The sequence below is a fragment of the Heloderma suspectum genome, chromosome 4, assembly GCF_057233095.1.
Source record: "Heloderma suspectum isolate Gila_16-S chromosome 4, 16-S_ref, whole genome shotgun sequence".
NCBI lineage: Eukaryota > Metazoa > Chordata > Lepidosauria > Squamata > Helodermatidae > Heloderma > Heloderma suspectum.
This window is the reverse complement of record NC_139461.1, coordinates 314,611,498-314,730,252: the sequence shown is the minus strand read 5'-3', so window position 1 is coordinate 314,730,252 and position 118,755 is coordinate 314,611,498. Positions and strand designations below refer to the sequence as shown.

The following is a 118,755-nucleotide window of genomic DNA, read 5'->3' as shown; positions in this document are numbered from 1 at the left end:
AGGCCCCTTCCAACCCTACTATTCTATGATTCTATAGGTCTACAAACCCCTGTTCCTGTGATATTTCACATGCATATGCTTGGTTCCGGGGAATGAGTGTCCAGGTTTGGATGTCATTGACTGACTTCATTCTTCCTCTGCTGCCATTGTGCCGTTATTGCCTTCCTCTTCTGCTGTGGGCAGTACACCAACAGAGTCCCTGTTCTGTCCTGAGAGCCCAAGACCAAGTACAGACATCCCAAATTCGGACTTACCCAGACAGTACGTCTAGAGAGGGAGATGGATTATGGCAACCGCCCCTCCTTGATCCACATGTCTTTGCTGGTGCTCTACCAAACACCTGGGTGGGCACAGCAAGGACAAAGTAACCCCACCTAACTCTCCCACCCAGGTCTCACTAAGGCACACTAGGGCATGGATGACAGAGATCTTATTTCGAATCAACCTGACATTAATTAATTTATAGCACCAGCAGATTGAGGGCACACTGACAGAGCTACCATTGTCCACCCAGTTGGGGAGAAAACCAGATGTGTAGACAGACACCATCTCCCATCACCCACATCTCCTTAGCTGGCTTGTGGACCCCCACCCAATGCCATATCTCTGCTAGGGATGTTGGATACATCTGTTTGGGGGATGGAGTTGGATGAGTTTTCCTAGGTTTGGCCCCCTGGACTTTGTTCTGGTTCCCACTGTGGCACCTGACTCTGTCTGCAGCGTGTTGGGCTAGTCCACAGATTTGCCAGGTATTTTGCACATTTTTCCTGCAGGTTCCACAATTTGCACAAATTCCGGAGCAGTTTGCACACATCTCTGAGCAATTTCTGCAAACTATGGCCGAATTTGCAAAGATTTGGCTGTAATTTCCACAAATTACAGCCAAACCGCATCACCTTCTCCCCAATGACTTCCTCCTCCCAAGCACATTTGTGAAAGTCTGAGGCCTACAGAGGCAAAGGAAAACCCCCAGCCGGCTTGATGGCCTGGAGATTTCTGTTGGGAGAGGGTAACTCTGAGAGGAGTAGTTTCATTTCTCTGGTTGGATGTCAGTTTCATTTCTCCACTTAAGTTTCATTTCTTCAGGTTCGAAGCACTACTTTTGGTTTTGAGGGAGGAGGGTATATATAAAGAGACCAGAGACAGCGGGAGTCTGAAGAGACAGTCAGAGGCTAAAGTGAGAGCAGGGTCTGAAGAGTGAGCAGGAAGAAGCAGCCTAGAAATGAGTAAGGACAGCTAGGGTAAAAGAACTTGGGTTTTGCAGCTTCTCTTTTCTTTTAATGCCATTTATATCACCACTGGGATGCCACCACTAAAAAAGCCCTCCCCTTAGCAGCCACCCGCCTCACCTCCTGCAGATGGGGAAAAGTGGGGGCTTTCCTAGAAGAGGGAGGGGACGGAGAAGGAGAAGGAGTCTCTTGCCAGAAGTACTGTGAGCAGAGACAGGATGTCCCATGAGTACCAGGACAGCACTTGACTGCATCATCAGGCATTTGTAGGTCTTGCACCTTGCCCAGTCAGTCTGTTCAATCAATGCAAGCCAGGCAAGTGAAACAGGGAGCACAACGAGGGAGGAAGTCGGTGGAGGTGGTGGCAGTGTGCAGATGCACACGTTGCAAACGAACTGGGCAAAAAGTCGAGTTGTGAACAAACTGTCTAACCGCCGCAGGGCTGCTGAGAGACTTTCCTGTTCCTGCAGGGCTTTCTAGACAGTGGGCAATGGCAGACCCAACCCTGCACAGCCTGACAGCTGGAACATGGGAGTGGGCTAAGCGGCTTTACGTGCAGTCCAAGCGCTGCTCAGTCTAGTCTGTCCCAACATTGCAGCTGGGGTCTTTCTCAGCCTGGGACCTCCTGCGTGGCTGGCAGGTGCTCTTCCAGAGAGCTCTGGGCCCTCCCACCCCCAGCCAGGCGGTCTGCTGGTGCCTGGGAGGTTTCCCCTGTGGTGGAGGGCAGCCAGGGGGAGGAAGAGATCCCTTCTCTGCTGGCCGTCCGGGTGCTCCCAGCAGCCCTCCGTACTAGCTGCAGCGAGACAGACGCGTGAAGGACCAGTGTGGACTGCAGCACCCCTGCAATGCAGCTGGAGAGGGGCCTCTAAGGGTCATCTTAGGGCCCGGGCAGGGATGTATGGAAGGAGGCAATCCTTCTGGGGACCAGGGCCCAAGCCGTGCAGGGGCTGAGAGGTGTGGGATCTGATGAGGTGGAGATAGGACGCATGCACACACCAATGTAGATGAAAGAAAAGGAGATGCATTGAAGTAAAAGAAACAAATGAAAACAGAATCTCCTCAGAGAGCTTCACGGTCTCTGAGGCTTAAGAAGTTGCACACCTTCTAGTTACAAACTTAATTACAAAGAAATCTCAAAGAGTTGCCTACTCTCTGAGGCTTAAGAGGTGACATGCCTCTCAGGTACAGACTTAACACAAAACAGGTCTCAAGAAGCTGCACACTTCTTGGCCAGATCTTAGTTACCCAAAGGTGGGGCATTAAATGACTAAATGTACAGTTAGTCCCTGTTTGTCGCACAGTTCCAGATCGATATACACTGCAACTGGCCCACTGAGGCAACGGTGAGACAGCGTCAGCCAGGCCCAAGCCTGAGCCTGCTGGCTTACATCCTAAACCCAAACGGTTAAGTGTGACAGAACAAAGATAACTGCGCCTTGTCTAAGCCCTGGACCGTAAAATCCTTTCCCTGAATTTCACCCAACAATACTCACCACAACGCTATCAAGTACTTGGCCAGAGCACTTGGCACGTGTCCCGTGGATCGAGGGTACTGTTGCTATGTGCACGTACAAATGATCCAGATGCTACCACGCCCCTCCTCAACACTGGCAAGTTCAGGGGTTTCAGGGGTTTTATACTCTTTTTCCTTTGTTGGGGCCATGACACCAAAGAGGGGTTCAGCCAGCATGTTCTTCACTGATTACACATCATGTTCCCAATTTCCAGAATTGATGGCCGTTGAAGAAAGACTGGCATCTCCTTCCGACTCCCCAGTGTTTCTCAGTGTTGTTTCTGTGGTCATAACGTCCCATCCTCCGTTATCAGAACATCTGCAGACACCCCTCTTTTATTGGCCCATTTCCATCTACTGTAACTGATACTTTGCCAATCTTCAGCACATACCAGACCCCCCCCCCCCATTGGCCTTCCTGCAATAAAGCCATTCACACACACCCTTTCCTGTCCTGGCTGGAATACTTCATATGCACATGACATGGAATGGTGAAAAGTTAACCTTTTCACATTTCATGATGTTCTCAATGGATACTTAAATGTTTTGGGTTACAGGGCACATTCAGGATGTTTACAATTCATGTTACATCCAGGGTCAAACTTTGCATTCTATTTGCTTCACACCACATTTGTTACATTGCAAAAGACAACAAGAGCTGCAAGGAGGTCAAATCAGTCCATCCTAAAGGAAATCAACCCTGAGTGCTCATTGGAAGGATAGACACTGAAGCTGAAGCTCAAATATTTTGGCCACCTAATGCGAAGAGAAAACTCACTGGAAAAGACCCTGATGCTGGGAAAGACTGAAGGCAAAAGGAGAAGGGGACGGCAGAGGATGAGATGGCTAGATAGCATCACCGATGCAATGAATATGGACTTGAGCACGCTCCGGGAGAGAGCGCAGGACAGGAAGGCCTGGCGTGCTATGGTCCACGGGGTCACGAAGAGTCGGACACGAGTGAACGACTGAACAACAACAACTGAAGTCTACAGGGTTATCTACTAGGAGCAGGGAGAGACGTTAGAGAGGGAAGCAATCTTTACTGACAAAAATCAAATAAAGGTAGATTTAAGAAATGACAGAAATTAATAAAAGTGATAAGCTATTACAAGTAAAATGAAATCCCACTGTGCCAGCAGCACTTAGAATTCGGCCTAGAGATGGACTGGCAGCCAGCGTACATCCTAAAGCACGGGCCTAATAGGATCGTACTGGCCAGTCCCCGTTAACGTCTTGCTGCCCCGTTTTGGATCAGCTGAATTTTCCGGACCATTTTCAAAGGCAGCCCCGTGGATCATGCATTGCAGTGATCCAAACGAGAGGTTAGCAGAGCATGCGTAAAAGTAGCTATTCCATCTCTGCCCAGGAAGAATCATAGCTGGTTTATCGGCCTGGTCTAATAAAAGGTGCTCTGTGCCACCGAGGCTACCTGTGTGCCTCCAACAGCCAAGTTTGAGCAAAGACTTTGATCCTTCAGGGGAGTGCAGTGCAGCCCGCTCCAGAACAGGCTGAACATCACTCATCCGGGAGAAGAAGCACTCATTGCCGCCACCTCCGTCTTATCTCAGGCTATTGGTCCTCGTCCAATCCAGCACCGCACCCAGGCACTGGCTCAGAGCCACTGCCTCAGCTGGATCATGTGACGGAGAGGAGAGGCAGAGCTGCGTGTCATCTGCATATTGGTGACACCGCAGTCCACATCTCCGGATAACCTCCCCAGCAGTTCCATGTAGACGTTGAACACCACGGGGGATAAAATAGCGCCCTGTGGAACTCCACAGCATAAGTGCCAAGGGGCAGAGCCGTGGTTTCCCAGCACCGCCTTCAGGACCTGGCCACCCAAGGCGGGGCAGGACCTCTGCAGTGCCGTGCCTCCGAGTCCCAGCCCATCCAGGGCGATGCCATGGCAGATGCTATCGAAAGCTGCTGTGAGCCGCTGGTCGCTAGGCAGCCAGATCCAAGCCTCCTTCCTATGTTGTCCCCTGTATCCCTTTCCCAACGACACCCATCCTTGCAATCAATAGCCTCTTTTTCCGAGAGCAAAGCGCATGACAGGAGCCCTGAACCTGGATCAGGAGCCCTGACCAGTGGTCTCTCTAGCCCAGGACCCTGTTTTCCACGCTGGCCCTAGCGGGGAGCCCACAGACAGAACCGGAGAGCAAGAGCACTTTGCCAGCATCCCTCCACGATTACGTTCCTGCCGTTCCCAAACCTGGTAAAGGTCATCGCAACAGTGGAAGTCATAGGGCAGTTTCCTTAATCAGTGTGGACACTCAAACTTTATTCTGCTGATGGGCATCCGCAGGTGATGCATCCATCCGGGCCTCCTGAGCCAGGGGCGTTTGCTTGCCAAGCACAGGGCGCCGATGACTGAAGGCTTGCAGCGACCGTGATCGTGCTGAGCACTAGAGGGACGGAGTCAGCTGCGGTTATTATCTTTGATGTTGGGAACGCCAGGGACAAATCGCATCGGCACTTTATGTGTGAGACTGGAAAAATCTGGCCTTCCACAGGAATTTTTAGGATGGGTTAGTTTTTATCTGTCTCTCCTGTGTCATGTGTGGTGAGAAATGGAACCCCCTCAGGTTCCTTTTGTTTAGTGAGGGGCACGAGGCAGGGAGCCCTTGGGACCCTTGGGACCCTTGGCGTGAGCCGTTAGGCAGAGCAGAGCAATGCATGGTTTTCTGCATGAGCAGGCTGAGTACAAAATGGCTTCCTATGCAGAGGATTTGTTGGTATCTATCAGGAGGTTGTGGTCTTCCTTGCCAATACTAATATCATTAATTTGTATCTTCGGTACACTTCCAGCTTATACCATCAATTGGTCACAGGGTGAATTAATGCCAGTAGATAGTATTAAGTTACTGAATGTAGTTACCTGGATGGCTGCTCAGGACAGAGAGGGCCTTTCCAGTGGTGGAACCCCGGTGTGGAATTACCTCCTCAGAGAGGTTTGCCTGGCACTTCATCATGGTCTTTTCGGCACCAAGGGAAGACCTTTTCATTTCCAAAGGCTTTTTCGTCTCTCAGTTTTAAAAACTATGTTGGTGAGGGTTTTTTTTTAATCTTTGCAGCACTTCTGGCTTTTATCTTGGTTACTACTTTGGTTTTATTCCATTTTCAACTTACATTTTTCATTAATTTTTACTATGTTATTGCATTTTATCATTTGGGGCTTTGTCTAGTAAACTGCCTAGAAAGCTTCAGCTAACGGGCAGTGTAGAAATGTAATGAAGAAATAAAGAAACTGTATCTGGCAAAAAATATGATGTGGCCTTAGAAGGTGATCTTGAAACAATTAGGAACACTTAACGGCGACTAGAGAAGCCATAGCTGCTCATGGATGTCAGTAAGGAGGCCACCTATTCTAAATTGTGTTTGGACATATTCCAGAGGTTAGCCAAGCTCAGGTATTATCAAAGTGCTTAGGAAACGTAATATAGAGAAGGATTAATTGAGAGATTGAGTTTATTTAAAAACCATTGGAATAACAAATTTTGTAACAGCCATCCATATTTTTAATTTTCTCTGATGAACTGAGAAATCCTATGGCTGGAATTTGCAGGACAGGAATTCCATCCATGCCCCACCCATGATATATCCCATTTTTCGCTGTTCCCCAGGAAGAATTTAGACTTCAGAGCCCTCCTGCTGGTAGAGGCTTTCACATGTATTGCGGAGGGGTGTGTGCTTTGCCTGCAGACATTTCTTTCCACGTCTGCTCCAGCCTTAGGGGTGTACGAATCCCACTCACCCGAGTCCACTGGGGGGTCTGCAGGGGGGGAGGCGATCCATTTGCGTCTGCAGACTGGCAGCGGACGGCAGCAGACGGACCTGGACCCGGCCAGCGGCAGGTAGGATCTGGCCAGCATGAACTTCGCGGGGTGGCGGAGGTGAGTGGTCCGTTCCGCCATGGACTCCGAGGGGCCGGATTCTTTAGAATCCAGCCTCACTGGAGTCCGTGGCGGAATTCTCCGCCATCCCTTTCCGTCCTGTGTCCAGGCAGGTTGGTAAGGGAGAAGGCACTCCCTCAAGTATCCTGTTCCCAAGCTGTTTAGGGCTTTGTACACCAGTACTAATACCTTAAACCTGGCCCAGTAGCAAATAGGCAGCCAGTGCAGCTCCCTCAGCAAAGGAGTTGCACGCTGAAAAATGGCAGCTCCCGACAACAGCCAAGCTGTTGCATTCTGCACTCGCTCCAGCGTCCGGAGCAGCCATAAGGGCAGCCCCACATAGAGCGCGTTGCAGCAATCCAGTCTTGAGGTTACTAGCACCTGTGTCACTGTGGCCAAGCTATCCCTGTCCAGGAGAGGCCGGAGCTGGTGAACTAGCAGAAGCTGGTAAAAGGCGCTCCGAGCCACCACAGCCACCTGGACCACAGCCACCGTGGTGGATCCAGGAGCGCCCCCAGACTAGAGACCTGATCATTCACAGGGAGCGCAACCCCATCCAGAACAGGCAATGAGCCTATCACCTGGACCTGGGAACCACTCACACATATGGCTACCATCTTGCCAGGATTCAGTTTCAGTTTATTGGCCCTCATCCAGCCCATTACTGTTCAGGCACTGGGGGGGAGGAGGAAGAGGAGGAGGACAACAATGAAAACAAGATTGATGAAGCATCTGGGACCCTATTCCTACAACTCTATTCCTACAACCAAGACGGCGGGAGTGGTGAGGGTGGTAGAATGCCGCCCTCCCTGCAACTCTGATCTGAACCAGAGACAGGGGTGGGGGTGCCCTGCCCGGAGGCATCAGCCCATCCATGCCTTGCCTAGTGAAGGGCGGAGGGTTCCACTTGCCTTGGGATCCGAGCGCCCTCCTCCAGGTGTGCTGCACCCCCCTTCCGGCATGCCCCTCAGCTCGAAAGCCAAGTAATCCTGAGGCCAAAGGGGCTGCAGGACAGAACCTCCCGCAAGCAGTTGTCAGGGGAGTTTGCAGGCTTGCCCTGCTGGACCTGCGAGAGTCCGGAAATACCTGCCGAAAGGTCACTGGGCCTGCAGCTCTTTCGCTGTGGCTTGTTGCAAAACCCTGTCGGAAACCTTGCCCGCCTTTCCCCGCTTGGATAGCTGCCTGCTTCCTTACTCCACTGCTTCTGGAGATCCCCGTGGAACCCACTTGCCGAGCTATAGAAGAGAGGATGCTCGGGGCGGACGGTGGACTCCTGCGCCGGCCTCCTCATGTGGCCTGGTGGCCTCCTCCTCCCGGCAGGGCTCCTTGCTCCCACAAAATTGGGCAGGATAGCTAACACTTTGTAAGACAGAAGCAGAAGTCAAAGTGATCTGGATAGGCTGGAGCGCTGGGCAGAAAACAACAGAATGACATTTCACAGGGATAAATGCCAAGTTCTGCACCTAGGAAAAAGAAACCAAATGCTCAGTTACAAGATGGGGGATACGTGGCTCAACAACACTACAAGCGAGAAGGATCTTGGCATTGTTGTCGATCACAAGCTGAATATGAGCCAACAGTGTGATGTGGCTGCAAAAAAGGCAAATGCTCTTTTGGGCTGCATTCATAGGAGCATAGCTTCCAAATCTCGGGAAGTACTAGTTCCCCTCTACTCAGCACTGGTTAGGCCTCATCTGGAGTACTGTGTCCAGTTCTGGGCACCACATTTGAAGAAGGATGCAGACAAACTGGAGAGGGTTCAGAGGAGGGAAACAAAGATGATCAGGGGACTGGAAACAAAGCCCTATGAGGAGAGACTGAAAGAACTGGGCCTGTTTAGCCTTGAGAAGAAAAGACTGAGGGGAGACAGGATAGTGCTTGAAAGGTTGTCACAGAGGCACCAGGACGAGCATGGCCTTGTGGCTTGAACCCCAAATGCAAATTAATGCTCGGGAGTCTGACATCTCTCACGCCTCTGCAAAGCCATGCTAGTAACCCATTCAGGAATGCAGCAGACGTGACACTAACAGCCCAGAGGTGGGCTAGTACTCTCTTCCCCCTCTTGGGGAAGGGCAATCTCTCTCTCTCTCTCTCTCTCTCCCCCCCCCCCCTCCGCACTGTATCTGTGGTTCGGGAGAGGGAGAGCATGTCTCATGTTGTTGTTGTTGTTAATTACATTTGGATTCCGCCCCATAGCCAAAGCTCTCTCTTTCCTTTTCTTTTCTACTGTACCGCCATCTATACCAAAACCCCAAGCAGAGATTCCTGGGGCAGGTCTTGGCATCCTCAGAGGGTGCAAGTATCTATGTGAAGGCCTGCTGGTTGCTGCCAGATTGCGATCTCAAAACAGCCTTGTCCGCCAAGGCCACGCAACAGGTCCGTGCCATCCCTCTGAATGCTGTTGCAGCTGACTGCGCAGTTGATTCACTGACTTGATTTCTGTCTGTGTTCTGTTATTGCATGATGCACCAAGCTATGTTCTTTGCGAAGGCTGCTAGTCAAATAGAATAAAACATTCTGACTCTGACCTACTTTTGGAACAGAAACTGCCTTGGACTTCCCGTGGGATGGCCTTTGCTGGGAGAGGGACAGCAGGGGGAGTGTGACCCTATTGTTCTCTTGGACCTCTCTGCAGCTTTGGCTATTGGGTGATATAAAAATGTAAAACATACATACATACGTAGATAAATAGATTAGATAGATGGATAGATGGATAGATGGATAGATAGATAGATAGATAGATAGATTACAAACTAGAGTACGCTGTCGGGCCACAGAGCATCAACAGGTGTCGTGGCAAGTAATCTTTCCGGGGGCTGGGCTCCACCGCGGGTTCCATATTTTTCGCCTGTCGTTCATGGTGCCTTCTGAGCACTGGTGCTGCTGCAATGGAGGGGGAGGGGGGAGGAGGACAACAATGAGGCCAAGACTGACGGAGCATCTCGGACCCTATTCCTACAACCACGTGACGGGGATTCTCATCGACGCCCTTCCTGTGCTTCCCATGACGATGAGAGAGGCGGCGGGAGTGGCGGGGTGGAATGCCGCCCTCCCTGCAACTCTGATCTGAACCAGAGACGGGGGTGGGGGTGCCCTGCCCGGAGGAGTCAGCCCATCCATGCCTTGCCTAGTGAAGGGCGGAGGGTTCCGCTTGCCTTGGGATCCGAGCGCCCTCCTCCAGGTGTGCTGCACCCCCCTTCTGGCATGCCCCTCAGCTCGAAAGCCAAGTAATCCTGAGGCCAAGGGGGCTGCAGGACAGAACCTCCCCCAAGCAGTTGTCGGACCTGCCCAGCTGGACCTGCGAGAGTCCGGAAACACCTGCTGAAAGGTCACTGGGCCTGCAGCTCTTTCGCGGTGGCTTGTTGCAAAACCCTGTCGGAAACCTTGTCCGCCTTCCCCCCTTGGATAGCCGCCTGCTTCCTCACTCGGCTGCTTCTGGAGATCCCCGTGGAACCCACTTGCCGGGCTATAAAAGAGAGGATGCTCTGGGCGGACGGTGGACTCCCGCGCCGGCCTCCTCATGCGGCCCGGCAGCCTCCTCCTCCCGGCGGGGCTCCTCGCCCTCTGGGCTGGGCTGACACTCGTCTCGGGCCAGAAGCGGCCAGGTAAGCAGCCCCTTCTGCCCTTCCGCCCAGGTGAGGCCCTCCTCCTCCGCACGTGAAAGCGTTCCCAGGCACAAGGGCTTCTGCGATGCCGGTTGACTGGGAGCATGCAGCAGGAACCCCGTCCCCACGCCCCTTGCCTGTCCCGGCTCACCAGCAGCTGCGCTTCCTCGGCCGGCTGTGGCAGGAGCTGCTGCGGCCGCCCGGCCGCCCGTCATGGAGCCACCGTGCCGCCATCTGCTGTAGCTCTCGCTGCCGCGAGAAAGGAGGCGGAAGGCCTACAGGGCTTGATGGGTCGTGCCCGTGGCGAGCATGCATGCATGCATGCATGCCTGTGTGTATTTCATTTCCATGCCGCCCAGTAGCCGAAGCTCTCTGGGCGGTTCACAAAAATATTTGCACTGCGACGTGGTGACTGTATCATGAATGATACCTGTCCGTTGTGACTGAGTATCCATGGATTTGTCTAACCCGGGGGTGGCCATCCTGTTCATCCCCCAGGCTGCTTGTGATGCTGACTGAGGATTGGGAGCCGCACACACGCACACTCACTTGCACACACACACACTTGCACACATTGCAAAGATCCGTGCTGGGAGGGAGCGGGGAGCCCTCCCTCCACCCGTCCCCACAATCCTGATGCAGGTCGCTCCTTCCTCGCTTCTGAAGTCACGGGGGGGGGGGGAGTCAGGGTGCCCCTGTGCGCACACCGAAAGCCGTGGAGAGCCAGAGATTGGCCCTGTTCGTCCATCCCTTTCTTGGAAAAAAATCTAATCGGAAATCATAGCCACCACCATGTCTTGCTGTAGCCAATTCCATGATTTGAAGCCACATCACAAATGAGCCCGTTTCAGCCACTAGGTGTGTGTGTTAATGAATATGCTTATAAACTCTCTTTGTGTGTGTGTGTGTGTGTGTGTGTGTGTGCATGTGCCCACCCAATATTTCCATGGCCGCCTCTGCCCCCAAACTCCAAAAATTTGCTCCCGTGCCACGGCGGGCCCTGCCACTGCAAGGGAGGGCTTCACTGTGGCAGTCCTGCATGTGGCATCCCCCCCCCCCGCCCAGCCATGTCACTGGAGCACCCAAGTTCTCATACGGGGGGGCACCTCTCTTCACTCCTTGCAGCGCGTCATGTCCTAAATAGTTCGTATGTCCCCCAACGAAGCTTTTGCCAGTCCCTTCCTCTCTGCTGCTTCCAGCGCCACCACCGCCTTTTCTGGGATGAGCTAGCAGGGCCTGAACACGCTAGTCCGAACACAGGCACACGCCCTAATCCCACGTGACGGCACTGTGGTAATTCCTGTTTTCTTCGCAGTCCTGCCCTAAAACGAGGCTGCCTTTCCCACTGCCCACAGCCGCTGAGCGCAGTGAGTTTCAGTCAAGCTTATCGGGGCAACTCCGAGTTGGAGCAAAGGAGTCAGAAGCGGCATCCGCTGTGGGAGGGACCTCCCCACGGAGAGAGGAACAGGTTCAGGTGACATGGCCACACGTGTGCACTCTTCTTTTCCACAGACTTCTGCTCCCTCCCTGCGGATCCTGGACCGTGCGAGGCACACATACCGCGTTATTTCTACAACTCCTCTTCCAAGAAGTGTGAGAAGTTCATTTATGGCGGCTGCGGTGGGAACAGAAACAATTTTGAGACTTTAGTGGGATGTCATCATAACTGTATAGGTACGTGAGAATGGCAAGAGAGAATCCGTGAGAGATTCTGTCCCCCTGCAAACTCAGCCGTGAGGACAGATCCCAGCTGGCGTCTGAAGCAGCTCCAAGTCTGAGGAAACTAGGAAGCTGCCTTGTAGCAAGTGGGGCTCTTTCCCCATCTAGCCCAGTACCGGAGCTGCACACAGACTTGCTAGCTGCCATTCTTGTTGCCAAATAAAAGGGGGTGGGGTGGGATGCATCAAGAAATGTAGACACTTCATCCCTGGATGGTGCTGAATATTGTTTTCTCACAGGGCCTGTCTACATGGGACATTTACTCTGGTCGTGCTTCAGCCCCAAGACAATCATGGCATGCGACTTATGCCCATTTCCATAGCAAGCATGTTGTTTCTTGCTGTAAAATCCTGTTTTCTGATGGATTTTCCTGTTGCGGCAGCTTCGGTGAAGTTTGGGAGTCTGTGTGACCTGAACTGCCCTTGGTGTGGGCTGCTGGGAGCAGCACTGATTGGCGGAAGGGGAAGTTGTGTGGCAGGTAGGGCTTGGGGAGAGCAGAGGGCTAAACATGTCTACACAGAAGTAACTTCAGTTGCACTTTGCCAAGCACGGGAGTAGGGGGCGGGAGGATTCCTTTACCTGCTGTGCTAAATATTCACTGACCACGGGAGTCAGAAGGGGACAGGCAGGCAGCCCTGTTGCTTTGAAACTGCACTGTTGGGAACGTGCACTGGATAAACATGTTTACTTGGAAGTAACTCTCTCCAATTGCCCTTCCCTGACAACAGGAGTGGGGAGTGGCCGTAGTGGAGAGCAAGCCTCAGGCCTGTCATTTTGAAACTATGCATGCCTACTTGGAAGTAACTCACCCTCTATTGCACTTCACTGAGCCTGGGGTGTGGGTGAGAGAGCAAGCCTCAAGCCAATTGTTTTAGAATGGTGCTGTTATGGAAGTACAAAAGTATGCTCTTATGGGGCTGTGCGAGTGTGCAGAGACTTACTGATTTTAAAACCCAAGTGTGAGGAGGCCCAGTGGTGACAAAGCGTCAGCAAACAAACAAGTTAAGCGACTGTGCAAGGGAAAGGAATCACCATTCTCTGCGGGGGGCCAACTGACCTACATTCCCAGCCACTGAAAGCCAGTGGTGATCAGGAGTTTTCGCACAGCCTCCCTTGCTTTCAAACGAGGCCCTCCAATCAGACTCGCTGCAGCAGCAGTTGGGCCTATCTCTATAAGAAGGCGCGCCTGCAAGGGAGCCGGCTCCCCAAGCACGAGGAGCCCCAGTGACAAAGCGTCTGCAAGCAAGCAAGTTAAGCAACTGTGTGAGTTTAGCAGCAGGGTGAGGAAGCCAGGGTAGGGAACTCTTCCCTCCCTACTCCATGCTCACAGTAACTGAAATCATTTTCCCAGCTTCTCATAGAAAACAACTAAGTTTTCCAAGGAAAACACACCCAAATAAAAAACCAGTGTGAAGGTAGAAAGCCAGCAGCGGGGAGGGGGCTATCCAGTGTATTGCACTGAGTGCCACATGTATGACACTCTACCTGCTGGACAGAAGCAGTGGGTGTGTGCTCGGTGTAATGAGCTCCTGGCTCTCAGGGAACAAGTTCATTCCCTTGAGGCCAAAGTTGCTGACCTGAGGAAGCTAAGACAAGCAGAGAGGTTGGTGCATGAGACCTTCAGGGACCCACTAGCTGTGTCCCACTCCCAGAGTGACAGCTCCTCTGCTGCCATGGAGAATGCAGGTCTCGGGGAAAGGGGGTGTCATTCTGAGGAAGAGGGAAACAATCCTTTTGAAGGGACCCATTTCTTGGAAGACAAACAAATATCCTCTTACACTGAGGATGTGCCTCCGGGGGGAGGGGCTTGTGGTAGTGGGAGATTCGACCATTAGACACACAGACAGCTGGGCTTGTGATGGGCATGTGGACCGCATGGTGAACTGCCTGCCTGGTGCGAAGGTTGCGGGTATCACGCGCTGTCTAGATAGCCTAGTAGATAGTGCTGGGGTGGAGTCAGTGCTTGTGGTCCATGTTGGCACCAACGATGTGGGGAAATGTAGTCATGAGGTCCTGGAAGCCAAACTTAGGTTGATAGATGAGAGGCTGAAATCCAGGACCACCACGGTGGCTTTCTCAGAAATGCTGCCTGTTCCACATGCAGGGCCAGCTTGACAGGCGAAGCCGAGGAGTCTCGATGCGTGGATGAGATGGTGTTCCCAGGAGGAGGGGTTCAGATTTGTTAGGCCCTGGGGAATGTTTTGGGACAAGCTGGGCCTGTACAAGAAGGACGGGATCAACTTGAACCAAAATGGAGCCAGTCTCTGGTGCTAAGCGTAAAAAGGGTGGTGGGGCAGCTTTTAAACCCAACCCTGGGGGAAAGCCACAGGAGGGGGAAGCATCCAGTTCGGGTTAAATCACCCCAAAGGGATAAAGATGAAAGTGTCTTTGATTGCCCAAATGTAGAAGGGGAAGAAACAGGCCAGGAGCACATGGCAGAACATAATAGCCAATCACAGGGGATAACGTCCCATCGCAAAAGAGGCACACGCCAGAGGCATCTGGGGAGGGACACCATGTATAGGAGTTTCTATGCAAATGTTAGAAGCCTCTGCGCCAAAATGGGAGAGTTGGAGTGCTTGATTTTAAGGAAAAACCTGGATATAGTGGGCATTACAGAAAACTGGTGGAGCGGAGAGAACCAGTGGGATATGGTCATCTCTGGATATAAACTCTATAGGAAGGACAGGGAAGGGCGTACTGGGGGAGGTGTTGCCCTGTACGTCAAAGAGGACATAGTGTCAAGCAGACTAGAACACCTAAAAGGGGAAGCCTCTTCCACAGAAGCACTGTGCGTGACAGTGCCAGGCTCCAAAACTAATTTAGTGCTAGGAACATGCTATCGTTCCTCAGACCAGAATGCTCAGAGTGGTCTTGAGATGGAAAACGAGATCAGGGAGGCCTCCAAACAAGGAAGTCTTGTAATAATGGCAACTTCAATTACCCCCACATTGATTGGATAAATGCATGTTCCAGCCACTAGAAAGAGGTTAAATTTCTAGATGCCCTAAATAATTGTGCCCTAGAACACCCAGGACCTAGTATGAGATGTAAATGTTGTTGAACCAGTTGGAAACAGTGATCACAGTGCTATCCGATGTTATATATATTTACATGGAAAATTGCCCAGGAAGTCCAGCAGAGTCACATTTGACTTCAAAAGAGGAAACTTCTCTAAAATGAGGGAACTGGTGAAAACAGAAGTTAAAAGGGGGAGTCAAGAGGATTAAATCCCTTCAGAATGCTTGGAGATTACTCAAAACCACAATAATAGAAACCCAGCTAGAATGTATACTGCAGGTTAGGAAAGGCAGCACCAAGTCCAAGAGGTCACCAGCATGGTTAATGAACAGCATCAAGGAAGCTATTACAGAAAAGAGGGCTTCCTTCAGAAAATGGAAGTCTTGCCCAAGTGAGGAAAACAGAAGGCAGCACAAGCTTGCACAAAGGCGATGCAAGCAGGCAAGAAGAGACGCAAAAAAACATTTGGAAGAGCATAGTGCTAACAACATCAAGGCCAACAATAAAGAATTCTTTAAATATATCAGAAGCAGGAATCCAGCTACGGAGGCAGTTGGACCGTTGGATGACAATGGAGTTAAAAGAGCACAAAAGGAAGATAAGGAAATTGCGGAGAAGCTGAATAAATTCTTCTCATCTGTCTTCACTGCAGAAGGTATAGGACAGCTACCTGTGCCTAAACTGATGTTTTCAGGAAGGGAGTCTGAGGAACTGAGGCAAATAGTGGTGACAAAAGATGAAGTTCTCAATCCTATTGATAAATTGAAAGTAAATAAATCACTGGGTCCAGATGGTATCCATCCTAGAGTTCTTAAAGAACTCAAATATGAAATTGCTGATCTTCTAACCAAAATATGCAACATGTCCTTAAGATGAAGCTCTGTACCAGAAGACTGGAAGATGGCCAATGTAACACCAATTTTCAAAAAGGGATCCGGGGGGATCAGGGAAGTTACAGGCCTGTTAGCTTAATGTCTGTTCCAGGTAAATTGGGTGAAGGAATTATTAAAGATAAAATGAGTAAGTATATAGAAGGACAAGCTCTGCTGAAAAAGGATCAACACAGCTTCCGCAAAGGTAAATCCTGTCTCACTAACCTTTTAGAGTTCTTTGAGAATGTCAATAAACATGTAGACGGGGTGATCCAGTAGACATTGCTTACTTGGACTTCCAAAAGGCTTTGGACAAAGTCCCTCATCAAAGACTCCTGAGCAAACTTAGCAGTCATAAAATAAGAGAACCAGGTCTGCCTATGGATCAGTAACTGGTTAAAGAATAGAAAGCAGAGAGTAGGAATCAGTGATAAATTCTCCAAGTGGAGGGAAGTAAATAGTGGGATCCCACAGGGATCTGTATTAAGATCAATGCTTTTCAGCCTGTTCATAAATGATCTGGAATTAGAAGTGAGCAGTGAAGTGGCCAAGTCTGCTGATGACACCAAATTATTTAGGGTGGTCAAAACAAAAAGGGATTGTGAGGAGCTCCAAAAGGATCTCTCCAAACTGGGAGAATGGGCATCTAAATGGCAAATGCAGTTCAGTGTAAGCAAGTGCAAAGTGATGCACACTGGGGCAAAAAGATCCCAACTTCAAGTATACCCTGATGGGATCTGAGCTAGCAGTGACTGACCAGGAAAGAGAGGTTGGGGTTGCAGTGGACAGCTCAATGATGTCAACCCAGTGTGCGGCCACTGTAAAAAAGGCAAACTCCATGTCAGGCATAATTAGAAAAGGAATTGAGAATAAAACTGACAATATCATACTGTCTTTGGTGAGACCACACTTAGAACAATGTGTACAGTTCTGGTCACCGTACCTAAAGAAAGTTATTGTAGAGCTGAAAAAAGTGCAGAAAAGGGCAACTAAAAGATCAAGAGGATGGAGCATCTCCCCTATGAGGGAAGGTTACAACAGCTGGGATTGTTTAGCTTGGAAAAAGGAGGGTAAGGGGAGACATGATAGACGTATACAAAATTATGCATGGTGTGGAGAATGTGGATAGCGAGACATTTTTCTCCCTCTCAAAATACTAGAACCTGGGATCATCTTATGAAGCTGATTGGTTGGAGATTCATAGAGTCATAGGATCATAGAATAGTAGGGCTGGAAGGGGCCTACAAGGCCATGGAGTCCAACCCCCTGCTCAATGCAGGAATCTAAGTCAGAGCATCCCTGACAGATGGCTGTCCAGCCTCATCTTGAATGCCTGCAGTGTGGGAGAGCCCACCACCTCCCTAGGGAATTGGCTCCATTGTCGTATTGCTCTAACAGTCAGGATGTTTTTCCTGATGTTCAATCGGAATCTGCCTTCCTGTCACTTGAGCCCACTATTCCGTGTCCTGCATTCTGGGATGATCGAGAAGAGATCCCGGCCTTCCTCTCTGTGAGAACCTTTCAAGTACTTGAAGAGCGCTACCATATCTCCCCTCAGCCTTCTCTTCTCAAGGCTAAACATGCCCAGTTCTTTCAGTCTCTCTTCATAGGGCTTTGTTTCCAGTCCCCTGATCATCTTTGTTGCCCTCCTCTGAACCCTGTTGTCTTCCCTATATTTCCTTATATCCACATATATTTCCCTTAGTTAAGTTTTTGTCTTACGTTTAATATCTTATCACTTTTATTAATTTCTCTATCATTTCTGAAAACCACCTTTACTTGATTTTTGTCAGTAAAGATTGCTTCCCTCTATAACTTCTCTGCCTGCTCCTAGTAGATAACCTTGTAGACGTCAGACGCCACAATGATCTCTTGATCTCATGTTGAAATGTAACAAATGCAGTGAGAAACTAAATGTATGCACGCATGCATCTTTGTAGCCCAGAAATGCCTGACTGACCCTTGGCCTGGCAAGCTATGTCTATGTCAGTCTTCCCTGCTGTTATCTCCTTCCAAAGTGATCCCCTTTCATGTTCTATTCCCCCTCGGGAAAATAAAAAGGGCTATGGGCCAGCCAGATGCCAAAGCCTCATCATGTCAACAGGAATGACAAACAAAAGAATGGTCTGAGATGTACAGCACACACAGCAGCAAGAGTGATGGGTTCGGATGTGGGAAACCCCAGGCTCAAATCCCCATGTAGCTCTTAATCTCACTGGCTGGCCCTGGGCAAGTCACTCCCTGAACTCCTGCAAAAGAGGAACAGCAGACAAGTGTAAGGAAAAAATGTCCAGAGCAGAGTTTTAAGCACAGGTTTACTTAGAAAAGCAGGGGTTCTGGAGAATAACTTTGGCTTGCCACAGAGATATGTAGGGCTAGTGGGAGTCAATGTCATAGAATCATAGAATAGTAGGGTTGGAAGGGGCCTACAAGGCCATCGAGTCCAACCCCCTGCTCAATGCAGGAATCCAAGTCAGAGCATCCCTGACAGATGGCTGTCCAGCCTCATCTTGAACGCCTCCAGTGTGGGAGAGCCCACCACCTCCCTAGGGAATCGGTTCCATTGTCGTATTGCTCTAACGGTCAGGACGTTTTTCCTGATGTTCAGCCAGAATCTGGCTTCCTGTCACTTGAGCCCATTATTCCGTGTCCTGCACTCTGGCATGATGGAGAAGAGATCCTGGCCTTCCTCTCTGTGAAAACCTTTCAAGTACTTGAAGAGCGCTATCCTGTCTCCCCTCAGTCTCCTCTTCTCAAGGCTAAACATTCCCAGTTCTTTCAGTTTCTCTTCACAGGGCTTTGCTTCCAGTCCCCTGATCATCTTTGTTGCCCTCTTCTGAACCCTCTCCAGCTTGTCTAACAGCTTGTCTGTTAGAGCAATACGAGAATGGAACCCATGACCTAGGGAGGCGGTGGGCTCTCCCACACTGGAGGCGTTCAAGACGAGGCTGGACAGCCATCTGTCAGGGATGCTCTGACTTGGATTCCTGCACTGAGCAGGGGTTGGACTCGATGGCCTTGTAGGCCCCTTCCAACCCTGCTGTTCTATGATTCTATGATTCATTCATCGCTGTGGCTACTTCACAACTTGGCTAAACACACTGAAAGGCGGTAGCAGGCTCATTTCTCACAGAAGTGATTGGACTGAATGCAGCCTGAGTATTTTGTCTCATATCTTGGGTTCCACAAGGGCTAGTGTGGCCGTGGGGAAGCTGCAGGAGGGGTGGCACATCATTCCTGGCATCATCTGGCTCCTGGCTCTGCTGCACACGTGGGCTCTCCCCAGCTGGGCAACCTGACCTCGGCCTCCCTGAGGTATGGGCAGGTCCAAAAGGGAGTCTACTGCAACCAGCGTCAGAGGCTGCCTATCCCCACAAGGACAGAGCTGCTGCCAGACTGTCTCTGTGTGCGCGTGCGTGCGTGCAATGCAGGAGCTGGGGAAAGGACACTAGGAACTGGGGTCCCCAGCTTCACTTTGCAGGCAGAGATGCTGAGCAGCGTCAGCATCGCCAGGCCAGCCACAGCTCTCAACGACAATGCCCGTCAGCCCCGCCGCAGAATGGCGAAAGCCAACGGCCCTCTGTGTTGGGAAAGAGGCCCTGGAATGCTTCACTTCCCTCTTGCCCAACGTCCTCTAAAAGGCACTCGAGCCCTGGCGCAGATCAGCCTCAGCACTCCGGTCTTCTGCAAGCAGCAGCGCCATGAAGGCACGGTTCGCTCTCCTCTTGCTCGTGGGGCTCCTCACCATCGGGGCTGAGCTGCGGTCTGCAACTGGAGAAACGGGTAAGGGGGGAAGCCCGGCTGTCCAGGCCCTCCTCACCCTCCGAGGTGCTGTTTTGCAGGGACGCTTCCCGGGGGGTCCAACCACTCAAGCCAGGCCACGCAAGTGAACGCCTTTCCTATCCCACCTTTCTCAAAGGACTCACAGAATCATGGGGTGTTTCTACATTAAGCACCCCCCCCCCGCAAAACCCCACATCCTTTCCAGAGCTTCCTGCTTTCAGTGTCTTTGCGGGATGGCTTCTTTACACTCGTTTAAACTGAGGGAGTGCCTCCCTCCCTCCCTGGCATGTGTGCCAAGGGTGGGGGGGTGTGTCTTGTTTTCATAGCTTCACTTCTGCTGTACTGTTTTCTCGCAGTCCCCAGGAAACCTCTGACTTACTTCTGAGTACACATAAAATGTAAGGTTCTGCTGTAAGTCTGCACACTTGCTTGGGAGTAAGCCCCACTGAACATAATGGGGTGCTCTGAATCAACAGAGGACGTTGCTTCTGAGCTTGGTGGGGTGGGGGATCAGATGTGTCTCCCTTCGTTGCAGGGAGGCATTTTACCCTCTTCTCCCTCCAACTGAGAAATGCAGAGGCCGGAGGCGCAATCAGCAGGCGATTCTTGCCCTCACGCCTGTCAAATCTCATCCGGACTGCGCCCCCAACAACTGAAAACAAACACCCACAGCAGGCAGACACAGCGGTTTCTTCCACGATGGAAGAATTTCACGGGGAGGTCATGGCGCTCCTGTTCCGTGGGCTGGAAAAAACCCACATTTTTTGCGTTTGGGGAAAACACAAGATAGGCTGGAGGAAATGGCGGGGGACACCCTGGGGGGTAACAGCATCATCTAAAGAGCCCACAAACTTGCGAGAGAGCCATTCCAGGAGCAGGATAAAAACTATGTGTGATGGACCCATAGAATCATAGAATAGTAGGGCTGGAAGGGGCTATAAGACCATCGAGTCCGACCCCCCGCTCAGTGCAGGAATCCAAGTCACAGCATTCCTCCTCTTGAAGGCCTCCAGCGTGGGAGAGCCCACTCCCTCCCTAGGGAATCAGGTCCATTGCCCTATTGCTCCAACAGTCAGGACGTTTCTCCTGATGTTCAGCCGGAATCTAGCTCCCTGGAACTTGAGCCCGTGATTCCGTGTCCTGCACTCTGGGCTGATCGAGAAGAGATCCCGGCCTTCCTCTCTGTGGCAACCTTTCGAGTCCTTGAAGAGCGCTATCCTGTCTCCCCTCAGTCTCCTCTTCTCGAGGCTAAACAGGCCCAGTTCCTTCAGTCTCTCCTCATATGGCTTTGTTTCCAGTCCCCTGATCATCTTCGTTGCCCTCCTCTGAACCCTCTCCAGCTTGTCTGCGTCCTTCTCAAAGTGTGGTGCCCAGAAATGGGCACAGTGCTCCAGACCTAACCAGTGCCGAGTAGAGGGGAACTAGTACTTCACGTGGGGGTCTAACCACCCAGGCTAGGCCACGCAAGTGAACGCCTTTCCTATCCCACCTTTGTCAAAGGAGAAAGGACGGTTCCCTTTTAGAGCATCTCTACACCAGCCTAGATCCTGCATTTGAAACGGGGCTTTCTGTGTCGGTTTTAAATGCAGGATCACAAGGACTCCCCTTTTCACCCACTTCCTTCCCCCCCCTTCTCCCCGTATCCGAGTCTTCCATGACCTTTCATTGATCTCGCTCCTCTTCTTGCCATTTTTCCTCTTAGAATCATAGAATCATAGAACAGTAGGGTTGGAAGGGGCCTACAAGGCCATCGAGTCCAACCCCTTGCTCAAGGCAGGAATCCAAGTCAGAGTATCCCTGACAGATGGCTGTCCAGCCTCATCTTGAACGCCTCCAGTGTGGGAGAGCCCACCACCTCCCTGGGGAATGGGTTCCATTCTCGTATTGCTCTAACAGTCAGGAGGTTTTTCCTGATGTTCAGCCGGAATCTGGCTTCCTGTCACTTGAGCCCATGATTCCGTGTCCTGCACTCTGGCATGATCCAGAAGGGATCCTGGCCTTCCTCTCTGGGACAACCTTTCAAGTACTTGAAGAGTGCTATCCTATCTCCCCTCAGTCTTCTCTTCTCAAGGCTAAAGAGGCCCAGTTCTTGCAGTCTCTCTTCACAGGGCTTTGTTTCCAGTCACGGCATTGTTTCCAAGGTGATGGATTGCTTTATCATCTGCTCCAGAATTTTCCCTGGGATTGATGTCAGACTGACCGGTCTGTAGTTCCCAGGTTCCTCCTTTTTACCCTTTTTGAAGATAGGGACAACATTAGCCCTCTTCCAGTCGTCTGGCACTTCATCCATCCTCCATGATTTCTCAAAGATAATAGACAGTGGTTCTGAGAGTTCTTCTGCCAGTTCCTTTATTACTCTAGGATGCAGCTCATCTGGCCCTGGAGATTTGAACTCATTCAAAGTAATTAGGTGTTCCTTGACCATATGCCTATCGATCTCAAGCTGCAATCCTGCCCCTTCAGCCTGCACTTCGCCTTTGCCAGGGGGGTCATAGACCCTCTTTTGGGAGAAGACTGAGCCAAAGTAGGAATTGAGCAGAGTAGACTCTAGTAGACTCCGACCACCAGGTTCCTTTTATTCTTTGCTCCGTTGATTTTGCTCCAGATGCTCTCGATGGGGCTACCAAGCTCCTCCTCCTGTATTTCTGTGCAGAGATGTGTATTTTTCACATACAGTGCAACCCCACCTCCCTTTCTGTTCCTCCTGTTCTTTTTGAACAAGTTATATTCTTCAGTTGCTGCATTCCAGTCATGAGAGTCATCCCACCAAGTCTCAGTTACACCTATCAAGTCATAATTTCCCTCCTGTATTAAGAGTTCAAGTTCGTTCTGTTTGTTTCCCATACTCTGGGCATTAGTGTATAGGCATCGAAGACCATGTGCTTCATAGTCTGGCTTTCTTCCTACATGTGTCTGAAGACTATGATTGGGCGCTATCAGAGCTGTTCTCTCCGTTGCAGTGCATGCGCCTCCATCCACTGTTACCCCCAACATTACATCTCCCTTCCCCGTAGGATTCAGTTTAAGTTCTCGCAGAGAGAACTCAAGCGGAACACAAGGGGGTAAGTTGATAGCTCGTTATCTGCGATCTATTTAAAAATGGAACAAAGGGCACTGAGTGCAGGAGACGCCCTGGAGGGTCACGGTGTCATGTGAAGAGCCCGCAAGGCCCGTGACGTGATTGAGCCATCTCAATCGCAGGATAAAAGCTCCATGGGAAGAAAGCCTTAAACGCGTGCATTAATTCTGGCTGCGCTCACTGTGGTTGCTCGATCTCTGTGCTGGAGAGCCACTCCTTCCCAGTCCAGGGCTGCACGTAGCGTGGGCCATGCTCCAGGGGAGCAAAAGATCCCCTGCTCAGTGCACCGGCACCCCTTGAGCAGGCCCACCACCTGCCCCTTGCATGTGGCCTTCTGCCCCACGCCTGGGAGTCACGGAATCAAGGAACCAACCCTTCCAGCCTGCCAGCAACAGCCGTCAAAGTGCCGGGGGGGACCTGTGGGCAAACGAGTTGGGGGGGCCTGAGCCATGGGAGAGGGCACTGCTGGACCATGCAGCACTGTCTGGAAGCACCGCGCAGCACTGCTGCTTCCGGCAGGCTGCGCAGAAGCAATGCTGCTGCAGCTCCACACCAGCCTCGACCAGCCTGGCAGAGCCCGTGAGATGTGGCCATCACCTGTGCTGGCTGGGGGTGATGGGAGCTGCAGTCCAAGGCGCAGTAGGGCACCAGGCTGGAGAAGGCTGCCCTGGAGCACTCTGGAGTGGCAGCAACTTGTGTTCCTTTCAGTGCGTCCCGCAAAGCTCCTCGGAGAGTGTCCCAGGCCCTCCGGCCCTGGACTCTGCGTGGAAAGGTGCGGCAGCGATGACGCTTGTGGCCCAGGGGAAAAGTGCTGCAGCAACGGCTGTGGCCACGAGTGCCGGAAGGTCACTGGAGGTAAGAGAAGCGCATGGCTGCCAAGTCCCCCTTTCTGACCAGGGACGGCGCAGGAAGGAGCTTGGCGAACGGGCTTCACCTGTTGTCAGGGAGCTGCAGAGTGGCTCTAGATCGCCTTTCTTGGAGCCCCTTCATGCAGTGCTGAGCATGAGCGGCAGCAGTACCCCTGGCCTGTGAGTTCTGTGGCAGAGTTGCTAGGTAGGAGGGAGGGGGACAGGGAGAGGGAGCTGGAGCACAGCAAGGGTGGGGCTGAAGCTGCCCTCGCCCCCACCCCACCCCACCCCCAGCTAGCAGCCCTGCTAAAAGCTCCTGGCCTGATCCGGGAAGGCAGGTCTCACATTCTCTGCCTCTCCCTACACGAGGAGGGAGGAAGGCTGCTCCCGTAGGGAGGGGCACATGCCCAGCATCTGTGTTTGTTTGTTTCTTTGCTTGCTCTATACCCCGCCTGTCTCCCCCAAAATGGTGCTCAAAGCGCATGCCCAGCCCCGCTCCAGGACAGGAGCCGCGCATTCCAAAATCTCCTGCCTTCCCAGTGCTCATCAACCTGAAGGAGGCTTTGGACACTGAGGGGAGAAGAGCAGCCCCCCCGCCCGCCCGGGCGCACTTCCCCCTCCGCCCCTGGTAACACCAGAGTATTCTGGACCAGGCGTTCAGCACTTCACCTTACGTCCATCTAACAGGTGCAGCACTGGGGCCGTGCTGGGAGTTCTGCCCAACCCATCATCCGGCCCTCTGCCTCCTGCAGCACGCCCACAGTCCAGCGCAGGATTCTGCAGGAGAGGAGGGGGAATCCCTGTAGCAATGCCGGAACTGATGGGTGGCGTGTTTGCGCAGATGCACATGTGTGCAGACTGAATCACATGGGACGTCCTGCATGCAGCGCGGGGTGGGAAGGCACCCGGCCCGGGGCTGCTGCCCATCGCCCAAGGTACGGGCTTGGGGCTGGGGCAGCCCCGTCTCTCCTGGCACAGAGCCTGGCCTGGGATAGACCCTTCCCAACAGGCCACTCAGAAGCTTCTCAGGCCCTCTCCTCCCTTGCCAGGCCGAGAGGGGCACAGAGGGCCAACAGGCCTTGTCCCTGTGTCCACAGTCATGCCTGCATGACGCTCCCCCCAGCCCAGAGACGCACGCACACGCACACACTACGGCCCAGCCTGTCTGTGCGGGGGCTCCCAGGTCTGCTCAGTCACTGACAGGTGTCTGGGATGAGCATCCTGATGACGGCTGCATCTTCTCTTCTCTCGCAGGCACGCGCTGACCTGGGCTCCAGCGAGGATGAGCCTCTCCACAGGACGCCTCACCTGGCCGTCCAGGACTGCTGGCAAAGCCTCTCTTGCTTCTCGGGCGCTGCAGATTGGTCTTGCCTCCCTGCAGCACAGCCTTGCATGGCATGGGCTCACCCAATAAAGATGATATGAGCTCCCAGCATCACGAGCCTCTGTCTGGGACTGCAAGCTAGTGGGAGAACACGAAGGGGGCAGGGCGGGATAACTGGTCTGCTGTGCCTCGCACTGTGTACTTGGGAGGGACAGCCTCGAGGTCCGGGGGGGCAGTTTCCTCTGGTACCGATGGTGGGAACGTGGCAGGAGAGGCACTCAAAGGGCTCCTGGCAAGGATGGGGGGGTGCATTTCAGGGACCCACCACATCACAGCACACTCAGCCTGCCCTTCCGTCCCTTCTTGTTGTTTATTCGGTCAGTCGCTTCCGACTCTTCGTGACTTCATGGACCAGCCCAGGCCAGAGCTTCCTGTCGGCCGTCGCCACCCCCAGCTCCCCCGAGGTCGAGTCCGTCACCTCCAGAATATCATCCATCCACCTTGCCCTTGGCCGGCCCCTCTTCCTTTGGCTTCCACTTTCCCTAGCCTCAGCATCTTCCCCAGGGTATCCTGTCTTCTCATCATGTGGCCAAAGGACTTCAGTTTTGCCTTCAATATCATTCCCTTTCCGTCCCTTAGAATGACAGAATCATGGAATAGTGGGGTTGGAAGGGGCCTACAAGGCCATCGAGTCCAACCCCCTGCTCAGTGCAGGAATCCAAGTCAGAGCAGCCCTGACAGATGGCCGCCCAGCCTCGTCTTGAAGGCCTCCAGTGTGGGAGAGCCCACCGCCTCCCTGGGTAGCCCACTACCTCCCTTGCTCTGGCGGTGTTCTCCTTGCAAGCAGTTCGGGCCTCCGTGTTCGTTTGTCGCTGTGTTTTGGGGTTGCTGGAGCCTGCCCTTCTGGCCATGCCTTCTACCCGAGGATGGGAAGCAGCGAATTGATAGAACTTTTGCCTACGTAAGCCTGCCGTAAGCCTGCCACACTTCGTGCCAAACGCAAGGGGTCATCTGCTTTGGCGAGGAAGTGGCCTTCAGGGTTCGCACAGGGCAAAAGGGGAGAAAACATGGTGAGCGGTGGCCAGGTCCGCCATTTCCCTGCTCCTTGGGCTTGGGCAAGCATGGTGGTGCAAGATGGCGGGACGCAGTATCTTTGTTGGCTGGCTGGCTGGCTGGCTTTTCTTGGCGCCTGCCATGTTATAGCTTCTAGCAACGCTTCCTCTCTGAGGATGGGAAGCAGAAAGGAAGGAGCAAACCAGCCTAATCCCACGTGGACGTGGCAGGAGGCCCAGGGCACTTCCAGGCAGAGGGCTCCCAACGCTGCCGTCACTCCAAAGGCTCGGTGCAGCTCTTCTGTCTTTCCCTCCTTGACCGTTTTTGTGGCGAGAGAAACGGAGGGAGGAAGTGCTGGGAGCCCACAGGAGGGACAGAAACGGAAGACGGTGATGTCTGGAACCCCCACAGAAGTCTGTGCTTGAAGCTGGGCGCCTCCACCCTGGAAGCATAACTTAGCCAAACATAGATCCCATTGAAATCACAGAATCATAGAATAGTAGGCTTGGAAGGGGCCTACAAGGCCATTGAGTCCAACCCCCTGCTCAATGCAGGAATCAAGGGGGCTCTGATTTCAATGGGACCGTAGTTCAGCTAGCTTGTTCTGGATCCAACCCCCCGACTTCAGATGCATCTGGAACAGGAGAGGCTCGCAAACCCCTGCTGAATCCAGCCGCCAGGGCTCCCCCACTGCCTGCACACCTCCTGCGTCTCTTAGCCAGGTGGTTGACTACATTTGCAAAAATAAGTCTGCCGTCCTTAACGGAGGAGTGATCTGTTCTGAGATACAACAAACTCCAGGTTTCTCACGGAGCAAACGGAAACAAGACATGGGGAACAGTGACCCAGTCCTGCAACATCCATGCTGCTTGCGCCTGGGCAAGCTTGGTGGTGTCAGAGGGCACTCCCATTCAGCTCAATCCAAGCCCCCCGAAGACTTCGAGCCTCTCATGGAGCGTGGTGAGCGGTGGCCAAATCCTGCCATTTCACTGCTCCTTGCAGTTGGGCAAGCGTGGTGGTGTAAGATGGCGGGACTCACTCAGCTGAAACGAAGCACACGGCGACAAGTGGATGAGGTGGACCGCCGGGAGGATGGGTGGGTCTGGTTTTCTCTAAAAGCAACATAGATTTTGTACCAAAGCTAGTGAGTACATAAAGAGTTTCCAGACAAACAGCTGTACTGAACAAGCAGGAGGAAAACCTCATGCCACAAGGGTGTCAAGAGTGCAACAGTTGAGGGTCACAGGTCCTTCTTGAATTCCAGGACAGTAAGGAACAGCAGCAGTACTTTCTCTGCCATAACCAACTCGGGGATTAGGGCCAAATAAAAGTGACACTACATGCATTGTTGCATTAAACCTGCCTGTTAAACAAACAAACGGAAACATGAAAAGCCACTGTGGGGGAGGGTGGAGAGCATGACCGGGATCATGGCAGGTGGAGCAGAAGAGTTTAATCCTCCCCATTCTTCCCTCCCCTCCTGCTGACAAAGTCCCTCACCAAAGACTCCTCAGCAAACTTAGCAGTCATGAAATAAGAGGACAGGTCTGACTATGGATCAGTAACGGGTTAAAGAATGGAAAGCAGGGAGTGGGAACAAATGGTAAATTCTCCCAGCGGAGGGAAGTAAATAGGGGGTTCCCACAGGGATCTGTATTGGGATCAATGCTTTTCAGCCTGTTCATAAATGATTTGGAATTAGGAGTGAGCAGCGAAGTGGCCAAGTTTGAGGATGACACCAAATTATTTAGGGTAGTTCAAACAAAAAGCGATTCTGAACAGCTCCAAAAGGATCTCTCCAAAGTGGGAGAATGGGCATCTAAACGGCAAATGCGGTTCAGTGTAAGCAAGTGTAAAGCGATGCACGTTGGGGCAAAAAATCCCAGCTTCAGGTATAGCCTGATGGGATCTGAGCTAGCGGTGACCGACCAGGAAAGAGATCTTGGGGCTGTGGAGGAGAGCTTGATGAAGTTCTTGACCCAGTGTGCGGCTGCTGTAAAAAAGGCAAACTCCACATTAGGCATAATTAGAAAAGGGGCTGAGAATAAAACTGCCAGGATCATACTAAAAAGGTAAAAGTAAAGGTGTCCCCAACCAGTCGTGTCCGACTCTAGGGTGTGGTGCTCATCTCCATTTCTAAGCCGAAGAGCCAACGCTGTCCGAAGACGCCTCCATGGTCATGTGGCCGGCATGACTGAACACCGAGGTGCGTGGAATGCTGTTACCTTTCCCGCTGAAGCGGTACCTATTTATCTATTTGCAATTTCTTGCTTTCGAACTGCTAGGTTGGCAGGAGCTGGGACTGAAGACGGGAGCTCACTCCGTCACGCAGCACTCGGGTCTCGAACTGCTGTCCTGCCGACCTTCCGGTCTGCAGTTCAGCGTCCACACTTGGAATGCCGTGTCCAGTTCTGGTTACTGCACCTGAGAGAGGATACTGTAGAGTTTTAAAAAGTGCCAAAGAGGGCAACTGAAATGATCAAGGGGCTGGAGCAACTCCGCTATGAGGGAAGGTTACACCATCTTGCACTGTTTAGCTTAGAAAAACAGCGAGTAAGGGGAGACATGATAGAGGCGTCCAGAATTATGCATGGTGTGGTGAAAGTGGTTAAGGAGACATTTTTCTCCCTCTAGACCCCAGGGTCATCCCACGAAGCTCATTGGTGGGCGATTCAAGACAGAGAAAAGGAGGGGCTTCTCCACACAGCACAGAGGTCAACTATGGAATTTGCTACCACGAGACATGGTGATGGCCACCAATTTGGATGGCTTTAAAGGGGGATTAGACAATTCCTGGAGGAGAAGGCTATCAATGGCTACCAGCCCTGAGGGTTATATGCTACCTCCAGCATCAGAGGCAGTATGCCTTTGTACACCAGTTGCTGGGGAGCATGGGCGGGAGGGTGCTGTTGCACTCATGTCCTGCTTGTGGGTTTCCTATGGGCAGCTGGTTGGCCACTATGTGAGCTAGATGGCCCTTTGGTCTTATCCAGCACAGCTCGTCTTATGTTCTTATGCTCTAAGAACCAGGTGTTGGTTGCCGAGTTTCAGGGGCACAGAATGTCTCCTGATTCTTCTCGTCCTACGCATCATATTCTTCCATGCAGTAGCATCTTGCCTACTATTTTCTTCCTCCTCCTCCTGGATGGGGGGGGGGTGCATTTCAGGGACCCACCACATCACAGCACACTCAGCCTGGCCTTCCGTCCCTTAGAATCACAGAATCATGGAACAGTGGGGCTGGAAGGGGCCTACAAGACCACTGAGTCCAACCCCTGCTTAGTGCAGGAATCAGAGTAAGAGCATCCCTGACAGATGGCCGCCCAGCCTTGTCTTGAACGCCTCCAGTGTGGGAGAGCCCACCGCCTCCCTAGGTAGCCCACTACCTCCCTTGCTTTGGCGGTGTTCTCCTTGCAAGCAGTTCGGGCCTCCGTGTTTCTTGGAAATCTTCAGGAGGATCCCCTGCCTCTCATCTAAAAACCTCTCACCCTCCCTGGTAAGCAGGCGTGTACAGGGGGGCGCCTCTAGCCTTTTCACCCCTTCTCCCAGCTGAGCTACTAGCTCGCGCTTGTTGCAGGTGTGGGTCATGCTGTTCTCAGGCAGGAAGGCGAGCATGGCACACCCCCTGCAGCCACTGGAACAGCCTCCTCGGGACCCACGGGGCTGACCTCTCCAGATGACTCTGCCATGTCCCCCTCAACCTCCAACCTGCAAAACTCCCCCACGAAATGCCTCTGCTTGCTCACCCCATTTGTTCATTCCTGTCACTCACTCCCAGGACACAGAGAGCCTTCTGACAGACAGGGCTGATCTGCTCCAGTTACCCCCCGCTGCGGAAGGAAGGAGTGTTCCAGGCCGAAAGCCTGACCCTGGTTTCCCATCTGGAGATGTGGCCGCTTGAGACACGGAAACGAACTCCTCTCTCTGCTCCATTCCTTGCCCAGCCCCTTCTGGACATACCCTGAGCCAGACCTTTGTACCTTCTCGCTCACCAGCCTTGACACTGATCGGCAGCAGCTCCCCTCAGCGGTCTCAGGCTGAGCGAGTGGGATGGTTCACAGCATCACCCCAAGGCCTCTTAGCAGGAGTTTGTTGGGACCTTCTGCCTGCAGAGGAGGGCTCCAGGCGCGCCCCCCCCCCCGAAACATAGGACTGTCATCAGATCACTGGGTCCCTCTCTAGCCCCGTCTAGCCCACTCCATGTGACCGTGGATCTCTGGGCCTCAGGCAGAAGGACGCTTTCCCCATCCTCCTCTGCCGCTCCCTGGAAGCCCCTCCCCCTGATGTTGCTGCTGCAGATTGAGTGGGGGTGTTCTGCAGGCCAAGACTGTGCTCTGGCCCCTCCGCATTTGAGGGAGCTCTATGGCTCAGCGACTGGGCAGGGATGGATGTCCAATGCCCTGCAACACCCCACACAGCCCAGCTCTGAGACCAGCCTTTCGTAAGTCCACATGCATACACTGTGAGAGGGGGGAAGCCGCTGTCTGCCCCCTCAGTACTGTGCGAGAAAATGCACAAATCGCACACGTTGTCAGGCTGCTGTGCCCAGGAGCGCAAATGTCACGCCACCACGCCCGGGAGACACAAGGGAAGGGCCCCCTGCAGCACCCTGAGTCAGGGTCAGCCCATGCAGAGCACTGCCTCAACAGGAGAGAGCCAGAGGCTGGGAACAGGGGACGCTGCCTTCTACTGAGTCAGACGCCCTGGGCTCACCTAGCCCAGTACAGCCAGCCCTGACTGGCAGCAGCTCTGCAGGGCTTCAGGCAGGATCTCTCTCCCAGCCCTACCTGGAGGTGCCGGGGGTTGCGCCAGGGCCCTTCCGCGTGCCGAGCGGGGGCTACACCACCGAGTGACAGCCCCCAGGCAGAGCTCGGATCCCCAGGCCCACAAAAGCAGCGAGGGCAACAGGGAATACAACATACACGAAGCCACACCCCAAAGGCATTGCTTTATATTCCTTATATTCATTTCCTTGCATTCATTCTTTATAGTCTTTATATTCATATAAGCGTTCTTTATACGCATTCCTGACATTGACATATGCCAAACATTAATATTCAACACCCCTCCACCCCACAGGACATCTGATTTCATTTCGGTTCCAGCAAGAGCGTACAGGGGATTTGGATTTCTTTGCTTGCTTCCCCGTGTGGCTGGAAACTGTGGCTTCCTTTCCTTGGTGGATTGGGCTCCCGATATGTCACTCTCTCCTCATTGGCTAATGGGCTGGGGATTCTTCCCCTCTCACAGGGTTAACCCCACCTTTCCCCACAAGTGTGAAGCTTCTCCACCAGCCCAGCAGCACACAGCCTGCCCATGAAAGGCAGGGGCAAACTAGGTCATCCACCATTTAGCCCAGATCCTGTTGATGGGCCAAGATGCCCCATGAGCTCCTGCTCAAAGTAAGCCTGGGGGCGCTTCCAGACAGACAAGAGCTCCCGGCACCACCGGTCAAACCAGGTTGCACAGCTGTTCCTTAATGGACATGGAAGAAGTGGTGGGAAAACGGGAGGGTTACAAGTAGAATGGGACGTCCTTTGGACCTCTGCAAACGTTTTGTGAATGAGGCAGGGAGACGGCGTGATAAAAGCCTCGTCCCACGTCTGGAACTGATGGGGAAGGAAAAGGGATATGGTGGTAGCAATGCCACGGGGGGCCACAAGGAGGCAACAGAGGGTAGCTGGAGAACCGCCAGCCAGAGCCAGCCAGAAGAAAAGGCATCCCAGCAAGGGGCCTGCCCTGGGGTTCCCAGAGGGCTGCTGTGCTCCTCGCCCCCTCTGCCCACCCTGCCCCGACTGTTCCACGGCAGGGGTGGCTCAGGCTGTCCTCTGGCCAGGGAGGCTCCACGTCCAGGGCCAGACCCAAGCGTCCCGGGGGACCTTCTTTACGAGAGGCGGGCTGCGTGCGTCTCTGGAAGAGAAAGGCAAGCCGTTGGTCAGGGGTGCACAGCCCCCCCACCCCCCCGGCTGGGCTGCCCGAGTACAGTGCCAAGGCCCCTGCCCCAGAGTCCACCCAGCCTGCTGCTCCCACACAAAGGAGGGCCCCATAAGAAGGAGGGAGCTCCCCCGCCCCCGTGCTAGCTGAGCCTCTACTCAACTCAGACTGGGGCAACTCGGGCGGGAAAGGGGCAGTTAGGGTGCCTTGGAGCCTGGCCTTGGCCTGCCTGCTGGTGCCTGCACGCCATGGCTCTGGCAGCTTCCCGGCCTAGCCTGCTGCCACCCACCCCTGCTTACAGAGAAGCTCAGCTCTGCGGCTTCTTGTAGACAAAGCGCTGCTGTCTTCTCCGCACCTCCCACCACTGTCCGATAAGTCTTTTGTCCTGTGAAAGGCTGCACGGGCACAAGAGCCATGGCAGGGCAGAGCAAGAGGCTCCGGGGGCCAGCGCCTGGCTTCTTGGTCTTTTGTGTTTGCCGACTGGTGCGTCTTCGCCTGTCACTCACCGGAAGGAGCTGCACTGCTGCTGCCTGCGCCACGCGGAGCTCTGGATCTGTGCTCAGGCCTTCCCACCCTCCCAGCCAGACAACCCAGGAGGGCAGGCCAGTCTAGCGCCTTCGTGGGAACATGGCTGCGTCCTGAAGCGCTCTCACCCCAAGGCAGGTCAGCAGGCTGAGACGCCCGCTGGGCACCCCTTGCGGTGCCCACTTTGTTCTGCGTGGTTCTGCGCAAGGTCCTCTCAGAAGCACGGCTTTGGTCAGGCTCCGTCAGCTCGCTTTAATTCAGCCAAGTAGCCAGGAGCCTCCCCAGGGTTCCCATTCATTCCCCAGAGTCAGGCGATCGATCCCTTTGAGCAGACTCAGAGCATCTCTACACCAGCCTAAAATCCCGCATTTAACACGGGGCGGTCTGCTTCCGTTTTAAATGCAGGATCACGATGAACTCCCTTTACATGCGCTCCCTTCCCCTCCCCTTCCCTGCTCCTTTCCCCACTTATCTGAGTCTTCCATATGTTTCATTATACAGCCACTAGATGGCACTGTGGTCTAGCGCCTCTTATTGCTACTTTTCCTCTTTTCAGGAGGGAACTCAAGCGGAACTCAAGCGCTGTAATTTGGTAACTCATTAACGGAATAAAGGCCATTTAGTGCGGGAGACACCCTGGAGGACCCACAAACCTCCGTGAGGAACCAATCTCAATAGCAGGATAAAAGCTCCATGTGAAGAAGCCCTCAGAATGGGGTAGAACAAAGTCATGGTCCCTTTGTTTGAAGTCTATTGCTGCTGTTAATTTGGGAACCCAGTGCTGACATGCTTGCTCTCTGCTTCTGGGACCCAAGGTGGAGAGACTCTCTGTCACACAGCTCCATGGCCAGCCCAGAGCTTGCTTGGCTCCCAACCCTGTTCCGTGTGATCCTTCCTGGCACCCTCCTTCTCCTGCTCTGGTATCCAGTCTATGCCCCCAGGGCCAGAGCCTCCCCTTCCTTTTTGCTGGAACTACCTCACTGCCTTGAACCCCCAGATGGAGCCTCACCCCCTGGGGAAGCATCTGTCATGGCTTCTTGGCCAGACTCCATTCATGGTGAAGCCCCATTGCGCTACGAACTCTGCCTTCCTCCTTCGGACCCTGGCAAGCTTCGCAGACCTTCTGGGGACCCCTCGGGATCCTGGTGAGCATCACTGCTTCTGAGTTGTTGACTCTCAGCCCAGCGGAGGCTCGGCCAGGATCCAAGCAGGGAGCCGTGGACATTGTGCTGAGCTTTCCCAGGGTCCCGAGTCAAGCCCAACTGCCAGCATACACCCTTCCCTAGTTAGATTCCCTTCTCAGCCACCTTTCCCTCTGTTCTCTTGCCTCTCAACATGTTTGCTATTTTCCTCAGGGTAGTTCTAGGCTCTCTAATTCAAATTCTGTTTTTGCAACCAAATTGTTTGGCTCAGGGGTCCCTCAAAATGGCTTAGCAAGTCTTTGGGTCTCCTCATCCTTGCCTAGGAGCCCATGACCTTCTGAGCTTGGCCTGCAGCAGCCTGGCTTAGGTGTGACTGAAGTCACCACATGTCTAGGCATGTGGTGGCCTTTGAATTCAGGAACAAAAGCCCATAGACCAGAGGGCAGCCTGTGCCTGCTGAGAGTTTCCAAGTATCCATGACAAACCCTTTGTGTTGCCCTGCCTCTGAAACAAGGGACGCAGGTGTGCTGCAATGCTATTTCTTCCTCTTTCTCCTAGAATCCCTCCAAATGCATCCATCCATCCTCACCTGTGTGTGGCCCGCCCTGTGCCATCAAAACACAAAGAAAGTCCAGCTGGATGCAGCCTCCCAAAACCATCTCCCTCTTTCTCAGTCTCTGTTACTGCTCTTGGAAATAATCTTGTTCTAGGGGGTGGTAAAGTAATCAAAGCCTTCCCTTTCTTTAAACAAGAGAGCTGTGTTGACCTTTGTCACTGAGCTAATTTCCCACTGGGTTGAACTACAGTGCAGGATCTGCTGTGTGTGTGCCTCTGCGAAAGGTCCCTCTATTTCCAGGTTTCCCAGGTGCACGTGGACCCATGGGAGTTCACGTATACATGTAATGGCGACACTCGGTGACATTCTGGCCTGGTACCTTGATGGACGTTAACACAGCTCATGGAGTGGCCTGTGAAGCAGCACTTCTCCTCAGGAGGACATTCCTGGTCGTGGATGCAAGCGTTGTTCCAAACCCCTTCCAAAGGCTTCTTTATCTGTTGCTTCCTGGGGCATTTCCCAGGTTTCTCTGTAAAAGAGAGAGGGTGAGAAAGAAGGAGAAGGCTGGTTCTGGGCACTGTGTGACACTACGATGGCTGACAGTGGGGCACCCTTGTGGCAGGCTTTGGGGGTTTGGAGAACCAGCAGGAGTTTCAGGAAAGAACAACTTCCTGAGTGTCAGAGCAATACGGCAATGGAACCAATTACCTGGGGAGGTGGTGGGCTCTCCCACACTGGAGGCCTTCAAGACGAGGCTGGACAGCCATTTGTCAGGGATGCTCTGACTTGGATTCCTGCATTGAGCAGGGGGTTGGACTCGATGGCCTTGTAGGCCCCTTCCAACCCTACTATTCTATGATTCTATTCTATGACAACGGGAAGGGGCCACCAGAAAAAGGGTGCTATTGCTCTTGAGCACATCGGTTGTGCTATGTGGACACCCCCCATCACACACCTTGGCCTTCTCCACAGGTGAGTGTGACTGCAAAAGGGCCAGAGTAGCATCAGTGTCTGCAGGAGCCATGTCAGGCTGAGGGCAGACTTGAGAAACGTGGCACTCCCAAATCCCCGTGGTCCTTCCCAGCTGTCCTGGCCACATCACACATCTGGCAGCATCTAGGGGCCCAGTCCTTCCTGCAGCCTTCACCTCCATGAATGCAGACTCCACTCCACTCTCTGGCAAGGAATGCAAAAGCCAGAGCTCTGGGTAAGAGGCACTGCAGAGTTTAGACCACAGAAGGGGATGGAGGCAGATCTCTGGCCACAGCCAGGTACACAGCCTGGATGTTGTCGATCACTAGCTGAATATGAGCCAACAGTGTGATGTGGCTGCAAAAAAGGCCAATGCTATTTGGGCTGCATTCATAGAAGCATCGCTTCCAAATCCCGGGAAGTATTTGTTCCCCTCTACTCAGCACTGGTTAGGCCTCATCAGGAGTACTGTATCCAGTTCTGGGCACCACACTTTAAGAAGGATGCAGACAAACTGGAGAGGGTTCAGAGGAGGGCAACCAAGATGATCAGGGGACTGGAAACAAAGCCCTATGAAGAGAGACTGAAAGAACTGGGCATGTTTAGCCTTGAGAAGAGGAGACTGAGGGGAGACAGGATAGCGCTTTTCAAGTACTTGAAAGGTTTTCACAGAGAGGAAGGCCAGGATCTCTTCTCGATCATCCCAGAGTGCAGGACACGGAATAATGGGCTCAAGTGACAGGAAGCCAGATTCCAGCTGAACATCAGGAAACACTTCCTGACTGTTAGAGCAATACGACAATGGAACCAACTACCTAGGGAGGTGGTGGGCTCTCCCACGCTGGAGGCATTCCAGACGGGGCTGGACAGCCATCTGTCAGGGATGCTCTGACCTGGATTCCTGCACTGAGCAGGGCGTTGGACTCGATGGCCTTGTAGGCCCCTTCCAACCCTACTATTCTATGATTCTGTGAGTCTGGATCCACTTCAGCCCAGTCTGGCCCCAACTTGATCTATCTTGGCAAACTTTGCTAACATCCCTGTTCACATTAATGGGCATCTGTTGCAGCAGGGGCTTGTGCAGACAGCTAGATCTGTGAGTGTACAAAAGCTTGCATTTGCCTGTACCCTGTATTGTGAGTATGTCTGATTATCTTTTAGCAGGACTAGCACCAGCAGGTGGAAATTGCAGGGAAGCAGATTTTGGTTAAACATTTGGAGACACTTCCTAAGAGTGAGAGCTGTTCAGCAGTGGAGCAGGGTGCCTCGAAAGGTGCTGGGATCTCCTTCACTGGAGGTATTGAAGCAGAAGGCACCTGTCAGGGATGCTGCAGCTGCACCGTACATGGCAGAGCCCGCCCTGAACAGAGGACTTTTGAGGTCCTGTCCAATTCTGCAATTCATAAAAGGTCGGGTCCGTCGTGGTGCTTTTGCCTGAAGGGAGTCCACGGCTTGACAAAAGGATGTTCATGTTCTTTTAGTAATGCTGTGGATGATTCCATGACTGGCAGTTCGCTTGCATGGTGCACCTTGGGGGACCGTGTGTGAAAGAAGCGACAGTTGGCAGCTTTGCATTTGGAGACCCAGAGGGCAGGACAGTGAGGCTGGGGGCTGGCGAAGGCGAAGCAGCGTGGGCTGGAGGGTCTCTCTCTGGGGATCGACCCGCCCGAGTTGCCCCAGACTGGATCAGCCCCCTTGCAAGAAGGCCCCCACTACCCTCTGCTTGAATGCTTGCAAACAGAGGAAATCTTGCGAGGACCCCGCAGCCTCCCCCGTGCTCTCCCGTGCCACGGAAGCTAATCCCCGCAGCGCTGCCCCGGAACCGCTCGCCTCTCAGGGGAGCTGGGGAGCAGGCGGCACCCCGAGCGCCCCTGTCACGCGCCACTGCAGTGCCCCTGTTTGCAACCCTTAAATGCTGACCCACAAGTCTGACAGGGGCGGCTGAGTCGGAGCCGATGCAGCCTTCAGGAGAGAGACGCGGCCCTGCTTCGGGCGCAGCAGAGAAGCGGCCCGACGGGGCTGCCTCCCCCGCGAGGCTTTCGGGAAGGGAGATGTCCCGCAATAAGCCCGCGCGGCTTGTCTGGGCACCCGCGGCCGCTGCGCCCCACAGTGCCTGATCGCCCCCACGCCTCCCCCCGCTCCACGCGGCCCCAGGCTGGGGCCAGTGCTCTGTTACCTTCCAGGGGCGGCCCGCAGACGCGGCCGCAGCCCGACTCGCAACACTTCTCCGGCCCTCTGCAGTTGGCGTCCTCCTCGCAGGCCGTCTCGCACGCTGGCGGCCCGTGCAGCTTCTTCAGCGGCGGCGGCGGGCAGAGCCCGGGCTTCTCTGGGCCAGAAGAAAGGCAGGGTGAGGGGTCCCTGCCGGGCAGGGGGGGTGTTTCCCGCCCGGCTTCTCCAAGCCCACGCTGGGAGGAACACGTCGGGGGGGCCTCTGGGCCAAGGGCGCCTTCGGTACCCTTCGGTACCCTGCGGCAGAGCAACGCGTGTCAGAGGAGGCCTGGCCCCCCCTCGTGAGAAGCACCTGCTGGGTCGGACCACGGGCCTCTCTAGCCCCGCGCCCTGCTCCGCGGCGGCCAGCCGACGCCTCTCCGCAGCCGCCGGGCAGGGCAGGCGCGCAGCAGCAGCCCCCCGCTCGCGCTCTCCGGCCCCGGGGCGAGAGCCTGCCTTGTCCCAGGCCCGCGCCAGGCCCGCTTGAGGCAGCCCCCGCTTCCGCTGCCGGCCAGCCGAGCGCTCTCCGCTCCGCGTCGCGAGTCGCGCCGCCCGGCCCCCGGCGGAGGAAGAGCCGCTCCTCCTTCCGCCCGCGCGGCGGCTGGGCGCCTCCTCCAGGCGGGCGCGGGGCCTCGGGAGGTCCGCCCACGCCGCCCGGACGCGGCGGCGGCTCGGCTGCTCTCTGAGCGGGGGGGCCGCCGGAGCCCGCCCCGCCCCGCCCCGGGCCTCCCGCGCCCCTCCTCCGCCCGCTCCCGGCGTGGCGGACGGAGCACAGCTACCTCTGCTGGGGGGCGCGCAGCGATAGCGGCAGGCGAATTCACAGCACTTCTGGTCTCCGGGACACTCCCTGTCCCCCTCGCAAGCCACCTGGCACGGTGGCTCGAACAGCCCGTTGGGGGCCGCCACGCAGAATCCAGCCTTCCCTGCGAGCGAGAGAGGGGGAATGGGGGGCTGCGTTACGCAGAGAGGGCAGCCCCAGTTCCAAGCACGATTCAGGCCCCCCCCGGCGCCGGCCGTGGCGCGCTTCTGCGCTGCCAGGAGGGCACCCCCACGCCATGCCGGGGGGGATGCACGGGGGCAGAGCCGGTGTGTTCATCGCCTGTGCCCCCCTCCCGCTCCCGCTCCTCAGGGGCGCGTTAAAGCACCCTGGCTGTCTCCTCCCGGCGCCTGGGACACGAGGGCAGGCGGGCTGTCCTGGCCGCGCCAGCCCTTCAGGGCAGCCTAGCAGATCTGTGCCCCGGCTGCTCACGGGCGGCGCGGTCCGGTGCACGGGAGGCAAGTCCCCCCCCGAGCCTCAGTTTACTATTTGCAGAATGGGCACCATGGTGACCCACCCGCCTCGCAGGGCTGTAAGGTCGCCAAGCATTTTGACGGAGAAACACGTTATATAAACTGCAAGCAGGCAGGGAAGGACTTTCTGGGACTCTTGACTAGATGAGTGACTGGGCGGGGGGGCTGCTTGGGCGGGCAGGCTATGACAGCTTCGGCTCTTGGGCGGCATGGAAATAAATAAATAAATGAACGAACCATACAACGCACGCGGGATTGCGATGGGCTGTCTGCACGACAGCCCGTCCTGTGCGGCGTATCACTACCCGCCGCCCAGATCAGTGGGTGGAGCATGATGGGGTGTTGCCTGATTCGACCGCCCATTGTCCACCGCCTCCGCGACAGCCCGCCCTCGCCGTGAACCTTCGTGGGCTGCCTGCCAGGTGTTAACAAAGCACCTAGGGAGCCTTTGCGGCCGCTTCTTACTGCACTGCGTGGGCGCGGGAGCTCCTGCACGTTTGCAGCCATGGCCAGGTGTGTACACCGGATGTCACAAGGCAATGTGTTTTCAAGCCGGTATAGGTGGAAATGTTTTTGGAAGGGGCACACGCGGCTCTTGCGCAAGTTCAAAAGTCCACTCTTTCTCCCCAAAAGCAAAGCAAGGCCTGCCCTGCCCTGCCCCGCCAGTCACCCAAAGGGCGCAGCGACTGTCCCAGCACCCATGTGTGTAGCGGCCACAAGTATGGATCCCTTTCCCTGTTAAATAGGCCGTGAATTGGCGATCTTGCACAAGTTCAGAAGTTAACTCTTCCTCACCCAAAGCAAAGCAGTGCCTGCCCCGGTGATTGCAACCCTGCCCCCAGCCCCAAAGTCACCCATGATCCCAAGCCAACTCTCCCTATTGCATATGCACTGACCTTGGAGTGGGGCCTGAGTGCAGGGCAGTTAGAGCTGTGTTCAGCCACCTCCTTAGCAATATATTCAGAGGAGCTGATGTTAGGGTGGCTGCTCCTTAGCTGCTCCTGCATGTTGTGTGTGTCCCCCGCCCCGAAAATAGCAAGCCGATCATTCCCGCTGCCTCCAGGAAACCCTTCTGCCACTGCACCATTCCAGGCAACTCCTTCAGCAGACATTGCCACAGTGAAAGTAACCCTGAGGCTGCTGCTGCTGGACACGCAGTGGCAAAGGTGTGCTGGCTGAGCGCAAGTGTAGCGCAGCAGGAAAAGGAGGATGTGGTGCTGGCACACTCCTCCCAAAAATGTAGAGGGCTACTCCAAAGCAGCACCATGTCCCAAGGAGCATACCGCTCTGGAATTTCTACACCTATGGGACACAGTGGCACTGTTGTGAGACATCTTAGACAACTCTGGATTTCCTGCGTTAAGGAAAAGGATGGGAGGAGCATGAAACATTTGGGCTGTTTACAAATGGTTGACAATGTCATGTGGACCTGTATGAAACTCAGGCAACAAACATGGTGATAGCAGAGCCTGGAAGACCACCTGTCGTGGAAGCTGTAGCTGCACCTTGCAAAGCCTGCATTGAGCAGGGGGTTGGACTAGATGATCTCTAAGATTCATAGAATCATAGAATAGTAGGGTTGGAAGGGGCCTACAAGGCCATCGAGTCCAACGCCCTGCTCAGTGCAGGAATCCAAGTCAAAGCATCCCTGACAGGTGGCTGTCCAGCTTCATCTTGAATGCCTCCAGTGGGGGAGAGCCCACCACCTCCCTAGGTAATTGGGTCCATTGTCGTATTGCTCTGAGAGGAAGTTTTTCCTGATGTTCAGCCGGAATGTGGCTTCCTGTAACTTGAGCCCATTATTCCGTGTCCTGTTTGCTCATCAGGATATCATGGGGCACTTTTCGAAAGCTTTGCTGCAGTCGAGGTACATCAGTCCACAGCATTCCCACAGTCCACAAGGGAGGTTACCTGATCCAAAAATGAGATCAGATTCATCTGGCAGGACTTGTTCTTGACAAATCCATGTTGGCTTCGAGTAATCCCTGCATTGTTTTCAAGGTGCTTGCAGATGGATCGCTTTATCATCTGCTCCCGAATTTTCCCAGGGATTGATGTCAGACTGACCCGTCTGTAGTTCCCAGGTTCCTCCTTTTTGCCCTCTTTGAAGAGAGGGACCACATTAGCCCTCCTCCAGTCATCTGGCACTTCCCCCATCCTCCATGATTTCTCAAAGAGAATAGACAGTGGTTCTGAGAGTTCTTCTGCCAGTTCCTTCATTACTCTAGAATGCATTTCATCTGGCCCTGGAGATTTGAACTCCTTCAAAGTAATTAGGTGTTCCTTGACCATATGCCTGTCGATCTCAAGCTGCAATCCTGCCCCTTCAGCCTGTACGTCGCCTTTGCCAGGGGGGTCATAGACCCTCTTTTGGGAGAAGACTGAGCCAAAGTAGGAATTGAGCACCTCTGCCTTTTCTTTGTCATCTGTTCTCGTTTTGCCATCCTTATTTAATAGCTGAACCACCATTTCTTTCCTGTCTTTTGCTATGCACACAGCTGAAGGAAGCCTTTTTGTTTTGTCCATCCCAGTTCTTTGATTCTGTCAGCAGAGGTTGGGGCAGCCTCCCTACTCCAGCAGGAACTTGGTCCAGTCTGGTCAGTGCACAGGCAGGGAGCTCAGCTACTCCCCTCCAGGGGTTCATCAGCTGACAGTGCACGGCGGGTCCTGCGACAGGACCTCTCAGCTGGGGCCTGGTCTGGCCTCTGCAGAGTGGAGCCCTTGCAGTATAAGCAGGTCTGCCTCAACACTAGCCCCCCTTCCCCCTCCTCCCCCAGGACAGCGTTCCTGACATGTCTTTTTTGCCCCCCAAACACAATTCTAAATAGACACCCTCTTTTCTGAGCCTCCCGGGTTCCTGAAGCTCCTGCCTTATTTTCCTGAGGTTGGAGCGGAAGGGCCTTTCTGGCTCAGCTGCCCCGACAGCAACCAGGAACAGGTCACACCCCAGCAAGCACTGCCGAACCCAGCTGTGGGTGAGCCAAAAAGCACCACCCTGCCCAAATAACAGGCCAGCCCTGCTCTAGCCCCCATCGTGTCTTGATCTCCCTTTGCTGCTGGGGAGGAGACGCCCCTTCCCTTATTTATTTTATTTATTACATTTCTATACCGCCCAATTGCCAAAGCTCTCTGGGCGGTTCACAAGAGATTGTGAACCACAATGCCCCCCCCCCCCCCCCGCGGTTGGAGCCAGGCTCCCCATGCCGAGCACTCACCTTTCTTCTCCTCCCCGTAGTCTGATGCCTGAGCACTGCCCCGGAGCACGAGGAGCCCCATTAGGGGCCAGAGGACGGTCAGCTTCATGGTGCTGTTGGGATTCAGGCCGGCTCGGGACAGCCAGATGTGAACCTTGCAGAGGAGTTTTACATTCCTGCAGGGGTGGGGCCACCTCCCACTGACCCACCTGGCTGGCTCAGCTGGCTCCTCCCCGTGCTGACTGAGGTGGGGCAGTCAGGGTTGGCCCCTCCTTGGGCTATGGGGGAGGGTGCAGCACAGCGTCCAACACTCGCACTCCTCTGCGGGCCCCACCCCGCTCTGAGCCATGGAGGCTCCAGTCCGGGCACATCTGTCTCTGCTGCTCAGCTGTTTTTAGGATGCCTGAGGGACCCCTGTGCATTTCCCGCTGCTGCTGCTGGAGGACCCTCCTGGGCTATCACCTGCTCTCCACCACCATCAAAAGGGAGAGAAGTCCCACTCGAGTTTCGACATGTGGGTTCTCTGAGCCGGTATTAGGAGTTGGGGTGGAGGGAAGAAGCATGTGAGCAGAGGGATCTGCCTTGTCCCCCTCACCCAGGGCCGCCCGACTTGGCTAGCAGCTGCTCCCCAAGGTCTCAGGACGGGTCTTTCCCTGCCCTGCTGGCTGCATGTGGCAGGGGCTGAACTTGGGACCTTCTACATGCAAAGTCCAGCACTGACCACAGCGCTCCCAGGGGCTGCATTATGCCTGAACCAGTCAGGCGGGGCCTGGTGGCTATATTTTAATAGACTGTTGCGGGTGCCCAGAGTGGAGCCCACATTTGCTCAGATCCTGGGACCAGCCAGTTTAGATACCCGTCCACATGGCAACTCCCCACATCCACCTGTGATGCCTAGTGAGACTTCTTGCCATGTGGATCCTTAGTGTATGCCTTCTAGGAGTACAGCCCAGAGGCAGGGAGCAGAACAGCAAAAAACTAAATATTCATAGGTTTACAGAGCAATCCTATACTTGATATGCCAAGGGGCCATAGGATTTGGTGGAGGCCCCTGCTATGCCAGTGAAACCTGAGATACACCATTGATGTGAAAGACACCCCAGCAGAATGCTCTGACCACTGATTGGCTTTGCTGGCAATGATATGCCAGTGAAGCTGCTAAAACAGAGCGGAGTGGCCTCCTCTCGTCCTCATGATCGCCCATGAGGACAAGCCCCCCACATCCTGAGGAGGTCACATTACCATCCTTGGACTCCAACTCTAAAGCAGCCACCACAGTGCCCGCACCTCTGTGTCATCACAGTCAAAGACTTCTGAAGCAAGCAGGGCTCCTGTGAGAGGGCATTCAGCCTGGGGGCAGAGCCAACAGCCTAAACCACAACCCTGCTTAAGGCTCCGTCAGAGCCTGCTAGTGGCTGGAGCAAAGCGCTACTTAGGCTGGTCAGGGCCCTAGCCCCGTGCAGGCCTAGCAACCTCTGCCTATCTGACCACGTTTCTGGAACTTCCCCCTGCCAGTCCTCCTGGAACCGGACCTTGCTGCATCTGTCCATGCACATCAGGACCTGATTCCTCTTCAGGGACCTGCCTTTCTGGAACTTGCCCTTAGCTTGCCCTGACTCTGCTGAATGGACCCTATATGTGGATGGCAGCAGTTGTTGCCCCCTGGAAATCTTGACCCAGTGGCCACCTGAGCTGGACCCCTTTCTTCACCAGGGACCTGTTGCCTGAAACAGAACACTCATATCCCCCCCCCCCCCCGCGCTGCCAATGCATGCTGTATGCTAGTACTGTGTCTCGTGCAAACTGCATTGCTCTAATATCCCCCGCCCCCACGTGCGGCAGCACGGACCAGCATCCCCCACACATCGGGAGGCAGGCGCCCCTCGCCACATACAGATTAGCTCTCTGGTGGCAAAGGCCAGGCACTCTGCTCCAACCATTACCACTGCTGGCCAAGCATGCATGAGCACTTTTGCCTCCCAGGAGCACAGCCCAGACGCAGGGAGCAGAACAAGCCGTCCCCACCACCCGGGAGGGGGAAGCAAACTTCCTCACAGCCCCGGGGGTGGGGGGAAGCGCAGGCCTGAGCCCCCGGTTGGCGCCGCCCCGCCCCGCCCCGCGGCCTCCCCCACAAAGGGCCCTGCTCGGACCGCGCGCCGCGGCGGCCTCCGGTCGCTCCTGGCGCCAGGCGCATGCCGCGCCCCGCTCCGCGCGGGCCTGGGGGGCTCGCCCCGGCCAGCAGCAGCGGGGCCGCCAGCCCTTGCCCCAGGCAGGCCCGCGTCCCTCGCGCGCTGCGCAGCCGCCTGCTGCTGCTCGCGGGGCGGAGAGCCGCAGGGGCGCCCCGTCTCCTGCCCTGCCCGGCTGCCCGCCAGGCAGGCCGCCGGCCGCAGCACGGGGCGCTGCCGGAAGGAGCGGAGGGCGGCCCGCGCGTGGGCCGCGCCCGCTCCCCGCCTGGGCCGCCGCGTCGCGGTCGCGAGCGACGGAGGGGCCGGAAGGCGCCTTCCCCCGCCCCGGGCGGCCCGGCTTCAGCTGGACTCGGGGCAGGGCTGGGGCGGCGGGGAGGGAGCTCGAGGGGCTCGGCCGCTTCACGCGGCGTGGCGGTTGTCCGCGCGGCGCGCCTTCCCCTCCCAGGTGGAGCAGACCAGGGCGTGGCGGCCCCGCCGCGGCAAAGCTGGCGCAGAGCGGGCGGGCGACGGATGTTTCGGCCCACGGCTCCCGCCCGCCTCAGCCCTCAGAGCCCATCGTGAGGGGCACGGGAGCTGCGGCCGGAGACCTGGCGGGCCAGAAGGCGCCCCCGCCCGCGGTCGCTCGCCGCTCCGCCCCCGCCCGCGGCCGCTCCGCCCCCGCCCGCTCGCGGCCGCTCGCCGCTCCGCCCGCGGCCGCTCCGCCAGCCCCGCATGAACGCCTTCCTGCGCCTGCTCAAAGCAGACAGGTGGTGCCGGCCCGGTGCGGCGTGGCTGGCCGAGGCGCTTCCTCGCGCTTCGCGAACGTGAAAACCACAAGCTCGTTAGTGGCTGTGATGCTTCATCCAGCTAAATGGTAGGTAATGACAGCCAGGCCTATGAATAGTTGGAGGAATGGAAATGATGTGGAAACGTGTCTTTCTGCATTCCTTCTCGAGAGGAGCATCTGGGAAGAGCTTGTGCCGCTTCATGGGGAAGCAGAAGGGAGGACGGTTGGGCCACGGAGGCAGACACGTGTCTAGAGTCGAGTGCCATATCCAAGTTCACGTCTGCTGTCTTCCATGGGTACAACGCTGTAGACTTTCGCTGGGACCTGGCTCTTGCATTTTGCTAGTGATTTCTCCGTGCTTCAGTTTCAAAGTACATTAATGGTCATACAGGGGTGCTGTGAGGCTACAAACAGTACAAATTTAAGATACCTGACATGTAAAAAAAATGCTTTTCGAACTTGAGTTTATATATAAGCTGAAAAAGGGGCTGAGCAGAGTGGGAGAACACCAGGAGTAAGCAGCACACTTAACAAATTTGGGGGCAAGGGGACGATTCTAAATGTCTCGACTATCCCATTTGGGATAGGGTCTACTCTAAGTAGGACTAACATTTGGATTCAACCCAAAAGGTTGTAACTGAACAGGGGAAATAGGCCAATTAATTATGCTTGAGAACAGGAGATACAATGGCTTGTTTTTGCATGAAGTGGAGATGTAGCCAGAGCTAAATGTGTGGTGGAAAGAAGGGATAATGGTGGGGGAGAAAGCAGGAGATAGGATCAAGATTTGAGGGGCGAGGTGAGGGGTTAGATGAGCACAACAGGGTGGCCAACCCATCAAGAGGAACAGGTCAAGGGAGGTGTCAGAGGGGCAAGAGCTGGAAAAGGAGCAGGGGAGGAAACAAGGCCAGAGTGGGTGGTGTCAGTTATGGAGTGAGGAGGGGGTTGGCACTGGGGCGGCCTTAGCAGGGCACCACAGTAGAGGAGAGGAGGTGAGGGTGCCTAGAATTCATGTGGATCAGAGAGGTGTAGCACTGTTGTCTGGCTAAGCAGATGGCAGACAAGAAAGGGGGGGGACATAGAATCATAGAATAGTAGGGTTGGAAGAGGCCTACAAGGCCATCGAGTCCAACCCCCTGCTCATTGCAGGACAAATCTATAGTGGATGAAAGCAGCCAGCTCTTCAATCTTCTCCCCAGGGTGTTCAGCTGCATGACAGCATGCGCAAGGAATGCAAGCCTGAGCAAAGAGTACCTTGGGAGAGTGGATGGGATGAATGGAAGGTGGGAAAACGACAGTCTAGAGCAGGCAAAAATGACAGGACGGTGCTTCAGAGAATACTTCTGGTTCAACAGGCTGCAGGTCATGGAAAGAGTGGGAGGCAGAATGTGGGGAGGGTGGACCGTGAGCCATGTTGAGGGAGAGCTGGTGAATTCGGTCAGACAGCAGGGAGGCGAGAGGCAGTGGCTCTTGACAAAGACGAGATCAACCGTGTGTGCCAGGGCAGTTTTCAGGGGAGTCTGCCCAAAACCAGAGACTGAGGGAAGTGATTCATTAGGGCCAGGAGAGGGGAGGCAGCTGGGTCAGAAGGATTTTCACGCTGTATGTTGAGTTCGCCAAGAAGCTGAGTGTGGTATTGTCAGAGAAGAAGAAAGAATAGAATCATAGAGGTGGAAGGGGCCATTTAGGCTGCCCCCCTGCTCAGTGCGGGAATCCAGTTTAAAGCGTCCCTGACGGATGACTGTCTGGTCTTCACTTGAATCCCTCCAGCAATGGAGAGCCCACCACCTCCCTAGGAAGATAGTTCCATCTTCTGACTGCTCTGATGGTTAGGAAGTTTTTCCTGGTGTTCAGCTGAAATCTGCCTTCCTGATAGAGGGTGATGCCTTCTTCTGTGGGAGAACCCTTTAGGTACTTGAGAAGTGCTCTCATATCCCGCCTGAGTCTTCCCTTCTCAAGGATAAACATACCTTGCTCCTTCCATTTTTCCTTATATGACTTTGTTTCTAGTCCCCTAATCAACTTTGTTGCCCTTCTAAGATGATCAGGGGACTAGAAACTGAGAACCCATCTACACGAGCCTTTTAATATGGGGCAGCTGCAAGTCGAGGTCCCTCAGAACAGACGATGTAGTCTCCACTTAGCAGCCATCTGTGGTTTTCTCCTGGAAACTGTGGATTTCCGAGGTGGCATTTTGCTGCGGGTTTCCCCGCAGTTATGAACCGTCTGTCCCTTCCGCAAACCAACTTCACATTTTGCAGTGGGTGTGTTGTAGGCGTGCATAGTGCTTGCGTTGCTCTGTGATGCCCCTTTACTCCCCCGTCCCTTCACAGCTGCGCTGTTACAGAAGCACAGAGAGGCGTTTTCAGTTATTTAATCACAGTTTTGCACATTTTTGCAGCTTTGTATCTTCTCAATGGTTGCTTTTGGACTCAGTGCCTGAGGGCCAGGGGGGTGGGTGTCTTGGGGGAGGACCAGCATCGCTCCGGCCACCATTTCGGAGCAATGGGTAGGGATGTACCACTCACACTTGTGAGTGCAAATCATCGTGAGAGTCTCGGGCTGGGAAACTGACAAACAGATAGCGTGGAAATGGAGGAGCACTTAACACCCACTTTTTACCTAACGAGGGATGGAAAGACACAACAGAAGCCCTGAAATGCAAATGTAATGAAATGAAATGTAAATCGCAAGTGTATCCCAGCAGAAGCTAATTCGAAGCTGAAATGCTGCGCAGTTGCGACGGGGTGGGGGAAAGGGGTGCCATGTAGACGGGGCCCTGCTTGTCTTGTTTATCCCCCTTGTTGGCTTGTAACTTGATGTGTTCCTTTCTCCTACTCCCTCCCCCGCTTTTCCTTTTTGCCTCTGCAACAAGCAACATGTGTTCTCTCCCTGAGGGAAGCAAGTAAGTATTTACTTAGTTATTGCATTTTTATACTGCCCAACAGCCAAGGCTCTCTGGGCAGTTCACAATTAAAACCATAAAATACAACTTGAAAATCATAATATAAAACTGTTAAAAGTTAAAAAATACCAGGTAAAACCAAGGTAAAACCCAGCAGCAGTTACAGCCCAGGGAAAGCCTGGGTGAGAAGGTGTGTTTTCAGGAGGCGTTTAAAAATGTTACATTTTTTGCCTCCCGAACTGCCCGGGGGAGGGTTTTCCAGAGGGTGGGTGTGCCACCACAGAGAAGGCCCTGCTGTCGGGGTGCCTCATGGCAACATTCCGTTCACTTCGGAAGCTTCCATAGAAGGAGTCAGACCACTGCTTCACCGAGCCCAGTACTGTTGACACTGACTGGCAGTGGCTGTCCAGGGTTTCCGGCAGGAGTCTTTCCTAGCCCTGCCTGGAGGTGCCGGGGATTGAAAATGGGACCTTCTGCATGCAAAACGTGTGCTCCGCCACTGAGCTGCGGCCCCTTCTTCAACAGTGAGTTGAGAATTTCAATGGCAGAGGAAGAGTGAGCAAGGTGGGTGGGCAGGGGCTGGGACTGGCATGATTAAATATACTGTCTAGGTGGGCAGGAACTCACTCCCAGGCTGGGTTAAGCTTTTCTCCCTCAAATCTGATCAATTTTCCCCATCCAGCCAAGTTGTGCAAGAAGTCAGCATATGAAAAGAAGGAATGTGATCACTGTTAAAACCATACCCTATGAATGGCCAGAGCAAAGGAAGCACAGACACTTGAGAGGTGAGAAAAGCAAAAGGCTGAGGAGCAGCCCGCTTTCCATTTCGGATTAGCGTGGGGTGTAGGCTGAAGCTGCAACTGCTTTCGAATCCAGAAGTCCCTCGTCTTCTGGCCTGGGGTCTTCCCAGAGTAGGAGTGACTGGGTTGAGCCAGAGCCCCGCCTTGCTTCTCCGTATTCCTTGCCATAAACTGTCTTTGAGCATCTACAGATTGGGAAGGCGAGGTGGAATTCTCAGGTGAGAAATTGAGTGAGGTGGTCCCCACTGGGGGGCTTTCCTCCCCATCCTTCTCCTGAACCTCGGGGGGCTCTGGCTTTGTGGTAGGGACTGCTGAGCTTTCCCAGGGAGTAGAGAGCAGAGGAGCTTGCTTGGCCTCAGAGGGGCCAGGGGCAGCTGGCGGGTGCCTGTTTGGATCATGCTGGGGCTCGCCTGGATTTGAGGTGCTGAAGGATCCTCCATCTTTCTACAGTCCATATGACAGCTTCCTGCAGCAAGCAGCATGGCTGGATAAGGGACATACCCTTCCAAACCAGGACCCCTCCCATGTTTCCAACTGTGCACACAATAGGTCTGAACAGCACACCTGCGGCATTCAGGGCAGCGAGCGGTCACAGGCCTAACGCACCATGCAGGACGGGTACGGGATCTGTGCTGGCCCTGCCTGTCCAGGTGGCAGGCGCTGCTGGGAATCACAGGCTGCAGAAATAGCAGCGTATGCACAGGGCATGGCAAGCGGCTGGTGCTTAAGTTCTCTCCACAAGACAATGCACATCTTCTGACAAGTTGGCCCTGGCCCAGTCTGTCTAATGCTAAGACATGGACGATGTATGTCCTGGAAAAGCTAAGGGCCCTCAGCTCCAAGAAAATTCTTTTTAGCCCAATCACCAGACCAGTTAAACTGGGGCATTTGGTCTGACAACCTCCTTATCTGCAGTGGGACTAAATTTGGCTTTCGGTTCTGCTAGGTTAAGAACTGTTGTCCACAGTTTTCCAAAGAAGGGTCTCAGACCTGATGCTTGCACCCCATGGGCTGAATGTCTCTTCCAGCCCAACCTTGTTGCTGCCTTGGGGTGTGTGAGGGAACCTTCTCCCAGTTTCTCCACCACTTTCTACTGGGGCATTTTTGCGACAGCCCCATGCAGCTCATGCGCATCTGTCTTCCTACCACTTCCTCATACTTGAGGAGTCTGAATACCTGAGGCCTTTCCACTCTTACACCAGTTGTGCTGCCCCCCGTCATAACCCGTGTTTTGCTGCACAGTTTCAGGGAGGGTTGCACCATTCCTTGCCTTTCTTGCACCCTCTGCTTTGCCACGCCTTCCTCAGCCTTTGAGGCAATGCTCCTGGCGCAAGGAAGTAGCAAGAGGCAACGGCAGTCTGTGCCTTGCCACGGGTGCCTTCCCAGCCAGACAGCCTTAGGGGACGGGCTGGCGTGTGCATGCTCCCCTCTGGTCTCTGTAAATGAGTCAGGTTTGGGGCAAGTGTTCTGGAGGAGCAGGCGTGGCACGCGCAGCCCCCTCAGCTCCCAGGCAGATGCACTGCGCTCTGCTCCCTGGACGGCCTGTTTGCCGGGCCTGTGCCTCGGCCTCCTTCCTCATTGCTCTGCGATGACTGAGCGCTCAGCGCTCTCGGCTGCTGTTTCTGTGTGACTCGTGCTTGCAGCCAGGCCCTATTTATGACTAGCACACTCAGATGCTTAAGACAGGAAGAGACTCCACCTCAGTTACCCCTAAGGCATCCCTAGGACAGGATGTTTATCCGTGTATCAAAGTCTGGTGACACACAAGCCCTCAATGGATAGCTAGTGCAGCCCAGTGGCTCAGAGACTGAGCTGCAAAACAGGAACTCAGTTCGAATCCTGCCCCAGCCAAGAGCTCACTTGGAGCTCGCCTTTGGCAAGCCATGCATGCACTTTCTCTCTCCCCCGCTCAGCCTCAGCTGCCCATCTGCAGTTTGGGGGGGAGGAGGATAGTACCAACCTACCTTTCAGGGTTACAACAAGATAATGTCTGTGAAGGACTCTGAGCGTTCAGAAGTTCTGCATCAATGCTGAATATTGTTAGGGCAGCAAGTAGGGCTGTGGAGCATGGCGGCCCCTGCCTGCCCCACACCCTCTCCCCCGGTGTCGGCTGCTCCAGCCGCGCGTTTCCTCCTCTGGCACTTCCTCTTGCTTCAGCTCCGGGGGATTCTTTCCCCAGCATCCCTCTTTTCCATTTCTGGCCTTTCCCCCCAGAGCTTCACTCTCATCATTGCTGGCAGGGTCCTGGACAGGCAACACCCTTTGAGTCTTGGCTCATGTCTGCTGCACTCCAGTCCAGTCCCGGGACCAGCTCATGGACCTGTGACTCTGTGGCTGCACTGCAAAAACACTGGATTCGGAACTGCAAGGTGCTTGTGCTTTCATTTTAAATTTTTTTTGGGGGGGGGACACGTTTCTAGCCCTTATAAGTGATGCGCCAGCAGCCTGGATTGCAGACAGGGGGAGATGTTGTGGACTGTAGGCCAAGTGGGGAGAGCACAACTCCTGCCAATGAGCCCTTGGTATTGGCACAGCAAGGAGGGGCTGTTTCCTTGACTCGGAAGCCAGGATGCTCCCAGGCCAAGCCACTTCAGCAGTGCTGCCCCAGCCAGCGGGGTTCAGGGGGTCTCTTGAGCTGTTGCAGCGTAGCGAACAGTCACTGCTGCAGAAAACCTCTTGAAGGCCACAGAAGAACTTCGTGTAAGAACCACAGGGAGAAAGGAGTGTGGTGGAATCCACTCAGCAGGTGGGAGTGAGGTGTTCTGGGCAAGCATGCCCCCCCTCACCCCATCACGTCTTATGGGATGGCGCAATCCTCTTTTGTTACTGGGATCACAGATGTAACCAGCCACACACAGAGATCAAAGCGGAATTATTGGGATCCAAAGAGGATCTAACACCTGACAGAAGGCAGCTTAACGGATCAGACACCCGTTGCTGTGTCTGTTGGGCCACAAGGACTTCTGTGCCAGTGAAATGCCGGCCTTTGATTGCAAAAGGAGAGGCACTTCTCTGTGGCTGCGTGCAGAGGATGTGGCATCACTCAGGAAGTGGTTGGCTGGAACGTCTGTGTCATCAGGTAAGCGGCCTGCAGGGCACTGCCAAGCGGGTCCCAGCCCCCGTTCTGAAACTCAGACCGAGATGCCAACGTGGCTCAGGGAAGGGGCCCAGGCATTTGAAACAGAGGGCCCCTTTCCCCCTCCTTTCCTCTCCTTTTCCCATTCAAGCAGGCCCCATTTCGCCCATCTCTCAAACCCCGAGGGTGCCTGTTGGTGTCTCCCCTCCTCAGCCAAGTGGACTGAGCAGGTAAGGGTGGAGGCCTGCGCTGCTTCGGAGTCCGTCCTGCCGGCCAGATGCCTTGAAGCCTTGCTCTGCCAGCCCTGCCTCCCCTGTGCCCAGCCCCCTCCCTTGCTGGGCTCCTCAGATACTCCAGTGGCTGTTAGGTTGGCAGACACAGGCAAGCTGGCGTGGGAGAAGAGGGTCCTTTCCTATTTGTGGGTCAGTGGGGGAGAGCCTGAGCGGCTGCTGGGGCAGGGAGCCCAGCACGCGCTAGCAGGTCCTGCCGCGGCATCTCAGGCAGGGAACTCGCCTGTTGCACCCCAGGCGAGGCCAGCAGGCCCCTCAGCCCAGCTTGTGGCAGGATGGAAACAAGCCGGCTTGTCCTTTCTGGCGAAATCCTCCTGGCACCGGCAGCACCTTGCCCAACAGAAGGGATGGGTGGCTGTTGGAGGCGGTAGCTTTTCCGCTGCTGCCCCGCCCCTACTTGGAGGGGGAGAGGCTGAAGCCGGGCTCAGCTCGGGGCTGGGCACTTGCACCTGGCATTCCCGCAATGGGCTCCTGGGGCATCGCCCTCCTCCTTGGGCTCCTGGTCCTGCCTGCTGAGCTGCCATTTGCATGGGCCAGAGGTGAGTCCTGTGAGCAGCCAGGGGCTCTGGGGGGGGGGGGGATGGGCCTCTGCTCCCCAGCAAGGGAGAAAAGACCAGCAGGCCGAGGCGCCTTCCCTGCCTGTGCGCCTCTGCGCCTCGGCACCTGGCTGCTTCTGGCAGTCTGACTGCTTCGTGCACGGCTCCGCATGCCAGAGGTGGCCTTCTCCCCTGGTTCCGTGCAGGAGGTCTACAGAGAGGGCCTCCTTAGCTGCGAGTTCCAGCAATGGGGCACCTCAAGCACATCAGAGGAGCCCCACTGGATCTCACCAGAGCTTGTGCAGAAAATGCAGCAGGTAGATGCCATCAATAAATAAAACCAGCCACCTGCAGGGATGTAAGCATTCCTCTAGTGACAGCCACCCCTGGTCAGAACAATGTGTCTGTGCTGCAACTGAGCGTTTAGAAAATCTCTATGGGCACCAATGCAGTGTGGCCAGGGAGCAGGGAGACGGCGCCATCTCCAGTCAGCAATCGGACATAAGGTGGGGAAGCTGGCATGGCGGATGGGGGCCTCCTGGGGGCTTTGTTGGAGGTCCCCCATCCCCGATCTCCCCCCACATACACACCACACACCCTCACTAACAACAGTTAGTGTCTTGTATCGAAAGCCTGCCCAGTGTTCGGGGCAGTGCACCTGTGGGACAAGCAGCGGGGAGGGGAATTGTTTTCATGCCCCCTTTGTGGGCTTCCCAGAGACATCTGGAGGCGGGAGGATGCTGGACGAGGCCCACTTGTGGTCTGAGCCAGCCGGGATCCCCCTTCCCTTCTTGAGCTTAGCTTCACGGAGGCCGACCCAGGATCCGCTGCAGCCCCCCCACCAGTGACACCCCTGGATGCTGAGGGATGTGGCCCAGGGTCCCCGGCAAGAGGATTCCCAGGGAGCGCCTTCACATGGCGCCAGGCTCCTCGTCGCCTGAGAGCTGTGCCACAGTGTCTCTTGCCCGGGGCCCTCTGGGGCACCTCCTGGCTCGCCTGCCCTCTCTGCTGTTGGCGGGCACTCTGCTGGCTTTGGCGGCCGGGCGGGAGGCTCGGAGCCTGTAGCTGCCTTCCGAGACAAGGCTCCTCTCCTGGCCCTCGGTGGCTGTGCTGGCAGTCGGCCTCCCCCGCCTTTCTTTCTTTCTTTCTTTCTTTCTTTCTTTCTTTCTTTCTTTCCACCTGTCTGTCTGCCTTCCTTCCAGGCCGAGACGGCTACTGCCCACACCTGCCTGCGCCTTCCGGGAGCCCTTCTGGTGGGGGTAACTGCAGTGAGTGCAGCACGGATGCCAGCTGCCCCCCGGGCAAGAAGTGCTGTGGCTCGCCCTGCGGCAACACTTGCCAGACGCCGGAGCCGAGTAAGAGCGCCTGCACATCTCATCAAAGAGGGGCGGGCAGGAGTGCCATCTTGGGCCCTCCCATCATCCACAGAGGAGGCGAGCGTGTTCAGGCCGTTCCTGCAGCTGTGGTGAAGCACAAAGGCAGCTTTGGGGTTTGGAGCTGACATGAGAAGCGACTGGGGCCAGCACAATGTCTGCACCCGGCAAAGCTGGTTTTCCCTGGGAAGCCCAGCGGGGGCTGCGTGGGATGGGCTGTTAAGAAGGAAAAGCCGCCTGCTTTGCCTCAGGGTGCTCCCGGAGCACCCAGTTGCGGACCCCAGCTGTGGGGGGCTAGGGCGCTGCTGCCTGAGGCTCAAACGACACGTTATGGGGGGTGCGTGGTCGCTGCCAACCTGTGTCTCGCTCTGTGGCTCCTGAGCAACAGGTAGCTGGGAAAGAGAGCATGCAGGTGACCCGGTCCGGTGCAAGAGGCAGCCCATGGAGCGCACGTTGTCAGGGGTACTCAGCGCCTGCGCCTTTCTCCGCGGCACAGGCTTTGAGCTTGGGCCCAAACCTAAGCTGAAATGGCTTGAGCCCCTCCAGAAAAGGCCCCTGCAGCTGGGAATGATGTAGATCTGCGGGAAGGACACCCGGCACGCCTATGCGAAGAGCAGCCAGAACCAAACCCTACTGCCCAGGCCGTGCCACAAGGCTGGTCCGGCGCAGTGCCCCCTCCTCATTCTCTGCTTTCTCTTCCAGACCGCTGCAAACTTCCTCCTGTCGTGGGGCACTGCAAGGCCCGCCTGCAGAAAGTGTACTACAACTGGGAGAACAAGAGGTGCGAGGGATTCATCTATGGGGGCTGCCTTGGGAACCAGAACAGGTTTGACACTGAGGAGATGTGTCAGCTTGCTTGCGGCGGCCAAGGTAAGCAGGCCCCAGGGCCCCCTCCATCCAGCACACGCCCAGATTGGTGGGGGTCTGTCTTGTGTGAGCCCTCTCGCGAGGGATTGCAACACCAAAGCATGCAGCATTCGAACCCCGATATGAATAGCCTTGCAGGATTTGCGTTCGGACGGAGAAGTGGGAAGCAGCAGTGAGGTGCTGGGGACTGAGCGGTCTGTGCACAGGGCCTGCCCTGCACCCCCTCCGCCAGCCTGCCGCCCTCAGCTACGGCGGCTGCCCCCTCCTGCCACCAGGGCTGAGGCTGCCAGCCCAGTTGGCGCCTGTGTGTAGGACGGGTGCGAGGCACCATCTCGTCCTCCGACCCCGGCTGCAAAGTCTTTGGGGCTGCCCCGTCTACAGGAAGGCCATACAGTGGGGTTCAGCTTTCATCTTTTGTATTGCTTTATGCTGCGCTTTGTGGCTTCCGTTTTTGTGAACCAGTCAGAGAGCTTCAGCTGTTGGGCAGCATAGAGACAAACAAACAAATAAATAAATGGCTAAAAAACTAAAGTGTTTTGCAGTGTAGCAGACAACGTGCCCCTCAGTTCTTTGTGTGGGGAGGGGAGGCTCCTCCCCCTGACTTTGCAGCCACAGTTTTGTTGTTGCCATAGAACAGATGCTGTTGGGCTCCAGTTCCTGCCATCCCCAGCCAGCATAGGCATTGCTCAGGGATGATGGGAATTCTGGTCAACAGCATCTGGAGGGTCACAGGTTCGCCACTTCTGCCACGTAGAATAGGCCACAATATTTAATCAATTAGGCTGATGAATGTAAAAAGTTTCTTATATAGATGATGCCCCTGGATCAATCAGGCAGCAGATCATCTGTTTGTTCGCCCGCCCGCCCGCCCGCCCGCCCCTCTCTCTCTCTCTCTCTCTCTCTCTCTCTCTCTCTCTCGCTTTTGCCCATGAATGCCACAGATGGCAAGAGGCACCATCTTAAAAGATGTTCTCTCCCAGGTGAACAGTTGGGAAGTTTGTCTTCTGCTCAGCATTCGTTTACTGTTATGGAGCAGCCGGTTGTTTGGTTCCAATTTTTTTTAATGTGTTGTAGTTTTGAATCTTGTGTTGTAAACCGCCTTGAGGGCCTATTAGCAGAAAGGTGGTATGAAATATTTTGGTTAAGTAATAAATAATAACAATAACAACAATAATAGCAACAACAACACTTCCTGTGCTACCTGTGTGGATCATCTGAAAGTGAAGGAAGCATTCTTCCTGCTTCAGAAGTCTCGCCTTCGGCCACATGCTCATACTGATTAACTGATTACAATCCCTCGACCCTGGTGCCAGCCCCATCAGAGGACAATGCCAAGGCCAGAGTGCGGCGCCGTGGTGCCAGGCTCCCCCCTCGGCTCCTACATGCACCCATGAGACCTCCTGAGCAGAGCCCTGCATGTGTCCTGACCATGCTCACGGGCAAGAGCGGGGCGGTCCCTCTGCTGGCACATCTGAGAAGGGCCTGAGCACGTTGCCACTGCTCGTGCAGCCACTCAGCCCAGGGCCTGCAAAGTGCCGCAGGAAGGGGGGTCTGCTGTCCGCCCAGCGTTTGGGGGCCTGCATGGCTCAGGGAGATGATGCACTCCCGCACCTCCCGCACGTCTTCCTCCTCTCTCGCTTTGCACGAGGTCTCCTGCCATTAGTAGTCTTTACCATCAAACATGCCGACTGCTGGATGTGGGGAGGAGGGGTGAGGCAGAATGCCGCAAGGCTCTGAGGACCTTCCCCAAGCTGCTGGGAAACCTTACCCAGCGAGCCCTCTGATCCCTCCAGGAGTGGCCCAAACACTTTGGGGAATTCTTGTCAAAGAAATGTCTGTGCAAAGGCTCAGGGAACTGATCCATCTATCCTGCTTCGCTTTCTGTTTCAGGGATGCCCTCGAGCGAAGGAGTGAGTTGGTGAGGAGGCAGCACCCTCTGAGTGGAGCCCCCCAGGAGCCTCCCAGCTCTGCCCACCCCCTCCCTCCACAGCTGCTACAAATCTGTACATTGGGGTGGTTGAGCTGAAGGGCTTCCTAGGACTTGTGGGAAATAAACAACTCCCCATGCACGCCCTTGTCTAGCTGGCTTGCAGTCTTCGAGTAGCTCCCTCCTTTCTCCCATTCTCTTCCTTCTTTGCCATCGACCCTGCGGACAAAGACTGCAGCCAGCTGTACCAGGGAGCTCAGAGCAACTTCCATTCGAGTAAACATGCTTAGGACTGTGCTGCACGTGGACGCACCCTCACAGCCCCGTTCCCCTGACAGTGCAGCTGTTGCACGTGAGGGGAGGGGGGAGTTTTATACCCATCCTGGGATGGGTGGTGGTGGAATGGGGACAAAAAAACCCAGGCACAGTTTGCTGGTTTAGGCCCCAGTCCACATCATATGCCCATAGTGGTGCTATCACCTGGACTGGGTGACCTCTGGGGTGTTTCTTGGACATTCCAATGCTGTTGTCTCATCTGGCAGGGCTCCAAGAGAGTGGCACTTGCGGCCACCAGCTCCCTGCAATGATACCACACCAACTGACCTACTGGGAGGTCACCAGCATAGCTGGGCACCGAGTCTGAACTGAGCTATGCAATTGCTGCCTGCACATAACATCACAGCCCAAGCTGTGGCCTGCGTGTGCCTGCTGAAGTGACCTGCTGGGGGGTGGGTGAGGTCTGCTGTGTTTCTTCCTGTGCATGCTCTGAGCCCATCTGGCAATCTTGGCAGACCGGAGGACGGGCCTGACAGGTGCTGGAGGAAAGCAGAGCGGGGGCTGTTTCCCCACCATTTAAGCAAGATCCACTTGTCTTCATGTGAAACTTCCTGCTGGCTGTCCCAGGAAGGACGCTCTTGCCACACCAAACGTGCTGTTCTGAAGTGCTGGAGGAGGGCTCTCTGCTGCGTTTGCTGCCAAGTCTATCCTGGATGCCATTCAAATCCTTTGCCTTCCTCTGCTCCCCACACCCTTCTCCTAGCCTTCTCTTGGGCTTCCTCTGCCTTTGGCGGCTGCCCCCTCCTGGTGGGACTGGCAAGTCAGAGTTTCAAGTTGTCTTCCCTCTCTTGTGGGCTGGGAATAGAATATGATGCTGGTGCAGGAACAGGGCTGCTTGCAGGCAAGGCAATTATCGTGGAATTGCCATGGCTTGTTCACCCACACTTTACAGGATAGGAGGGTTGTTCACATCCATTTGTAATACTCCTCTGTTTTCCTAGTGCTGCTTTTGCCTTTTTTCTTACTGCAGAAAGCCTGCCGGTTTTTGAGGAGGACAGAAGAGTAATGCCATCACCACGTGTGTAGATGCCCTTAGCATTAGTCCTCCATCTTTTTTTAAGGGGCATGTTTTCCATGTGGGCAGTGTCTCATTGGGCAGCTGGTCATTTCAGAACATCGCCTGCTCTCCTGCTGCCTGCGTTGGGGGAGCGCAGACGCACTGCTGCCCCCGCCCCATCGCTTCACCCACCCGCATCACTTCCTCACCTCACTCTCTGCAGAGCCATGTCAGCCAGGAAAAGCAGCTAGCATGGCTCTTCGGAGAGCTGGCCAGGCCCCAAAGCCTCGCTCTGAGGGGGTCCTCCCTCAAGCCAAGCATTGTGGGAGGGGCGTTCCAGAAGATCACTTATTTCGGCCCATGAAGCTCTTCCGAGAGCTTGCCTACTCGCTGGCTCATTCTGAGAGGACCTTCAGAGTGAGTCAGAGGGCGGGTGGCTGCTACAGAGAGCCTCGCAGGCTTCTGTCACACCGGAAGAGTGGTGAACCACACGCTAGTGCCAAACGGAATACACTGACATGGATAAAAATGCCCAACAAGTTTTGATCAATATGTCCACTGCAAGGGAAATCATTTCAGGCCTGGATAGCATGTGACCTGCCAAGCAGAATGCAGCTTACCAGTCTTGTGCCCTGCTTCACAGACACTTTGTTTTTCAGTGCTAGGCACACAGCAAAAATAGGTTGTTTGCCAAGCTTAACTATTATATCTTGCCCATGCTCTTACTTTGCAGTATTTCTTATGGGTTTGTAGGTTGTGTTAGTACTTTCCCATGTAATCCTTACTGCCTCCATCCTCCCAGGCATCCCATTTTAATTAACCAGTGGCCATGCCAGCTCTTTGTATCCTCTCAGGCCATGCACGGTGCCCATTCTGCAGTCCTGTCTCAGAGGGCTCATTCTCAGAATGCGCTGGCCATTGCAGTGAATTATCTGGCTCATTTCTAGTCATTGACCAGATGACACCAAATTGGGCGGGATAGCTAATACTTTGGAAGACAGAAACAAAATTCAAAGTGATCTGGATAGACTGGAGCACTGGGCAGAAAACAACAGAATAACATTTAATAGGGATAAATGCCAAATTCTGCACCTAGGAAAAAGAAACCAAATGCACAGTTACAAGATGTTGAGCCACGTATCCCCCAACACTACAAGCGAGAAGGATCTTGGGATTGTTGTCAATCACAAGCTGAATATGAGCCAACAATGTGATGTGGCTGCAAAAAAGGCCAATGCCCCTTTGGGCTGCATTCATAGAAGCATAGCTTCCAAATCCCGGGAAGTACTAGTTCCGCTCTACTCAGCACTGGTTAGGCCTCATCTGGAGTACTGTGTCCAGTTCTGGGCACCACACTTTAAGAAGGATGCAGACAAGCTGGAGAGGGTTCAGAGGAGGGCAACAAAGGTGGTCAGGGGACTGGAAACAAAGCCCTGTGAAGAGAGACTGAAGGAACTGGGCCTGTTTAGCATTGAGAAGAGAAGACTGAGGGGAGATACGATAGCGCGCTTCAAGTACTTGAAAGGCTGTCACAGAGAGGAAGGCCAGGATCTCTTCTCCATCATCCCAGAGCGCAGGACATGGAATAATGGGCTCAAGTGACAGGAAGCCAGATTCCGGCGGAACATCAGGAAAAACTCCTGACTGTTAGAGCAATACGACAGTGGAACCAATTACCTAGGGAGGCGGTGGACTCTCACACTGGAGGCATTCAAGATGAGGCTGGACAGCCATCTGTCGGGGATGCTCTGACTTGGATTCCTGCACTGAGCAGGGGGTTGGACTCGATGGCCTTGTAGGCCCCTTCCAACCCTACTGTTCTATGAGTCTATGATCTGTTGGAGGCCAATGTCTCTTATTACCTTCCTTGCTTTGATACGGAAGTCCTGTATTTAGCACCTGTTTTGGCACATGTCTTTAAAGGAAAGATTTGGCTCCAACACCATGCAAGTAAATGTGCTCTGAGCCACATTATATCTCTGGTTAAAGTTTTTTTTTTTTTTTAATTATCCCAGATTGCACTGGGATGAGTCTCTTGGGAGTGGTAATCTGTTTCAATTACTCCCTCCCCACTTCTGTATTTTGATTAAACAATTTTCATAGGGGCTAAACTTGAAGAGTATCCATGGTCTGAACATCTGGTCTCCCTGAAATAGGACAGGTTTGTTGCCTAATTCCCACTCTATAAGCAGCCTTCTCTAACCTGGTGCCCTCCAGGTGTGTTGGGCTACAAAGCTCAGAATCCTCAGCCAGCATCCCCCAAGTTGTGGAAGGCGTCTCTAAAGGCAGGCCTGTCTCTGCCATGAGGTCTGGATTTCTTTGGCTGGGCCAGGCCCAATGCCAATCAATGTTGGATGCCCCATCACGCAACCCATGATCTTATCCTCCTACATGAAGAAAAACATCTGTTCAGCGCAGAGATTAGAGCTGTGGTTGTGAGAATGTTGGCTTTATTTCTCTGCCAGTAAACATCACGTTCTTTAGATATTGTAAAAATTTAAAATTCTGGCAATCAGCAGCCACATGCCAACTGCTCTTCTAGATTACTGTGATCAAGGTGCTGTTACAGAAGCTGGTCCAGGTCTTTGGGGAAAAACCTGGTTGTATGGAAGGCATCCCTTCCATGCTTGGAAAGCCTAGCATGGCTCATCTACAGGGTGAGTAGCCCACATTCACTGTGGACGACCCTTTGGGGCTGCTTGAAATCTGGCTGAGGTCTGACAGAGAAGGAGGCTGGTCAATGCTTCTGGTTTTCCCTGCTGCACATCACATGCACAGTTGTGGCCTCTTTTTCCCTTTTATTGGGGAACCATTTATTTATTTATTTATTTATTTATTTATATACTGCCCAATAGCCAAAGCTCTCTGGGCAGTTCACAAAAAGTAAAACCACAAAGCGCTGCATAAAACAATATAAAATAATGTTAAATATATTATAACAATATAAAATATGAAAGGTTAAAACCACAGTATAACAGTACAACCAGAATAAAACCTAGCATCAATGCAGAGATTTAAAATACAGATTTAAAACAGCAAAGCTAAAAGACTAGAAAGCTTAAACACTAAAATACCTGGGAGAATAAGAAGGTCTTCACCTGGCGCCAGAAGGAATACAATGTAGGTGCTAGGCGAACCTCACTGGGGAGCTCATTCCACTTCCAGGGTGCCACAGCAGAAAAGGCCCTCTTCCTGGTAGCCACCTGCCTCACTTCCTTTGGCAGGGGCTCATGGAGAAGGACAGGTGAGGATGATCTTAAAGTCTGGACAGGCACATATGGGAAGAGGCAATCCTGGCCCCAAGGTTTTAAGGGCTTTGAATGTTAATACCAGCACTTTGAATTGGGCCCGGAAATGGACACGCAGCCAGCAAAGCTGGAAAAGGACTGGCATAATGTGATCTCGTTGGCCAGTCCCTGTTAACCATCTTGCTGCCCTATTTTGGACTATCTGAAGTTTCCGGACCGTTTTCAAAGGCAGCCCCACGTATAACGCATTGCAGTAATCCAGATGAGAAGTTATCAGAGCATGGGTAACTAACTAGGCTATCGCTGTCCAGATAAGGGCGTAGTTGGTACACCAGCCAAAGCTGATTAAAAAGTGCTCCGTCAACACGATGGTGTTGTGAACCGTCCAGAGAGCTTTGGCTTTGGGGCGGTATAGAAATGCAATAAATAAATGGAAAAAAACCCCACAGGGAGTAGATGATGCAAGAGAGAGCCTTTGTTGGCCCAGGAAACACTTGTCAGACTCTATTCACTTTGCTCGGTCCCAGCTCAGGTCAGCAGGATGTCCCAGTCTGAATCCCAGGCCGCTTTGGGATCAGGTTCCCAGAGCAGGGAGTTTGGCCTACGGAGGCTTCTTGATAACACGTTTCTTCTGTGAGATATTGTGCAACTTCAAAAGGCGTTGCTCTCCTCATATTCTCACCAGGTAATCCTGTGTGTGTGTTTTGTGTGCAACAGGAAAAAGGCCCAAACTGACTTTCTGACTCGCCGTGCAGCCTTCCCAAGCCGTTCCAGCTGCGAGTTTAAGAGCTCTCTGGGGGAGGCTGCTCTCAAGGCTGCTCGACATACCTCTGGGCCTAGGTGGGAAGAGGAGCATCGGGAGGTCTGTGAGTGCGGCTCCATCACTGGGAATGGCCAGAGGCCTCCATGGGCCAAGAAGAGGCAGTTAATGGCTTTGGGAGCGGGGGAAGTCTGTAAGTCTGTGCCAGCCAGGCGGAGAGATGCTCGCTGCAACTCCCCCCAACTCACACCAATGAGTAAGGGCATAAGCGATGTCACTTATTTTGAGGAGGTTTCCCTATTTCCCCACGGAACCCATAGATCAATGTGATGCGAGTGGCCAATGCAGGCCAAATTTCTAAGGTTTGGTGAGTTTAGCCTGGCAGCTCCATTTTCACTAAAGCCCATCTAAAATGCCAGGTCTGTGGGCTGAATCCCCTTGGCTGCCCCAAACAGAAAGAGACCTAGTACATCTTGTTGGTGGACCAGTTGTCAAACAGTTTGTTCTGGGTTGTCATTTCTGACTGTCTGCGATCTCCTTCCCCCACTGGGAGTGTTAACTCTTCACTTTGTTTCTGAGGCATGACCCCATTCATGCATTGCCCTTTGCTGCACCACAGCCCCTCCTTGTCCGCCTCTTGCAGAACTTGTGAGCTTTCATGGTCCCCTGCCACTGAGGGAGTCATGGGGGTGACCACCCATGATTTACTCCAAGCTGGCTGCATGGAGATCGTCAGGGATACAAGACGTCGTGCCCATCCAGCAGCCGCCCCGGAGCTTAGCAGGGAAAAAACGGATTTCTGGAGACTGCTTGAAGTCCGATTCTTTTCCTTAAGTCAGGGTCTCCCCAGTATAGTTGCTGAGTGCCCCAACCCCCGCATTTAGCTCAGGTGTGCCAGCCCTGCCCAGGGGTGTGCCTTTCACCCCGACCCCAGTCAAGGGGTGTTTCCTCCCATTGTGCTGAATGAGGCTTGCCCTGTGAATGCCCACAGAAATGACAGAGAAGCCCCTCAATTCATCGCACATTTTAAAGCCCAATTCCTTAAGTGTGATTAAACGCATTCTGGAGGCTCCGATTCATTGCCTTAGGAAGTAAGTACTTCACAGCTTCATTATAGATATTCTGCGCATTACAGTGGGGGCTGGTTTCTGTCTCTGTGTTCACTGCTGTCTTTCCCACAACAAACCCATTACTGTCTCCTCAGAAGTAACTCCCGTTGTGGTCAATGAGGTCCTGCGGGTTAAAATTGGGGCTGGTTTCTGTCTTTGTGTTCTCCCCCCCCCCCCAATTGCTTTTCCCAGCACAAGCATATGTGTGTCTACTCAAAAGTAACTCCCATTGTGCTCAGTAAGGCTTGCTCCTGAAATGCCGGTGCATCTGGACTTTCAGGGGAAAGGAGAAAGGGGGGAGGGGGGAAGCCTCTCTTATCGGTTGAGCAGCTCCTGCCAGTCAGATGACGTTCACTCCAACCCCAGTACACCAGGCAGTATGTTCTCTGAAGCAATTTTTATTGGTCCAGAGAATCTGCTTGTGGAACCCTGTGCACAGCAAAGTCGATTCCTTTTTGAAAAATCCGATACTCCTCCATTAGCTTCTCCTTCTGTTGTTGTGGAAAGATGGCCATGGATGCCTTTTGCTCCAGCGCAGCTTTCCCTGTATGAAGTAGGGATGTCAGAGAATTCCACCATGGATCCCAGGAAGGCCAAATTCCAGTGAATTCAGCCTCCTGGAATCCATGGTGGAACGGAGCAACCCACCCCACCACCCCGCGAAAGCCCCACGAAACGGAGCCTACCTGGCTGTGGCTCCAGCAGCAGCGGCGGCTCCAGTGGTGGTGGCTCTGGCTGCTGCCAGGCTGCGGCCGCAAATGGCGGCCACTACACCAGCCACCATTTGCATCCCTGCGCTGAGCCATGATAGGCTATGTAAATATTTACGTAGCCTATCACAGCAAAGAGCGGGGATGCAGTGGACGCCATTTGCATCCCTGCTCTTTGCCGTGATAGGCTACGTAAATATTTACATAGCCTATCACAGCACAGTGAAGGGACACAAATGGCGGCCACTATGCCAGCCACCATTTGTGTCTGCAGACCTGCCACAGCCGGATGTCCGGCTGCAGATGCACCTGGCCAGCGGCTCCGCGGAGTCGCTGCAGAGCGGAGCCCGCCGCGACGGATTCCGGGGGGAGGGATGGAGCACCTCCCCCTGCTGTGGATGCCACTTACGAAACAGGTAAGTGGTTTCGTACATCCCTAGTATGAAGGCAGGACTCAAGTCCTCAGCAAAGTTCAGTTCTCTGTCTAGGGAATTTCTCTCTGTGAGGCCAAGCTAAACTCTGCAGACTTTGCGGGGCTGCTGAAGCCCAGATCACACGTAGATGACTCTGTCTTGAAACCTTTTGCAATGCTTTGAGGCAAAGGAACTTGTCAGACACTATACACTGTAGGGATTTTACATAGTACCCCATCTTCTTCACCTGGCAATGTAGACATGCATTTGCCTAAGTAATCTTGTATGTTCCTATTGTTATGCTTTTTAGTCAGTAAGTATTAGAAATATGTTATTCCTTTTAAGTTTAATTGCCCCGTGATCTCTGATTACCTCTAAAATAAACCAAAGAAGCCTTTCTTTTAACCTTTTGCCTACTTACAGCCACAAGCACTTAACTGGGGACTGGGATGCCAAGGGATGCACATCCCATTTATTTGGAGAGCACAAAACCAAAGTTAAACCACATGAGGAGTTGTTGCCTGGTGTCCAAATATAGAGTCCTGCTACCATTCCCAGTTTTTCTCAGGCTTCCTTCCAAATTGTTTTGTCCTGTCCAGTATCCTTGTTAGCCTGGCAAAAAAGAGGCAAGAATCAGCCACCTGGGTACACATTTCTGAGATGGAGGGTGCTTCCAGACAAGGCTTTTATAGTGCCATTGCCCTGCCTTATTCATGCATGTTTACGTGACCCTCCTCTGTTTTCTTACCGCTTCTTCAGTCTTTTTCCTTAATGCAGAAACTCTGTTAAGGAGAAAGAGACTGAATAGCTGCACAAGGCCTTCTGATTGCTAGCGCTAGCACCCTTCCTTCTGGAAGCACTCAGAGTTATCGGACTCTTTCTGACGGAAGACTTTCTTTTCTGTGGAGGAACCTTTCCCGGGGGTTGGAGGTTTGCTGAGCTTTCATCAGCCCGGCCCCCTGGACTTCAGCCTGTTTCTCTGAGAGCTGGCCTGACTCAATCTGCATCAGCTCAGGCCAGTTCACAGATCTTCCAGGTTTTAAAGAATTTGCTTAAATAGAATTTTGCAGAAATTGCAGCCACAATTTATGTAATTTGTACAAAGTTTGGCTGAAATTTCTGTAAAGTGTGCAAACTGAGTCTGCAATTCGTGCAAATTATGCAATTTACAGTTGAAATTTGTGCAAATTATGCAAATTACGGCCAAAATTTGTGCAAATTATGGAAATTGCGGCTACAATTTGTGCAATTTTCTATTTAGACAAATAAAACGAACACTTGAAAAAGTTCCCAGATTTTAGGGGAAACCCATGGCTTGGCTTGCAGATGCAAGCCATGTTGCGGGTGCTGTGGAAATCTGGCAAGCCCCCAAAGGCCTGGATTCCCTGGTGACAGACATCACTATTATTTTCACAAAAGAATATCAGCGGATGAATTCCTGTCAGGATTCGGTGGGGGAGATTCCTGATGAGACCAGATTCCTGCCTGCTCCAACTCACAGGCTTTTTCTGCGGGATCCGCCTGAGTCTGGCATGCCTACAAAGACGTTTTTCTTCTGTTGGACGAAAATGTCAGGCCAGAGTTAGGAAGGGAAAAGCATGCAATAAAGTTCCTGACGGCCATGCCACCATCTTACTCAACCTCACATAATCAATGCAGACTTGAGAGGTTTTCACACCTGAAGCAGGAAGGTCAAGCAAGGCTTCCTCTTCTACTCCAGGGCCAGCCTAGAAGCACATTTGCCACAGCAGCAGCAGGGGATGTGTATGCCCTGTCCTCTGCCCCTCCCAACCTGCTGTCTGATGTGGGGATTCACCCAACCACATGAAAGGGCTGGCCCTTCAAAGGGCATCAAGAGTTCTCTGAAGTTGTGGTGGCAGTTATTCAAAGTCACGGAGCCAGGCCATTAGTAATTTTAAGGTACCTGAGAGCTTTTCCTATTACCATTTAAAAGCCCCCCGCCCCCCAATCAACCAGAGCCAAGCCTGGATGTGCCAGTGGAGGGAGCCCAACAGTGCAATCCTAAACCACATTTACTCCACACAGCAGATCTCATTTATCTCAGCAGGGCCTTACTCCAGCCCAGAGGCTAATCCATTTGGGATTCAACATGTTTCTTCCACAGCAGAGCAACCCTCTGTTTGGGTGGTTGATTCTGAAGCTCACCGTAACGGCTGCATGCGCTCTCACATTCTGGACGACTCTCAAAATTATTCTCGTTTCCTCCACATCCACCCCAGGAGAATGGCAGGCATTTCTTTTTCTCATAGTCGTAGTACCAGCGCTCTTCTAGAGTAAAGCAGAGTCCTCCGTCGGCGGGGAGGATGCATATTCCTGGGAGAACAGAAGAAAGGGACAGAGACAGCTAAGAGACCACACAAGCCAAGGGTTCACAGAGGAGTTCACTAACAGGTTGAGGAGACAAGAAGGGTTGAATGCCAAAGGGTTCCATTCCTTCCCTTCCACTGACAGTACTCACCAAGGTCTCCAGACACCACAGAGAGTTTGGGCCAGAAGGCCAGGAATTCAAGGAAGAGAAGGATGACCCCAAACCTCATGAGGCTGCTGCGGGAAGGCTTCCAGTCCCCACAGCTGATCTGGTCTGAGATCTGAGTCCCGCAGCAATGGGTCCGGTCCAACACGTTCTTTCTGAGAAAAATCAATCATCCCGGGAGCTGCAACCATTATTCTCAAACATTTAACTGTGAGCAAATTCAAAGTGAATGTGACACTATAAACCCAAAATGTGAAATTGGAATCCAAATTCTTTAGACGTTGGCATTGCTTAGAATCACAGAATCATAGAATAGTAGGGTTGGAAGGGGCCTATAAGACCAACAAGTCCAACCTGCTGCTCAATGCAGGAATCCAGGTCAGAGCATCCCTGACAGATGGCTGTCCAGCCTCGTCTTGAACGCCTCCAGTGTGGGAGAGCCACCACCTCCCTAGGTCATGGGTTCCATTGTTGTGTTGCTCTAACAGTCAGGACGTTTTTCCTGATGTTCAGCCAGAATCTGGCTTCCTGTCACTTGAGACTATTCTTCCATGTCCTGCACTCTGGGATGATTGGGAAGAGATCCTGGTCTTCCTCTCTGTGACAACATTTCAAGTACTTGGAAGAGCGCTATCATGTCTCCCCTCAGTCTTCTCTACTCAAGGCTAAACATGCCCAGTTCTTTCAGTCTCTCTTCATAGGGCTTTGTTTCCAGTCCCCTGATCATCTTCGTTGCCTTCCTCTGAACGCTCTCCAATTTGTCTGTATCCTTCTTAAAGTGTGGTGCCCAGAACTGGACACAGGACTCCAGATGAGGCCTAACCAGTGCTGAGTAGAGGGGAACTAGGACTTCCCGGGATTTGGAAGCTATGCAGCCCAAAAGAGCATTTGCCTTTTTTGCAACCACATCACATTGTTGCCTCATATTCAGCTTGTGATCTACCACAATGCCAAGATCCGTCTTGCTTGTAGTATTGTTGAGCCAAGGATCCCCCATCCTGTAACTGTGCCAAGAAACTTGGTTTCTTTTTCCTAGGTGCAGAACTTGGCATTTATCCCTATGAAATTTCATTATGTTGTTTTCTGCCCAGCGCTCCAGCCTATCAAGATCACTTTGAATTTGTTTCTGTCTTCCAGGGTATTCGCTATCCCACCCAATTTTGTGTCATCTGCAAATGTGATGAGCATTCCCTGCACCTCCTCCTCCAAGTCATTAATAAAAATGTTGAAGAGCACTGGGCCCAGGACTGAGCCTTGAAGTACCCCACTTGTTACTTCTCCCCAGTTTGAGACGATCCCATTGATCTCTTTGGGTCCGATTCTGTAGCCAACTGTGGATGCACCTAATTGTTATTTCATCTAGCCAACTTTTAGCTAGTTTGCTAATCAGGAGATCATGGGGTACTATGTTGAAAGCTTTGCTGAAGTCGAGGTATATTCTGTCCACAGCATTCCCACAGTCCACAAGGGAGGTTACCTGATCAAAAAATGAGATCAGATTAGTCTGGCAGGATTTGTTCTTGACAAATCCATGTTGGCTTCGAGTAATCACTGCATTGTTTTCAAGGTGCTTACAGATGGATTCTTTATCATCTGCTCCAGAATTTTCCCAGGGATTGATGTCAGACTGACTGGTCCATAGTTTCCTCCTTTTTGCCCTTTTTGAAGATAGGGACCACATTAGCCCTCCTCCAGCCACCTGGCATTTCACCCATCCTCCATGATTTCTCAAAGATAATAGACAGTGGCTCTGAGAGTTCTTCTGCCAGTTCCATTATTACTCTAGGATGCAGTTCATCTGGCCCTGAAGGTCTGAATTCATTCAAAATAATTAGGTGTTCCTTGACCATATGCCTATCGATCTTAAACTGCAATCCTGCCCAGAATAATGGGCTCAAGTTACAGGAAGCCAGATTCCGGCTGAACATCAGGAAAAACCTCCTGACTGTTAGAGCAATACGACAGTGGAACCAGTTGCCTGGGGAGGTGGTGGGCTCTCCCACACTGGGCATTCAACATGAAGCTGGACAGCCACTTGTCAGGGATGCTCTGACTTGGATTCCTGCACGGAGCGGGGGGGTTGGGCTGGATGGTCTTATAGGCCCCTTCCAACCCTGCTATTCTATGATGCTATGATATTGGGGGCAAGCATTCTCTTTTTGAGGGATACTCCTGGTAGGAGATGAAAATACCATCTTGTGGTTAGTGATGAAACCAAAGCTTCAGGGACTCACCAAAGCTTCAGTCTGCGTGGCTTCTGGAAGTGGTGCAGGAGGACAGTTGAATGAGGCTGACCTTTGGTAGCCATGATTGGGGTAGATTCATTAGCATAGCCCGACCCATGTCCTTGGGATGGGCAGTCTGTGTGCCCACATGAATAAGTGAACCATCATATTGTGATATCTGATGGAGCCCTGTGCAAGATGTGCCTTCTGCATCCCTCCCCCAGGAACAGGGAACAGCTGGCCTCTTGCCCGGCCATTCGGCTCACCTACTTGACATGGCCGCATGCCAAGATAGAGTGGCAAGCCAAGCTCCCCTCAGGAGGTGCTTCAAAAATGCCCCTTCCCCTGTGGGTATAAAACCCACTGCACATTATGTGGGTATAAAACCCACTGGGGGCTGGTGCCTGCTTTGCTGTCACTGAGGTGGCCCATCTGTGTTGGGGCTGAGCCACTTTAGAGTGCAGGTTGGTGCCCACATGGTGGAATGCTCCTCCAGGGAAAACGTGCGAGAGAGAGAGAGAGAAAGAAAGGTTCCACAGAGAAAACAAGCACTGTCCCATACATGCTAGTTTTGGGGTGCAGAGGTGAATACATTTTTCCTCATGTGGAATAATTCACTCGTATAAGACCCCACCAGACACCAGTTAGGGCATATCTGAGACTGAGGCTGGAGGAATCTCCGGGAAGGCCTGAGGGCTCCAGTGTCAGAGGCAGTGCGCCTATGTATACTAGTTGCTGGGGAACATGGGTGGGAAGGTGCCGTTGTGCTTTCGTCCTGCTTGTGGGTTTCCCCTGGGCAGTTGGTTGGCCTCTGTCAGGGATACTGTGACTTGGATTCCTGCACTGAGCAGGGGGTTGGACTCAATGGTCTTGTAGGCCCCTTCCAACCCTGCTATTCTATGTTTTTATGATTCTATGATTCAGCCTGTACTTTGCCTTTGCCAGGAGGGTCATAGAACCTTTTTCGGGAGAAGACTGAGCCAAAGTAGGAATTGAGCACTTCTGCCTTTTCCTTGCCATCTGTTATCATTTTGCCATCCTTATTTAATAGCTGCACAACCATTTCTTTCCTCTGCCTTTTACTATGCACGCAGCTGAAGAAAGCCTTTTTGTTGTTTTTAGCCTCGCTCGCTAACCTCAGCTCATTCTCAGCTTTAGCCTTCCTGACGCCATCCCTGCAATTCTGTGCTACCTGCCTGTATTCTTCCTCTGTTGCTTGGCCTTCCTTCCTCTTCCTTTATGTGTCCTTTTTTGTTTTCTGGTCATCTCTAAGCTTTTTTGTGAAGCCACATTGGCTTCTTCCATTGTCTTCCACTCTTTTTTCTTGTTGGAATTGTTTGTAATTGTGCCTTGAGAATTTCCTTTTTTAAAAACTCCCACCCATCTTGGACCCCTTCTCTCATTAGAGTCATTTGCCATGGGACCTTACTTCTGAGTTTATTAAAATGGGCCTTCCTAAAAACCAGGGTATGCCTTTGGCTACACTCGGCTTTTGCTTCCTTTAGAACCAAGAACTCAAGTACAACATGGTCACTTTCCCCCAGAGTTTCTGTAACTGCTACTTGATCCACTAAACCATCTCTGTTGGTTAGGATCAAGTCAAGGATAGCTGATCCTCTAGTTCCTTCCTCCACTTTCTGTAGGAGGAAATTATCAGGAACACAAATCAGGAATCTCTTGGAGGGGCCATGTTTGGCAGAATTTGTCTCCCAACAAATATTGGGGAAATTGAAGTCCCCCATTACTACTACATCATGCTTCCTTGAAACACTGGCTATTTGCTTTTCAAAAGTTTCATCCTCGTCTTCTTCTTGATTGGGTGGCCAGTTTAGACTCCGACCGCTGGGTTCCTTTTATTCTTTGCTCCATTTATTTCAACCCAGATGCTCTCGATGGGGCTACCAAACTCATCCTCCTGTATTTCTGTGCAGAGATATGTATTTTTCACATATAGTGCAACCCCACCTCCCTTTCTGTTCCTCGTGTTCTTTTTGAACAAGTTATATCCTTCAATTGCTGTATTCCAGTCATGAGAGTCATCCCATCAAGTCTCAGTTACACCTACCAAGTCATAATTTCCCTCCTGGATTAAGAGTTCAAGTTTGTTCTGTTTGTTTCCCATACTTGATTGTGTTGATCTCAGCAGGCCTCAGAGACGAAGTCTCAGAAAAGGATTCTTTGTCAGATACTGCTTCCATTATATATTTATCAGTTAAATAGCATAATTTTATTTATTTATTTATTCATTCATTCATTTCATTTCATTTCTATACCGCCCAATAGCCGAAGCTCTCTGGGCGGTTCACAAAAATTAAAACCAAATAGAACACAATAAAACAATTTAAAATATATAGAACATTAAAACCACAATATAACAATCTTTGTTTTATTTTATTTTATTTATTTATTTATTTATTTTCTATACCGCCCAATAGCCGAAGCTCTCTGGGCAGTTTACAAAAATTAAAACCAAACACACAATAAAACAATTTAAAATATATAGAACATTAAAACCACAATATAACAATACAACCACAATAAAATCTAGCAGCAGTGCAGGAGCTTAAAATACAGATTTAAAACAGCAAAGATAAAAATTTAGAAAGCTAAAATGCCTGGGAAAATAAAAAGGTCTTCACCTGGCGCCGAAAGGAATACAATGTAGGCGCCAGGCGAACCTCACTAGGGAGCTCAATACAACCACAATAAAACCTAGCAGCAGTGCAGGAGTTTAAAATACAGATTTAAAACAGCAAAGCTAAAAGTTTAGAAAGCTAAAATGCTAAAATGCCTGGGAAAATAAAAAGTCAAAATAAAAAGCATGCCAGATCAGCTGCTCTCAAATGCATTCCACTGGTCTTCAAACAGTCTTCCAGGGAATCCTGGCTTCTTCTGAAGCTTGTGAGCTTTCTCTTTTTTCTTTTCTAGCAACAGCTTGCCCCTCACTAAAGCCCACTGGTGCAGAGGAGCCTGGGCTCACAGCATTGAAGCACCGGGACATCCTGATTAGCAGGGGTGATGACATCATCTGTGACCCCACCCCCTAGACTTGCATGTTCCCTCTGTGTTTAGCTGCAACCTCCCAGTAGCTGGGAGAAAATGGATTTTCCCAGCAACAGTAGATTGATGTGAGCTCTCCCTGTTGCAGTGCAAAATAGTTTGGGGTGGCTTGGCCTTGTGTTAATAGTACCATAGTTTCCAAGTCACCAGAAGTAATAATTCTACTTTATTCTTCACTGATCACTGAGGAAAGGTCGAAGGAACTTGGTATGTTAAGCTGGTAGAAAGAAGACTGAGGGGGATAGGATAGTATTTTTCAAGTACCTGAAGGGCTGTCACATAAAAGAGGGCAAAGAGTTGTTTTGTGCTGGAGAGGGCAGGACTGAATGTCTTGGGCTTAACTTACAAGAAGGTCACAGAATCATAGAATCATAGAATCATAGACTAGTAGGGTTGGAAGGGGCCTACAAGGCCATCTAGTCCAACCCCCTCTCAATGCAGGACTCCAAGACAGAGGATCCCCGACAGATGGCTGTCCAGCCTCGTCTTGAATGCCTCCGGTGTGCGAGAGCCCACCACCTCCCTAGGTCATTGGTCCCATTGTTGTACTGCTCTAACAGTCAATAAGTTTTTCCTGATGTTCAGCTGGAATCTGGCTTCCTGTCACTTGAACCCAGTATTCCATGTCCTGCACTCTGGGATGATGGAGAAGAGATCCTGGCCTTCCTCTCTGTGACAACCTTTCAACCTTTGAAGCTTTGGGAAGGAAACTCAAGAACTTTGGGGCCCAGATAGATTGTGTCATCTGCAAATTTCATCAGCATTCCCTGCACCTCCTTCTCCAAGTCATTAATAAAAATGTTGAAGAGCACTGGGCCCAGGACTGAGCCCTGCGGTACCCCACTCGTTACCTCTCCCCACTTTGAGAAGGTCTCATTGATAAGCACTCTTTGAGTCCAATTCTGTAGCCAACTGTGGATCCACCAGATCGTTGTTTCATCTAGGTCACTTTGAGCTAGTTTGCTCATCAGGATATCCTGGGGCACTTTGTCGAAAGCTTTGCTGAAGTCGAGGTATATGATGTCCACAGCATTCCCACAGTCCACAAGGGAGGTGACTTGATCAAAAAATGAGATCAGATTTGTCTGGCAGGATTTGTTCTTGACAAATCCATGTTGGCTTCGAGTAATCACTGCATTGTTGTCAAGGTGCTTACAGATGGATTGCTTTATCACCTGCTCCAGAATTTTCCCAGGGAGTTCTGGTTGAACATTAGGAGATACATCTTGATGGCAAGAGTGCTTTGACAATGGAAGCAATGACTTAAAGGGATGGTGGACTCTTCCTCGCAGGAGGACTTCAAGGAGAGGCCAGACAGCCATCTGTTGGGGGGTGCTCTAGCTCTGCATTCCCTGCACTGAGCAGGCGGTTGGACTAGATAGCCTACAAGGCCTCCCCCCCCCCCCCCGGATCCCTGAGATTTGTCAGAAGTTCCTTGGCAGAGGTTGGGGGAGAACTGTCTCCCTGAAGGGAGAACATTCAAAAGTCATTCTGAATTACCTTTGTGTATCAGCTGTGCACATGATCAAATTCCATTGGATGCCATCTATCAACCCTACAAAATATCAGCCATCTAAATACCAGAATCAAACATCACCAGAACCTTCCATCCAAAAAAATGGCTGGAGAGCTCAAGCCAATATTTATTTTTATTTATTTATTAATCAAATGTATTAATCACCCATCTGGCTGGTCACCCAGCCACTCTGGGTGATGTACAATATTAGAAACAGTTTAAAACAATAAAATTCTACATTAAAAACATCATATTTCTAAAAATACCCTAACCCACCCCAAATGCCTGCCTGAACAACCACGTTTTTAATGCGTGGCGGAAGCTCATTAAAGACGGGGCATGGTGGAGTTCCCTAGGGAGGGAGTTCCACAGAGTGGGGGCCACCACAGAGAAGGCCCTGTCCCTCGTCCTCACCAGTCTAGCTGTCCTGGCTGATGGGACAGAGAGAAGGCCATCCAAGGCTGATCTTGTTAAGCGGCCTGTCTGGTGTTGCCGGAGGTGCTCCTTAAGATAGGCTGGGCTGGAACTATATAGGGTTTTAAAGGTCAAAACCAACACCTTGAATTTGGCCCGGAAAACAACTGGTAACCAGTGCAGCTCCTTCAGCACTGGAGTGATGTGATCTCGCCAGCGGCTGCCTTTAATCAGGCAAGCCGCTGCGTTCTGTACCAGCTGCAGCTTCCGAACCGTCTTCAAGGGTAACCCCACGTAGAGCGCATTACAGTAGTCTAAACGAGAGGAGACCAGGGCATGTACTACCGATGGGAGCAGATGGTTGGGAAGGAAGGGGCGCAGCCGCCGTATCAGATGTAGTTGATACAGCGCTGTCCAGCTCACAGCTGCCACCTGAGCCTCCATGGACAGCTGGGAGTCTAAGATGACCCCCAGGCTGCGGACCTGGTCTTTCAAGGATAGCCATACCCCATTCAATACCAGGTCAACATCCCCCAACCTCCTCTTGTCTCCCACCAAAAGTACCTTGGTCTTGTCAGGGTTCAGCTTCAGCTTGTTCCTCCCCATCCAGCCACTCACCGTCTCCAGACATTTGGACAGGGATTCTATGGCCAACCCTGGTGAAGATTTGAACGAGAGGTAGAGCTGTGTGTCATCCGCATACTGATGACACCGCACCCCAAACCTCCTGATGATAGCCCCCAGTGGCTTCACATAGATGTTAAACAGCATCGGGGAGAGGATGGAACCCTGTGGCATCCCAGAAGTGAGCGGCCACGGGTCCGACACCTCCTCTCCCAGTGCTACCCTCTGGTACCTGCCAGAGAGGAAGGACCGGAACCACCGCAATATGGTGTCTCCAGTGCCCAACCCCTCCAGGCGGCCCAGGAGGATACCATGGTCAATGGTATCAAAAGCCGCTGAGAGTTCGAGGAGAACAAGGAAGGAGCATTCGCCCCTGTCCAGAGCCCTCCTCATATCATCCACTAATATGTGAAATGGCCTTAGTTCCCTGAATTTTCTGCCTCCCTCAGGTGCCCTTGCCTCAGATTCCTGTTTCTTAATCCGTTTCCTGTCCCACTCTGCCTTCCTCCAGCCACCATGCGTTTGCACTCCCCTCCTCTTCGCTTTTCGATCTTCCAGAACAGCCTGCCCCAACCCCCCTGCTAGGGCCTGTCCCAGCCAGGCAACTTCCTCCGCCCAGAGGGCCTGGGCTGCAAACACCCTGCAGCTTTGCTCGTCGAGCAATGGAAATGTTTGTGAACATTGTGCAATGCCACACCAGCTCAGTGCGTGGGTGCGGGAGGCTTCATCGTTCCATGCACGGCACAACAGAGATTGGCTGTCAAACACAGGCATCGCATATGCTGAGAATATTTGAGCAGCCAGAGAACGGCTGGAGAATATTCAACCTCAACATTGCATGGGAGACAAACCTTGAGCAGAATTTGTTGGATGTTGATTGCTGCTCTAATCATTCCTATCTGGAGAAAACTCAGAATCAAGCCTGATCCCAAGGGCCTTGGAGACCCTCACTTCATGAAGAGGTGATGATGGTACAAGCTGAATTTATGGGTTGAGTGTAATGGACAAACCAAAGGCAAGAACTCCACAATGGTTAGTACATAGGAGCAAAAGATGCCCCGCTTTACTTATTGACGCTCTGATATTTTCTCAGTCCAACATGAAGCAGGTAGAAGACTCGTGCTGGCCCACATAATGCAAGCATTAGAGAGAGCCCCAGACTGATAAAATCAGCACAGCCAGCACACCCCAGGACCACTGACGTGGCTGCTACTGGAAGCACATGCCGTCCCCATTAGGGGAGAGCAACGAGTGGGCAACCCCCTGAGAAAACTGACTGATCCTTTTTTGTATCCCCCCTGTAATTCACACATGCAAAGACAGAGCTTGCTCCACTGGCTGGAATCTGTGCAGGAAGGGAGGGACAGAAAGCGCATCAGCGTCAGCGTCTTCTTTGTCAGCATTGCATTGCAATTGCATCACACTGCATGTCACACATTAAAATCTTCTGCATTCTTCAGTCCAGACTGGAGAAGAAGACTTGCAAAGAACTGTGCTCAGTTCAGAATATACAGCTGAGCATTATGGGCAGGACAAATTTGCATTTTGAACCAGAAATGATGAGTTTCAGATACCATATAGATATGGATATGCTGCAATATCCTTCCCACCATGTGTATCATCCACCCATGAAGTGAAAAAACTAAGCGTAAGAACATCAGACCTGGTAAACGAGGTTTTGAGCAAATGCTTCCTGCACAGAAGCACCCTCTTGTTTAGGGACCCCCTACATTTCTTTCTTCATGTACACCATAGTTTATGTGGGGGTTGGACTCGATGGTCTTATAGGCCCCTTCCAGCCCTACTGTTCTATGATTCCATGATTCTAGGTTTTGAATGTCTTGGTATCAGCATGATAATACCCACAATAACTGGCATTAGCAGTATTATTGAGGGACTGGAAACAAAGCCCCATGAAGAGAGACTGAAAGACCTGGGCATGTTTAGCCTTGAGAAGAAAAGACTGGGGGGAGACAGAACAGCGCTTTTCAAGTACTTGAAAGGCTGTCACAGAGAGGAAGGCCAGGATCTCTTCTTGATCATCCCAGAGTGCAGGACACGGAATAATGGGCTCAAGTGAAAGGAAGCCAGATTCCAGCTGAACACCAGGAAAAACCTCCTGACTGTTAGAGCAATACGACAGTGGAACCAGTTGCCTGGGGAGGTGGTGGGCTCTCCCACACTGGGCATTCAACATGAAGCTGGACAGCCGCTTGTCAGGGATGCTCTGACTTGGATTCCTGCACGGAGCGGGGGGGTTGGGCTGGATGGTCTTATAGGCCCCTTCCAACCCTGCTATTCTATGATGCTATGATATTGGGGGCAAGCATTCTCTTTTTGAGGGATACTCCTGGTAGGAGATGAAAATACCATCTTGTGGTTAGTGATGAAACCAAAGCTTCAGGGACTCACCAAAGCTTCAGTCTGTGTGGCTTCTGGAAGTGGTGCAGGAGGACAGTTGAATGAGACTGACCTTTGGTAGCCATGATTGGGGTAGATTCATTAGCATAGCCCGACCCATGTCCTTGGGATGGGCAGTCTGTGTGCGCACATGAATAAGTGAACCATCATATTGTGATATCTGATGGAGCCCTGTGCAAGATGTGCCTTCTGCATCCCTCCCCCAGGAACAGGGAACAGCTGGCCTCTTGCCCGGCCATTCGGCTCACCTACTTGACATGGCCGCATGCCAAGATAGAGTGGCAAGCCAAGCTCCCCTCAGGAGGTGCTTCAAAAATGCCCCTTCCCCTGTGGGTATAAAACCCACTGCACATTATGTGGGTATAAAACCCACTGGGGGCTGGTGCCTGCTTTGCTGTGGAATGCTCCTCCAGGGAAAACGTGCGAGAGAGAGAGAGAGAAAGAAAGGTTCCACAGAGAAAACAAGCACTGTCCCATACATGCTAGTTTTGTACATACATGTCCTGCTTGTGGGTTTCCCCTGGGCAGCTTTGATCACTTCAGTTGCTCTTTTCTGCACTCTTTTCAACTCTCCAACATCCTTTTTTTAAGGTATTGTGACCAGAACTGTACACAGTATTCTAAGTGTGGTCACACCATAGATTTGTATTAGGGGAGTATGGTCTTGGCAGTTTTATTTCCAGTTCCTCATTATGCCTAACACGGAACGTGCCTTTTTCACAGTAGCTGCATGCTGGGTCGACATTTCCATCGAGCTGTCCACCACACCCCAAGATATCTTTCTTCATCAGTTACTGCCAGCTCAGATCCCATTAGCGTATACATGAAGTTGGGATTTGTTTGCATCATGTCCATGTCCTGCACTCTGGGGTGATCGGGAAGAGATCCTGGCCTTCCTCTCTGTGACAACCTTTCAAGTACTTGAAGAGCGCTATCCTACCTCCCCTCAGTCTTCTCTTCTCAAGGCTAAACAGGCCCAGTTCTTTCAGTCTCTCCTCATAGGGCTTTGTTTCCAGTCCACTGATCATTTCTGTTGCCCTCCTCTGAACCCTCTCCAGTTTGTCTGCATCCTCCTTAAAATGTGGTGCCCAGAACTGGACACAGTACTCCAGATGAGGCCTAACCAGTGCTAAGTAGAGGGGGACTAGTACTTCCCGGGATTTGGAAGCTATGCTTCTATTAATGCAGCCCAAAATAGCATTTGCCTTTTTTGCAGCCATATCACATTGTTAGCTCATATTCAGCTTGTGATCGACAAGAATGCCAAGATCCTTCTCGCTTGTAGAGTTGTTGAGCCATGTATCCCCCATCTTGTAACTGTGCATTTGGTTTCTTTTTCCTAGGTGCAGAACTTGGCATTTGTCCCTATGAAATGTAATTCTGTTGTTTTCTGCCCAGCACTCCAGTGCAACCCCACCTCCCTTTCTGTTCCTCTGCTTCTTTTTGAACAAGTTATATCCTTCAATTGCTGTATTCCAGTCATGAGAGTCATCCCACCAAGTCTCAGTTATACCTATCAAGTCATAATGTCCCTCCTGTATTAAGAGTTCAAGTTCGTTCTGTTTGTTTCCCATACTCTGGGCATTAGTATATAGACATCGAAGACCATGTGCTTTATAGTCTGCCTTTCTTCCTACATGTGCCTGAAGACTACTATTGGGCGCTATCAGAGCTGTTCTCTCCATTGCAGTGCGTGCCCCCGTGTCCATTGTTACCCCCAACTTTACATCTCCTTTCCCCGTAGGATTCAGTTTAAAGCCCTCTGATGAAGTTCTTCATGCTGTGGCCAAACACATTCTTCCCATCCTTTGTGAGGTGCAACTCGTCCCTTACCAACAGCCCATCTTCCAGGAAGTATAGCCCATGGTCCCAGAATCCAAATCTCTTGTGTCGGCACCACCTTCATAGCCAGTCATTCACCCGGAGTATTTTTCATTCTCTTGCTATCCCTCTTCTAACTACTGGAAGGATGGATGAGAAAACTATCTCAGCCCCAAGGTTCTTGAGTTTCCTTCCCAAAGCTTCAAAGTCTGATGTGATTTTTTCATAGCTCCGTTTGGCATTATCATTTGTTCCCCCATGGATGAGAAGAAAGGGAGACCTGTCAGTGGGCTTTTTGAGTGCAGGCAACCTTTCAGTCACGTCTCTAATCCATCCTCCCGGGAGACAACATGCCTGGCGAGTCCACGGGTCTTCGCAACATACTTGGGTCTCGATGCCACGCAGCAAAGAGTCTCCCACTACTACCACTCTTCTCTTCTTCTCGTTGTAGGCCTGGATTCCATCACCTCTGTTTGATTGACCTTCAGTCCCTTGCTCACTCTCATGCAGGTTCCCCTGTGATTCTTCCTCTGCAGGCTGTCCTCCAGTCTCATCCGCAAGTACCTGGAATCGGTTCCACAGCTCCACTGCTTCCACTGGTGCAGAGTGGCGTCTAGTTCTTCTCCTGTCACCCTTTTCCAAGGAGTATCCTTCACTTCATTTTTCCTCGCCTCAGCATTTCCCACTGCCTCATCTTGCTGTTGCTCTTCAAGCTTCTGGTCTTCCCTTTGCTGCTGTAGTTCCCCCATTCTGTCCAAGAACTCTTCGTGTTCTCTTATTCCCCAGAGGGTCGACAGTCGCCACTCCAGTCCACTTACTTTTTCTTCCAGTAGCGTGATCACCTTGCACTTGTTGCAGGTGTAGGCCACGTTGTTCTCAGGCAAGAAAACAAACATGGCACACACCTTGCAGGTCACCACCACTGGAAAGTCCTGTCCTTCCATAGCCTCTTTTCCCTTTTCCTGTCTAGCTTTGTGATTGTTCTAGACTAGCCTGTGCCTGCTCCTCTACTCACTAGAGGTTAAAAGCAGAGTCCCATTGGTGTGGAAGACATTTTCTATGTCTTTCCTAATAATCCCCAACATGGACGCCTGCCCACCAGGTCGACATTTCCATTGGGCCGCCCACCACAGCCCAAGACCCCTTTCCTGGGGTTGGGTCACTGCCAGCTACTACCCCAGCAGCAGTTTGCCCCCCCCCCATGCATCGCTTTACACTCGCTTGCACTGAGTTTCATTTGCCATTTTGATGCCCATTCTCATCGTTTGGGGAGATACTTTTCGAGATCTTTATCATTCCTTCTTGTTTTAACCACCCTAAATAATGTTTACTTGACACGACCCCACCTGCAGGCACAGAAATCAGGTTAGTCCAGAAAATGAGGAGCTACTGGTGAGGACGAGCCCAAAGCCTGTGGCAGTCCTTGGAGATTAGTACAAATGCCTGGAGGTGCCTAGGCTGAGGTGAATTCTGCCCGCTCCCCTTCTAGGCAGGAATGAACTGAAAGAGGAGGAGGAAGAAGCACCTTGTGCTCAAAATAAATGCCTCCCATCTTGAGCAAATGCAGATGCCTCCCACCCAGAGCTTGCTGCCCACCTGCATGCTGAGTGCAAGCTCCCTGCTCTGAATTCCCCTCTTGTGTGTATTTCTGACCAATGACTGCAGAAGGATGAGGCTCATGCCCATGTCCAACGGAGATGCTGTGGCTCAGTGGCAGAGCCCCTGCTTTGCATGCAGAAGGTCGCCAGCTCAGTCGCCAACGTAAAAGGATCTCCAGTGGCAGGAGCTGGGAAGAAGCTCTGCTGTAGACCTTGGAGAGAGCCTTTTGTTGTTGTTGTTCAGTCATTTAGTCGTGTCCGACTCTTCGTGACCCCATGGACCACAGCACGCCAGGCCTTCCTGTCCTGCGCTTTCTCCCGGAGTGTGCTCAAGTTCATACTGATTGCATCGGTGATGCTATCTAGCCATCTCATCCTCTGCCATCCCCTTCTCCTTTTGCCTTCAGTCTTTCCCAGCATCAGGGTCTTTTCCAGAGAGTTTTCTCTTCACATTAGGTGGCCAAAATATTTCAGCTTCAGCTTCAGTATCTGTCCTTCCAAGGAGCACTCAGGGTTGATTTCCTTTAGGATGGACTGATTGGACCTCCTTGCAGTCCAGGGGACTCGTAAGAGTCTTCTCCAGCACCACAGTTCGAAAGCATCAATTCTTCAGCGCTCAGCCTTCCTTATAGTCCAGCTCTCACAGCCATACGTTGCTACTGGGAAAACCATAGCTTTGATTAGACGGACCTTTGTCGGCAAGGTGATGTCTCTGCTTCTTAACATACAGGGCCAAACTCGATGTGCATCATGTGCGGAATAACACTGCATGTTAAGCTATAAAGCAGGGGTGGCAATCTACTTTTTATATCAAAGAGCAAGGGGCAGAAGAGCAAACTCCCTGCCCCTCCTTGCCTTGCTGCAGCTGTGTTTAAAAACCATTTCCAATGCTGGTGTGAGCCGGGCTGGGGGGAAACATCTTAAAACAGCTGAGCATGGCAAGGTAAGGTGAGGAAGGGGGCAGGTTTTGCTCCCCTCTGCCTCATTTTTATATAAGAAGTAGACAGACTCCAGCCCTGCTTTATAGCAAAATGGGTAAATGCATGTTTTATATGGATGTCTATACTGGATGGACCAAAGGTCTGACTCAGGATAAAGCAGCTTCCTATGTTCAGGCCGTTGGATAATAGGAACAACTCTGCATGCTTCCAGACATTAGGGGGCAATAGAGAACACGTTTTATCAACAGCTGGGCCCCCTTTTACTCCAGGGCGGCTGTGAGTCGAGGTCCCTCGGAACAGATGATACAGTTGCCACTTTGCAGCCATCCGTGGTTTTCTCCTGGAAAATGCGAATTTCTGAGGTGATGTTTTGCTGCAATTTTTTGGGTTTGCTGCCGTCTGTCCTGTCCCCAAACCAACTTTGCATTTTGTGGTGGGCATGTTGTAGGTGTGTGTAGTGCTTGGGTCACTTTGCGACGCCCATTTATCACCCTGTCCCTTTGCAGCTGCGCAGTTACAGAGGCACAGAGGTGTTTTCAGTTATTTAATCACACTTTTGCACATTTTCGCAGCTTTGTATCTTCGCAACAGTTGCTTTTGGACTCAGTGCCCAAGGGCCAGCGGGGCAGGTGTCTTGGGGGAGGACCAACATTGCTCCAGCCACCATTTTGGAGCAATGGGTAGGGATGTACCGCTCACGCTTGTGAGTGCAAATCATCGCGAGAGTCTCGGGCTGGGAAACTGACAAACAGCGTGGAAATGGAGGAGCACAGAACACCCACTTTTTACCTGACGAGGGATGGAAAGTCACAGCAGAAGCCCTGAAATACCAAGCAGCCACTGAAGCGTCTCACCCCCAAGCGCACGGGACTGCACAGCTGCACATTAACACATAATGGCAAAAGAAGGGCATGGCGGAGCCTGATTGGGAAGCCTGCAGTAAATCGCAAGTGTACCCCAGCAGAAGCTAATTCGAAGCTGAAATGCTGCGCAGTTGCGACGGGGTGGGGGAAAGGGGTGCCATGTAGACGGGGCCCTGCTTGTCTTGTTTATCCCCCTTGTTGGCTTGTAACTTGATGGGCTCCTTTCTCCTACTCCCTCCCCCGCTTTTCCTTTTTGCCTCTGCAACAAGCAACATGTGTTCTCTCCCTGAGGGAAGCAAGTATGTATTTACTCAGTTACTGCCTTTTTGTACTGCCCAACAGCCAAGGCTCTCTGGGCAGTTTACAATTACAACCATAAAATACAACTTGAAAAACATAATATAAAACTGTTAAAAGTTAAAAAATACCAGGTAAAACCAAGGTAAAACCCAGCAGCAGTTACAGCCCAGGGAAAGCCTGGGTGAGAAGGTGTGTTTTCAGGAGGCGTTTAAAAATGTTACATTTTTTGCCTCCCGAACTGCCCGGGGGAGGGTTTTCCAGAGGGTGGGTGTGCCACCACAGAGAAGGCCCTGCTGTCGGGGTGCCTCATGGCAACATTCCGTTCACTTCGGAATGACCAGCAAGGCCTCCTCCGATGATCTTAAATGTCGCCTGGGCAAGTATAAGGGAAGGCGGTCTGCGAGGTATCCTGGTCCCAAGTTGCTAAGGGCTTTGCATGACAATAACATGACCTTGGACGTGGCTTGGTAGCTAATAGGCAGCCAGTACAGGTCTTTTAGCACAGATGTTACGTGAGCATAGCTGGGTGTCCCAGCGAGCACCCTGGCTGTTGCATTCTGTACTAGCTACAGCTTCTGAACGATGCATTAAGGCAGCCCCACATAGCGCTCATTGCAGTAGTCTAATCATGAGGTTACCAGTGCATGGATCATTGTTGCTACACTATCCCTAGCTAGGAATGGGCATAGCTGGCATACCAACCGGAGTTGGTAATGGGCGCTCCAGGCTGCCGAGGCCACCTGGGCCTCCAGTGACAAAAATGGATCTAGGAGCACCCCCAAACTATGGACCTGCTCCTTCAGAGGGAGTGCAACCCCGTCCAGAACAGGCAAACACCCCAATTCCCAGTCTTGGGAACTGCCAGCCCATAAAGTCTCTGTCTGATCTGGATTCAGCTTCAGTTTATTGGCCCCCATCCAAGCCATAATTGCACCCAGGCACTGGTTCAGAACATGCATGGCCTCTCTCAGTTCAGAAGTCACAGAAAGAGAGCTGGGTGTCATCTGCATATCTTGTCCCAAATCTCCTGATGACCACTGCCAACAGCTTCATATATATATTAAATAACACTGGGGACAGGATGGCGCCCTGTGGTACCCCACAGTTCAGCTGCCATGAGGCTGAGGTGCAGTCACCCAATGCTATTCTCTGGACCTGACCCCGCATGTATGAGTTGAACCACTGTAGAACAGGGCCTCCAACTCCCAACTCAGGGAGGTCGTCTAGGAGGATACCATAGTCAACAGTATCAAAAGCCACTGAGAGACTGAGAAGTAGTAACAGGGTCGCACTCCCCCTGTCCCTCTCCCAAAGGAGGTCATCCCCCAGGGAGACCAATGCCAATGCCATCCCAAAACTGAGTCTGAATCCAGACTGGAATGGATCCAGATAATCAGTTTCATCCAAGAGTGCCTGCAGCTGAGATGCCACCACTCTCTTGAGTACCTTACTCAGGCACAGGGTATTTGTTAGCATAGTTAGCAATAGTTAGCACAGATCTCTGGATCAAGGGAGGGTTTTTTCAGGAGCGGCTGCCCCACTGCCTCCTTCAAGGCAGTAGGGCCCACCCCATCACACATTGAGGTGTTCACCACTCCCCTGATCCACCCAGTCAGCTCCTGTGGCTAGCTCGAGTAAGACATGATGGGCAAGGGTCAAGAGACCATGTGCTGGGTCAAACAAATGCAAGCGTCTTGTCCACATCCTCAGGCTCCAAAAACTGAAAATGATCCCACAAAACAGGATAAGATGATGCACTGGACACCTCAGCAGACACTGCATCAGTAACAGTGTTCAAGTCAGCATGAAGGTGAGCAAGTTTATCCTCAAAGTGGGCCTCCAAGGGTTCCAGTATTGGATTCAATGGGTTTGGTGTAAGTAACCCCCGAACCACTCAGAAAAGCTCCGCTAGATGGCCACTTGAGGATGCAATGGAGCTGGCACAATGAGTCTTCTTTGCTGCCTTCACTGTCACACAGTAGGTGTGACTACATGCTCTTACACGTGTTTGATCACCTTCACCTTACGGCACTTATGCTCCAGCCATCTTCTGACCTGTTTCATTGCCTGGAGCTCCCCAGTAAACCAGGGAGCCTTTCAAGCACCACAGTGTCGAAGAGGGCACTCAGGCATGATTGTGTCAATGGCCCTGTGCACCTCGCCACTCCATAGTATGACAAGGGCCGCGACAGAATTGCTGGCCCTGGCTACTGACCCAGAGTAGGTCAGTAGCCAGAGGTCACACTTGAAGACTGATTTCATAAGTCTCCTGGGGCGGACCATATTAATGGGTTCCCCACCTCTGCAGGGAGGGACTGGCTCCGTGAAACCAAATTTCACTAGGAAGTGGTCTGACCATGACAACGGGGTAAATTCCACACACACCCAATATCCAGACCACTATCCCTCACATCCAGAGGCAAAGGCCAGATCAAGAGTATGCCTTGCCCTATGCATTGGGCTGGTGACCAACTGAGACAGCCCCATGGTTGTCCTGGAGGACATGAAATCCTGAGCTGGTCCTGTTAAGGCAGCCGCAGCATGGATGTTGACGTCTCCCAAGACCAGAGTCCTAGGATTCTCCAACACCGCATCCGAGACAGCCTCAGCTAGCTTGGTCAGGGAGTCCATTGAGTAGCAGGGTGGGCAGTGCACCAACAGTATACCCCATCTGTCTCTTTGGCCCAGCACAAGGTCCAAGCCCTCACAGCCTATCCCCAGACCCGGGGGGGGGGGCTGGTGAGTGAGATGGAACTTTATTGATCATGGCGACTCCCCCCCGGCCCTGACCCTTCAGCCTGGGTTGGTGCTGCACTGAGTATCTAGATGGACAAAGGTGGATCATGTCTACACCGTCCAGCTCACCCACCCAGGTCTCCGTGATGCACGCCAGGTCAGCTTCCTTATCCACGATCACATCATGGATGAGTGAGGTCTTGTTGCAAACTGACCTGGCATTCACCAACGCCACAACCAGGCCAGAGGGTGCAGCAACCAGTCCACCAGGAACCTGCAAGGATCAGAGAGTGAAATGGCTTGTAGCCATCTGGGTCCCCCACAACTCCAGTGACATTTCCTCCCCATCATACCACACCTTCCTTTCCCCATGACAACTGTTCTGGGGGCACCGTCTGCCTCCATCCTTTCCACCCTGGCACATCCTGGCTTGGAGCCACTCCCATCCCCAAAACTTAAGAAGAGGTGGGAAAAGGATTTTAAAAAGAGAGGGCGGGAAAGAGAAATGAAGGAGAACGGGGAAATAGTTTTAGGAGCAACAATGATGAGGTGGGGCAGGTATGTAAGTCCATATAGGTGGTTACATCCCACCCCCAGGCAGATGGAGCTTTTGACCTCTATTCCTATCTTTCTCCTCCCCCGACTCTCACTCAGAGGGGAGACCCAGATACCACAACTTCCCCCACCCAGGCTCTCACCCTAGGTCAAGATCACAGGCCTGCCTCCCACAGAAGACCCTGCCAACATTCCTACTCCCAAAACCTTTGGGGTCAGCCTCTCCACCCCGGCAGGGCTGGTTCTTTATGAGCCTCTTCCCAGAGCTGGTCCAATCACAGGTGTGGCGCTGGCCCACTCCAGCCACAACATAGTCCCCAGCTGCAAACACTTACTAGCAGGCTGCAAAGTAAAACAGTCCAGCAAAGCAAGCGGAGCTTGGCAAGAAAAAGCTAGAAAGTGCTCCTGCTAGCAGGTAATAGCAGATGACCACATCTCGTGCCTTTGCTCAAGTGCACTCATGCACCGAGCTTTAGGGGTGCTTGTAGTTAAGCAGTGTTAGATCGCCTTCTTCAATGACATGTATAGAAGCACTGATAAAGTAAGTTGATTTGAATTTCCAAACTGGCTCTAACCTGAGTTTATTCTCTCTTACATGAAATCCTGTTACTACACTTTCTTTGTATAAGTCAATTCTGCTGTAAGTTACACCAGGCTTTCCAACACACGCTTTCCCTGAGGTGTGACCCAGCCAGTTATGTTTATACTTTATTGTTCATCAGTAGAATGATTATTTTAATGTTGTGTTTTATTTATGCTTTATTTTTTTAGTGGTGTTGTCATTATTATGTTCACCACTTGGATAATTTTTATATATAAGCAACTAGACACTTGTGAAATACATATATGTTTCATCAGATGCAGAAAACGGGTAGAAGAAATCACCTTCAGATAGTTGCATGGTTTGTCTTTCTTCAGCAAAGCAATTTCAGAGGGAGATTCCAATGTCCCTCTGCTGGATTACAACTTATCAGAAAGTTTTATTCTAATTGTTCAGGCTTTAATGTTTAAAACTTTAATGGAGATAATGTTTTCTTGCCCCACTACAATGCCAGTTACTTACTGCTGTCAGGACTGGTCAAACTTTACACAGAATTGTTATGGACTGTACTTCTGAAGGAGGCCTGTCTCGCTTCTTTATTAAAGTCTTTCTAGAAGATGGTGAATGTCTTCCTTTCAAGGAAGGTCTTCAGTGAGTAATTTTACTTGCTGTTCTAAGTAGTCTCTGTGTTGTAACATTTCAAATATTTTCATTGTTGTGTGTTGTGCCTTTCTGTTTTGTGTGTTTTGTTATAGAGGGATGTTTTTAATTGTTACATATTTTTTATGTGAGCCACCTAAAACTCATTAGAGAATGGGTGGGATAGAAATGTTTGAAAACAAACAAACAAATACCTTTTACAGTTTATTGCCATGTCGCAATGAATATTATCCATGAATATTCCTGCCTGCCCCATACCCATCTGTATATATTCCTGCCAACTGAAAATAACACTTCATGCATCTGATGAAATAGACTTTAGTCCACAAAAAATCTGCCATAATATGTCTGTCAAGGTGCTGCAACGCGATATTCTTTGCTCGTTTTTATTGCTGCAGAATCCCTTCTGATGAGTAGTATTGTACCCTACTATTGTGGCTACTCCTCTGAAAATTGTAAGCATTGGTGTCACTTGCAAGTGAATCCCTCTCCCTCTTTCATGCCCCACTAGAGTCCTGTCTTACACTGAGCCTCTAATAAGGACCCTCCTTCAAATAATTGTTGGCACATGCTCTTGCCCCAGATAGAGGCTGACAATGCCCGAGCTGGAGCTGAGCGGCACGGCTTGACTGGGGAGAAGCTGCTTCTGCCAACCTTGGTTCAGGCTGTTTTGCACTGGGCAGGCCTCAGTCGGAGCTCTGGGGATCAGTGAGCCCAAGAAAGGCCAGGCTGTTGCAAGTGCAGCAGAACATCCCACTAAGGCTGCATTTCAGTCACAGGACAAGCACCTGCATGGTTTGTGTCAGGAAGGAGAAGAAAATGTTCTGGCTTAACCAGGAACCTGGTCCACATTCACCAGTCAACAAGTGACACGTCTTCAAACTGATCCAGACCAAGCCTTGCATGGATCATCATCCAAAACGGCTGTGGGCACTGCCGAGGTTTCTGGACTGTTTTGTGGACTGGCCACTTGGTGGGGGTGGGGGGCAGCCTAGAGGCAATATAATAATCAAACAAACAAACAGAATGAGGAAATGGTGCCAAGGAGCTCAGCAAATGAAGAGTGGGTAGGCAGGTAGGGAGGAGGAAACTCCACTTCAAGAAACGGGTGATTAAAGAGCCCACCCACTTTTGCCTTTGCCACTTGAATGCAGTATAGCCAGCTTGCCATGCAAACGCAGCTCCTTCGTGGATGCCGTGTGGAGCAACGCGGCGCCTCTCTCCCTGCTGTGGGCCAGGGCTTCCACCGAAACACAGGAAGCCGCCTTGTCCTGACGTCAGGCTGCTGCTCCGCTGGCCTGCTGCTGGTGACACCGACCGGCAGCAGCGGCTCTCCAGAGTGCCAGGCGCCCGCCTCCGTGCGCCAAATTGTGGCGGGGGATGGTGCTGCCGCCTCACCCCATGACAAGAAAGCACCCGGTGCCACCATGGGATTGCTGCTCCCAGCTTTTCTGAGTCGATTGCCATCAACCAAAACCTCTTAAAAGGTTACAGGGATAGTGGTGCCGACACCTCTTCAGTGACTCACCAGTTGGTCCATCCTGACCAAATGCTGGCAGGGCAAGTGGCTGTCAACTTCGCTACTCAGTATGCCGAAGCTTGGCATCTGCCGCCCCAACCACCTTGCCGAAGCCCTGTTGCCTTTCTGCGGCTGTTTGGGAATCGCCAAGGTTTTGCTGAATAGCAGGGGTGGCGGATTCATGCCACAACGGTTACAAAAACTATGGGAACATTGCATGCCCGTCCGCTGCCTTCAGGAGAACCCCAGTTGTTTGTTCAAATGTTGGGGAAGATGCGGACAGCATGTGTGGATACACATCCTGTGGATGGGGATCCAGCCTTGCCGTTCCTATGATCGGCTTACCGTGATCCTCCACAAGACAGCTTGGGGTTTCCCCAGACAAACTTACATTTGGCAGAGAGATCTGCCCCGCCCGCCCCCGTCCTCGTTAAGGGACTCTGCTCCCACCCCCGTGACAACATCTGTGTGGAAACATCCAGATACTTTACGGGAGGTCCGAGAGGCGGCCCATGACCCCTCGACCTCCCAGGAGCAGCAACAAGCCTGGCACAACGCCAGAGCTGGCTGAGGGCTTTCCAGCCCAGAGAGCCTGTTGTGCCTGACAAGTTATCTGGGAAGTGGGAGGGCCCTCGGGCGGTGAAACAACGGCTCAGCACCATGACTTCCTTCCTGGCCTATCCCAGTTCAACCTAATCCCCTGAGGTATATCATGTCAACACGCTGAAGCATTGTGTGGAGCAAGAAGGTGTGGTTGTGTCTTTGTCTGTTGAAGATTAGGCATGGGGTAGAAAGGGAAATTTGGAGTGTGCACTCCTAAATTTAAACTTTTAAGGGGGAAGGTGTACAGAACCAGACTGACTTCATTTTCTGTGAGGCATTCATTTTTTTTATAATAGCTCTTCTGAGCTGCTTACCCTTGTGAGGGGCCATGGGGGAAGAACAGGCATGAAAGCATTTGGCCACCTGGAGGGAGGACGGGGTCTGGCTGCAAAAAAGGCAAATGCTATTTTGGGCCGCATTGATAGAAGCATAGCTTCCAGATCACGTGAAGTACTAGTTCCCCTCTCCTCAGCACTGGTTAGGCCTCATCTGGAGTACTGTGTCCAGTTCTGGGCACCACACTTTAAGAAGGATGCAGACAAGCTGGAGAGGGTTCAGAGGAGGGCAACAAAGATGATCAGGGGGCTGGAAACAAAGCCCTATGAGGAGAGACTGAAAGAACTGGGCATGTTTAGCCTTGAGAAGAGGAGACATGATGGCGCTCTTCAAGTACTTGAAAGGTTGTCCTAGAGAGGAAGGCCAGGATCTCTTCTCGATCATCCCAGAGTGCAGGACACGGAATAATGGGCTCAAGTGACAGGAAGCCAGATTCTGCCTGAACATGAGGAAAAACGTCCTGACTGTTAGAGCAATATGACAATGGAACCAATTCCCTAGGGAGATGGTGGGCTCTCCCATACTGGAGGCATGCAAGATGAAGCTGGACAGCTATCTGTCAAAGGATGCTTTGATTTAGATTCCTGCATTGAGCAGGGAGTTGGACTCGATGGCCTTGTAGGCCCCTTCCAACCCTACTATTCTATGACTCTATGGCTTATGTCTTGTGCCTCTGGCTTAAGGTCATGAAATGCCCAGTTCCGCAGGAGGGAGCGGAGACTGCTTTCCGCTAGACTGGTGTGAAAAGTGTCATCAGACTTTGAAGCTTTGGGAAGGAAACTCAAGAACTTTGAGGCCCAGATAGTTTTCTCATCCATCCTTCCAGTAGTTAGAAGAGGGATAGCAAGGGAAAGAAAAATACTCCGGGTGAATGACTGGCTACGAAGGTGGTGCCGACATGAGAGATTTGGATTCTGGGACCACAGATTATACTTCCTGGAAGATGGACTGTTGGCAAGGGACAAGTTGCACCTCACAAGGGCTGGGAAGAATGTGTTTGGCCACAGCATGAAGAACTTCATCAGGAGGGCTTTAAACTGAATCTTATGGGGAAAGGAGATGTAAAGTTGGGGGTAACAATGGACGAAGGATCATGCACTGCAACGGAGAGAACAGCTCTAATAGTGCCCAATCATAGTCTTCACAAACATGAAGGAAGAAAGCCAGACTATGAAGCACATGGTCTTTGATGTCTGTATACTAATGCCCAGAGTATGGGAAACAAACAGAACGAACTTGAACTCTTAATACAGGAGGGACATTATGACTTGATAGGTGTAACTGAGACTTGGTGGGATGACTCTCATGACCAGAATACAGCAATTGAAGGATATAACTTGTTCAAAAAGAACAGGAGGAACAGAAAGGGACGTGGGGTTGCATTGTATGTGAAAAATACATATCTCTACACAGAGATGCAGGAGGAGGAGCTTGGTAGCCCCATCGAGAGCATCTGGATCAAAATAAATGGAGCAAAGAATGGAACCTGGTGGTTGGAGTCTACTACCAGCCATCCAATCAAGGAGAAGACGAGGATGAAACTTTTGAAAAGCAAATAGCCAATGTTTCAAGGAAGCATGATGTAGTAGTAATGGGGGACTTCAATTTCCCCGATATTTGCTGGGAGACAAATTCTGCAAAACATGGCCCCTCCAGGAAATGCCTGACTTGTGTGGCGGATAACTTCCTCCTACAGAAAGTAGAGGAAGGAACTAGAGGATCGGCTATCCTTGACTTGATCCTAACCAACAGAGATGACTTAGTGGATAAAGTAGCAGTTACAGGAACTCTGGGGGAAAGTGACCATGTTGTACTTGAGTTCTTGGTTCTAAAGGAATCAAAAACCGAGTGTAGCCAAACACGTACCCAGGATTTTAGGAAAGCTGATTTTAATAAACTCAGAACAATGATCAGTAAGGTCCCATGGCAAGCGACTCTAATGAGAAAAGGAGTCCAAGATGGGTGGGAGTTTTTAAAAAAGGAAATTCTCAAGGCACAATTACAAACCATTCCAACAAGAAGAAAAGGTGGAAGACAACAGAAGAAGCCAATGCGGCTTCACAAGAAGCTTAGAGATGACCTGAAAACAAAAAAGGACACATACAGGAAGTGGAAGGAAGGCCCAGCAACAAAGGAAGAGTACAGGCAGACAGCACAGAATTGCAGGGATGGCGTCAGGAAGGCTAAAGCTGAGAACAAGCTGAGGTTAGCGAGGGATGCTAAAAGCAACACAAAGGCTTTCTTCAGCTACGTGCATAGTAAAAGGCAGAGGAAAGAAATGGTGGTTCAGCTATTACATAAGGATGGCAAAACGATAACAGATGACAAAGAAAAGGCAGAGGTGCTCAATTCCTACTTTGGCTCAGTCTTCTCCCAAAAGAGGGTCTATGACCCCCCCCGGCAAAGGTGAAGTTCAGGCTGAAGGGGCAGGATTGCAACTTGAGATCGATAGGCATATGGTCAAGGAACACCTAATTACTTTGAACGAGTTCAACTCTCCAGGGCCAGATGAACTGCATCCTAGAGTAATAAAGGAATAGCAGAAGTGCTCTCAGAACCACTGTCTATTATCTTTGAGAAATCATGGAGGACGGGGGAAGTGCCAGATGACTGGAGGAGGGCTCATGTTGTTCCCATCATCAAAAAGGGTAAAAAGGAGGAACCTGTGAACTACAGACCAGTCAGTCTGACATCAATTCTTGGGAAGATTCTGGAGCAGATTCTAAAGCAATCCATCTGTAAGCACCTTGAAAACAATGCAGTGATTACTTGAAGTCAACATGGATTTGTCCATGTTGGACAAATCCTGCCAGACGAATCTGATCTAATCTTTTGATCAGGCAACCTCCCTTGTGGACTGTGGGAATGCTGTGGACATAATATACCTTGACTTCAGCAAAGTGTTCAAGAAAGTGCCCTATGATATCCTGATGATCAAACTAGCTCAAAGTGGGCTACATGAAACAATGATCCGGTGGATCCACACTTGGCTCCAGAATTGGACTCAAACAGTGCTTATCAATGGGATCTTCTCCAACTGGGCAGAGGTAACGAACGGGGCACCGCAGGGCTCAGTCCTGGGCCCAGTGCTCTTCAACATTTTTATTAATGACTTGGAGGTGGAGGTGCAGGAAAAGCTGATCAGGTTTGCAGATGACACCAAATTGGGCAGGATAGCCTTGGAAGACAGAAACAAAATTCAAAGTGATCTTGATAGACTGGAGTGCTGGGCAGAAAACAACAGAATGACATTTCATAGGGATAAATGCCAAGTTCTGCACCTAGGAAAAAGGAACCAAATGCACAGTTACAAAACTGGGCATGTTTGGCCTTGAGAGGAGAAGACTGACGGGAGATATGATAGCACTCTTCAAGTTCTTGAAAGGTTCTCACAGAGAGGAAGGCCAGGATCTCTTCTCGATCATCCCAGAGCGCAGGACATGGAATCAGGGGCTCAAGAAGCCAGATTCCAGCTGAACATCAGGAAAACTTCCTGACTGTTACAGCAATACAACAATGGAACCAATTACCTAGGGAGGTAGTGGGCTATCCCACATTGGAGGCATTCAAGATGAGGCTGGAAAGCCATCTGTCAGGGATGCTCTGACCTGGATTCCTGTACTGAGCAGGGGGTTGGACTCGGCCTTGTAGGCCCCTTCCAACCCTACTAATCTATGATTCTAAGATTGGGGATATGTGGCTCAACAACACTACAAGTGAGAAGGATCTTGGAATTGTTGTCCATCAAAAACTGAATATGAGCCAACAATGTAGTGTGGCTGCAAAAAAGGCAAATGCTATTTTGGGCTGCATTAATAGAAGTATAGCTTCCATATCCAGTGAAGTACTAGTTCGCCTCTACTCAGCACTGGTTAGGCCTCATCTGGATTACCGTGTCCAGTTCTGGGCGCCGCACTTTAAGAACGATGCAGACAAACTGAAGAGAAGTCTGAGGGGAGATATGAGAGCTTTCTTCAAGTACTTGAAAGGTTGTCACAGAGAGGAAGGCCAGGATCTCTTCTCGATCATCCCAGAGTGCAGGACACGGAAGAATGGGCTCAAGTGACAGGAAGCCAGATTCCGGCTGAACATCAGGAAAAACCTCCTGACTGTTAGAGCAATACGACAATGGAACTAATTTCCCTATTGTAAATACATTATCTACCTTCTATGGTTGCATGTCCTTTCCAGTCTGGGTCAGTGCTAAGTCCAACGTTACTCTGTGGCTGGTGCTACTACCTTTACATTATCCTTTGCTCTGAGACTCGGGGGAACCGGTTTGATCCCTGATTCAGCAGTGTGAAGGAGGCTAAGCAAGCCTGAGGGCTCCCCCATACTAGGCTGAGGGCAGAGGGACGGGTGGTGGCGGTGGCAGCTTTCTGTTAGAAGTGGTTTGGCTCTGAGTCACGTTTCTGTCCTTGCCCTTCTATTGTACCTGCCAAACTCTCTGCCCCTCATGATTTTTATTTTATTAAGATTTTTAAGATTACTTAACCTGGCGTGCTGGTGTGCTGCAAAATAAAGTGCTGCCATCCAGCATCATCTATGTTTGGGTTCAAAAAGTGGTTTTGTGTTTCGGAGGTCAGTCCCCACTTCTGCCTTGTAATTAGAGCCTTGGGGTAAGTTACTTTTCTTTTAGTCTCACCAGCTTGCCTCTTGGGAAATTAGTGTTTTGGGACCACCCATGCCCACCATGGCGGCCATGTTATGAATTGGCAAGCCCTCAATGGCAGCCATTTTGTGAGAGTACCCATAGCACTCTCAAAATTACACCTATGCAAAAGTTGGGAACCTCTGTTTCTTTTCAGTGAATTGCTCCTTGGTTAAGCAACTGTGCCTTTAATCTCCAAATCCCCTTAAACCCCAAGGAGCCAGATTCTGGGATGCTCAGGGCTCAACTTTTAAAAAGATCCCTCCAAGTGTCAGAGTTGCATGTCGGAAGGTGTACATTCAGACACACGTGCGTCTTAAATAATACACTTACCAGCAATAACCTCAGCAGCAGGTGGCAGCAAATTGCAGTACAACAGGAGCATTGCTGCTGCTGACATTGAACAACGTCTAAAAACTGGGCTGTACCAACCAAAGTCTCTGCCGGGCTTCCACAAGAGAGGTTCCGTGACCAAGAGAGGTTGCATAGGTCTGTGTGCATCTGTGGCCGGGGACCACAGGGCTATTTGTACCATAGCACTGGCATAAGTGATCTCACGCTTGAACCCTGCCAGGGCGGTGAAACCAACTCTCCTAGATCCTGAAGCTGTTCCTCTTATAGGACGACTGACTTGCCCTGGGTTTTCTCTGCAGCAGAAAGCACCTGTGATTCCCCTGGCCCTCAGGGCTATGACAAAAATGTTGGAGATTTCAGTGACAGTCAGAAATAATGATCTCACTTCAGTCCAATACAACCAAAGGAAATCACACCCAAGACATTTCCACATGATCAGTTTGTGGTGCAACAAATTCAGGTGTTGCTCATTCATTGCGTGGGAACTGGGAATATCTGGGAACGTTTGTCTGTGTCCAGGATTTTCCTGGCACTCATGTCACAACATAGTATTGATGGGCAAAACAGAAATACGTCCAGCTCTGTTGTGATTTGGAGCGCTACCAGGAATGTAATTGCACAAGTCTCATGAGACTCATCTATTGACTAGCGGCCATGGTGTGGCTTAGGATGAACAATGGACCGTAACACCAGTGCCCAGCCTGTAAAGAGATGACTTCCACAGTGGACAAAAGTAGACTGGAGAAAACAAATTTGCGTTTCAGATGCGTGAGTGGCATGTGCCTACCCTTCGCTCCAAAATGGTGGCTGGAGCGATGTTGGTCCTTCCCCAAGACCCCGCTGGCCTGTGGGCACAGAAATGAACACCACTGATTCCTTGTGGAATCAACATGGAGTTACATGAAGCCTAGTCAGTTTCCGCTCTCAGTGGCCTTGTTTTGCACTTCACTTTGTGAAGTAACTGTGGCTTCAGGGACCTACCTCTCGCCAAGCCCTGAAGAATAGGCATCTGTGCAATTTCTTGCGAAGTGATGCAATTATTCCAACAGCAGCAGCAGCAACAGTAATATAATGACTATTTGTCCAGAAAGACTCACAGCACATAATAGCCATCCCTCTTCACCCCCCACACCCACACACCTAAGTTTCAGTGGTTGATCCTGCCTGCAGTTCTGTCTGTGCGCCGTAATGGGCACAAGAAGAGGTCCTTTTAGTTGAATCGAAAGGACTTTGGATTTAAAGGTCTTGGCTCTTCTGAGCAGCTTTCCTCCTTCATGTCAATCTTTTTTGGTCAGTTAGGTTTCCTTGTTCCTTTTTTCTGCTTCTTCCCTTTTTGGTGCCATCTGCACTGGGATCACAATCCTGGCTCAATTCAGTCCCTGTCCAACTAAACATGAAGGGGTTTATCATTTTGCTTTCTTCCTTTGCTTTCCTCAAAGCCTGGCATCTTGCAAAATAACAGGAATAGGTAAACTGCCTAATCAAATCTCGAGGGTTTTTTTGCTGGTTTTAAAGCCAGGAAGGGAGGAACAACAACATGGAGTTACATGCAGGGCAGTTGCTGTGGCTTTGTCTTATTTTGCTCTTTGCATCCTGAGACAATCCAGCTTTTCTCAGATCCCCCCCATGAAATATTATAAGCTCCCCTTGGTAGTATTGGACCAGCAGTATTTGAAAGCTTAGAAGGTGGATGGCTTCTTCACACCCCCAAGGCACAACGTCAAAAATACTATACATTTCATTAACCTAATAGGAAAAATAGGCATAGAATTTGATACAGCAAAGGCAGCACACGCCAGCTTTGCTGAAGTGAACTTTGCCTTCTCCATGCGAGGAGCAGCCACAGCACCCGTGTTTGTTCCTGTTGCAAAGGGCACGGTGCCCCAGTGAAGTGGGGTCTGGCCCTTCCAGGCAGCACAAGCAGCTTCTGCCTTTCGCTCCAGGCATGCGGCACGGGGGTAGGGTGGGGGTGCACAGGGCCAGTGCCGCCCCTGCCCACTCCAAGGAGTTGGCCCTGAGTTGGGCTCAGCATCTCTGTGGGACAGCAGAGGCAGGGGCGAGAGGGCTGGTGGCACACCAGCCAACCCCCAAGAGTCAGTGAAGCATTTACATTTCAAAACTGTACCCCCACCCCACTAATTCCCTGCAGAAATTTGTACGGGTCAGGATGTCATAATCTAACTCAAGGAGCAGCAGGCGCCCTTCAGAATGCCGGGGGGGGGGGGGCTCTTCACGAGAGACTCAGTGCGCAGTTAGGACAGCCCGAGTTCCTTTGCGACAGAGGACGTCATCACCCATCCGCTGCCAACCAGCTGCTTCCCTCTTGAACAGCTGCATTTTCTGAAACTCCTTCTACTGCGACTTCTTTTACGGAAGCAGCTCCCTGGCGGATTTGCCACAGTGTGCCATGTCCCTCCTCCCCGCGTTAAATCCTGGGCGTGCCTCTGCGACCTGGCAGTGACGTGGTCAAGGGGCAGGACGCCCCACTCCCTCTTGTTTCCCCAACGGGAGTTGTTTCTCCCATTGGGAAAGTCCCCCGGAGCGCCGCAGTGGCCCCTCACGTTGCCGCAGCGGTGGGGATGCTCGTTCACCTTAGGTGAATCTCCATGCCACCTGGCCACTGCTTGACTCCCCCTCAACAGCTTGCTTGCTTCCACTGAGGCATTCTGGGTGAGGCAGCCCTGAGTATGCTTGTGCTGCACCAGTGCAGGGGGTCTCTAGGGCCACCCCACCCAGAACACCTCGCTTGGCATGAGGAAGGACCCCTCACAGCGAGGCACTTGGCTGGGTGGGCTCTCCGGAGAGCTGTGCTGGCGGCTTTTTCTGCTGCGGAATTTGCCACAGCAGGGAAGCAGCTAGCGAGGCTTCCCAGAGAGCTTGCCTGCCCCACACCTCGCTCTGAGGGGTTCTCAGAGGTAGGTGCCAGGTGGGTGGGTGAGCTCTGGAGAGCAGTGCCAGGCTCTCTCCTCCTGCAGCATGCGCTGCATGGGGAGAGTGCCTGGCGTGGTGCTCTGGAGTGATGGGCAGGCTGATGCCTAGCTCCGAGGGCCCCTCAGACCTAGGCATCGGCCTGCTACTCGAGCTGCAGTGGCAGGATCAGGGCCCTCAAGGCAGTGGAGAGGCCTGTGGCTAGGACCTAGAGGGCAGAGGAGCCACCACATGGCCACTGCTGCCACCACCTTCCGGGGGGTCATTTGGCGCCCAAGGCCTGGCTTGCCCCCCTGGAAATGTTCCTGCCCAGCAGGAACATGTTGGTGCTCTGCTGGTGTAACATTGACCCGTTGACCCTGCCACCTTCTGCACTTTTAGCTGACGCCTCCGAACAGTCTTCAAAGGCAGCCCACAGGAGAGCACACGGTGGCATTCTGGGCTTGGGGTCCTAAGAGAGGAATGACAGCCCCTCAGGCTATCCCGCTGGCCAGTGGCTGAGCTGAAGAGCCCAAACATGGTTTTGGGTGCTCCACAATCACGCGTCCCCCCCCCCCCGTGAGCGGGAGAGCAGCCTTCCTCTCTCCTCCCTCCCACACTGAGCCATGCTCCACACCTCTTAGCAATTAGGGAGACAACAATCCCCTTGGAATGGGCCCCACGCCCTGCTGCCTACACCTCTGTTTGTGTTCATCCATCTCATGTGGTGTGAGTTGCCTGCCAAGCCCAGCAGCATGCCAAGCATTTGAGCGGCATCAGAGGTCAGCTGGGGCACAGAAACTGGCAGAGCAGCTGCTCAAACGGGACTGAAGCTGCCTGTCAACTGGGGGTGGCTGTCCATGGGCAGAGAAGGGCTGGAGAGCGTCTCCAACGATGGGGCAGGTGGGGAACATAATCCCCCTCACCGCCACTCCATCCGCAGCTCCACCCTGGCTAGCGATCCCACGGCTCCTCAGCCCTCCTCTGGCGTGTGACATCAGCTGGAGCTGGCCAGACGCCCCACTTGCCCTCAGTCGCCCAGGCGCTCACCTGCTGACCCAGCCCTGGCCACTGAGCCACCTGCCTTGACCCTGGTGTCCCTGTCGGGCTGCCTGTGTTGCTGTGCACCTCCTAGGCAGCCCCAGCATCCCACTCGGGGCGAGGCGAGACATGGCCCTGCGCTCCCCTATCCCCCACATGGTGGAATAGTGCAGGGGCAGCGCTCGCCTGGACAGGGCTCCCTTTTGGAGGTGTCCCTGAGAGTGATCTCGTAGTCATAAATGTGCACGTAGAGCACAGGCAGAGGCAGACAGCGTAAGCACCCCTGGCGAGGCAGTATTCTTCACCAAATGGTGGAGAACCCCTGAGGATCTAAAAGGGAGGTCAGCCGTGGAAAGATTTGGCTCAGTGTCGCCTGTGCCTACATAAGCCTCCCCCAACCTGGTGCCTGCAGGTGCTTGGGACTCCAGCTCCCATCAGCCCCAGCCCACAGGGCCAATGGGCAGGAATGCTGGGAGTTGTCATCCAAAACATCTGGACGGTACCAGGTTGAGGAAGGCCAGTCGACACTATACGGAGAAGCGGACTGGGGGCCGGTGTGTCTTCTGCGGAGACCCAGAAGCTGTGCTTATGAGACCTTGGCAGCTGGGCTCACACGAGGATGAGAAAGGCCTTGTCTGGCCACTTGGCTGCACAGCTGGTGAAGCCGCAGCACCTTTGGCAGTGTCCAAGGGCCGGCCCCCATCGCCTCTTCACATAAAAGGCCAGGATGGGGGAGCGGGGCACACCCTGCTCCCCCTTTCTTCCCGAGGGACTGATGAAGGAGGAGGAATCGCCAGCACCATCGGGCTCTTGCTCTGAACTGCTCTGAAACGTAGAACTGGGCAACCGATTTAGCTGTGAAGTACTTGGGCTGGAGGACGTTTGGGAGGGGGATGGAACTAGGGATGTACGAAAATTCCGCCACGGATCTCGGGAAGGCTGAATGCCAGTGCATTTGGCCCCCTGAAATCGGTGGCGGAACGGCCTGCCACCCCCCTGCCTCCCCCGGAATGAGACTTACCTTGGGCAGATCTTCCTGGTGGTGGCGGCTCTGGTGGCAGCTCTGGCAGCGGCGCGGCAGCAGCAGCAGCGGCAGCGGCCAGTCTTCCAACCAGCTGCTGCCGCCACCATTTCCAGTTGAAAAAACAAAAACAAAAACGTGATAGGCTACAAAAATCTTTACATAGCCTATCACAGCTAGGTTTTTAAAAAAACCGTGATAGGCTACATAAATGTTTACGTAGCCTATCAGGCTGACTTAAAAAACAAACAAACACAAAACGTGCATACGCAAATGGCGGCGGCCATGGCCGCCGCCATTTGCGTTCCTTATTTTGGCACGTCTTAGTCTACGTAAACATTTGCGTAGACTAAGACGGCGAAAATAAGAGGAACGCAAATAGCGTATACGCTACGCTATTTGCGTTCCCCTTATTTTCGCCGTCTTAGTCTACGTAAATGTTTATGTAGACTAAGACGTGCCAAAATAAGGAACGCAAATGGCAGCGGCCGTGGCTGCCGCCATTTGCGTACGCGTTTTTTTTTTTAAGTCAGCTGTGATAGGCTACGTAAACATTTATGTAGCCTATCACGGCTGACTGAAGGGATGCAAATGGCGGTGGCTACAGCTGCCGCCATTTGCGTCCCTGCTAGCCAGTGGCCGGATGTCCGACTGCTGGCGGAGCTGGCCAGCGGCTCCGCAGAATCACTGCGGAGCACAGCCGGCCGGCCAGGATTCTGGGGGGGGGGAACGGAGCACCTCCCCCCCACAAGGATTCCGGGGGGAGGGACAGAATGCCTCCCCCCCAACCATGAACATAATTCGCGAAAGTTAAGTACCTTTCGTACATCCCTAGATGGAACATTGGATAAGACATATATGGAACAGAGGTTGGCTGCATTTGCTTGAATTTTATTCAGTACTCTATTGTTTTGTTATTTCTTGTTGTGTTCGCTTTTTCTTTATTCCCATTCTTGTATTGGGTACCATTTAGTTTCTCTTTGGTCCTCTTTTGCTTATCACTATTTCATTATTTCTTATTCTTGCACTGAGTACAATAAACCATTTTGTTCAATAAACCATCTGGTTCTGTAGGATTGCATTGGGATTTAAAAGCTCCCCATGCCAAAAATTTGACGGGGGGTATCCACCCCCCACCATGGACTCTGTTACCCTAAAGGTGCATGGTGGGGGGTTGGATTCCCCCCTGCAGGTGATAATCAGCATGGGGTGCTTTTAATTTTTTTTAAAAAAAAAAACACATTTGCACACATTCCCTGAGCACGGGGAAGTGTGGAAGAATTTTCCTGGTTCTGTTTTTGCAGAAGGGAAGGGGGATCCCACTGCAATCAAGATCATGATGGGAAGGGGGATCAGTGGGGGCAAAGGGGGTGTGACAGCCCCTCCAAGGTGCCATTCGGGTTGCCCAATGCCATTTCCCCATGACGGGTTGGCATGTCTGTGCTTGCATGATATGCCAACCCACCATGGGTAAAACAAGCTCTACTGCAGTGTGTCATGGGAACCCAGTCTGTACCATTCATTCTCTCTCTCTCTCTCTCTCTCAATCTCTCTCTCTCTCTCCTCCTCCCTGCCTCTAAAAAACCTGCAGTTTCTTTTGTTCTTGTTCACCTACATACACACAGACCTTTAGTGGGGGGATGGATGTGTTACCTTTTGGGGGTTCTGATGGATTTCATATTCCAAACCATCCCCCAATAGTCAATTTCCATAACGAGATATTTCTCTGGCCATCCTGGACCATTAACAAGCAATTGGCTTGACAAGGGATCAGGCCAAGCCAGCACTCCCGACAGTATTTTAACACACACTGAACCCCCCTCCCCCCCCCGTGAGGTACACTAGGGCATCCTCTAGGAGAGCGGCCTCCAGCCTTTTCAGCCCCAGCCAGGAGTTACCTTTAATCACAAACGACAAGATAGGACCCGCTTTTACTGTATTTATTTTTGTATTGTATATGCCCATTTTTGGGTGCCCAAATGCAGAAGAGAGACCCCCGTATTAGTCATCGTTGTATGGGAGAGGGTCCATTTCATTCTTATGGTCACGATGATGCTATGATTTAGGTGAGTCTAAAATGCAAAACTGCACATCTTCAGAGCATTTTTTAAAAAACCCAAGATTAGCAGGTAGTTTTGTCATTGTTTTGTTTTTGCTCTAACATACCAGGAACGTAGAAACAGCTGCAAAGCACGGAATTGCAGGGGTGGGGAAGAAGAGAAAAGTTAATTGTGCTTCACAGCTGAAGTAATACACATCGCTGTCTGACCCCCCCCCCGCCATAACGCCCCTCCCTCACAGAAGACTGCCGCGTCCAGGGCCTGAGATGGTCCCGCTGCACTGCTGGGCCACCCAGTCAGCCCGAGCTCGCTCTTCTGTGATGCGGGCCCAAGCCACGAGGGAGGGGGCTCCAGCACCCGCCTGATTCTCCGCCTGATTGGCTAGACCCCTGGTAGCCGAAAGGGAGGTCACTGAACAACTGGATGAAGCCTGTCTCTGCTAAGGGGGTGGCTTTCAAGGGACTAAAATGCCGTGTGAGGCGTTATTTATTTATTTCATTTCATTTCTATACCGCCCAATAGCCAAAGCTCTCTTTGCTTTCACTCCCTGTCTTCCAGCAATATCGAATCAGGAGGCCTCTCTTTTAGACTATCCTCTCTGCAAGGAACTCTGCATATGCCCTGAGACCCAATTTTTTACTCACGTAGATAACATGTAAGTAGCTAAGTTAGATTGACTTTATTGTTTTCATTTCTGTATGTGTGATTGTTGCCTTCTCTTGTCTTTCCCTTTCCTTCCCTGCCCTGAAATAATTTTTCTTTATATATTTGGACGTTTGGCTGCATTGTTTTAAAAGGAAATTTCTCACAAAAACCTTCCTCACATGCAAGACTTCATGGTTGCTAAACTACCCTTTATGTTCCTAGAGTATTTCACCAGGTTTTGTTATGTTCTGTGTCTTCTGAGATTTGGGAAAGTAAATCCAAAGCACCTTCCTTTTTTAAAAATTCCCCCCTATAGTTGGGCTGAAGGGAGGGGTCCTTGGCAGAAGGGCTGAGAAACTCCCCAAGCTGGACAGACTAGGGGCCTCTCTACACCAGCCTAATATCCTGCGTTTAAAACGGGGCTTTCTGCTTCCGTTTTAAAGGCAGGATCACAAGGACTCCTTTACACACCCTCCCCCCCCTTCTCCCCATATCTGAGCCTTCCATTGATCTCGCTCCTCTTCTTGCTGCTTTTACTCTTCCCATGGAGGGAACTGAAGCAGAACACAGCACCGTAATTTGATAGCTCATTGTCTGCGATCTATTTAAAAACGGAACAAAGGGCATTTAGTGCTGGAGGGTCACGGCAGGGTCACTGCGTCATGTAAAGAGCCCGCAAACTTCCATGAAGGAGCCATCTCAGTCGCAGGATAAAAGGGCCAGGGCTCTCTTCACACCTGGCATTTTATCCCACTACAAACCATTTGATTTTGATCCTTTTGATTCCAGATCCTTCCCGGGATTATGACAGGCCCTGTACACAGGCATCTCTCATGGCACCTCCCTCAGCTCGATACCTTTTCATGGCTGGGCGGAGCTGCACAGAACAATCAGGAGAGAAGGGGGCTCCACGCCCCCTCCCCTCCCCTGATCATTGGTTCCGGGACCGTGATGGGTGGCTCTGCTCCATCCCTCCACTCCTCCCCAGCAGGAGGGAAGTCGGAAGCCCTTCTAGTGGCCTGGGTAGGGGCCATGGGAGCTCATCCCCGAGCGTCTTCTCGGTGGCTTACCCCAAGGTTGCTGGCGCTGCTGGTCCTTCTCTGCTACAGATGTCAGTGTGTGATGGAATTAAATGCAGCACATTGCTTGCACTACTGAGTTTGACAGGTATACCGATTTCCGGGTTCCCAACTACAGAAGTAAGAAATCCACAAATGGACTTGTATACAGTCAATGCACCAAGCCATCCCTAGCAGCTCCCCGCACCAGGTGGCTGCTTCACGGGGGACACCTTCTTCATTAGACCCGGCTTGCTCCCCCCTCCATGCTGCTGTTGCTCTTCCCCCTTATTCTGGCTTTCCAACGACCCCACCAGGTGGGCTAGGAGAAGATTTGCATACCCTGGATTTCAGGAAAGCTGATTTTCATAAACTCGGAACAATGATCAGTAAGGTCCCATGGCAAGCGACCCTAACGAGAAAAGGAGTCCAAGATGGGTGGGAGCTTTTAAAAAAGGAAATTCTCAAGGCACAATCACAAACCATTCCAACAAGAGGAAAAGGTGGAAGACAACAGAAGAAGCCAATGCGGCTTCACAAAAAGCTTAGGGATGACCTGAAAACAAAAAAGGACACACAGAGGTAGTGGAAAGAAGGCCAAGTAACAAAGGAAGAGTACAGGCAGATGGCACAGAATTGCAGGGATGGTGTCCAGAAGGCTAAAGCTGAGAACAAGCTGAGGTTAGCAAGGGAGGCTAAAAGCAACAAAAAGGCTTTCTTCAGCTACGTGCATAGTAAAAGGCAGAGGAAAGAAATGGTGGTTCAGCTATTAAATAAGGATGGCAAAACGATAACAGATGACAAAGAAAAGGCAGAGGTGCTCAGTTCCTACTTTGGCTCAGTCTTCTCCCAAAAGAGGGTCTATGACCCCCCTGGCAAAGGCGAAGTACAGGCTGAAGGGGCAGGATTGCAGCTTGAGATCGATAGGCATATGGTCAAGGAACACCTAATTACTTTGAATGAGTTCAGATCTCCAGGGCCAGATGAACTGCATTCTCGAATAATAAAGGAACTGGCAGAAGAACTCTCGGAACCACTGCCTATTCTCTTTGAGAAATCATGGAGGACGGGGGAAGTGCCAGACGACTGGAAGAGAGCTAATGTTGTCCCTATCTTCAAAAAGGGTAAAAAGGAGGAACCTGGGAACTACAGACCAGTCAGTCTGACATCAATCCCTGGGAAAATTCTGGAGCAGATGATAAAGCAATCCACCTGGAAGCACCTTGACAACAATGCTGTGATTACTCGAAGCCAACATGGATTTGTCAAAAACAAGTCCTGCCAGACAAATCTGATCTCATTTTTTGATCAAGTCACCTCCCTTGTAGACCGTGGGAATGCTGTGGACATCGTATACCTCGACTTCAGCAAAGCTTTCGACAAAGTGCCCCATGATCTCCTGATGAGCAAACTAGCTCAAAGTGGGCTAGATGAAACAACGATCCGGTGGATCCACAGTTGGCTACAGAATTGGACTCAAAGAGTGTTTATCAATGGGACCTTCTCAAAGTGGGGAGAGGTAACGAGTGGGGTACCGCAGGGCTCAGTCCTGGGCCCAGTGCTCTTCAACATTTTTATGAATTTTTATGAATGACTTGGAGGTGGAGGTGCAGGGAATGCTGATCAAATTTGCAGATGACACCAAATTGGGAGGGATAGCTAATACTTTGGAAGGCAGAAACAAAATTCAAAGTGATCTTGATAGACTGGAGCGCTGGGCAGAAAACAACAGAATGACATTTCATAGGGAGAAATGCCAAGTTCTGCACCTAGGAAAAAGAAACCAAATGCACAGTTACAAGATGGGGGATACGTGGCTCAACCACACTACAAGCAAGAAGGATCTTGGAACTGTTGTCGATCACAAGCTGAATATGAGCCAACAACGTGATGTGGCTGCAAAAAAGGCAAATGCTCTTTTGGGCTGCTTTCATAGAAGCATAGCTTCCAAATCCTGGGAGGGCAGAGGAGGGCAACAAAGATGATCAGGGGACTGGAAACAAAGCCCTATGAAGAGAGACTGAAAGAACTGGGCATGTTTAGCCTTGAGAAGAGAAGACTGAGGGGAGATATGATAGCACTCTTAGGGATGGCGGAGAATTTCTCCCCGAATCTCGGGGAGGCCGAATGCCAACGCATTTGGCCCCCCGAAATTGGCGGTGAAATTCTCCACCCCCCCCGGGATGGGATTTACCTCCTGCGAATGTCCCTCCCGGCGGCGGGTCCCGGTGGTGTTTCGGCGGCATTTCGGTGGGGGCGGGGGCGGCGGCCGGTCTTCCGACCGGCTGCTGCCGCCTCCATTACAAAATAAAGTAAAAAAAAAACCAAACACCTGCGATAGGCTACGTAACGATTAACGTAACCTATCACGGCTAGATTTCCAAAGTCAGCCATGATAGGCTACGTTAATCGTTACGTAGCCTATCACGGGTGACTTAAAAAAAAAAAAAAAAGCGCGTACGCAAATGGCAGCGCCCATGGGCACCGCCATTTGTGTTCCTTATTTTAAGGAACGCCGCCATTTGCGTTCCTTATTTTATATAATAGCGTTGCCCTTATTTTCGCCGTAGTCTACGTAAATCTTTATGTAGACTACCAGGGACCAAATAAGGAATGCAAATGGCGGCGCCCATGGGCGCCGCCATTTGTGTACGCACTTTTTTTTTTTTCAAAGTCACCCGTGATAGGCAATGTAACGATTTACGTAGCCTATCACGGCTGACTTCGGAAATCTAGCCATGATAGGCTGTGTAAATCGTTAGGTAGCCTATCACGGGTGTTTTTTTTTTCTTTTCACTTTGTATTTCGCGGCCAGGGAGACGGGGCGCTTCTCCCCCAGCCTGAATTTTGGCTGGGCGAGGCGGGGCGCCTCCCCCCCTGGCCTGAATTTCGGCTGGGCGAGGCGGGGCACCTCCCCCCCGGCCTGAATTTCGGGGGGAGAACCGAAGCGCCTCCCCCTCACCGCGAAGCAAGCTGCGGGACCAGGTAAGTGACTTTCGTACATCACTACTCTTCAAGTACTTGAAAGGTTGTCACAGAGAAGATAGCCAGGATCTCTTCTTGATCATCCCAGAGTGCAGGACACGGAATAATGGGCTCAAGTTACAGGAAGCCAGATTCCGGCTGAACATCAGGGAAAACTTCCTGACTGTAAAAGCAATACGACAATGGAACCAATTACCTGGGGAGGTGGTGGGCTCTCCCACACTGGAGGCCTTCAAGACGAGGCTGGACAGCCATTTGTCAGGGATGCTCTGACTTGGATTCCTGCATTGAGCAGGGGGTTGGACTCGATGGCCTTGTAGGCCCCTTCCAACCCTACTACTATTCTATTCTATTCTATTCTATTCTATTCTATTCTATTCTATTCTATTCTATTCTATTCTAGATTCTAAGAGAGAGTGGCTGGCTAGGTGGGAGGGAATACTATGGAAAACCACCTCAGCATTACTGCCTTATCTAAAACAGCTCCACACCCAAATCCTAATGGTCAAGCCTTTCTCCTGCGTGGCTGAGAAGGGAGACTCCCCATCTACCCTGGGAGGAAAAAAGCCCATCAATCTGGTGAGCAAAAGGGAGAAGAAGCAATCAGTGAAGTCAATGGGAGGGGGAGGTTCCAAGTAAATGCACTGAAGGGGATGGGAGACCTTAAGACTGCTATGATAGGTAGACTTCCAATGCACTCCTATGCATGCCTACTCAGAAGCAAGCCACACAGATTTCAATGGCACTTACTCCCAGGAAAGGAAAGCCTTTCAGCCAATGAGTTTACTCAGAAGTACGCATTGCTGTGTTCAAGGGGATCTCGGAGCCTGTAGTGGAATGGGAGAGAGGCAGAAACGGTCAGTGGAAGTGGTCAGTGACCTGCCCCCCTTCCCACCAATTTGTTGTCATGACAATGTTATTCAACACCACCCAGCAACACCCCCTAGCACAGGCCCACACAAAGCGGGACAAAGCGCTAAAGGGGACATACACAGCAGGGAGGAAATGACAATTTCAATCCCATGCACAGAAAATGCAGGGTTTTCCCCATTCTCAGATAACACAGGAAGAGGGAGTGGAAGTTGTGAGATAGCAGCAGGAGAGCAGCGGCGTCACTAAAGCTCCCGTGAAAACCAGGGATTAAAGATGAATGATCCTGCTAAAAAACTCAGGTGTGAAGAGAGCCTAGGGTGCCTCCTTCATCCTGGTGCCCTCTGCAAGTCCCGCCGAGAGACCGCTGAGTTAAATTCATCAACAGGTTAATTCTAGCGCCAGAGGCTTGCATAGGGATAAATGATTTTTTTTTTTTTTAAATCACACTACATGTGTTAATTGGCTTCCCTGGTGCCAGGATGTTTGTGTTATCAGTAACAATGGCACTGTGCCTGGCCACTGTTCGTAATGTGATGGTCACTGCCAGAACTCCTTGCATTTAATTTCCTTCGGACCTCGCTCCAGTTGAAAGGATCTCAAACAGTGGGGCAGGGAGAGACCATCTTGAGGCCTGGCAGACTTGCCTCCAGTTAGAGTTCATGATCTGCTGGTCCCTAGAGAAGAGAGGCAGCCAGGGAGTGGAGATCCCATGCAGCAGCTGAAAAGACTGGGCTGGGGCTGAGGACGAGGGAGGGAGGGAGGCTGGCCAAGCTGGATATGCATCATGAAATGAAATCTACCCCGGCTCACTTGCAGAGAGAAGAGGGAGTGGTGAGGAGGAGCACCCCTTTTTGGGGCCATGCTGCCTTTGCGTGGGGCAAGGCGGTGCGGAAGCTGAGCCCGTGTGTGCTGGAGAACGTGCACGTGTGGAGGGGGCGGGGCAGGGGGTGATTGTGCTCCAGTCTTTCCATGAGGTGTTGGGTCAGAAAAAACAGCTTTCTTTGGTTTGGTTGCTTTGACTGCTGTATTCTGAGGATGCCATAAACCAGGAGAGGGCAACTAGTGGCCCTCCAGATGTTTCAGACTACAACTCCTATTAACCCCAACAATTGGCCATGCAGCCTGGGGCTTATGTAGTCCAAAACATCTGGAGGGTGCCAGGTTGCCTACCCTAAACAGACCTCTCTGGCTGGTGAGAAGGTGGCTTTGATAAAATGCCCTCTCCTGTCCTGGGGGCCATCTACATGAGCCTTTTACTCTGGGGCGGGTGTGAGTCGAGGACCTTTTGATTAGATGATGCCATTGCCACTTTGCAGCCATCCGTGGTTTACTCCTGGAAAACGCAGATTTCCAAGGAGGGGGTTTGCTGCGATGGTTTGCTGTGAGTTCCCCACAGTTGCGAGCCATCTGTCCCTTCCCCAAACCAGCTTCGCATTTTGCGGTGGGCGTGTTGTAGGCGTGTGTAGTGCTTCCATTGCTCTGTGGCGCCCCTTTACTTCCCCCGTCCCTTTGCAGCTGTGCAGTTACAGAGGCACAGAGGGGCGTTTTCATCTATTTAATCACAATTTTGCACATTTTTGCAGCTTCATATCTTTGCCACGGTTGCCTTTGGCCTCAGTGCCCAAGGGCCAGTGGGGGGTCTTGGGGGAGGACCAACATTGCTCCGGCCACCATTTTGGAGTGATGGGTAGGCACATACCACTCACACTTGTGAGTGCAAACCATCACGAGAGTCTTGGGCTGGGGAACTGATAAACAGATGGCGTGGAAATGAAGGAGCACAAAACACTCACTTTTTACCTAATGAGAGACAGAAAGACACAGCAGAGCTCCTAAAATACAAAACAGCCACTGCAGCGTTTCACCCCCACACTCACGGGGCTGCACAGCTGCACATTTAAGTATAATGGCAAAAAAAAGAGGGCATGCCGGAATCCATTAGGGAAGTAAACCGCAAGTGTATCCCAGCAGAAGCTAATTCAAAGCTGTGATGCTGCGCAGTTGGGATGGGGTGGGCGGGTGAACGCGGTGCCATGTAGATGGGGCCCTGATTTATTTGAACATCCCTGCATCATCTTTCTACCAAACCAAGCACAAGGCAGACCTGCAAGATTATTGTGAGTGGCAGCGAAGAGGTTCCTGCCATGTTAGATGTCTGCATCTGTGGGGAAAATGCTGCTGGAGGGGAGCATAGTGTGGGAGAGAAAGTGCTGGGGTGGGAATTCCTAGGATGACAATGTCACTTCTTGAGTCTTATGAGGCAGGACACCTGTGGGCAGAATGCCAGATCTGGGGGGGGGGGGCTGCCAGCCCTGCAGTACACACAGCTCCGCCTTTCAACACCTCTGCCGTCTTCTGCCATCTGCCACCTGAGGTAGCGGCTTCACTCTGTGTAAGGGCAGGGCTGGTGCCATGGGCCCCCGACAGCCGCACAGCATGGCTGCCCGCCATTCCCTCCTGTCCTGGCCCAGACGCCATGTGAGCAGGGGCTGAAACTCGGCCTGCCCTCTCCCCGCCTCCCGCGGTGGCCTCCCTCGATGTCATTTCAGGCGCCCGCGCTGTGCCAAAGGCATCTCCCACATATTTGTTGACTATTCTCGTTCCATCAGATAGAAAAGGAATGGCTTTTGAGAAGGAATTCAAAGGAGGAGAAATTTCGGAGAACTCTTCATGGGTGTGGTTCAGGCTTCTTGTGCTTACCTTACTTATGAGGTGGCCGAGGAGTGTGTGCGAGTGTCCTGTCTTTCCTTGCAGACTCATCTCTCTGGCAGCCTGCAGCCTCCTGGGCTTCCAGCCCTTCCAGCCCAGGGAAAGACAGCATGAGGTCATTCCTGCCATGGGGCTTTTCCAGACCAGGTAGTGCAGGCAGCCTGGGAGACTGCAGAGCCATGGAGAGATGTGTAACAGGAAGGGAAACACACACGCGCTGCACCCTCACCACCGCACAGTGGTTAGGTAAGGTCAAAGACACCGCCAAAAGAAATATGAAATAGATTATAAAATGCCCCGAGAATGATGCTGAAAAAGGGAAGCCTCTTTCCTGGGGGAAGACAGCTTTTGGGAAACGGGGGGTCAGATTTGGCACAGCACTCGCTCCACCTCTTCCCTGGAGCTGGATGCAGCACTGCCCTTGCCCACACCCGCTACCGGGCTTGCAGGGAAGGAGTGGTGTTATCAGCAGCTGCATTAGGGACACACTGTATCTGCGGTTATGCCTCAAAACGTTTAGAAGGCCCCCGGGGAAGGCGCTGAACCTTGGAGAATGACAACTAGAGCTGAGCCAAAATTTGTCACAAGACGTTTTTCTCAGAAAAGTCCTGAGATCTTTCTTTTCTAACCTGCCTCCCGCCCTGCCCCCACTAGAAATAAAAGGCCACGTTGAGAATTTTCTTCTCCTTTATTTTTTGTGGTGGCTGCATCTCCCCTCCCCCAGCTAATTCCCTGAAATGACGCATGGCATGGCATATTTTGGCAGAGGCAAAATGGCAGAGAGATGCAGAAGCACCGCTAACACCATGCCCCCAACTCCCAACCAACAGAGCCTGTCCATAAGGGCATCATAGAATAGTAGGGCTGGAAGGGGCCTACAAGGCCATCGTGGTCAATGGTTTTGAAGGCCACTGAGATGTGCAGGAGAACCAAGAAAGAATGTCTATGATTCTATGCTCCACTTCTGGCATGGGTCTTCCAAGGATGATCCTTGGTTTCTGTGCTGGAGCCAAACTGAGATGAGTCCAAATAATAGTTCTCATCCAAGAACATCTGAAGCTGTGCGGCCGCTACCGACTCAAGTATCTTCTCCGAGAAGGAGATATCTGCAACCAGCCAAGGATCGTTGCAATGCTCAGGGTCCAGGGAAGGGTCAGGTTTGGGAGCATCTCATGTCCTCCTTCAGCATGGCTGGCCTTGGACCGCCCCTTCCTGCCAAGAGGCGGCAGTCACCTCCAGGGGCTGCTTAGGAGAGGCTAGGGGGGAATCAATCTTCTGTCTTCCCACCCAACTCCCCTTGGCATTTTCCAGCTGCCACCAGGAGTTTTGCCTTTGCCTCTGCAAATTGTTTTTAACGTACAGCCCAGAAGGGGCCACATTTGGAGTTGAAGCAAGCAAAGCAGTTACTCTTCATTATCTCAGGGAGCTCTTCAGCCCACTCGTGAACATGGTAGGTCATCTCCGCGGTAGGTGAGTGTGTTTTTCGTTCAGCAGGGCGTAGTTAGAAATCCAGGCGGATGAATGGAAGTGCATTCCATCACATGTATATATTTTAATATGGAGACAAAAATGCAGGCACAGGATTAGAGCAGTACGAAAATAAACGAAGGCCTGGCAAACAGGCGGACAGGCAGCATTTGGCAGCTGATGACAGAACTCACCCAGGCGCTAAATGCGTGTTCTAGCTTACTAGAGGTGACCTCCCCACAGGCCGTAACTCTTGGACAGAAGCAGCAGGGCTCAAGAGCGAGTGTGGTGCATTGCAGCCTTCCCCAGCCAGGTGTACTGGACTGCAACGCCCATCATTCCAGCCGGCATGACCACTGGCCAGGCTGCCTGGGAATGGTGGGAGTTGCAGCCCAGCACATCTGGAGGGCCCCAGGTTGGGGGGAGGCGGATATGGTAGATGGAGTGATTGTCTAGGACTGGGGAGACCCAAGTTCAAATGTCCTTTTATCCATTAAGCTCACTTGGGGACCTTGAGCCAGTCTCCTCTCCCTCTCCCTCTCCCCCTGACCTACCTCAAAGGGCTTTTGTGAGAATAAAATGGAGGGAGGGGCATAATCTCTTGCCAATCCCAAACCTTCTTTCTCAAGGTTACCAGTGCAAGTGAGGGAGGAGGCCAGATATAATACAATGTCCCTGCAGACATCACACATCCAGTAAGATCTCTGTTCTCACAGAAGAAACTAACAGGGAAATATCCCCAGTGCTATTTCTGGGCCTCCCCCTTGGCCCCTCTTGAAGGGATTTCGGCAGGAAGAATTGGGATGGAGTTCTTTTGATTTCGGTCAAAGCAGGCTGGCAAAATCTTAAACTCCACATTTAATACAGGCATGCAGACAGCAAAACAGTCACCTGCACCTTACGTGTAATTCCAGGATTGCTTTTATGGACGGATTTTGTTAAATGCACAGCCGCTGAGGTGGCTGGCTTTAGGAGGATGGGCGGTGTGCATGTGCATGTCCCCTCCCACGCTCCTGCACTCTGGGCAGCCCCTCCCTTGCAGCCTGTTCAGAATCCTCCTCCCACATCTGCTTTCCTGCTTGGGGGTGGAATAAGATACAGAACTGCCCCCCAGAACTCCTGCATGGTGCCCCGTCCCTCACGGTCTTCCAAGCCCTCAAAGCCCACCGCTATGCCATTTGCATCTGTTGTTTTTCCCGTGATAGGCTAGCCTATCGCGGGAAAAACCACAGACGTAAATGGTGCAGGAGACGCCATTTGCGGCCGTAAAGCCCTTAGTTTAAGCTAATTGCAGCCATTTACGGCTGCATTTAGCTTAATCTAAGAGCTTTACGGCCACAAATGGCGTAGCGAATGCCATTTGCAGCCAGTGTCAGCCCGTACTCAGCCAGTGATACGGCATGGCAATGGCAGCCGGCCATATGCCAGCAATACAGAGCTGGTGGCCAGCTCCGTGGGATCGGCGGCCGGCTTCACGAGAATTCCGGAGGGAGATGGAGGTGAGGGCTCCATTCCGCCACCGACTCTGGAGGCCAGATTCTTTGGAATCCGGCCTCATTGGAGTCCATGGCAGATTTCTCTAACATCCCTAGCTTACACTACTAAAAGAGCTGTGGGGTGAGGTGTACATATATAAATGGACCATGGACCGTGGGAATGCTGTAGACATAATATACCTCGACTTCAGCAAAGCTTTCGACAAAGTGCCCCATGATCTCCTGATGAGCAAACGAGCTCAAAGTGGGCTAGATGAAACAACGATCCGGTGGATCCACAGTTGGCTACAGAATCGGACTCAAAGAGTGCTTATCAATGGGACCTTCTCAAACTGGGAAGTGGTAACGAGTGGGGTACCGCAGGGCTCAGTCCTGGGCCCAGTGCTCTTCAACATTTTTATGAATGACTTGGAGGAGGAGGTGCAGGGGAATGCTGATCACATTTGCAGATGACACCAAATTGGGCGGGATAGCTAATACGCTGGAAGACAGAAACAAAATTCAAAGTGATCTGGATAGACTGGCGTGCTGGGCAGGAAACAACAGAATGACATTTCATAGGGAGAAATGCCAAGTTCTGCACCTAGGAAAAAGAAATCAAATGCACAGTTACAAGATGGGGGATACGTGGCTCAACAACACTACAGGCGAGAAGGATCTTGGAATTGTTGTCAATCACAAGCTGAATATGAGCCAACAATGTGATGTGGCTGCAAAAAAGGCAAATGCTATTTTGGGCTGCATTCATAGAAGCATAGCTTCCAAATCCTGGGAAGTACTAGTTCCCCTCTACTCAGCACTGGTTAGGCCTCATCTGGACTACTGTATCCAGTTCTGGGCGCCACACTTTCAGAAGGATGCAGACAAACTGGAGAGGGTTCAGAGGAGGGCAACAAAGATGATCAGGGGACTGGAAACAAAGCCCTATGAAGAGAGACTGGAAGAACTGGGCATGTTTAGCCTTGAGAAGAGAAGACTGAGGGGAGATAGGATAGCGCTCTTCAAGTACTTGAAAGGTTGTCACAGAGAGGAAGGCCAGGATCTCTTCTTGATCATCCCAGAGTGCAGGACACGGAATAATGGGCTCAAATTACAGGCAGCCAGATTCCGGCTGAACATCAGGAAAAACCTCCTGACTGTTAGAGCAATACGACACTGGAACCAATTACCTGGGGAGGCGGTGGGCTCTCCCACACTGGAGGCGTTCAAGACGAGGCTGGACAGCCACCTGGCAGGGATGCTCTGACTTGGATTCCTGCAATGAGCAGGGGTTGGACTCAATGGCCTTGTAGGCCCCTTCCAATCCTATTATTCTATGATTCTAAGTTCCTGGCCAGATCGCAGTTCTAGAGGTAGTTACTGCAGAATCCTCAATTGTGCATTTAGAAGGCATCACTATCACTCCACAGCAAAAAAAAGCCCCAGTTCTCCAGCAGCACCTCTACCTCCCTCTCTCACTATAACACTATTGCACATTTCTTCCATCAATACACAGGCATTTGGGGTAGGTTAGGGTATTTTAGAAAATGTTTTTATTGTAGAATTTTATTGTTTTAAATTGTTCTATTATATTCTTGTACATTGCTCAGAGTGGCTGGGTGACCAGCCAGATGGGCAATTAATAAATTTAATAAATAAATAAAGAGTGCAGGACAGGAAGGCCTGGCGTGCTATGGTCCATGGGGTCATGAAGAGTCGGACATGACTGAACAACGACAACAACAAAGTTTCAGTATCTCGCTATCACTCTATTACTCAATTGCGAAATAACATCAACACGCATTTGCACTATTGTGCGATAGCACTATTGCACAAACGCAGATTAGTTCAGGGGGTCCTGCTAACTCCTGTTGTAGTCAGGATTGTTCCTGAAAGTGCACTCTCATGTGTTTGTGCTATCACACAATAGTGCAGTTATTCAGGGGGTGCCTGTTAATGCGGAAGCCCGGTATTTAGATGGAAAAGGAAAAAAAATGGGTGGAATTGGGCATAGGTTCAGGAAGTTTGTTGTTGTTGTTCAGTCGTTAAGTCATGTCCGACTCTTCGTGACCCCATGGACCATAGCACGCCAGGCCTTCCTGTCCTGCGCTCTCTCCCGGAGCGTGCTCAAGTTCATATTCATTGCATCGGTGATGCTATCTAGCCATCTCATCCTCTGCCGTCCCCTTCTCCTTTTGCCTTCAGTCTTTCCCAGCATCAGGGTCTTTTCCAGGGAGTTTTCTCTTCGCATTAGGTGGCCAAAATATTGGAGCTTCAGCTTCAGTATCTGTCCTTCCAATGAGCACTCAGAGTTGATTTCCTTTAGGATGGACTGATTGGACCTCCTTGCAGTCCAGGAGACTCGTAGGAGTCTTCTCCAGCACCACAGTTCGAAAGCATCAATTCTTCGGCGCTCAGCCTTCCTTATAGTCCAGCTCTCACATCCATACATTACTACTGGGAAAACCATAGCTTTGATTAGACGGACCTTTGTCGGCAAGGTGATGTCTCTGCTTCTTACTATGCTGTCTAGGTTGGCCATAGCTTTCCTCCCAAGGAGCAAGCGTCTTTTAATTTCATGGCTACAGTCACCGTCTGCGGTGATCTTGGAGCCCAAGAAAGTAAAATCTGTCACTGCTTCCATTTCTTCCCCTTCCATATGCCAGGAAGTGATGGGGCCAGATGCCATGATCTTAGTTTTTTTAATGTTGAGTTTCAAACCAGCTTTTGCACTCTCCTCTTTCACCCTCAACAAGAGGCTCTTGAGATCCTCTTCGCTTTCTGCCATTAGGGTGGTATCGTCTGCATATCGGAGGTTGTTGATAATTCTCCCGGCAATCTTAATTCCGACCTCTGATTCATCCAACCCGGCATTTCTCATGATGTACTCTGCATATAAGTTAAATAAGCAGGGTGACAATATGCAGCCTTGTCGTACTCCTTTCCCAATTTTGAACCACTTGGTTGTTCCATCTCTGGTTCTTACTGTTGCTTCTTGACCCTCGTACAGGTTTCTCAGGAGACAGGTAAGGTGGTCTGGTACTCCCATCACTTTAAGAATTTGCCACAGTTTGTTGTGATCCACACAATCAAAGGCTTTAGCGTAGTCAATGAAGCAGAAATAGACGTTTTTCTGGAATTCTCTTGCTTTCTCCATGATGCAGCGAATGTTGGCGATTTGATCTCTAGTTCCTCTGCCTCTTAGAAACCCAGCTTGTACTTCCGGTAGTTCTCGGATCACATACTGCTGAAGCCTAGCTTGTAGGATTTTGAGCATCACCTTGCTGGCATGTGAAATGAGCGCAATTGTGCGGTAGTTTGAACACTCTTTGGGATTGCCCTTCTTTGGAATTGGAATGTAAACTGATCTTTTCTAGTCTTGTGGCCACTGTTGAGTGTTCCAGATTTGTTGGCATATTGAGTGCAGCACTTTAACAGCATCATCTTTTAGGATTTTTAATAGCTCAGCTGGAATACTGTCATCTCCGCTAGCTTTGTTGTTAGTAATGCTTCCTAAGGCCCACTTGACTTCACTCTCTAGGATGTCCGGCTCAAGTTCAGTGACCGCACTATCATGGCTATCAGGGACATTCAGATCTTTCCTGTATAGTTCTTCTGTGTACTGTTGCAGTCAATGAGGCTTGTTCCCAAATTTACTGAGATTGCCATTAAGCCAAAAACTCTAAATACACCCAGGGTACATCATGTATTCATCTGGTGAAAGGCATAGTAACTCCGCTGTGAAGCACTATTTCCAAAGCTGTGTGTCTCTACTGTTTGGTTCAAGGCTTTTCAGGAGTAATTAATACCAGCTTCAGTCCTTTGCATCACCACCTAACCAGGAGGGCAGGAGAAAGGGGAGTAGAGCCTGGAGGGCGGAGCCTCTCTTACTGGATGAGCAGCCCCTGTCAATCTAATGATGTTCACTTCCAGTCGCCCCCCCCCCCCCGGAAGTATGTTTCTGTCAGCGACTTACAATGGTGCGGTGCAGTCCTTTCTGGAGCCCTGCGTAGAGCCCTGCCAATTCCATGAAAAATCCGGTATTCCTTTATTTGCTTCACCCATCTGTCGTCGTGGAAACACGGTCCTGGTCGAGGGCCCTGAGCGGACTGGAAAGAGAAAGAGGCCCTTGGTCCCTGAATTCCTTTCCCAGCGTGCTAGTAGCCCAGCTGGAGGCTCAGGGTGGGCCCTGGCAAGGGCGAGCGGAGGCAGGAGGGGTGGGCCAGGCCCATGCGGGGTTGGGGGCCAGCGGCTCAGCAGAGCAAATGGGCAGCGCAGCCCGGAGGCGGCGCTGGGCGGGTGGCGCAGTCAGGGAATAAAGCTGGGGCAGGGGGAGAGAAGGGGAGGGTGGCCCATGGCTCATTTGCCCGTTTGGGACTGTTAGGCCCCTTCCAACCCTACTATTCTATGATTCTATTCTATGACCAGCCTGCTGTGGAAGGTGCTTGGGCGGCATCAGCAACCTCCCTCCCAGGCCAGTCCTGACCCTTGGTCTCGGCTGCTTGATGCAGTCTGGGAATGCTCCATTTTCCTGGTGGAGTGCCCATCCCTGTGCCCGCCTGGCAGATGCACCATGCTAAAGGATGGGCTGTGGAGTGGGCAGGGAGACTGGCACCAGCCAAGCCCCGAGGGAGCTGAAGTTGCAGGACTGTCCTCTGAGTGGGGTGGCACGGCTCCCTGGGGGGCTCTGCGCTCACCAGGGCTCTCCCCTCGCTCCCATCAGCGCTTCCAAAAGGTGGCCTGGCAGCCTTTGCTGTGCCAGGAGCAGGCAGTGTATGGGACAGAGGCAGAGCTGGGTGCAGGTCACCCTGGCGCCCCCTCTGGGGCCCCACTCCACCTGCGCAGCCACCGCCTTGCGGGGCCGACACCCGAAGAGAGAGGCGAGGCCCCACGGCCAGGCTCCCGTCCGACTGGTCTCCCCATGTCTGGGTGTCACCCAGCTACGCCTCCCCCATATTTTGGGAACACGTCTGTCTGGGCAGGGCAGGGCAGGGCAGGGCAGGGCTGGGCTCTGGGGCCGGATTAGAGGGGAATTCAACAAGCCGCCAGGAGCAGGCATGTGGCAAGCCCCAGCACATCCCCTGGCAGCCCGCCCCACCTGCCTGGCTCTTTAAATCCAGGCTGCTCCACTCCGTGGGGCTCAGACAAGGCTCCGGCATCACCATGAAGGCCAGCAGCCCCCTCGTCCTCGCCCTGGTTCTGCTTGCCCTTGCGGCCCAGCTGCCCTCCTCAGCCATCAGCACAAGCGAAGGTGGGTGCAGGTGGCGGGACGGGAGTGCAGGCAGCAGAAGGGGAATGCAGCCCCCCCCCCCCTGCTCGGGTGGTGGACTCGCCTCGGGAGAAGATGCTGCTCTGCAGCCCCCCCGCACCTATGGGGCAGCCACCCACCCTCCAGCTGAGCCCATTTCAGGGGTGCCATGTGCATTCTCTCCTACCCCAGGCCAAATGTGGGGCTTACTTGCCATGGGATTTGTTTGGCTGGCAATCTAGGACAAGCATGGTGATCAGGGCAGGGGTGGGCAGAAAGTAGATCTCCAGATGTTTTGGACTTCAGCTCCCAGCATTTCTGACTACTGGCCATGTGGCAGGGGCTTCTGGGAGATGAAGTCTAAAGCATCTGGAGATCTATCTTCTGCCCACCTCTGCTCTAGACTGCACAAGCAACCTCCTGGGGATGAAATGTGCGCTTTTAGGGGTGCCAATGAAGCAGTGTGAGATCTGAGCATTGCACCCCAGGATCCCTTGCAGGGGCACTAATGCAAATGCTGCTGGCTGGGGCACAGCTCTAAAATTGTGTGCATCTGAGCACAGCCCTTCCAAGAGCACTTGGGGCACCCCGAACGTTTTGGGCTGGATCTTGCAAAATGGGTGCCTTTCTTGGAACTGGATGTCACTGCTTTTTCTAGTGGGTGTGTGAAATCCTGAATATCTGAGTGTGTTAGGAGTGGGAGAAATGCAGCATGGATGTTTCTGTTTTCTTTGATCAGATGTTAGGTACATTGGGATGAGCAGAACTTAATTCACGCCAGGGCTCAGAAGCCAATCTTTCACTGCCTGTGCTCAGTCCTTTGGCAACATGTGAAACAGAAGTAGAGGTGGTGGTTTCTCTGATGCGCAGAAACCTTTATTTATGTTATTTATTAGTAATACTTCTATACTGCTTAATATAATAAAATCCCAAAGCGGTTCCCCTCAGTCTTGGGGATTATTATAACCTCAG

General features: G+C 52.1%; 6 protein-coding genes across 20 annotated transcripts in view; 4 read left to right on the top strand and 2 right to left on the bottom strand.

Moving 5' to 3' along the window:
• The first annotated feature begins 10,086 nt into the window (after positions 1–10,086).
• SPINT4 (serine peptidase inhibitor, Kunitz type 4) lies at positions 10,087–12,014 on the top strand. Its single transcript, XM_084854969.1, has 2 exons — positions 10,087–10,243; positions 11,756–12,014. Exons 1-2 carry the CDS (start codon positions 10,159–10,161, stop codon positions 11,923–11,925), a joined length of 255 nt encoding a protein of 84 aa, XP_084711095.1. The 5' UTR covers positions 10,087–10,158; the 3' UTR covers positions 11,926–12,014.
• Positions 12,015–19,326: 7,312 nt separating this feature from the next.
• Positions 19,327–24,999, top strand: LOC146349104 (WAP four-disulfide core domain protein 18-like). Its single transcript, XM_084854964.1, has 3 exons — positions 19,327–19,638; positions 23,426–23,572; positions 24,820–24,999. The coding sequence occupies exons 1-3, from the start codon at positions 19,557–19,559 to the stop codon at positions 24,828–24,830; spliced, it is 240 nt and encodes a 79-aa protein (XP_084711090.1). The 5' UTR covers positions 19,327–19,556; the 3' UTR covers positions 24,831–24,999.
• Positions 25,000–30,855: 5,856 nt separating this feature from the next.
• On the bottom strand, positions 30,856–41,907 carry LOC146349103 (uncharacterized). 2 transcript variants are annotated; one of them, XM_084854952.1, is made up of 5 exons: positions 41,785–41,907; positions 38,059–38,202; positions 37,248–37,397; positions 34,479–34,628; positions 30,856–31,852 (listed from the first exon to the last, which is right to left on the bottom strand). In XM_084854952.1, exons 1-5 carry the CDS (start codon positions 41,870–41,872, stop codon positions 31,827–31,829), a joined length of 558 nt encoding a protein of 185 aa, XP_084711078.1. In that variant the 5' UTR covers positions 41,873–41,907; the 3' UTR covers positions 30,856–31,826. The 2 variants fall into 2 exon arrangements, with proteins under 2 accessions (XP_084711078.1, XP_084711077.1); XM_084854951.1 differs by lacking the exon at positions 30,856–31,852 and having other exon boundaries at positions 34,304–34,628.
• A 2,016-nt stretch (positions 41,908–43,923) lies between these two features.
• LOC146349102 (eppin-like) lies at positions 43,924–59,929 on the top strand. Of its 13 annotated transcripts, none has more exons than XM_084854942.1 (8): positions 43,924–44,802; positions 47,591–47,620; positions 48,303–48,405; positions 50,661–50,789; positions 51,259–51,499; positions 53,525–53,677; positions 54,398–54,565; positions 56,453–59,927. In XM_084854942.1, exons 5-8 carry the CDS (start codon positions 51,397–51,399, stop codon positions 56,482–56,484), a joined length of 456 nt encoding a protein of 151 aa, XP_084711068.1. In that variant the 5' UTR covers positions 43,924–44,802; positions 47,591–47,620; positions 48,303–48,405; positions 50,661–50,789; positions 51,259–51,396; the 3' UTR covers positions 56,485–59,927. The 13 variants fall into 13 exon arrangements, 12 of the variants coding, with proteins under 12 accessions (XP_084711068.1, XP_084711065.1, XP_084711074.1 ...); XM_084854938.1 differs by lacking the exon at positions 51,259–51,499 and adding an exon at positions 51,651–51,726 and having other exon boundaries at positions 44,518–44,802; positions 56,453–56,630; XM_084854943.1 differs by having other exon boundaries at positions 44,688–44,802; positions 50,635–50,789.
• A 4,568-nt stretch (positions 59,930–64,497) lies between these two features.
• LOC146349101 (kunitz-type serine protease inhibitor spermatin-like) lies at positions 64,498–74,944 on the bottom strand. Of its 2 annotated transcripts, none has more exons than XM_084854956.1 (4): positions 74,855–74,944; positions 66,542–66,711; positions 66,229–66,396; positions 64,498–64,674 (listed from the first exon to the last, which is right to left on the bottom strand). In XM_084854956.1, exons 1-4 carry the CDS (start codon positions 74,911–74,913, stop codon positions 64,670–64,672), a joined length of 402 nt encoding a protein of 133 aa, XP_084711082.1. In that variant the 5' UTR covers positions 74,914–74,944; the 3' UTR covers positions 64,498–64,669. The 2 variants fall into 2 exon arrangements, with proteins under 2 accessions (XP_084711082.1, XP_084711083.1); XM_084854957.1 differs by lacking the exon at positions 74,855–74,944 and adding an exon at positions 73,342–73,390.
• Positions 74,945–117,667: 42,723 nt separating this feature from the next.
• Positions 117,668–118,755, top strand: part of LOC146349100 (eppin-like) — an 8,523-nt gene continuing 7,435 nt past the window's right edge. Inside the window, exon 1 of the mRNA XM_084854953.1 lies at positions 117,668–117,786. Within this exon, the coding sequence (XP_084711079.1) occupies positions 117,699–117,786 (88 nt within the window). The 5' untranslated portion in view covers positions 117,668–117,698. The remainder of the gene's footprint in view (positions 117,787–118,755) is intronic.

What these genes read in the sequence shown, in the direction of transcription:
- SPINT4 (XM_084854969.1), top strand. Translation starts at nt 10,159, where the DNA reads ATGCGGCCCGGCAGCCTCCTCCTCCCGGCGGGGCTCCTCGCCCTCTGG. An exon ending in CTCGGGCCAGAAGCGGCCAG is followed by an intron (nt 10,244 to 11,755) that starts GTAAGCAGCCCC and finishes TCTTTTCCACAG; the next exon opens with ACTTCTGCTCCCTCCCTGCG.
- LOC146349104 (XM_084854964.1), top strand. Translation starts at nt 19,557, where the DNA reads ATGAAGGCACGGTTCGCTCTCCTCTTGCTCGTGGGGCTCCTCACCATC. An exon ending in GTCTGCAACTGGAGAAACGG is followed by an intron (nt 19,639 to 23,425) that starts GTAAGGGGGGAA and finishes TGTTCCTTTCAG; the next exon opens with TGCGTCCCGCAAAGCTCCTC.
- LOC146349103 (XM_084854951.1), bottom strand. Translation starts at nt 41,872, where the DNA reads ATGAAGCTGACCGTCCTCTGGCCCCTAATGGGGCTCCTCGTGCTCCGG. An exon ending in CTGCGCGCCCCCCAGCAGAG is followed by an intron (nt 37,398 to 38,058) that starts GTAGCTGTGCTC and finishes CTTCTGGCCCAG; the next exon opens with AGAAGCCCGGGCTCTGCCCG. An exon ending in CTGCGGGCCGCCCCTGGAAG is followed by an intron (nt 34,629 to 37,247) that starts GTAACAGAGCAC and finishes TCTCTTTTACAG; the next exon opens with AGAAACCTGGGAAATGCCCC.
- LOC146349102 (XM_084854937.1), top strand. Translation starts at nt 51,397, where the DNA reads ATGCCGGCCTTTGATTGCAAAAGGAGAGGCACTTCTCTGTGGCTGCGT. An exon ending in TTGCCAGACGCCGGAGCCGA is followed by an intron (nt 53,678 to 54,397) that starts GTAAGAGCGCCT and finishes TTTCTCTTCCAG; the next exon opens with ACCGCTGCAAACTTCCTCCT. An exon ending in GCTTGCTTGCGGCGGCCAAG is followed by an intron (nt 54,566 to 56,452) that starts GTAAGCAGGCCC and finishes TTTCTGTTTCAG; the next exon opens with GGATGCCCTCGAGCGAAGGA.
- LOC146349101 (XM_084854956.1), bottom strand. Translation starts at nt 74,913, where the DNA reads ATGGTGGCTGGAGGAAGGCAGAGTGGGACAGGAAACGGATTAAGAAAC. An exon ending in TTAAGAAACAGGAATCTGAG is followed by an intron (nt 66,712 to 74,854) that starts GCAAGGGCACCT and finishes GATTTTTCTCAG; the next exon opens with AAAGAACGTGTTGGACCGGA. An exon ending in TGTGGTGTCTGGAGACCTTG is followed by an intron (nt 66,397 to 66,541) that starts GTGAGTACTGTC and finishes CTGTTCTCCCAG; the next exon opens with GAATATGCATCCTCCCCGCC.